This window comes from Mytilus trossulus, chromosome 10 (genome assembly GCF_036588685.1).
Source record: "Mytilus trossulus isolate FHL-02 chromosome 10, PNRI_Mtr1.1.1.hap1, whole genome shotgun sequence".
Classification (NCBI taxonomy): domain Eukaryota; kingdom Metazoa; phylum Mollusca; class Bivalvia; order Mytilida; family Mytilidae; genus Mytilus; species Mytilus trossulus.
In genome coordinates, this window is record NC_086382.1 from 58,241,631 (window position 1) to 58,385,809 (window position 144,179).

A 144,179-nucleotide genomic window follows, 5' to 3' on the forward strand; every position below is an offset into this window, starting at 1 on the left:
AGAATTTAATATAATCATAATAATAGAATTTCCATATCAATCCTTGATACACTTAAAAAAATAAAATAAAAAAGAAACTTGTTCCAAAGTAACAGTAAAAGTCTGTGCAATTAAATTTAAGTAGTATTTGTCAAATTATAGACATGGCATTTTAATATGGTTTAATTACCTCACTCTATGCGTGTATGCAGGAAAAAGAAAGCCCTTTTTTCTTAAACTCGGGTATTACTTATCGAGTATATTCGAAATGCCTTGTTATTTAAGTTTAAAAGACTGTTGCAATTTTGAACAAAACATGTTATTTAGAATTTCATACCTCTGACCAGGTGTGTTCTTATCAATGAGTTTGCCCCAAGCAGAGGTTATACTTCACCCATGACAAATCAGAAGAACAATTTGAATATTTTCTTTATTTCTATCCCTTTTTTATATAAATTATATATAATATAAAAATAAAATTATCTAAAATTATAATAATAGATTATATTTCTAATATAAGGTTAAACAATTAATTGATTTCGTTGGCTGTTGTTACAAATGTCAGTTAAAAAGATCTTTATTTTAACAGTTAAAAAAGTAGAGCTTTGTGGTCCAGTATGGTTCAGATTGGTCGAGTATTGTTCAGACCTTTGGTAAAGTATTTTTAGACTGGAATAATAGGTCGAGTTCAGGTACTGAATGGGTTTAGACTTTTTCAGACTTGTCGAGTAATAGTTCAGACTATTTTCAATGTCAAAGATAAGGGTCAAGTACGATTCAGTACAGTCATGTATGGTTCAGACTTGGATCGAGTAACGTCAAGTAAAGGATAGATCAATTCAGGCTGGTCGAGTTAAAATCAATACTGTCGAGTACTGATATAGACTATTTCAGAATTTTACTGGTTTTTAGTGTAATAAAAAAAAGAAGATAAGGTATGATTGCCAATGAGATAACTCTTCCCAAGTGACAAAATGACACAAAATTAACAGCTATATGTCATCGTACAGACTTCAACAATGAGCAAATAACTCATCATAGATACCAGGACTAAATTTAACCCATACTGCATAGCCAGCTATAAATGAACCTGAAATCAAAACTAACAGTCTCATTAATGTACAAAATAAGGCTTAACTCATCAGATGGATACAAATAGAAACACATCTAACTAAAAAAAAAGTTATCTGAAATAAATGAATCACCGACAAAAAATTGCGCATTTCTATCATTTTCACTGGAATTTCGGGAAAACAGCGCAACTTAATTAAAAACCCGACATAAATATTCAGAAGTGCTTTTAGTAAGTAACTAATTACATCTGTTCTAATAGATTTTCAAATTTTAATACAAAATTAATATATTCAGAAAACACAATATGCAAAAATGTTTACATCTAGTAACATTAGAAATTGTCTGTTCTTTTCATCGTGAATTGACAGAAACTGCACTATACAAATATTTGACAATAAAAGTAGTAAAGATTATGTGATTGAGCATGGTTTATGATTTAGTTGTGTGTTAGGTGGGTGCATTAAACATTTATTTTTGATGTCACTCGGCTTATAGGTTTGTGTTGAACGTCGAAGTCTATTGTCTGTAGTACATATACATACCCGAAAGATTAATTCTTTGCAAACAACAAATGCATCTGAAATAATCTTCATCACGTACTCTCCAATTTTAATGCACCAAACGCTCATTTTGAAACTAAAAGTGTCTTTATTGATGATCAAGGTCGAAATATTGGAAAATCCAAACCTTTTTATACCTTGTATACCATAAACGACAAAACGTATAGCAAATTCTGGAATTCATTAAAAAACAACACTTATATAAAATAGAAAATGTAGGTCAAAAGTATACCATCAAACGTGACTTAATTGTTGATCTAATCATCTAATTGAACTATAAATTGAATTATAGATGGTCAATTTGCAATTCTCATTACGTAGGTAACAAGTAATCTTTTTTCAAGTTCAATGACAATATCAGTATAATTTACTTTTTGTCACCAAACATCATCCTGTTTATAGGTTGATATTCACAACATGGACAGTTATAGATCCAAAAAATATTGTCATTCTTTTTCCAATCAAAATTCCTAACAGAGTTTATAAAAAAAACAAATTAGAAAATATTATCTTATTAATAATTTGTTTTCGTTTTGAATTTACATATGCATATAACAATTGCTATTGGACTTTAAACAATTAACAATCAACCAATCCCGAATTTAAAAAAAAGACAAATAAATACAACAGTAGTATACGCTGTTCAAAAGACATAAATCGATTGAGAGAACACAAATACGGGCTACATACTTAAACCGAGGGAAAAACATCACATACAAGAGGAAAACAACGAATCAACAGAAACACCGAAGTGCAACAAAAATCAAACGGCAATACAACATACATAGACATGAAGTATTAGATATTAACTGCAATATTTATGACTTGGAACATAACACTAGAACACACCCGTGATATCGCGGGTCCGTGACTGAATTAAAGTATATAACTATGCGTATTTCTTATTTTAGTATTGGTTTTGTCATCTGATAAAGTCATGCCGATTATAAAATGCACAGTTTTCTCTGCTTTCAAAATCTTTCTGTTTGAACCAGTTGACCTAGAACCTATCAATTATTGGTAATATTAATAATCTGGAAAACAAACGGGCCTGGAATGGAGTATTTTTTACTCAACAGTATACAGCAAAATTCTAAATACACCGTTTGGTGGTGCGCCAATCAGATGCGGACGTACATATGAGGTAATAGGTAACAGGTAAATATACTATTGGTATCAGTGTCGGACTCGATCCGGAACTTCTTAATTGGGTCAAGATCCCTTATAGACCTTCAGACGAGGAACTCAGATGACGTAATTAAAAAACAATATTAGTCCGCCATACAATTGTGGATGCTGTGATTTTAAAAATGGACATTAATGAACAATAAGAACTGTTTTATAGATCTGATGTGATGAGAAAAGAAATATGTAGATTTGACCTGAAATAAAATATTAGAAAGGACAATTTTTTTATTGAGTTTTATGATCAAAATTTTGGGATTATTTTATGTGGAGAGTGACATTTTTCACCATCTTCCGAGGTCCAGCAATTTGCGAAAAAAGTAATCTCACTTGCCACCCCGAAAATTTAACCAGACATGTATAAATGTATCAGCTTCGATATGAGCCATCATACATGTTCAAGTAAACGATATGGACTGAGCAATGGAGGAAAACGTTACCATTGTCGCCTATGGAGAATTAATTAAAAAAGTTGACCCAATTATTGGCAATATTATTTACGTGGAAAACAAAGGGGCCTGGAGTGGTGTATTTTTTAATCAACACCATTGTACTATATAAGTTATATATAAAGTTGAATTCTTTGATTCATCGTTTTTACGTGATGACGGCTGACAAATTAAACCTCGTTATTTTAGTATTACAGATATTAAGAACAAATGGTGGGTTAAATCTAATATTGTGTCTAGCCGGAATATACAACGATTCTGAATAAAACGGGATTCGTTTAAGGTAGCACAATACAAAGATTTTTCATCCCCAATCAGACATCTTTAAACTGATGTAATTCCATTCATCTTTCTTTAAATTTTATAAATGAGGTACCAAAAAAGGTAGAAGGAGTAATCTTTCGAATTGTGATAATTTCATGATGACATAATTATTACATAATCAATTATTATGTAATTAGTTGCCATATTGTGATGTCCATACTTGAATGAATTTAGCTTCTTTGTTATTCATAGCATCCAAAAATATTTTATAGATTCTTGTACTCGGTCAAGCAAGTGTAAATTAGTTAATTCAAGATTTTTATCGGTACAATTTTGAGGGAAAGCTAACTTATTTTTACTTTTTTTTGGTTGTTCGTATAACATTATAATTAACTTTTGTCAGCAAATGTCATCCTGGAAATAGATTGGAATTCACAATATGGACAGCGATAGACACAAAAATTGTTTTCAAACAAGCTTTATAACATCGAGGCTGATAATCTACACACGAAGAACAATCGGATCTGAAATGAAAACCGTGAGAAAATTTTTCGGTTATGCTTGAGTGGAGTAATCATCATCGCTTCGAAAGGTGGGTAAATTTCTAAATTGCAATTTTCTAATTCAACTGATAGAAATATCGAATCAGGTCTGTTAATAGAACCATCTCAAACTTTTTAAATGTCACTTTTTTCAGATGAATTAGAAAATTGCGAAATTAACAATGGGTTACTGTTAGACCGGCTAGGTCCATCTCGCTCATAGTGAAGGTTCCGTATGTTTCGTTAATACATCTGTTAGACAAAACATTATTTGCAATGCGGTTGACAGTTTCGCTGATTCTTATAACACAATCTTCCGTATTCAAGAAATATGTTGGCAACTTCGACGTATCATATACCTCATTCCCTTTTAATTGTGTTTCAATTGCCGGTTTATCAATTATGCCTTCCTTCGTAACAGATAATTTTCATTCAAGAATCCAATGAACCGGTGTTTTATCATGTACGTAAATGTTGTATCGGTCGATCAGGTCGGATATCGTATTGATTTAAAATCGCAAACTACAGGTAAATACTCATGCAGTACTAATACATAATCCCGGACTAAATGTCAGCTTATTACATTATGCATGTTCTTAACTAAATGGAGAATGTGCCTTTATGGACACAAATGATGCCTCCACTTGTATACAACATTATATTCGCAGTTGCTGAAAGCTAGCCCAAAGCCACTAACAACTACTAAAATAATATCATGCATCTAAGACAAAATTATCAATTATAATATGACGTCCTTTTACGCTTTGTAAACAAAGCCTGGTTCTTATAAGCAAAAACATGTTTGACACATGCGCATAAATTATTGTTTATATTCCCGTTATTGTCATTTTTAGCCAAATGAAATATATATGAATTTTAGCAGCTTTATTGTATAAAATTTATCAAACAACCTTTATTTACCATGCATTTAGTTTTTAAACTTATTGATTATTAACATGTAGTGTACATACTGTACAGACTCTACAGGTTGGAAACGGGAACAGCCAAATATTTTCAAGACATTTTCGTACGCTTTGACCTATACAAATACTTAACTTGTGTCCTATTAGAATAACAAAAACCTTCCTGTCGCTCAATGCTAACTTTTATATGGTTAGGCGTTATATTTGACCATATTTTACATCTCGCTAACGCTCAGTGTAAAATCTTGACTTTTTAAATTCTGAAATCTGAAATGAGAAAAAAAATGGAACCCCATCCCAATTTTTGTTCTCACTTCCCCCTTTCCCATATTTCAAAAATGATCTCAATTCAAATTTCTAATGGAGTTTGCAACAATAACTACTCATTTAAATACATCATAGAATATTAAAATATAAAATTGCATACAGTCATGGTTAAAATAAGAAACCATTTATAGTAACTTCTTAAAATATAAATGGGGAATGTGTCCAAACGGACACAAATGATGCATATAACGTTAACGCTGGACAAAGAAAGATAACTTCAATTAATTGGCTTGAAACTACAAAAATACTTGTTTTGGCCCCTTTTTGGTCCTTTATTAGTAGACTGTTTGCCCTATAACCTTTAAAATATATCTCAATCATCTACTTATGGTATTAAACATTGTGATACAATTTCAGAACAATTGAAATACTTATATACAACTTATTGTTCGGACACTAGATGAATGCTATTGTTGGGCTCTTTGGGCCCCTTATTTATAAACAGTAAGAACCATAACCCCCAAAATCAATCCCAAGCTTCCTTTTGTGGTTATAAACATTGTGTTAAAATCTAATTGATTTCTATTAATTTATACTAAAGTTATCCGAAAACTATCCGTCTTCGGACGACGCCAACATGATACCAATATACGACCGCAAAAATTTGCGTTCGATTAAAAACGGGACTTATTGCTGACCAAATGAACTTGAACATTCGAATATGGGTCAGTTAGCAATTGCCATTACGTGAGCTACAAAAATATTCATTTATTTTTTTCATTTTCTGTTTCAAGGTCAATATCAATATGATTAACTGTTGTCACATAATATCATCCTGGTGATTCACAATATTTGTTGTGAATATGCATTTCTCTAATTTTTGTGCTATTTTCACATTTTCTGACCGGTGTGAGAAAAATATTTCTCCTCACTAGTGAAAAATATGTTCTCGGCAAATGATTAGTCGAAATTTGATTATGACGTCAAAATGTTTTGTTTTCTTCTCAATTTTCCTATTGTGACGTCATGAAAAAAGGCGACCTTGTCTGTTGACGTCGCATATAAAGAGCACAATTTTCTGAAAATCTTTGAAAAGGAACGATAAAAAGCATTAGACATTTAGAGAAACAGATTCCGCCACTATAACTCGTGTATTACGATATTTCTCCACTGTCGACAGTTAAATTTTATTATTTAAAGGGCTCGGCAAGCCTAGCGCTTTAAATAATAAAATTTAACTCGAGTGGAGAAATATCGTAATACACTTGTTGCAGTGTAAGAATCTATATTTCTCTAATTCTTACACTATTTATCTATTTTAAAAGAAAAATGCAAATGGTGTGTTCGGTCACTCGTTTAGTATTGCTTACATATAACAAAACAGCGTCTTCTTATAAATGGTACATGGCAACTAACAACTGACTAAGATATTTAAATAAAAGCAACAGTAGTATACCGCTGTTCAAAATTCATAAAGCGATAGAGAAAAAGACAAATCCGGGTTACAAACTAAAACTGAGGGAAACGTATCAAATATAGGAGAACTGCGACACAACAGAAACACAACACCGAAACGTAACATACACAAAAGAGAACTATGATAAAAACCGTTCTATTAAAAGTTAGATTGTAAAAAGCCGACATGAATTAAAGAATTTATTGTTTTTAAATACAATAAAGTTGGAGAAAAAACTAATAACTATCTGACAAAAAAACACAATGCTGGGAAGTGTGGGCATATTGTTCATGTATAGTCGCACATTTTGTCATTAAAATGCACTCTTAGTTATGATTCTGTTAGCGTATAAACAATAATATGTCTGCTAACTTGAAACTTCATTGTTAAAAGACAAACGTGTTTTTTCTAACTGTAATATGGTGTAAAAGCGGTGGTATAATTGCCCAATTAGTGATGTCATTCACCTTTTTTATATAAGCAGTCTAGAAATCAGTAATTATAAAATTTACACTTTAACACATTACCTATAAGTAGTTATTTGATACAGTATATATATTCACCAATATGCACCTGAAACAATAATACATACCAGCCGAACAACAAAGTCAGGGAATTGTATAGCATGCAGAAACTTGAGGGGTTACGAAGCACCCGTATTACTCACTTTGGCAAACTCCATACAACGATATCGTTATGGTCATACTTCCCTTTCTCTACAAAGAAGCGTAGCCAGATTTCACCACTGTTTCGGTGATTGTAATTTTAGTCAGCCCAATGTCGCTAATAAATGCTACTTTTCATTAAAACTTTAATACCCGAAAGATTGGAAGACAATTATAGAATTTTTTTTGTTAAATTTTCACATTTTGTTCATTACTAATAAAATCAACGGTACCAATTTTGTTGCACCAGATGCGCATGTCGACAATACATGTCTCTTCAGTGATGCTCGTGGCCAAAATATTTGAAATCCAAAGCTTATATAAAAGATGAAGAGCTATAATCCAAAAGGTCCAAAAAGTATAGCCAAATTCGTTAAAGGAATCAGAGCTTTGCATGAGGGAGATACATTCCTTAATTTATAATCATTTCTAATATTTTGTAACAGCAATTTTAATAACACAAAAAATCCGTATTTTCATGCCAGTACCGAAGTACTGGCTTCTGGGCTGGTGATACCCTCGGGGACTAATAGTCCACCAGCAGAGGCATTGACCCAGTGGTAGTAATAAAATCAACGGTACCAATTTTGTTGCACCAGATTAACTAAATTAATACCGATTTCTTCTAGAAGTGGTGACATTTATCTTTCTAGTCGTCTAGAATAATGCTTAATAATAATAATAAAAAAAACATACTGAACCAACGTGTTCATGTTTGTTGATATGGGTTTTTTTTTATTTCTTTTTTCTCATTTTCTATCATTCTTCATTTAATATACTTTCAAGACTTTATTAATGATAAATAATATATATTATTCATATATAAGGCAATCGCATCGAAAATACAATGCGTCGACATAGATAAATTCATTTCTATTAAGACGTTTTCTATTTTATTGATAACTGACCCTAGTGTGGTATGATTGACAGTGAGTCAATGCCAAAAAAGACAACGATTTAGATAAATAAAGGTAGCCGTGCGCCGGTCTATTCATCACTGTGTTCAGTTATTTTTTTCTCAACCAGTTATATTTTTCTGGTCAAGGTTTCAATGAAGCAGCGATCGGGAACATATTTGAGAGGATATAGTGGTATCGGCATTACAATGTTTTGTATTTATCAGGCCTTCGCATGATAAATGATTGTTTGGTTCCATTTTATTACGTGAAAGTGGTAGCACAGATAAACTTCAGCCATATTTTTGAAGAGAATAAAAATGTTCAAGCCCTCAAAGAATGTCAGGAAGCAGTATTGGTCCCTTACATAATTTTCTGTTTTTATTTAAGTGATTTTTTTGGTGTCCCAGCTAATTTAACTCCATGATCTTAAAATTGCTTATAACAATCAAACTGGTTTGGCAACGGTTGTCATCTTTCATTTTTTGTCAAGGTTAATTTCCTACATCTGCTATTAGACAACTAAAGATCAAAAGCAAAGATTTCAGGAGATTTTGTTTTTAAAGTTTAACAATATTTGAAACCAAACCGTCTTGATGGCGTTCTTGATACCCAATTTAGTTAACTTTGATTTTGTGTTTTGCTACGGTATTATCTGTATTCGATTTTTCTTTTATTGTCGAATCGTTATCTTTTTACTATGTTTGGGATAACCATTCACTTTCGTGTTAATGTTATACCTTTAACTTACTTAATATGAGAAAAAGTATACCTTCAAGGCACTGTTTCAGCGTCACGGCATGTAGATATATATAGTATATCTGAATGCTATGTTTCCGATTTCCCAGCCTCAAATTTTTGTTTTGAGTATGTGTCATTTGGAGCTTTTTTTCAATACGAAAGCATGTCGAATGTGGGTAGAATTCACTGTTACAGAGAACAAAGTAAATTGCGATGTTTTATATGAACAAAATATCCATAGAACAATTAAAACGGGTACCTCACCCTCTTACATTCTCATTAACGTATATCGACAGTAAATCTAAGATATGAAATACCCCTTTATTTTCACAACTGTAAGATATAAACATATATGTATACAACTCAATCAGCATAACACTTCCTGCTGTTTCTATGGCATAGCATAAACAATATATCAATGAGGTGTATCTGACCTGATGCCGGTTTATCACAGTCAACAAATAACCTAAGGTAGCAATAAACAGTTAGGAAAAAATACTAAAATTTGCCCTTATGAATTATACCATTCCCTTTTCATTGCTTTCTTGCAATATCAAGCTTACTGTTTGTGTCATATATGGGCATATGTATGTAATCAGAATCTTCCATAGATTTTATTTCCAGTATATAAAATGGTAAAATATAATTTCTTTTTGGTGTATCCATGGCAACAATCTGCATTTATTTGTTAGAAAATATTGCAAAAAGGGGGGGAAAGATGTCACATATTTCCCCAAAATTTGGCTAAAAGTAGAATTTCAATCGCTTGAAGTAATACCTTTTCTGAAACTGTGTACATATATCATTCAGCAAATCCAATGAAAATCATATGTCTTTCGTCTCATTTTTTTGTAAAATTGCGTCAAAAAGTTCGTGTAGAAATAGAGTGTTTGTAAACAGTACATTAATTTCTGGACCGATGGCCGGTCTAACTATGAAAATACGGACTGTCAAACAGAAAACAGCCCATAAAACATGTAAAAAATAATCTTGATGCTCTTATAAACCATCTTTGAAGGCTAAATTAGCACTCATCTGTCTAAAAATGAATTTTATTACACAATAACTTTCCTATTTGAAAAATCCACAGGGGCCATAATGCGAAACTAAACTCCTAACTGTGTATTGCTACCTTAATAGTAAATATTTTTTTCAAATTCTCCCTTTTAACTTATTTTCTGAGTTCTGCTAGCTAAAACAAGTAAAATGGCCTTTTATTTTTGAAAATTGGTTGAGTAATGAATATTTTATGAAGGTTAGCAGTTGAGACTGAAACGCGACAAAAACTGATTTTAAGAAAGGTGCCAAGTCAAAGTGTAAAATCTTGTCTCTACCTCAATTTTTAGCCAAATCTTAAAAACTGTACCTCTTTTGTCAGTTTTTTAATGTTGAATATCATAATAAGATACCTGATGATGCAACATTGTACAAAATTTAGCAATTTTAAGCATAAAAATGTTAATCTTTATGCTTATTGCATACCATATACTTAATTAAAAAACTTGGTGATAGGGAATCAATTTCTTAAATCTGATTTAACTATACATTTAATATATGCCAAAATGTAACATGAAATCTTGATAAAAACAATAATTTGGTATATATTCGCAAGACAAAAAACAACGCGTTCAATACTTGGGCTACTACATACAGCCCAATCCATCAGAAGCAAGCGCTAAGCCGATATAGTACAAATATAAGCCTAGTGTCAAAATGTCTAATTTTGGTTGCTAAGGACTGTAAACAATAAAATTGACACATATTGTCATTGTTAAACACTTAATTTACTCAGAATTTGATTTTGAATCTAAATATCAATAGATTTGTGGCATGAAAAGTCTTAAATTTTACAATTCTGAGCTTGGTAAGTATGCCATAAGGAAGCAATAAACAGTTAGGAAAAAATACTAAAATTTGCCCTTATGAATTATACCATTCCCTTTTCATTGCTTTCTTGCAATATCAAGCTTACTGTTTGTGTCATATATGGGCATATGTATGTAATTAGAATCTTCCATAGATTTTATTTCCAGTATATAAAATGGTAAAATATAATTTCTTTTTGGTGTATCCATGGCAACAATCTGCATTTATTTGTTAGAAAATATTGCAAAAAGGGGGGGAAAGATGTCACATATTTCCCCAAAATTTGGCTAAAAGTAGAATTTCAATCGCTTGAAGTAATACCTTTTCTGAAACTGTGTACATATATCATTCAGCAAATCCAATGAAAATCATATGTCTTTCGTCTCATTTTTTTGTAAAATTGCGTCAAAAAGTTCGTGTAGAAATAGAGTGTTTGTAAACAGTACATTAATTTCTGGACCGATGGCCGGTCTAACTATGAAAATACGGACTGTCAAACAGAAAACAGCCCATAAAACATGTAAAAAATAATCTTGATGCTCTTATAAACCATCTTTGAAGGCTAAATTAGCACTCATCTGTCTAAAAATGAATTTTATTACACAATAACTTTCCTATTTGAAAAATCCACAGGGGCCATAATGCGAAACTAAACTCCTAACTGTGTATTGCTACCTAACAAAGACAATTTAAAATTTCCTTTTGTGATCCGATTTTTTGTCTTCATTTGCATGGCAAACTGTTTTATACTAAGAATATATTACGGTTAACGATTTGAAATATTTAGTTTTTGTAAAATGGCTGCATTTTCCTCATTCAAATTATCCATCACGTCGATTTATGAGAAATCTTAAATTATCTTCACTTTAAAGTCACACATTAGTTACAAATAATACTGTCAAAGAGTATACACTGTGATATGTATATCTATGTCCGAAAATATTTTACAAATCATTGTAGAAACCTCTTCCCACTCCAGTCTGTCAAGTCCACATCCTATTTTAGGCATTGCCAATCTATGTACTTTATTTTTTACACAATGCACTTTGAGTTCCTTCAGACTCGCCCTGAGAGTGTCATATGTAGGTTTCCCGGTAGCCTTCACCTTAGTAATCAAGTAATACACAAAACGATTCTTATTTTTCAATACAGCAACGCCTCCTGTCTTCTTCCCTGAATAACATATTCATGTTTATCACATTCAACTTATCAAGTTTATACAACATCACCAACTTAAGTAAGTAAGCAACTACCTTTCTTTAGACAGTAGTCTTACAGTTTTTTTGATTTTCTGATAAAACTCCTGTTTTAATGGCTATCATAACTAAAATTTTAATTGGAGCGTGACTAAATGCAAATTCTTGTGTTTCATTTTAAATAGTACGCAGTAATGTGAATATTAGTATCAGAGAATATTTCATAGATCATATCGGTGACTTTGTCCCAATCTAAACGATCAAGACCACAACCTATTTTGGGCATGGATAAATTGTGTATGTTATTCTCAATACACTGTTTCTTCAGATCTTTCAGACAAGAACCCATACTAGCATAAGAAGGTTTCCCTGGACCTTTGGGCTTGGTGATGAGGTAAAATATAAACCTATTTTTCTTTATCTTGACTGCTACTTTCCCAGTCTTCTTACCTATGAACATAAGTATAAAGACTAGTCATGATTACATCTTTAACTAAACAAACGTATTTCCAAAATATATTTCCCTCATAAAACAGCACCAACTAAAACCTATAGATCCGGTTTACAAAATAGTTATTCCAGAACATTTACATAATTAACTGTTGAAACGCAAAACGCACAAACATCGAGACTGAAAACGTCAGGTGTTATTCAAATCACGAAATAAATGCAAAAATTATTTAACAGCTTATGTTGTCGATGTTTTAATTCAATTTTAATTCATGTTTTGTTAATAACTAGCATATTGCTTAATGTTCAATAAATATACAGAAATAGATTTGATTGATACGAAACGATTGGCCACCGACGAATTCAGTCATTTCTGGGTTTTACAAACATACGATATACACTACTTCTGACAGGTAATCTGCAGTTCATTGGTAGTCTTCATGTTTTGTTAATTTTGTATATATTTATTTAAGTGAACTCTGATTCAAACCATTTATTCGATAAGCGATAGGCGTCGAATGATACCAACTGGACATTAAAACTCATATCAAAATATAACACCAAAACATAAACATCAGTATACAGAACACAACAAAACATAGACAACTAAAGACTGAGCAACACAAAACCCCACCAAAATCCGATGGTAATCTCAGGTGCTCCGGGTGGGATAGCAAATCTTCATCCACAGGTGGTACCTGTCGTGTTGCTCCATTGTGGCAATTTTCGTTTTTTTTTACATTAAAGTGCCTTCATTTGTTATCTGGGAACTCTGGGGACCCAGGTTTTTAACTTTACTCTACCTTGCATTATGTATTGTTTTGAAACCACTGTATGATATATAAATATTGCAAATTATAATATATGAGTATTTCTGTATGTTTTGTGCATCTTCTATGTATCTGTAATGACTATGAGAATTAAGATATTGTCATTGTCGGAGATGTATAATAGTTTCTGAAATTATACTTGCTTCAAAAATTGTTTTCATTCAGTGTGGAATAAAATCGATTGAAACAGTTTTTAGATACATTCAGTTAAAAATGCCTGTATTTAGGTCTTTATTGTTATATTAATTTATTTTGTTTACACACACCTTTTCCCTCTTGCTTAATTATAACGTCAATTAGCGTCTCGTTATTGTAAACCTTCTAACAAGTATTTCTATGTAATGTATATATTTGCCCACAATGCAATGAAAAGTACATTCAATTTTTTATTATCTTGTTTATTGTCAAGGAGTTATGTAAGCATTTTCTAATATAATTATTTGTGTATGACTGTGTTTTCATGGTAACTACCATAATAAAAAGCATTAGAGTATCTGAGCATATGTTAACACCAATTTGGCAAAACTTTTTAGGAATTTTTTGTCCTCAATACTCTTTAACTTTGTTCTTTTTTAATCTTTTTTTTATTCGACCGTCTACTGATGAGTCTTTGGTAGACATGTCAAGCTCAAACTGAAAATTTCAATCTTGGTATCCATGATTATATCATACAATTTGAACGTGAAATACCGGTATATGGAACACATTAGGGGTGGAGCATTTATACTAGCACTAAGTTTATCATATTATACAAAATATATTTAGAACAAAATATGATTGTTATACCTTGTGACATAAGCTCTCCAACTCCACCAAATTTCTTTTTAAATAAGACAGCAATTCCTTTGCCCATTCTGAGATCTTCACTGACACAATGAGCTAAAGCATCCGTTTCCGGACAACCAAATAAATCACCCTTCTTTTCTTCAAAACTGAAACCCTGTAAAATTATTATTAACCCCGAATAGTTTGAAAATCAAATGAAAGATTAAATTGGTATTTTAAAAACATGATGTCAAAATACAACGATTTTCTCTATCCGAAGTGTGTTACGTTTTCCAGGACACTTTTTGTTTGTGTTTTAATGTTCTTAATAGTTGTCAGTTATCAAAGGTATCAGGCTTATTTTGTTGGGTTTTTTAAGTGTTTATTTCCTACACTATGTCATCTTTGTCAGGAGCCTCTGGCCTTTGTTAGTCTTGTATTATTTTAATTTTAGTTTCTTGTGTACAATTTGGAAATTAGTATGGCGTTCATTATCACTGAACTAGTATATATTTGTTTAGGGGCCAGCTGAAGGACGCCTCCGGGTGCGGGAATTTCTCGCTACATTGAAGACCTGTTGGTGACCTTCTGCTGTTGTATTTTTTTATTTGGTCTGGTTGTTGTCTCTTTGACACATTCCCCATTTCCATTCTCACTTTTATTTCTTTGTTTTTAATGTTCCTCTTGAAACATTTACCGTCTACCGATTTATCAGTTAAATTTCCATTCGTCCGAGACTCAGCTTGTTTATGACACTATAACAACCTTATTAAGTGTCATCAATGGTGCTACAGTAGTAAAGAAGTAAAGGTTTCCCTTTCATAGAAACTTAGTTTACTTCTGCGGTAGATATATGAAGCGCTAACGTAATTTCAGAAAATAAAAAAAAATAGGGTTACTGTACTCGTTATCAGGCTACAAAATAAAAGGGATCTTCCATGCTCTTCAACTTAATTGATCTTAATTGGTTCTTTATTTCAACTTTTTAACTTTTTTCATTCGAGCATCAATGACGAGTCTTGGGTAGACGAAACGCGCGTATAGCGTACAATACCTATGTTGCGTTTAATGGTAAATTTATGGTACGTCCCCTTATAAAAAAATTGTAAGGGTTCCGCGGAACCCAGTGTCTCGCCTACTTTTGCTGTAAATCGCAGGCTCAACAAAAAAAAGAGGAAAAAATCAATAAAAATATTCCTCTTGATACTATCTTTTGATTGTAAGAAGCTTCTGTCCAAGTTTGGTAAAAATCTAAGATAGTTAATGAATTTAATTAATGTTTTGAAAACTTTAACTGCCGACTGTATGTAATGTAACTGGAAGAAAATCTAAGTCCCTTTAAAGTAAAATACAGAAAAAATGGAGATATCTTTTTACAAAATTTACTTCTGGATACTATCTCATGATCATAAATAAGCTTCTGTCCAAGTTTGGTACAAACCCAGAATAGTTTAAGAAAGTTATTAAAATTTTAAAAACGTTAACCACAGAGTGAATGTCATGTTTCCCAGCAGAAAAACTAAGTCCATTTAAAAGTAAAATACGGAAAAAATGGATTTATTTTTTTACAAAATTTACTTCTTGATTTTTTTCTTGGATTTAAATTCAAAATAAAACAAATGAAAAAAACCTTTTCATTTTGAGTGTACATTGGAGTTCGGTTTTGTTTGTTTGTTATTTTACTTTTTTTGTCCTCCTGTCTCATCAAATATTGTACTCTGCAAATCAAGATGGCGGAAATCCCCGATCGACCTGTACCTTCAATGATCGATCTCCTTGAATATGACATGATTGTGTTACTGTACATAATTCATTAATATTTGTTTCTTGAAGACCTGTTGGTGACCTGCTGCTGTTGTTATTTTATTTGGTCGGGTTGTTGTCTCTTTGACACATTCCCCATTTCCATTCTCTATTTTATTCTTGTTCTTTAAACAGTTTACAAGGTTGTGCTATGTAAATCAAGTTTAAAGTACATTTGAATAAGAAATAATTAACTCACAACATCTCCTCCGCCTTCCGCCATTTATGGTTTTAATACACTTCCTCTGAAAGAAAAAATATTCAAACTAAAGAAACTTCTTTAATCCTGCAATTTACCAGATATTGAAGGGTTGCTGCAGAAAAAAACAGACTCTTTTCATTCAAGTTTTACTGAATATTTTCAGATTATCGTGTTACAGCATAATTCCTAATGGGCGTATTGCTTTTCCGCTAATTTTTCAAAGTCCCAATACTACGATTCCGCAAATTTGAAATATACGTTTCCGCAATTTGTATTTATTACTTTTCCGCAAATTTACCTGGTAAATTAAAAACATTTGAATGTACATCTATGATAAATTATTTATTTTTTCTTTCTAATAAAGAAAATGTTCTGATCTCAGTATAGCTACAATTTACTAGATACAACTACTGACTCGGGTAAGGATGAGTTAAACTTCATTGAGAAATCTTTGGTTTGGCTTTCTTGCCAACTGACATGATTGAAGAATGCTTTGTTGAATTAATTGCCGATGCTCAATCTGACGATAAATGCATGAGGTCTGCCGATTATATATTGGAATTTTATATAAATGGCAATTGAGATTTCCACCAACCATTTGGGCATCACCCCTGACCCCGAGGAAAAGAGAACAACGAATGGTGTCGAGTTTTTTCGTACCTACCTGGAGGAGCAGTTTTACGCGAGCCATCCTACCATATTTGTCTTTGTCGATGTGTTATTGAAACTGAAGACAACATCTTACATAAAGATGAGAACTCTAACTGTAAAAGCACCCGTTCGGAAATATGAAAAGGTGAAGATGGCCTTCCTTCCTGAACAAAATACAAAATTTGTAAACGGTGAATGTGCTTATATGGACTTTTTACGACGTGTTGGCTACAAATATTCTGCCAGAACTGACTTATGACCTCATATCAAGATCTTTTTGAACATACGTTTTCATACATTTTAATGATGTATTTTACTTCCATGTTATGATGACCTTTAACTTAATACATATTTTATTTTTTATTATAGCTTTGCTTTCGATCAATAGGTATTCCTTAATTATTAGCGGAAAAGCAATAATTTATTTTTTCTGGAATAGTTACTTTTTTTCCGGAAAAGAAAAATATTTTTTTGCGGAAACGTAAACTTTTTTTCCCGGAAACATCATCTTTTTTTCGCGGAAAAGTAATGCCAATTTGCGGAAACGTAAAACGCCGTTCCTAATGTGTCTGATTATGATGACAAATGTGTTCTTTAAAAGCTTTGGCTGTCGGTAAAGGTAATAAGTGGATGTCGGGTCGTCTTTACATAAAAGTTAGGAAAAGGTCTCGGCTTGTAAGTTTTATTCGATCTTTCTTTCAGAGTTAAAGCTGAGTTCGATCCTTCTGCAAGTGAGTAAAAAAAAAAAAGCTCACGTTGGATGAAAAATAAATGTGACAAGGGGGTAAACGTTGTCAAAAAGAGACAGTTCTGACTTGTGACAAGCACACGTTAATTCAATGACCCATGCAACTATTTCCAAATTAAGGTAGCAATACACAGTTAGAAGTTTTGTTTCGCATTATGGCCCCTGTGAATTTTTTAAATATGAAAGTTTTTGTACAATAAAATTGATTTTTAGATAATTGAAGACTAATATAGCCTTCTTAGTGGGTTTATATGAACATTTAGATTGATTTGAACATGTTTTATAGGCCATTTCAATGATTGACAGTCCGTATTTTCCTATCCGTACCGTTCATAGGTTCATAAATTATTGTAGTGTTTATCAACAAAGATTTTGCGCTCGATCTTTTCAACTCAATTTTATGGAAAAACGAGCAGGAAGACATATGATTTTTTTTGGACCACTTGATAGATATAAACCTATGGATTCAGCAAAGGTATCACTGTAATTCATTGAAATTTTCCTTTAGACTAAATTTTGGAGACTTTTGTGACATGTTAACCCCCCTTTTTTGCTATATTTTGTATCTAAGAAATGCAGATTGTTGCCATGGTTACACCCAAAAGGGATTATATTTCACCCTTATGACCATTAGAAATCAAATCTATGGAAGATTCTCTTTCTACAAGTATATACATGCATAACACACATATAAAGCCTTCTTTGTTAGACAGGAGGGGAAAGAGGGTGTTTAAAAATTATGAGTGTCAATTTTAAGTTTTTTTCCTAACTGTGTATTGCTACCTTATGGCATTTGACAAAGCAAATAATTGCCTTTTTTTTAGACAAACATACCACAAAACTATTGATATTTAGGTTATAGATACAATTCTAAGGGAGAAACAACCTTTAGTATGACAATATATGTTAGTTTTGTTGTTTATTGTCCTTAGCAACCAATATAGACATTTTGACACAAAGACTTGGTTCCGTTATTAATCGATACTTTTTGGCTACCCCTTGGAAAAGAAGATTGCACGTTATGTAGAAACCTTAGAAGGGAACACTTTATATTTTTTCATGCGACTAAATCAAATTTATTATTTTAGCAAGTATAAAGTCACAATTTAGCATGAATTAAGCCCAATTTTTTCCCCGCTGTTATAAATAAATTCAGTATTGACTAAATTTTAACCAAGGCCTTGGTATGGTAATACACAACAAAATTGACATTCTAGAGCTTTAAAATAGCTTTAACTTGTAAAAGCTGTCTACTGTAAAGGTTAATTTAGGTTTTTAAACAAGGAAAGACAGGCTTAGAAGGTATAGTTTTAGAAAATTGACTAAAAAAGGAGAAAATGCACATTGACATGGCATGTTTCATAAAATCACTTTTTTGTTGCATTTCAGTGTCAACTGCTAACCTTCATAAAATATTTATTTCTGAACCGATTTTCAAAACTAGCAGGCGAAAATGCTCGTTTTAATTAGTAGAAAACAGAAATCCATTTAAAGTGGAATTGGGGAAAAAAATGTTAATCCTTATGGCATTTGACAAAGCAAATAATTGCCTTTTTTTTAGACAAACATACCACAAAACTATTGATATTTAGGTTATAGATACAATTCTAAGGGAGAAACAACCTTTAGTATGACAATATATGTTAGTTTTGTTGTTTATTGTCCTTAGCAACCAATATAGACATTTTGACACAAAGACTTGGTTCCGTTATTAATCGATACTTTTTGGCTACCCCTTGGAAAAGAAGATTGCGCGTTATGTAGAAACCTTAGAAGGGAACACTTTATATTTTTTCATGCGACTAAATCAAATTTATTATTTTAGCAAGTATAAAGTCACAATTTAGCATGAATTAAGCCCAATTTTTTCCCCGCTGTTATAAATAAATTCAGTATTGACTAAATTTTAACCAAGGCCTTGGTATGGTAATACACAACAAAATTGACATTCTAGAGCTTTAAAATAGCTTTAACTTGTAAAAGCTGTCTACTGTAAAGGTTAATTTAGGTTTTTAAACAAGGAAAGACAGGCTTAGAAGGTATAGTTTTAGAAAATTGACTAAAAAAGGAGAAAATGCACATTGACATGGCATGTTTCATAAAATCACTTTTTTGTTGCATTTCAGTGTCAACTGCTAACCTTCATAAAATATTTATTTCTGAACCGATTTTCAAAACTAGCAGGCGAAAATGCTCGTTTTAATTAGTAGAAAACAGAAATCCATTTAAAGTGGAATTGGGGAAAAAAATGTTAATCCTTAAGGTAGCAATACACAGTTAGAAGTTTTGTTTCGCATTATGGCCCCTGTGAATTTTTTAAATATGAAAGTTTTTGTACAAGAAAATTGATTTTTAGATAATTGAAGACTAATATAGCCTTCTTAGTGGGTTTATATGAACATTTAGATTGATTTGAACATGTTTTATAGGCCATTTCAATGATTGACAGTCCGTATTTTCCTATCCGTACCGTTCATAGGTTCATAAATTATTGTAGTGTTTATCAACAAAGATTTTGCGCTCGATCTTTTCAACTCAATTTTATGGAAAAACGAGCAGGAAGACATATGATTTTTTTTGGACCACTTGATAGATATAAACCTATGGATTCAGGAAAGGTATCACTGTAATTCATTGAAATTTTCCTTTAGACTAAATTTTGGAGACTTTTGTGACATGTTAACCCCCCTTTTTTGCTATATTTTGTATCTAAGAAATGCAGATTGTTGCCATGGTTACACCCAAAAGGGATTATATTTCACCCTTATGACCATTAGAAATCAAATCTATGGAAGATTCTCTTTCTACAAGTATATACATGCATAACACACATATAAAGCCTTCTTTGTTAGACAGGAGGGGAAAGAGGGTGTTTAAAAATTATGAGTGTCAATTTTAAGTTTTTTTCCTACCTGTGTATTGCTACCTAAATTCGCAAGTTACGTATCTAGAATATTTTCATTTAGTTTAAGAACATGCGGTAATTATCACACCAGTTCTATCAATGTTGCAATGTAACCGCACTGGGTTTAAAAGATCCCATAAAGTAAAAAGATCGATGTTGTTTTTGAAAATGTCAACGCAAAATGATTTTATTTAACATCGATTAAAAATAATGACCAGTTTAATTTCGTAAAAGTGTTAACACGTTCATACATTCTTCTCCATCAATGCTACCGTGACAAAAAATCAAGCTGTTACAATAAATGTAACGACGAAAGTCATTTGTATGGTCATGCAGAGCTCCCTTAATTTGCAAAATAGGCAATTGGTTCATGTAATCTTGCCTTAAATTCTAGTGTTATCACACGTTGCGCATAACTTTGGATACTGCAATTAATATCTTAAATTTAGCTTCACGTAAAGAGCAAAATACTGACAAACCTGTGCGTCTACAAAAGTTTAAGCAACACCATAAGCACAGACATAACGTAAATAGGTGTATTTAAAAGTTCTATACATATAAAAATAAGGGGTTGGGTATGATTGCCAATGAGACGACTATCCACCAGATAAACCTTCTTTTTTTTTGTATTTTGAGATTCCCAGTTTTAGACCTGCAGGAGATGGGGTACAAAATAAACAAAGCCTGAATTCAATTTCGTTTATAACAGTTTAACTTATACATTTGTAGTAAGTATCGATGTGTAGCTATATCTCAGTATTTTCTTTGTCATCAACACAACTCACTACAGAGAGAGGGGAAGATCTCACGCATTTCCCCATACTTACTTTGCATGTTTATTGTACATTACATGTATATGTGAGAACGAAAACAAAATACGGAATTTCAACATTCTAGATTTTTTTTTATTATGTGAAACGTAAACACTACGTTTGCATTTATCGTTTTATTCCAGTCCTTTATATATTCACGGTTTTTTTCTACTTAACGAAAAAAAATGTCCATGATCGATCATATACCATGTATACCTGAAGGGCTACGGTTTTGCAGCTACATTGTGGTGTGTAACTTAATTTTGTAGCTGAACTGTGATTTTAGCCAAATGGTTATGATAAAGTCAAGTGTGATGACAATTTTGAATATTGAACTGTAAACAGCAAGCACTAAGCACCAAAGTGAAACTGGGTTTTCATGACTACGTTATAAACTGAATATATCAATTACATGTATACAAACTGGTTTCTATGAAAAGGTTCCCAAGTAACATACATAAACAATAAAGTAAAAGAAAATATTTGCCACCAGATATTCTATAGCTAACTGCAGTGTAAACAGAAATAAAGTAAATTTAATAACTTAGCCTCGATTGATGTATATATATTCTTGTAAATAAAACGTAAACATTGTACTGACCTGAATATGAAAATGAAAGTAGCGTGAATATTGTTGAAGTTATTACATCCGGTTTTGCAATCGCTTGAATAAAAGAGAGATTCAATTTTACAATAGTCGTAAATAATAACTTCCGCACAATAATTCGAACCTACCTCTATGATCGAACTATGTTAAGTTCTTTTTTTACTAGTAATACAAAAAACTGACTATGTTTATTTTTCAGTTTCGGTGTAAGAAAAATCATATCAGTAATTAAATTTGAGACACCCTCTGATGTGGCACGGTCGTCTTCCAAACTGAAGGCTGTTCCTGTTTATATCATCAATTGCCAAAACGTCACGATCGTAAGAATTAAGCAAGCAAGCATACCACTATTATTATTTATTTTTTTAAACCCATCGTGTTGATATTGCTATCGTTTATGTTCACAGAACAAATTTGAATTATCTATGGTGGCCGGATGCGGCCATTTCACCTTTTCGCGTTTTCTCCTTTCACTTTCACGCGAAATCGAGAAATCGAGAAATCGAGAAATCGGGAAATCGGGAAATCAAGAAATCGAGAAAGCAAAAACGCAAAAACACGAAAGCGAAAACGCGAATGAATTTCTTGATTTCGCGTTTTTGCTTTCTCGATTTCCCGATTTCCCGATTACTCGATTTCTCGATTCCCGATTTCCCGATTTCTCGATTTCTCGATTTCCCGATTTCTCGATTTCTCGATTTCGCTTTCTCGATTTCTTGATTTCGCGTGAAAGTAAAAGGAGAAAACGCGAAAACGCGAAATGGCCTCACCCGGCCACCTTAATTATCAGCAAAGTCTAATTTAAAGTTTACTTGTTCGACTGGACAACAGTGTCCATCAAAGCCATTAATTAATGCTCTAGACTTCGCAAATGAGCCATCAAAAAGACCTTCCGATGTTACAACTTTAAGAACTAGCTTTAAAAATATAATTATTTCACTGTTTTTGGTTCTTTGAAAGCCGTGACAATTAAAAGTCTATATGTCCTTGTGTGTATGTCGAAAAAATAAAATTGGTATATCTGTTCTTTCAGAAAACACCCGTTATATTTTGAAATGTTAATCGTCTTTACTCATTACTTTTAACAAAGAAGACTGTGTCGTTTCAACAGAATTAAAAATAGTTTTGTATGTTGACGATGAAGTTGGATTTTCTCCCTTTAATCATTGCTGTACTGTTTTATGCTGGAAAACATTTTTCTTGTTATATTACTTACTAAGCTAAAATTTAATAGTTTAACTTGAGTTCGTTATCATCATATTCATTGTCATTGATGACCCAATAATGATAGAATGTTCAACAACAAAATGCGTAGACGTGCCATTGCAAACTGAATAAAATGAATAAGCAAGAAATTAGTTGGTCACATATCTCATTTGAGGATTCCGAACGCGATTTAAAATTGAGCTTTGATAGGCGGACTTGGTCTGTGTCATTTTGGTCTCTTGTAGAAAGTTGTCTCATTGGCAATCATACCACATCTTCTTTTTTATATTTCTTTAGTTAAGAATTATGTGGGTTTTATTAGATGAGTGAAGCCCTTTCCAACTGATTTTTCAATAGTTTGTTCTGATGTTGATCATTTATACCGCTGTCCTGGGTTAGGTGGGGGATTATAAGAAGAACTTTTAAATATTTAGATTATAAAAGCATCTGCCTACTATGGAAGGCATTAACCCGTCCTCATCTTGAATATGCTAGTAGTTTATGGAACCCCTACAAAAAGAAAGATATTGAGACAATTGAAAACGTCCAGCATAGAGCAACAAAAATGTTACCCAACCTTAAAGGTTTGTCATACGAAGAACGCCTAAAAATTCTGAAAATTTAAACTTTAAAATTTAAGAGGCGACATGATAGAAACATACAAGATAACACCAGGGGTATATGACTCAAAAGTAACAGAAAGTCTATTCACTCGTAACACCAGCTCGACAACAAGAGGCAACTCTATGAAATTGGTAAAAAAAATAGAAGCAGACTAGACATGAGAAAATAGTACTTAAGTAACAGAGTAGTGGAAGTATGGAACAGCCTACCAGACATCGTAATGTCCGCAAAGAATGTAAAGATTTTTAAAAATCGCCTAGACAAGCATTGGAAAGAACACCCAATGATTTATAACTTTGACACTGAATACACCTTTAACACCGGAAGTAGCACAAGTGTAGTTAGTGACAATGAACCAGAGCCAAATATAAAGGAGCAAACTGATCTCCCGCGTTTGGAAACACTTCGGTAGACTTAGGTAGGTAAGAGTAAACAGCCGAATGCCACCAATAGGTCTTCAACACAGCGAGAAAATTCCGTACTCGGAGGCGGGCATCAGCTAATCCGTTAACAAAAATATGTACAATATATTGTTCAGGAAAAATGGACGTCGTACTTAATGTAATAATTATGTAAGATAATGACGCTTGTCGTATTGTAATTTTCTGATGTTTTTCTTCTAACAAAGATACAAGAAAACAATTAGTTTACACACTAAATTGTCCTCACAACCTGACAAGAAATAATATATTAGAGTATAAAGACAATACGATACATGTTTTTTTATAAACGTCAGTCAATGTAATTCGTCACATATTTTGAAAAGTGGTTTCTCAGTCTCACCATAAACAAAAATGTAGGACGTTAACCATTAAAACTGTTGAAGTCACCAGTATCCAAGTAAAATTGAAGTTTTCAGATGTCTTGATTGTTTTGTCATGTTAAAAAGTTGAAAGTTTGAAAAGGTATTTTTGAACAAAATGAATGTCTGAGCTCATGATCCATTATTGGCTAACTGTATCTCTTCTGATATCGAGATTAGGACGCATGTAAACTTTGACACTTAATGAAATCAGTTTTATAATAATAATGGAATTATCAACACCTTTGGAATTTCAATCTATAATATAACTTCGATTTCAAACATTTTTATTGCTTTAAAGCTCTCTCTAATTTGTAATTTATAATTATACTGCTGCTTTCTTAAAAGCAAACAATTCACACTAAAAGACAAGTTTTATTATGAATAAAACCAGTTTTAGGCATACGTCATTGAGACAGCAACCGTTCAGGGAAAATAATTAGGAAACATATAGAAAGTCTAAAAACAATAATCAGGACTCACTGGTGTCTATCTAATATGGGAAACGTAATATTGTCTCGATTCTGTTGCGATAGTTTTTTTTCGAATGATCTACATAAAAGTAGTGTTTTATTGTAACAAAAACTATGTGTCTCTATGGTCAATCAATTGATAGACGTCATATCTTGACATACATTTAGAAATTGGTAATATGCATCACGCAGTTGATAAAAGAAGAGATGATTTCAGCTTCCCAATTGTGAACTTTACATTTCTATATAGCAACATTCCAGATGCGCCTGCATATGGAGTATATATCTCCCAGTTGATACGAAATTCCAGGGCTTGTATTTCGAATTTAATCCATCTGATGAGTTGAGCCTTTTTCGGCTGATTCATGTAGTTCGTTATTCACTTATGTTGTACTGCTATATCACTGTTCGAATCAAGGGGGTGGAATCCCGCTAACATGTTTAACCCCGCCACATTATGTATGTATATGCCTGTCCCATGTCAGGAGCCTGTAATTCAGTGGTTGTCGTTTTTCCTGTATTACATTATTTTTTCATTACTTTATTTTTGCACATTCTCGTTTGAATTGTTTTTTCTTTGTGATTTCTGATCCTTTATACCTGACTTTGTGGAATGAGCTTTGTAAATTATTGCAAATTAAAAGGCCTACAACGGGCATTATCGTCACTACACATATTAAACAAATACGATCGAACAACACTGAGGAAAAGAATTCCTTGATTGATAGCATTTAATGACACTGTAAAAGAAAAAACATTTTATTTAACCACGTCGATATGTTATTTTAAATTCAATAGGAAGGTATATAAAATCAAGAGGGAGTATGTCGCTCCTTTCATTTTAGCGGTCCGACAAGACCGAACAACAAACTCCAAACTGACTGTCATGTAACGTTTCAATAACAACAATGGGTTATAATTAAGTATTAGCAATTAAAGGATTGAAATAATTAACACATGCAAAATAACAAAAATAGTCAAAGAGAGCAATTAGTGCCACTGCAGCCAATGATATGTACTTATTATTATTGCCAAAACTGTCACAGAGACTAAGTAGTTAAATAAATATAATTAATGAAATCCTATCCATTGTTCTAGATTATGACAAATTAATCTGTGCAAAACTCTCAAGTCTATTTTTTCTTAACATGGCAGCACATGTATAAGTAAAATTACGGTAGAACATCTTTTTTATGCTAATAGATCTATATGGGATGAATGTTTAGAAAAAGAAACATAACAATACAGTTACGTTAATTAAATAATTATGTATGGATTGCAGAAAACATGATTTTATTGAAAATACGTCTATCAGTAAAACAAACTCAATTTTTGTATGCTGATCTACTAAAAAGTGTTATACTAACATTTTCTATTCAGTAAGATCAATCAATTTAACTAATTAAAAAAAAGTGGATTTTTGTTTGTAACATGCTTATTGTTCCACTTTCAAATTTTTGAGTTGTGATATACAAACGACTCGTAAGCAAAAGATTTGTCTTTGAACATAACTTGACCATATGCATGATTCTACAAAGAAACTTCGAATTTCCTACATTGCTTAAAAAACATCCATGATTTTTTTTATAATGTTACCCTATTGAGCGATGATCTATTGTAACCAAATATTGAGGCACCATCTATTTATGATAAAGAAGCGACGCTTTCTCCCTTGACTTCATGTCAAAAACGCAAGGTCGAATCAACTCTTCCTTTAAAAGGGATGAGAAAGATTAGTCGATGTTGAATTACAAATAACAAGAACACGTTGTGATCATTTACTGGAGCTAATTATATATTTTCAGTGTAAATTCCGGCGTTTTATTCCTCCAACACCTGTATGTTAAGAATTCTGTTTTGCGTGCGGGATCAGTAAAAACTTCTCCCTTGATATGAATATTCCTGGGAAGAGCATCGTACTGACAAATTATATCATCACATCTTTTGTATTTTAATATATTTTCCAATCTCATCGGTGATCTTTTGAACAATTTTATTGCAGAGTTTTAATAAAACCTGCACAATTGATATCTATATGACACAAAATACGTAATAAAATCCATGACACGACATTTTGGAGATAATATCATGGAAGTTCATTAAAATATACTAATTCTCTCAAGTCTCAATATTTAAATTAAATGATATGTTTGAAAAATAAATAAGGCTGGATCAAGTCAAAAGATATGATTTGTATGTCATAAAGATGTTATTATTTCCAAATAAAAACAACTTTTTAAAGTCCATAATCCCTTCGAAACAACCCTGTTCACTTGTACGGGTATAATACAGTATTATAAGCTCCCGTTGTTGTGTACACTACAATAAATATTCAATGAAAAAATAATTTAAAGAATATTAATATAGGCCGAATACCATTTAAATGCTAGCGTATTATCATCAGTGTGGGGTTTCTGTACGAACAGGTTCATTCAATTGAAAGATCATAAGGATTATTAGGCTATTGTGTCATCTGGTGTTAAAAAATGTTACCCCTCACCAGTTCACACACTGTCATGGCTAACAGAAGGAAATAAGGCATTGTTACCTTTCACAGAGGATAACTACGTCGCCAAAGATAATATTAGCTTTCTTGGGTATCTAAATATTAAGAATTTATAGCACTGTCAACAAATTTTATATACAAGGAATTATTGTGTGTTTAGAAATGATTTATTGATAAATGAAGTTAAATCAAATTAAAAATCTGTAAAGTTTAATAATGGAAAATGTGACATGACCTCGATTCAGCGATGATCTTGGAGTTTAGACAAGGCTTTAGAAACTTTTCAGAAAACCTGCAGACGACATTACCCGAAAGTGAGATGCACGCGCCAGTTCAACGTCAGATGACCACTTTGGATTCTGCAGCACAAGGAAAGGTTAGGAAACGCACAAAAATTCAGATGAACATGGATTTAGCTTTAGAAAGGCAAAACACAACCATTAACCCGATTATGTTCAGTGGGAAAGGTTTTGACAATATGAAAATTGTCCGCCATAGAACAACAGACTTCGATGTCTGGAGTGTCATTCCAGACAAGAAGTCGACAACAAAACCAAAAAGTGTACACGAAAACTCTCCGTCGAATCTGAGTCGACCTATGTCAGAGGTGTCAGCATATGAATTAGAGAAGAAGGAAGGACACAAATTTCCAATATTAGGACCTACTAGACAACAAACAGATATATACTTTAAACACAAATCTAAAAAGTAAGTACTAATATAAGGCAGAAGTAAACATATCTAAGTGTTAGAACTCAAAGAGATGTTTTAGGTGAATGTTGACTGACTTTGTTCTGTGGTTCTGTTTGTCATATGTTGTAATTGAAGGTTGCATGTCCGTATTTTTTTATCATGTTTGACAGACATGATGTAGGTGAAGGTTGCTTGGCTGTGTTTTGTCATTCTGTTTGACATATATGTTATGGGTGAAGGTTGCTTGGCTGTGTTTTGTCATTCTGTTTGACATATATGTTATGGGTGAAGGTTGCTTGGCTGATTTTTGTGATCCTGTTAAACACATGGTGTATGTGAAGGTTGCTTGACTGGTTTGATTATCCTGTTTGCCAATTGTTGTAAGTGAAGGTTGCTTGACTGTGTTTTGTGATCCTGTTAGACACATGATGTAGGTGAAGGTTGCTTGACTGGTTTGATTATCCTGTTTGCCATATGTTGTAGGTAAAGGTTGCTTGGATGTGTTTTATGATCCTGTTTGCCAATTGTTGTAGGAGAAGGTTGCTTGGCTTTGTTTTGTGATTCTGATTGTCAGATGTTGTAGGTGAAGGTTACTTGACCGTATTTTGTCATCATGTCTGACAGACATAATGTAGGTAAAGGTTGCTTGACTGGTTTTTATCATCCTGTTTGACATATGTTATAGGTGAAGATTACTTGGATGTGTTTTGTCACCCTGTTTGACATGTTTTATAGGTGAAGGTTGCTTGACCTTCGTTGGGGTACAATAGAATACAGTATTCCGTATACATTATATGTTTTATCATAAGTTTTATGAGTCTACGAGCTGTTTCGTTTTGGTTTCCAACGTCTCTTTGTGTATATTTGTAATATTGGTCTTTGTCCATTATTCTAAATTCTAATGCAACAACGTTTGTAACGTTCATTTTGATTGGATAACGTCACTTTCTTACATGGCATCAATTGATGCTATGGGACCTACGCGCAAACGCAGACGGCATATGACAGATTTTAAATACATGTTTTAACGTTGTTTTCTGTCAGTTTCATTAGAATGGAGATAACAATATTGTATTTTAAGCTCCGACGGCATCAATTGGGGATTTGATGGTCGCAAATACCCGTTTACTGTCTCCGCTAACGCGTCGCCAGTAAACTTAATTTGCGACCATCAAATCCCCAATTGATGCCGTCGGAGCTTAAAATACAATACAGTTATCTCCTAACTGACAGTTGTCTATTGCATATCTAAGCATTTAAATCGCTTTCTGTATGACAATAGTATGTTTTCTTCAGATAGCGCATGATTAATACTCGTTATCTTTTGTGTCACGACTCAGAAGTAAGAAGTTGCGAATAAAATTATTATCGGACACATATATACATTTTTTGTACTAGTAATCTCAAGCGAGGTTGTTATACATTCAAGCAACATAACCCACTTTTATTAATAATTATACGCAATGATCGGAATATTTATAAGGAAGACACAGGTAAGGGAGACAAGTATGTTACTTCAGACAGACGGTATAATAATTTCTGTAGCAAAATATTGAGATATATAAAGACGGCTAGTATCTCTGGCAAAGTTGTTCAATTAGCATAGACACATGTACATCCTACTCTTACCCTAATGCAAAACTTATTTTCAGAGGAGTATACAACTTATAAGTCTGAACTTCAGAATTTACGATTAAAACCAGCTGAACATTAAATGATATTGTAATTTGCCTATATTGAAGATGTGTCCTCTAGCAATTCATTCATGTTTGAAATTTTACCAACAAAATTATCCAAGACGTATACAGAGACAAGTTGATTAAAGTTTTTTCAAATAGATCATTAGCGCGTCCAATAAACAATCAAATCTAAATTGTAGGTAGTTTAAAATTTGTATAGAACTAAATTATAGGGCAGATTCAAAGGTTAGATTGAAAGATAGTATTTACTTATTAGTTATCATATCAAACTAATATCAACGATCTTTCAACACTGTCTACAATTTATTTAACCTTCGAGTGGAATTAATTAAAGTTTTCAAAATGGGTGCATGTACATCTCATTAAATTAAGTGATAAATTTTCCAACACAGCAAAGAATGCACATATCACCTACAGCTTTGGTAGTCGTTGACATTTACTGAAGTCTCGTATTAGTATCATGACGTAATGAATATATATATGGATATATTGAAGTTGCTACAAATACATCATAGTTAAACAAGTACTAGCGAATCTTTGTGGTCGTCTAAATAAAAATACAAGTTGATTCCTTCTAAAACCTTAATTGTTTCCTCGAATTATGCAAGAATACAGTGTTACGGCTGTGGCGGTTGTATGAATAACGTAAAATATTTGTTACATGTTGACTCGCTTTCTGAGGTCGATGAGACGCAAAAAGACATGGATTTTCTTAAAATGTGTGTCGTCTTGCTTATTACATTTTGTAAGATGTTAAAATGTATTTTTATGAATGAGAAATTGATGCTGGGGGCGAGTGTTTCTTAATCTAGAGGTTTTACGTCGTAAGGCTAACACCTGATACAGTGTCTGTCCTCTAACTGACCCGACTCTGTGTAATCTAAAAGTACTATATAAGTTAATCCATATTAATCGATATTAAATTAGTAATTGTTATTAGTATGTCTTTAAATCTTTCTACTAGACTGTATATCCTATTAAAGATTACAACGACTATTAGTGTCAACGTTCAACAAAACTGAAAGCAGTATAAGTGAACTAAGAATCATATTAAGTACAGAAGCTTAAGAGGATTGGTCTCATTGTTTCTCCACCACCTTCTCTGCCTCCATCAAAATAAATATGAAGAGTTAAGAGGATTGGTCTCATTGTTTCTCAACCACCTTCCCACCTCCATCGAAATAAATATGAAGAGCTAAAAGATCAGATTTGAATTAATTATAGCTTATAAATTTGAAAATTTAAACACAGACCGTATTGATTTTGACTTATTCAACCATAAAAAAAAATGATATCGATAAACACAAGACAAGTTTAAAATTAATACATTTCCGCTATTTTCTAGAGTTATGTCCCTTAGAAAACAGCCAAATGCGTGGTTTCTGGACAAAACAATTATACAACTTGACAATGTGAAAAAAAACCACTACACTTCAGTGAAATCATTTTATTACAAATGACCATAAGGAACCTCTGAGTTAATTTGACTACTACATTTAAGAATATCATTAACGGTAACAATGCGCATTACGACAATACATGTCTCTTCAGTGATGCTTGTGGTCCATATATTTGAAATCCGAAGCTTACATAAAAGATGAAAAGCTATAATCCAAGAGGTCCAAAAAGTATAGCCAAATCCGTGAAAGGAATCAGAGCTTTGCATGAGGGAGATACATTCCTTAATTTGTGATGATATCTAACAGTTTGTAACAGCAAATTTTAATAACACAAACAATCCGTATTTTAATGCCAGTACCGAAGTTATTATCGTGATAGACAATAGTTTTCTACATGAAACAATTCGATATCTCTAAGACAGACGAGTTACAGATAAAAAATACAAACAAACAGATATAAAATCACAGAAAGGTCACTGTAAAAAATGTATCAGCAATTGCTATTTGCATGTTTGATTTTCTTTATATCAAGACCATCATACTAGAATCGTTTATTATAGTATCAGTCCGTTTGAATACTGGGAATTATTAATTTCTAACCATTGTTATGTTGGAACCTTTTATAGCTTACCATACGCTATGGTTTTGGTCATTGTTTGATGCAGAACTGTGGCATACAGTTGCTTTTACTCCACTCTGACAAACTATTCGTAAATATACTGGGAACACAATGTTCATATATTTCGATCATATCGATATAATTAGGTTGGTACCGTCAATTCCTATTTTTTCTGATTCCGTAAATAATATACAATGTATTACCATAACATTTGTCATATTACATAGTGAACAACTGATTAACGAAGCCTTTTGGTGGTTTTATTATAGTTATAACTTTTAAGTTTTAATTATATTAATATTGGGTTACTTTTGAAATAAAATATTTTGACAACTTCATTTATTAATGCCAAAGAAAATGAGACGAGGAAGGAACACATGTAACCAGAATACTACTCTACATTCTAATTCATTTTTAATCAGAAATGATCTTGACATGCCGGTTTAAGTTCGTATATATTTAAATATTATAATTAGGTAAATAAAACTGTATGTCGTTTCCAAGTATCAAATAATTCAAAATGATTTTAATTAAAGGGCCGATATTACAATATGATAAGCTAATAAAGAAATGGATTTTGAAATTAAGTTTTCCATAGTTTAAGCCAGGGTTATTCTGTTCTACTCACTGGTCCTATCTAGATAAATAGGAAGCGCACAGTGGGTCTTATCTATATATGTTCAATACAACTGCAGGGTTGTCATTACTCTGGTAACCCTAAAACATCACTTACAACAATCCAACTAGCTTTAACGTCAAATATAAACGTCGATATATTTTATGTGTTTACTGTCTAAAAACACCTATTTTAAAGTAAGCTAGCTATAGGTCCTTTAATATAAACCGATATTCAATTGGACAGTTCTGACTGTATCCTACTGGTTCATAACTAGACATTGTAGTAGGAGAGCTGATATAACTATCTCAAGCAGTCTTAACTTTACAATATGTGTGTATGTGTCTTTAAGAAAACCTGAGCTGTCTTGCTTCTTTTGGGGGCATTTTGACAAGGTGCTATCAAAACTTTGAGTGTTACTTATGAATACATTTACAACTTGTCAAGCATTAGAGAAATTCCGTGCTTTCAAACATGTGTTTTGAATGCAAACCGAATTGCATATTACTTGGGTAGCATTACTTACGTTATCGCCACGTGTCTTTCATTTATAATAACTTAACAAGCTATTTTCAGACTTATATGCATGTGTATGTCGTAAAGTTTATGCGAATGAATAAACACAAATTATTATTCAATAGCCCATTGAAAACTGTTGAAGTATCATTGACATGGTATAAGTATTTATAAACACCTAGATCATCAAAAACAGGTAAGGGAAGTCATAAACATGTCCTATGTTCTTTATTTACAAAACGCACACTTTGGAGGGGTCTTATTTTTGGTAATGCGTTCAGTAAATTGTGATGTTGGCTTCGATTCCAAGACTGCTTTCATTATTTTCATGTAATTATAAAGTCATTCTTTAATCCATGTTTACAATAACAGCTCTTAATATTGATGATTTTTATCTTAGTTTTATGTCCGTAAGTAGATAAACAAACTTGAATATAATCACATTGCTTGGTAAACAAGTTCTCATCGCTGATGGTGTCCCTTCTTCACACATATTATATATAGAATAAATATAATTTGTTAGTTGAATTTTATGAAATAAAATGGTAATGAATAATTTGTCTCACCCAAGGGTTGACTTAGTTTTAGAAATATGGTAATTATAGTTGAACTTATTACAAAAAAATCCTTTGGCAGTAAACCCGATCTTAAGTGGGTGTCCTTTAAGCTGTGAGGGATGTATAAATAAGATGACACGTTAAACCTGATGCACATGTAAAGATCTGTTGTGCACATTACAGAACCATAATAATTAACAACCCTTACCTCATACATTTTACAATGAAAATACCGTCTGACTAACAGTATTGTTTTGCTCATTGCCTATCGCTACACGATAACCTTATATGTATGACATAATGTATATGCACTGCATGCAATTTACAATGAGAAGACCATCTAACTAACAGTGTTCTTTTGCTCTTTGCTGAAGGCTGTACGGAAACCTATATTGGTTGTTAACGTCCACCTTAGATGATCTTTGGTGGAGAGTTGTTTTCTTGGCAATCATACTACATCTTCTTAGTATTTATATTGTGTGCAATTGTATAAGATCAAATATTGCAGCACCTTCCTATAGGATTTCTCATTCATTTGTTTCCTTGTCTTGAAGATGCATACACTATACTTGCCTTCCGGCTTAGAGCAAATAACGAAAAGTTGCTCACATTCCACTTCATTCCGGCTGGTAGATAGTTGAGGATCGTGCCATATTTCCCTTTTTTGTAATTACAATCAAGCAGTCTGAATTATTTCCTCCTAAATAATAGTTTATTTAGTTCGTTATTAATATCTCCAAGTATCATAAATTCAACTTTTGGTTGTCTTATGTTTCATTCATCTTAAGTCACATACTATTTAAATTATTGACCCGCTTTTCTATATTGTCTGGAGGTAAAGGAGAAGGTTGAGATGTCACTAAACATGTTTAGCCACGCCTCGTGTTTGCGACTGTCCAAAGTCAGTAGCCTCTGTTTTTTGTTAGTTTTGTATGTCTTTAGTTCATTTATATTTTTCGCAGTTAAGTATGCCGTTCCTTTTCACTGAACTAGAAGGCATGTTTGTTAAGGGGACAGCTGAAGCCCGCCTCCGGGTGGGGAATATTCACGCTGTGTTGAAGACCCATTGGCACTCTTTCTGGAATTTGCCTGACATCTCTTTGACGCATTCTCTATTACAATCTCAATGTTATCTATACAACAGTCCATGCATCTTACAATTAGCAGAAAATTTAACTAGTAAAATGTATAAGATCAAATCAGTATCAACTCTTGATATCAAATCAAATGTTGACGTTTATTTCAAAAATTCTATTTTCATTTATCCGATGTTATTCTCATGTCCTTTTATATAAATGTATAATGATCAAATACAGCGTCAGTGAGACTATTGTTGTAATTTATATGGTATGAAACATTCGGGATTCGAGTCATAAAATGTTTTACCTCTTTCAAAATTGATTATTACATATACATAGACTGTATCTTTTTATAAAGGTCTGTTTTCGATCTTATCAAATTTCAACCTTTTTCATCAATTTATTTAAACGAATTTTGTTAGAGAGTGTGTAAATGTTATTTAACTGAATATATTTAAAGTTCACTTGTGCATTGCAATGTAATTTCATTTTCAATATCGGTTCGTCATTCATAACAGATACATACATAGAGTCGTAATTCTGTGTAATTATACGTGGGTCCTAATTCTCTGTAATCGTTATACGTAACTTTGGAGAAAATTGATCTATTGAATTAAGAACAGTTAAGATTAACCATATTGGAGAATATTTATTCAGTATTAATATGTTACCAATCTTAAGATCAAAAGATAAGAATTGAATATAGAATTGCTAGACTTAACAAAAGCGAATCAATTCATGAGCATGCAAATTTAAGTATCATTTACCATCTAAATGTCGCTTAGGGTACAAAGAATCATAAAAATGCCGCTTTGGGTACAAAGAATCATAAAAATGAGATTATCTACCATCAAGAATGCATATGGAATGATTTGTAATGAACCATTTTTATAACAGTCTACCTTATTTACAGGTAACAGCAAAACTGATTGAATCATTTGACTTCAAAGATAAAGAGATATTTTAATAAGCTGCATAGTTTAGATTTTTTTCTAAAGTGAATAGTTTAATGTATCTAATTTCCACTTTAGAAAAGATCTTTTACCTTTATAAAGGAGCCTAACATTAGAATTATCTAACAGAATGGACTACTTTTCTTTCCTGGTGATTCTCCGTACATCTTCAGGACTTAATTCTTATATTTGTCTTTAAAACAATGGTATAAACGAAACAGGAAACCCACTTTTAACTTGATTTAATGCATCAGGTGATGAAAAGAACATTCGCACGGATGTGTACGTCGAATGTTTTTCAATGCATTTCATTTTCGTTCTGGTAATCTTTTTCACCAAACAACCTCTTGAAGATTTAGAATAATAATGTCATTTACATATCATAGATCATAGATTTAGTAGTAGATTGCACCAAATTCCAAGATATTGAAAACAAGACAAATTATTTACCGCTTATTTTATTTATTTTTTTTTGTAGTTTTTTTTTGTAGTTTTTTTTCAAAATTATGTACCAGTCTTTTTACCCTCTTTCAATTCTGTACAGATATTTATTAAGGAACACTTTAATGGTTTAAAAGAAGACATGCGTAGTATTAATGCATTTAAATTTCACTTATATAGTATAATGAGAATGTTCAATATCTTTTCTTAAGTATTATAGATAGGGTATAATTTTTAACTTGTGTAATTATACGTGACTTGGGGGAAATTGATCCATTGAAGATAAGACATTTTGAATAAAACATGTTTAGAAATAGATAGAAGTTTTAAATGTTTCCAATTTATTATTATTTAAATAATACGAATTGAATTTAGATCCATCAGACGATTTAAAGAAGCGAATCATTAGAAATGTTAGTTCGATGAGTAAACAAATACATATTGAAATTTATCTTCAAACTGAATACCAAAATGTCGTTAATTCCTTCGTTTTGGATGGCGTATACACAACCAGGAGTGCATTTGGGTCTGAAAATTAACAAAAGCAAAATATCCAATGGGTTTCAAGGTATAATAGATGATTTAAAAATGTGTATATACTTTTTACTTTAAAATAACCAAGTATTCAATTGCCACACTTGTCGAAATGTCTGACCACTGCTTATTATAAAAAGGCAACAGTAGTATACCGCTGTAAAACAAATCCGGGTTACAAGCTAAAACTGAGGGAAATATATAAAAAAAAAAATATATAAGAGGAGAACTACGACACAACAGAATAACAACACTTAAATGTAACCCACACAGAAACGAACTATAATATATCATTGGCCATTTTCTTGACTTGGTACAGGACATTGTTTTATTGGTTTAGAAAAAATGGTGGGTTAAACCTTGTTTTTCTGCTCGCCAAACCTCGCACTTTTAAGACAATGTTTAAATATAACATTAAAATGACAACATTACATGACAGGACTACAGTACAAATAAATGCAAGAACATTCAGGACAAAGAAATACACCAATTAATAGTCCAATGGACATGTCCCTATGCTATTAGTTATCAAAGGCTTATACACTTGACGAGTGTTTCGCCCACACAAGACTCACCAGCGACGCTTAGTGTCTATTTTTTTTTATCTAGGAAATTGATACCGATATGGGTTTTTTTCTAAAAACAAAAATTGTCCTTTTTTATTTGTCTCATATAGCTTCCAATATATGTATCCTTCTTGGTCAATCTCAGCCTTTTGCACCGAGGTGTTCCTGATGAAGATTAATACCGAACTCCAAGAAAAATTCAAATCGGAAAGTCCGTAATCAAATAGCAACACTTACAGCCCAAACATATCAAGCGAATAGAAAACAGCTGTCATATTACCGACTTAGTATGTGTATTTCCTTATGTAAAAACGGTGGGTTCAACCTGATGTTACAGCTAACTAAACATCCCACTTGTATAACAATCGCATTGTATTCCATTATATTGACAACGATGTGTTTACAAAACAAGCATACAGAATATGTAGTTAAAACAAGAAGGTCTTTAATCGCATAGGGGAAAGACCTTAAAAATTTCTAAAATAGGGTACAGCAGTCAAAATTGTGTTATAATCTTAATCACTATAAAAACAAACAAATATGTAACACAGAAAAACAAAAAGGCATATAGACAAAGCAAACTAGCGAAATGGAACGACAAGAATACAAAAATTTACAATAGCGCAATAGCACAATGACTGGATGTATGAGTACATAGCTACGTCATATGTAACAAAGAAACACAAAATGACATATAGACAAAGCACATTAGCAAAAAGCGTTCTTATGTTATACCGTTCCACCACTATCCCAGATTAGGGGGAGGGTTGGGATCCGGCTTACATGTTTAAATCCGCCATATTATTTATGTATGTGCCTGTCCCAAGTCAGGAGCCTGTAATTCAGTGGTTGTCGTTTGTTTATGTGTTTCATGTTTGTTTTCGTTCATTTTTTTGTACTTAAATTATGCCGTTAGTTTTCTCGTTTGACTAGTTTGAATTGTTTTACATTGTCATTTCTATATATGACTATGCGGTATTGGCTTTGCTAATTGTTGAAGGCCGTACGGTAACCTAAAGTTGTTGATATTTGTGTCATTTGGTCTCTTGCGTAGTGTTGTCTCAATGACAATCATACCATATCTTTTTATATATAAATACAAAGCACATTACTAAAAATGAGAGACAAGAATACAAAAATTTAACATAGCGCAATACCATAATGACCAGATGTATAAGTACATAGCCACTTCAAATTTAATCACCAAAACAGACTTAACAGCAGTTATATTAATAATGACAAATGAAAGAATACCGTCACCGGTATTAAGATAATAAAAAAACTTCAGTACCCAAGACTAAAGTATATTATTTGTGAAGTTGATACGGAATATGTATCATCAAGGTCTTGATACGTTCCGATGAACTTTTTTTTATAAAAATACGAGACACTCATTGACAAACCACTTGATTCATCAAATTTCTACTCATACACTGGTGACGTTTTACAAAGTTTGAGTAGGAGCTGAAAGCGCGAGAGATTATATCATTTGTCTTAGGTCCTACAGAAATATCAATGTAGTTTTGTTTGATTTATATCCTAGCAATTGATTCCTAAAACTACATGAAGTATATGCAAGTTATTCAACTCTAACTTTAACATTTAGATGAAAGAAAGAAATAATAACTTTAACTTTAACACGAAAGAAAGAAATACATGATTTAAATTACAACATAATTGAAAAACGTTTTATGACTTTTTAACATGCCATTATATGAACATGTTAATTTAATAAGTGTGTAAATGCATGTGATATATATTTGATATATCTGTTATAAAGACGATACTTTAGGTATGGATGGAATTACTTCCATGGTTACTCTAACAATTGTTATCTAATATGAAGTTTGTGTTTTCCCATCGTCGGAGCATGAACTAGATATCCTCCTCCGATATATCGATAGTTATGTCAATTCGTCACGCGATTTGTGATGTAATTGACATTTCACATTTTCAGTTAGAAGAATTATTTCGCGGGAACTTGGTGCGAGACCAATATCCTGTCACGTAATAGAAGTTTTTAATTCATTCAACGTTAATCCGCCCTGGTGCTTAATGTAAAAGATTATTATATAGCATTCACTCCATTGCGCCAATGTCTTCGTACCGGATTAAACTAATCTTAGAATGTTTGATCGCAGGAACCATGTCAAGTACTTGTTCAAGTTGTGCATCATACCGTAAAAACATATGCTTTTAGTTCAAAGATCATAGATACTGTTTTATCGGTTTAACACAATAATACTTTTACAGTGACTTAAAACAATCCATAACAGGTATACTATGCATGTTTACGATTGTCACATTCATGCCTTTGAATTTGATGGTTTCATACTATCACAAAACAAGGTACTTAGGCCACACCTAATCAATTTTAAATTCTTTGGTTTCAAGGTAAAAACGTAGGAAGTTTTTGATATATTCTATTCAGTCACAGACAGGAGTGAATGAAAACATTAGATGCAGAATTAATTTAATTATGTTTTTTTTTTCAATCTCAATCACATCTTAATAAAAGTGCGTGACTGCGTTTTTCTGCTTCAAATAATCAAATATACGAAAAATCAATACATTTGGTTACTGAGTGCAATGGTATTTTATTAGTAGGACATACAAACTTTTAATCTGTCATAAATTGGTGCAAGTGATTTTAAAGAACTAAAATCTAATTTGGTATAGCCTTAATCGATTTAATGTATAATTTAAAACTTGTGTCATAATTCAATTCATTTATCATGCTTAACATTGTCAGGTAAGAAAAGTTAATCTACATTTTTGAATGAATTTGTCATTTTTTTTCTTCAAATCCAGTATTCAGTCAGATATTAAATTACATCGTATTGCTTTGTGGATGAAAGAGGTTTCAATATAATGACACTTTTATATGTTACAACAAAGATGTTGTTACAAAAGGCATTTTACAGATGGTATTTTATTGAAATTTGCAGAGATTGATTTCATTTAAATAGAAATCTAACATATTGTCAAAAAAGGATTATTTATTTATATTTCATGGCTCGTTGTATTTGATGACGAGTTTTATAGCCATGTTTCACAATGGTATGTCAGTTTTCTCAGAAGTTTACAAAACTGTTATGTTAAGTAATAAAGTATTTCAATTAAGATAAATGACGTCAGTTTCGGTTTATCAAAATCCGATCATATCAACAGTCATAATTCTCAGAAGTTTGACTTTGATACTTTACTTTATCAAAATGACGACAATTACTGTTTATTTGAAAATTCTTCCATGAACTGTGATTTCATAGATTTACTTTGGCACGTTTGGATTATTTCATTTACATACTTATTCAAATTGAAACTTTCGATTGGCAGTTAAGCTGTTATAGCAGATTTATCCTGTATCATAATCCATCTTTTGTTTTAAATAATTAATTATTCTCTAATCGTATTCCAGAAATTTACAAAGGGAACACTTCAATAAATCTTACGATTGTTCTTTCCCAATTGTAAATGTTCCCTTTTTCTACAGAAGTCCCTTCTTATGGTATGTGTACTTTTTGTAATTGTTCACCATGTCCATGTCTATAGTCACGTTTTAGATTTTAATTATTGTGATCCTTGTACAATTGATTACTTATTTAGTCATGAATTTCGTTACAATGAATAACTAAAACTCTTGAATAAATTATTTAATAGATACATGTATTTGGTTTGAAAGTTTGGCTGTGTCTGTAAAAATCTTTTACTTGCAGCATGTTAAATCACAATTTTTAAGATGACCGCGGTTATTTATTTTTAAAGGACTTGAAAACTAATCAAAATACTACAAGAGCAAAAACACAATTATATTTGTCTCTTTTGATTTAGAAGAATATGGAGGTATGTTATTAATATTTATCATGAAATAATGAATAAGAAAAAATATATTTTATTTAACTTCTAAAATTGGAGAAATGAAATTGTCTTTTGAACAGTGGTATACTACTGATGCCTTTATTGAGTATATAAATATATGTACAAAGAATGTGTACTTAAGACAATACTAATATCTTACATATATAGTTACATCATGTAAAACTATATCACCCGTGGGTAAATCATTTTAACGGTGTCGCAAAGGCATATTGAATTATAGAATATTTCCATATGAATTGTTAAATTCACTGATCTGCCTTAAAGCGAAACTAATTGAGTCGGTAAATTCTTTTTGTGAATGGATATTTTCTTAATTTATAAATCTATCGAAGGGTTTTAATTTCAAAAAGTAACAACATAAAAATTCTGTTATTTTTATTTCATTATTAAGAAAAATCAGAACGCACACACATACACATATGCTGTATTTTTACCTTGACTGCGTATTGTTGCCTTAACATCAAATGATAAAGGCTTAAAAGTTTTGAAAACAACATATCAGTTTTAGTTTTAAAATCAGACATAGCACAAAAGTTAAATGATAAGATCATCGGATGTATATATAATACGTTCACTAGTAAACTTTCATATAAAACTGGCATTTTAATCTGAACAGCTCATAAAAAGTAAAATCGCAAAATAACAACAAAAGGTTAGGATTCATATCCAGTGCGATAAATTCAGTACTCCTCTGACTGTTCGCTTGCAGTCAATTAAGTTCCGTTCAGCCCATGTCCAGTAAATATTATTTACCTGTGCAAATCAACAAAATATGTGATTTTCTAAAAAGGTACGAAACAGTACTGGATTGCCAGCTAGTAAAACTATACATAATTAGTATTTAAAGCAAGAAAATATCTGAAAGTTACATAAACTTTCAAAAAGAACAATCGATTTATTTTTCAGGTGATAAGAAGTTCAAAATTACCGTTCAGGACTACAATTCATTTACTTTTGGTACATACCACTATCTTAAGTGATTTTTAAACTACGGTAAAGAGGTGTGATCGAGTATTAAACTTAAGGAATAACAGTACTGTAGTTGAAGAGTTGCCACCGTCAATTGTAGATTTGACGGTCGCAAATGCAGTTTTACTGGCGACGCGTAGCGGAGACAGTAAAACGGAGATTTGCGACCGTCAAATCAAAATTGACGGTGGCAACTCTTCAACTACAGTACTGTTATTCCGATTCTAATGCATTACAAAAAGAAAAAATCCGATAAAACTTGAAAAAATGTCTAAATATGTCAAATAAAAAAAATCCGCGAAACATCTTGAATGATTTTGGCACAAAGACGTCATGGCTAAACGTGACGTCATACAAATGAAAACTTGCAAACTGGACGTTATTACGTTACCCGTACGCTTCAAATTCGGATAAAATTACATTAAAACGGCGAATTCGAGGTAGGTGTTGTTTTATTTTCGATTATATAGTAGTAATCGAACATTTGTTGATTCACCAATTCAAAATGGCTGGTCCCTCCTTAGTTACGCCTAGTCAACTGTGGATTTGACGGCAACTTTTAGCCAATGAAAAAAATTGTTACATCCAAATTGCATTAGAATTTAGTGTTACTGTATGGGCACTGTAATTTTACTCTCCGTAATGTGGCTTCAATTTTTAAGACTGAATAGAAAATACCGTAAAAAACGAATAGCGTTTCTATGATGCATTTGCAGATAAAAGTAATATAGACCATTTTCGCATTAGCAAAGCAAGCACTTCCGACAGTACACAAATACAATGTTTATGGAATTGTTATAATCGAAATTATTACAAATTCTAAAATCGTACTGATATGTCGATTATGTATCAGCTAATTAACTGTCCAGCAGAGGGTAGCAATACTTATAAATATTGTAAACCAGATATAATTTCCGTATTTTACATTGGGATTGAAAAGGGTTTTTTGGTTACATAATAATAAAGTGAAAATTTATTGAATGAAATATTTTTTAAACAATTAGCATGATAGAAATGAGCAAAAAGTTTCAAAATGTAATCTATATTATATTGTATGCCGAGGTTCGTTCGAAGAAAGATTATCAGTTTCACAATGAGTATAGCATAGCTACTGCTTTTAAATGCATTCGGATTGAAGTGCAGATCTTGCATACTTGTTTTCCCACTTAATATTGTCATCATTATATAAAAAAACACGCTTTATCCTCAAAGAAATGATCTGTTGACATAATTCTCATAGCTAGAATTCCAATTACCCATCAAACTCTTTGAACAATGAAGTGAAAGTGAAATGTGTTGTTTGGAATTTCACACATAATTTATTTAATGCATATGGAGTGTTCACTGTCAATGGTTTATCATTATTCTATTTACCTATGGTGTTTTTATGTTTACTTCATATGACAATAGTTTTCTTATTTCCTTTTTTTTTTACGTATTATGAGTTCATCCGACTTGGCGTTAAAAGAGTTGATTGGTATAAATTCAGTGGCAGATGTGTAATAAATATTTCTAACTATACTCAGATTTGATATATTCTTATATACTGTACAGTTCCTATTCCAATTGAATGTCGAGAGGAATCTATCCATATTAATGACGTTTTCAGCACCACATTTACATCTGCTAATTAGTTATTAAGGTTCATGATTCAGAAACCTTTCCAGTTAGTCATGTTACAATGGAGGATTTAGCTTTTTCGCTAATACTAAATATAGGTTGTAATTACATAGATCACTGAAAGAAAATTCGTTGTGTGAAATTTTAAATTGTGTACTTTATTTAAGGCACATCTTAAACAAAACGTGGCCTTTAAAATGAATAAGTAATTATGTTTATAATTTACGAACCTATTTTGAATGTTTATTGCGCTGAAGGTCATTTTAGTATGTAAACAGTTTAACTACCTTTTGTATTATCAAAGACATAAATGTCCATAATCTAAAACATAGTATTAAAATATTGTTAATATAAAAGCTTATTAAAATAAATAGGCAGATGTTTGAAATACCTAGATTAATATTAAGATGAGTCTATCACAAAAATCCGGTTATGGTAATTATCATTACCTTAAGCGGCCAAATATTTCATTATAATTTACTGGAATACATTTGGAAGGGCTATCGAATGCAAGGTAAAAGTCGTACTATCATTATCCCGATGTAATCCATTATATTAGAACTTTTTCTTTAAACATGTTTATCTTTTGAAATGTTCTCGTTTTATAATAAAACAATGAAGCTGTTATGATATTTAATGATATTCTTGCGAATATGCATCAAAAAGTAAAATCACAAAAATACTGGACTCCAAAAAAAATTCAAAAAGTAAAGTCCCTTATCAAATGGCAATATCAAAAGCTAAAACAAATTAAACGAATGGATTAAAAATGTCATATTCCTGACTTGCTACATGCATTTTTCATGTTGAAAATGGGGGATTAAATGTAAAAACTTTTTTGTTCCTGATATCACATGTAGGAAAATTTGTTATTTTTAGCGAAATTTAAACAATCTAACGTAAAATTCAGATACTCCTGCAGCTTTCATTAGAACATTCGATTGATGCTTAAAGCTTTCATCTTCTTAAAATGGGTGTAACACAGATATTCAGATGATTTTTTTTTGCTTTCTGTCTTGACTATTAAAAGAGTTATGCTAGTTTTTCAATAATGTTTCATTTTCTTTTACTTTCGAATGGAATTTACCTGACATTTGCGTTTGAACCCATATTTGATGGACATGGTGTCGATTATTTTTTCCCTCTTCTTGTTTAATTTTTTCAGTAAATGAACTCATACTAGTTACCTAGTTTAATCGTTTGAGCGTCATGCGCACGTTTCATAAAAATGTCTTTAGCAAGTCATGAATATGACTTTGTTATCCATTCGTTTGACGTGTTTGAGCTTTTGATTTTGACATTTGATTAAAGACTTTACGTTTTGAATTTTCCTCGGAGTTCTGTATTTTTGTGATTTTACTTTTCATTGCTGACTCATTAGTGACACTCGAATCAAATAAAGTTAAAAAGGCAAAATAAACAAATAATTTGAAAAGCCATGCAGAAGGTAAAGTTTTGTACATTTGACAGGTAAATGTCTGTGCATATTTACAGATAAATTTGTTCGGACGTGGTCTCCTTTCTTTCTCTTTTTTGTTTGACATTAAGTAAACATTCCAAATCGGGACTAGTTAACGTAATTTTCAGTGAACTAAATATATTTTATTTTCTAAAAAGAGGTCAATCAACTATTGAAAAAACTTTCTAATAATGGTCTGTATACAGTTATATGCCTAAATATAGCTACAGAAAACAAGTGTACATTTGTTGTTATTCTAAAGACATTGTCTTTATAATGTCTTAATCATGTAAAAAGTTTCTCATGAAGACTTTTTTTAAATTATAAAGTTGGTTATTATTGAACCAGCAATTTTCTTCAACCGAAGTATTGCCAATAATACCTTTGGCTTAATTACAATAATTTGGCCTACAGTTAATTTCATACAGACCACACTTAATAAAATTCTAATGAGACTAAATAGAGTCTATCAAATTAAGAGGCGTTGTATTCCATGGTTTAACACTTATGAACCATAATACAATGTTAAACATAGAGAAACTTTTTTTATAAATATATATGAAGTTGAAACAATAATGTTTATACGTCCACTTTTTTTGAAATCTTGTTTCTCAACTAGTGAATTACAGTGAATTGTGTTTGAATCAAACAACATGTTCCTGAACATCTCGTACTGTGATTAAAACAAACATTAATCAAAGACACCAGGAGTATAATCAAATGTTCTCTCTTTTGAAGATGTGTCTATATACTCTTCTGTTCATAGTCATCTATAAGATTATATTATTAAAAGTGTATGTATACTTTACTTTACGTAACTTTACCATTAAACTCATCATAGATACCTTGCTTAACAAATTTTACACCAGGCACGAGAACTCAATATCATCATTTATCATAGTTATTGACATCACAAATATAACTAAATCTGGTATTACAGAAATGATGTTTAAACATAAATCTTTCATAATTGATTTGATGGCATCTTATATTTTGTCTTCTGTCTTTAGTGTTTGCCTATATGAAGCACATTCGGCAAGAAATGAACGATAGTGTCTTTGTCATATTCAGTTGATAGTGTGAATAGTATTATACTAGTAAATGAATCCACCTTCATCTGGAAAACTGAAACAGAAACCGCAACGATTGTATGATTTATTATATTTTACCTTCAATGTACCTTTTATACTATGCTGCTTTTTTGAATATTATGGTGACACTGATATATTAATTTGACAAAGCAAATTAAGCATAGTTACCATCTCGGTATCATAAATGTTGTAATGAAAGAATGCGTCCATGTACATACGTACTTCGTAATCAGTCCAACCTAACCTTCAAAACAGATCCATTTTCAAAATGTGAATATATTAAATTTCACATTTAAAGACTATTATTGGATCTATTGTTGTGAATTAATATAAGATCAAATGTTCTAATGGTTACAACAAAGTAAAAATGTTGGCATAACGAGGCAAAATTGACACACTTCATAAATTTAGTATGTTAGTAACACCATGAACAAGTTTACTACTAGTTTACTAGTTTCTTTTCTACAATGCAGTCTATAATAATGTATTATAAATATCGTTAAAGCTATTTTGTGGAATTAAGAGGACATAAAACGATAACTTGAATATTTTAGTTTGTGCTCATTCAAAGGAATAGAAATATGATGGCAGTGCGATTTCATGAAAATAACGTTCGGAATGATTCAAAAGTATTGCGGCGGCCATTCAGTATGTCTGTGCTCATTCACGAATTATTATTTACACATCGTGATTACAAATTACACAAGAGAATAAATCCAACATTTGGACGGTTTCCGCCTCGGAGACTTGCAAGGTATGCCTATACAATGAACGATAATTAGCAGTGATACTGTCTCTCAGAAAAAAACTTTTTACACAATGTTCCTGCATTGACTTGCCATTTAAGGATTATCTCGATTGCAAAAAATATATATTTCCTTTGGCCAAATTGATTTCAAGTATCACAGCTACCAATTTGCTAGAGTCTAGTAGACATTTTATTAATAGTAATGCAGATTTAAGCATGATGTATAAATTTCTAGGGATATAGATAAACATTTCTATGAAAAATACCTGTTTGTAGCTACAAAAATACATAATGTCAAACTATACAGTATGATTTCATAATGCTACAAATTAAGAGCTCTGAGACTTGTACTCGACATATCTACGGTAAAGTGATACTCTAAACAACAGATACATCTGAAGTTCTATTGCTTAAGGTTTAAAAAAAAATCAAGAAAATGTTTATAGAAATATAATCAGATGACAAACATACTATCCAGACCTTTATAATTTAAATCAGAACATACGCAACCGGGCTGGGTGTTTATAAGTGGGTGCGACCTTGTAGACATACCAAAGCGACACCCCTGGTGCAAAATCATAGTTATCTTATTAATTTTTTGGTTTAATCGTTGATATTGAAAAAACTTCTTAAGTTACCGACTTTGCATTAATTTTGTGAATAAAGAGTACATTTGTAGCTTACACCTTCAATCTGATTTAGTGAAAAGAATAACGTTGAAGGGAATTGTCTAATAATAATATAGATAGATATCAAAAACCAGTAACAACAATAGTTTTACGTTCCAATAATACGAAATTCGTCATGTAAAGAGTTAACAAATATATTTGTAATCTTCAAATAGAACAATTGACCTAGTCAACTGATTAAATAATACAATTGCATGTTATTTACATTGTTACAAACATACGAATGTGGATTGATTTAATTTTATCAGTATTGATAATCTTAGCTTCAATTTTTCTAAACGTATTGAAATTGTTCAAAGTTCTTCTTATCTTATAATGATGTTTTTTTCTATCTTCGAACGTTTTATATAAAAACAAATTTAAAGATTATACAATGGCAAGATATAAACTATGTAAATAAACAACAATTAAACTTGAAAACATATACATATTATAATTGCTTAAGTATCGATAACATATACATTATATAACAATGCGTAATATCTTTTTTAACATTTAACAAATTTTATTTTTAAAGATACATGTTAATTGGGTGAAATTTCATTTCGGTATCTTGTTTCAATACATACGATTGATAAATTGATTTTGACTTGAAATATGAATGTTGTTGAAAATCCTCATTCATAATATGCAATGCATATTGAATAATTTATAGAAATCTAGAAAACTGAAAACATCCTAGTACTGGAGGGGTCCGTAGCTATGACATATAAAAATCATTATAAAAATGATAAACACAATGAAATTTCTACCTAAATATGTAAATAATTTGTAATAGACAATGGATAATACCTGCAAATTTGTTTTGACTAAAAGCAATATGTATGCCTTGATGTATCAGAAACTGTAAGTTTTATGTATCCTTCTTTCGATATTGAGTCCAGACTGTTATGCTTTCTTCTACCCTGGATTTGTGATGTCTTATATTTTAGATTAATATGATACCGTTTTGAATGCATCAGATTTGCTTTTTGACAAATGATGTCTCTCCAAACGATGTAGATGGAGAAAATATTTAAAAATCAGAATGTTGTAATACAATCATTTTTTACTACCTTATTGAGAACGAACATGTCCCATGTTGAAGGTCGTACTATGACATATAATGGTTTACCTTTTGCTAATTGCTACTTGGATGGGGAGTTGGCATTCATACCACCTTTATGTGCTGGTGTAAACTAGCAAAAATGAATGTGTTAAAAAAGCAAAATAGTAATATTTACCAAAATTTTAGTATATTAAACGATTCATTAATTTAAATCTCTTAAAATGTTTCATATAAAACACTCAGTAAACTTATTTAGACTTCGACCCATTGCAAGAGGTTTAATCCAATATCCTTCCAGTTTTAACGATAAACTGTATGATTGTTTGATTTATTGTTAATTTCGAGTTCTTTGTCGCTTTTAATTGTTGTTAGAAAAGAAGTTTTTTTTTAATTCAATTACAAATTAAAGAATATTTTCAATTTAACAAGAGCAAGTTATACAGGGTGGATTTTCATTGGCATTCCGATCATTTCATGTTTGAACAGTAGTCTGGTATAATGCATCAACGAAAAAGCACAGACGAGTTGTTATTGTACCAGTTATTGTTAACTCAATATATGATACATTTTGCTCTCAACCCTTAAAAGAAATTGGAATAAAAAATTGAATGGCATGTTAAGTATATTATTCCCATTTCTTTCTCTTTTTTCTTTTTTTTTATTACTATTGTGGAGTGTACATATTTACAAAAACTTTATCTCTTGAAAAAATTAATGTGATAGCAGTTCCTCAATCTGCAGTCCCTATAACAATAATTGACTTCATTTCAAGCTATGGATTTTGCAAAGTTTATTTTTATAAACAGCTATCTGGAATGCACAGCTCAGTGATTAACTTCTTAACTATCTAACAACTGCTTCCTCGACCGAAACAACCTTTTTTCTACGATTGATCTAAACACGTAGGCTTAACTTAGAAAAATACAATACACGAAGCATTTGTCTTTGTTCTCTATCGTAATTTTTCCAGAAATCTAAAGTAAGATATAAAGAGAAGTCTTTATTTAGACATTCAACTGTTATGAAACGAACGACACTGATACGTGTTTGATGTAACAAATAATACGCTTGGTATCTTTAATGAGTTTTACAACCACTCGATGCCAGTGCTGACTGACGTTTCGTTCCGTTAATCGATAGCGTTTGAATTTGTCCTCTTAAAAACTTCCACTTTTCGTAAATACCTTGGCTTTCGGTTGTTTTGGTTATTTTTTATCATTCATATTAAAGTGTTTGAATATAATTTTGTTTAACCGAATTATTCTTGATTCTTCTTTTGAATTCTAAGATAAAAATTTAAAAACAAACTGGCTATAAGAATATATATTTAATACATATCTATATGCAATAGTTCCGCAAGTACTGCCCTTCATTTCAAATCGTAATCTCCATATTTTCAGAGACACTTTTAGAGTATGACTGCTATACATCATGTCTCTATTCCAGTGTCTTGTTACAAAGCGTTAGAGTGTGAAATTGATTTCCATTTGAAAAATATGAATGATGATATGATTCACGTTGGGAAACTTAATACATCTGATAAATTGCATATTGAATATTTTATAAGAATATACAAAATTGAAAGCACAGACTTCTACTGTACTGGTCCGTAGCTATGGCATTTTAAAATCTCATTAGAATTATTAAACAATGAAACTTCTATCTGGACGTTTAGGTTTTTAACCAACATTGGATAACACCTATATGGACTTTTTGGATGACAGCAACATGTATGCTTTAACGTATAAGAAATTGTAAGTTGTTTTTTAATACCTAATGGTGCTTTTGAGTCCGTACTGACTTGATGCTATCAGTCCGGGCTTTTGTGATATTTTTGTTACAAAACCGAATATTTTAATGTTTCAAGCGCCAGATGCGAATCTTGACAAATATTGTCTCTTAAAAATATAATTATTTATAGTTAGTCATTGAGCTGCTTACATTTTGAATGTTCATTTGAATACAGCCTCTTCAGTACTTCCCTTTCTTGAGAAGCGTTTTGGACAAACGTAATTTAATATTCTTCACGTCATTAAAAGAAAGAGCTGTATTTAACATGTATGTGTTCATTACCGACGTATAAAAACTAAACATATCTAGAAAACATAATGCTTAATATAATCATATCCAAGGTAAAGAAATAGTCTTATAACGATGAGATTTTTTACACATAACATACATTGTCTCTGAATTTATGAACTTATTGTCAACTTCGAATTCTACAGCAGTTTTTTGTTGTTGAAAATATCAAAAGGAATTTTCTACTCAGTTCTAAAAAATGAAAACAACAGCATTATTTGCTTTAACAGAAGCAAATTATAGAGGTTGATAGTTTTTTGCCATTTCCTTTTATATGCATGTCTTTAAAGTTAAAGTTCGGCACCATTGTGTCTTTATCAATTTTGTCACATAGTTAAATTCATTCCATATTAATGTGGGATCCTATATTTCCCTTAAAAGTTGGACTAAGAAAATAGACTGGTAAGAAGAATTTTGTTTTTTTATGTATTTTTGTTGTATTTTTGTTTTTATATCTTGAGTGAATATACTTAACTCTAATTAATATCTTTGAAAAATATAAAAGTGACACCAGATCCTTATTTTGTAGTCTTCATGAAAAATAATTGACTTTGCTTCAACCGATGGATTTTGCGTTGTGTATGTCTATAAACAGCTATCTGAAATACACGACTCATTAACATATATCTATTTCTCTGCTACAGTTTTTTCGACCGATATCAAATGTTCTCTGTGATTGATCTGAAAACCTCAGTTGTCGTTAACTTACAAACTACAATACATAATAATGTTCGTTCTAACCGAGAAAGCAGCTTATGCATTTTTTGTGTCAGCAGTTATTCTATATCTAAACACATTAACTGAGTATTGGTTACATGACTGTATGTCATATTGTTTCTCAAAGTATCCGATCACAGTTTTCATGACCTTATTTTTCTAATTAATAAATGTTACGTCAGTGGTCTTTGAGTTATTTTAAACGTTGGTATTTTAAAATAGTTTTACTTTAAGGTGAGGGTTGGAGGCATACAGTTTTATGATTCTTTGTTTCAATTTTCAAAAAGTGTAAACATTAATTTAAAAAAAAAATCGATGTGTTCGAATGGTAATGACTGACAGTGTATACTCATGTCATTCCTTGTATGTATAATTGAGTTTTTTTACAGTGATAATACTTCTATAAAATGTTTATATGAAATTTGTCGTTTTAAATCGATTTATGTCAAGTACCTTGAAATTATTTCAATCATAATAAAGGGCTTGTTAATTCTCATTAAACCGAATGACACCTATGTCAGAACAGTTGCATTTAAATTAAATATAATTTCTAAACTAAAGCATTGTTCTTCCGTTTTAAATCTTGATCTTTATATATTTAATAAGCAGCGAAAGGGACACTTGAGGAAATATTTGTTGAATTAAAGGTCAATTAGTTTATTGTTTTACTTCGGTGTGCTTATTTAATGTCAAGTTTTTATCATGTTCCCTTGGTAGCTTAAAACAACGTTAACACTCACATGGCAGTTTTTCACAAGTCCACCTTTTATATATTGACTATTTTGACAGTTGAGTTGAGCGAAATTGTGATTGTCGGTAATGATAAATGAATGAATATCACATTTTAAGAGATAACTATGGTATTTCATGCCTTTTGATCATGACGTTCGTATTTATTTTCAAAAGCATTTACATGTTTGCATTCTGTATTTAATGGGATTAAAGTTATTAATCTATTGTGAACACGTTCCTAAATACCCCACCAAGTATTGTTAAACACTGTTTTACAGTATCCCGCCAAGACCTTAAATATACTAAAGGTGCACGTGTGTTGATCGATTTATGTCAAATGTAATACAACCTTTTACAACCTCTCATCAATATTAACAATTAATTGTATTGTGTTTGAACAAAACAAATACTTATTTTACATATTTATTTATTTCTGTAGAAACTGTACGTCTTTTTGAGTGCTCTTTTATATATGGTATTACTGTTTCTGTAGTAACTGTTGATGACTTATTAAGTGTTCAGGTCTGTTTTATTTGCAAGACATGTCATATAGAGCTTGTTGACAAAAGAGAAGTCTCTTACTTTCATATTAACCAGCAACGCCATTTCTCTTTTAAGTACTGCATTGATACTTCTGAAACAATAAAGATAAGTCAAAAGTGTATAACGTGTTAAATAGGTTAAGTTGATTAATAGGTAGGAACATATTTTATTGTCTTTAAAGCAATGTATATTTTTAACGTTGGGTTATAATTTGAAAGCCGACAAGGAATTTCACCATTGCAGTTCTTGAAAAGTTAAGGTTTGTAGGCTTTATTTGTTTTATATCGTATAGCTTGTTTTTGTTTTTATTTTATTTTGATTAAGCCAAAAGTGTGTTCTGACAGTAAGTGTTACTGTATTCTTCTTCTAAAAGAATATGTGCCTCTAAAGTGCTTTTTTAATATGTGTCCTTATTAAGCTTATGGAATTGTGTATGTGTATCATCATCTGGCAAAATGTATCCTTCTTGTGCCTCTGGCATTAAGCATGTTAATATTATATTTTTATTAATATACCACAGTAGACTGCTCGCAATACATGCGTCCCTGGTATGCCCAGGACGATAGTGAAATTGGGTATTCAATTAAACCTTAAAGGCATGCAATATTTAAACAACTGATATAACGAACAACTTGTTTGCAATATAAATCGTGGCATAGGTACCACATGCATCATTTCTTTCTGGAGACCACAACTATCTCGTATGCAATCCAAGGTATGCTGTAATAAGCTCTGATTTCCCCTTTTGGAAAACAAAAACAATTCTTTCTTCTACATTTGAGAATTACAATAGGAATCATAGAGAGTATAAAAAATACAAAAGTCAGTATAAATAAATGTAACAGTAGTATACTGCTGTTCAAAAGTCATAAATCTATTGAGAAAAAACAAGTATGGGTTACAAACTATAACCGAAGGAATCACATCGACTATAATAGAAAAACAACGCAGCAACAGACATTCTAAGTGAAACGAAAAAACGTTATCAGTAAATAAGTGATCGATAAACTAATTCGGAAAATTGGACTTTCACACAAAGTCTGAAACGATAGTATGCGTTGCACCAGTATCATGATAGTAAATTGTGTCTTTATTGTAATAGTACACACGGCATCAATTTAACTGCACCAAATATACATTTCAATTATAAATGTCTATTCATTGATGCTCAACTCTAATATATTTGAAAATCAAAACTTGTTTAACAATTGTATATTAAGAATCTGTTGTTCAGTCATAGTCTTTACATTGTTTGGAATACAGTGACCTTTGTTCGCAACTATTTTAATGAGTTTGCACCAACTTTATTACAAATTTGTTGTTGCTGACCTCAACATTGTTAACGTATTTATTCGTGACAGCGAATATTTGAATACATTTCATTTATACAGCCGTCAAATTGGTCAAATGTGAACAACTGAAAAATTAATTTCACTCGTAATTAAAAATTCTGAATGGATTTCACAAATCCCCTGAGTCTGTTGGTAGGTTTATTACATATTTAAACAACCGATGTATTCGCTCTAAATGAAGGTCCACAATTCATCTCATGGAGAGTGGATCTAAACAACCAACTGATTTTCAATGTGTATTCAGAATGTCAAACTAATTGATTTTTATTTAAAAACCCTTATCTTAACTCGTAAACAAAAGACTTAAATTTGTTTGTACTTTCAATCCATTACATGTAACTTTAATCTGTAGTGATTCTTTCTAAACGTCACCAACTTAATGACTTAAATATATAATTGGAAGGAAAGAATCAAGAATTGTTTCCGCTAATCCTCGTAACAATGTCGGGTGGATTTTTCTATGGTTTGAAAACATCTTTGTTAAAGTTGAATCGAAATAGTATTGATCTCAATTATAGATAACCGAGTAGTAAAGGCAAAATAAGCTAACGATTAACCCGTCAAATATTTGAAATAATTCAAGATAAGCCCAGGTCTGCACGGGAGAGGCTTTACTTTTGGGATTATGTCCACGATGGAAGATACACTCTCGAGGTAAGAGAGGTCAAATGCTATCTTACAGATATATTTATTTCCCACACAGAAATTGTTTTACTGGATTCATTTACTTTTACATTTTTATATTGGTATATGTGACTGCTTAACCTTTTTCTCGTTTCAAATACTCCAAAAATAGCTTTTATTTTTATAATTTTGATATTGTAATTTTTATAATAACTTTTATAAGTATACTTTTATTTGTAGATATTATTATTGCTACAAATATTTATTCCACAACATAACAGAACAATGATTTTTGATGAAAATAGTCTAAAATCATTTGTTTGCGAAGAACCATTGCTCTTTATATCAGGAGGTCAAAGTTTAATAATTTGATATATTTGATTATTACAAAAAAATAAAAAAAAGTGAAAGACACCATTGATACTTCATGCTGTTCGTGAAAAAAATCTTCAATTTCATTTTAACCGTCGTTGACTGCGAAATACTTTTATATCGGTACTGTGCGTATTTTCGTTATGTCACTAATACCAATCGAATGATTCAAATACTTTTCAACTATTTTTAAATGTATGTGTTTGTGTTTTGGTTTTTTATAACCGTCAATCGTCAGGGAAGAATCAAACGTGTACAACAAGTGCCTATTGTTGAAGTCCATACGATGTCCTGTATTTCGTCTTATCCTTCTCCTTTGGTCTCTTGTAGATAGTTGGCTTATTTGCAAATACTCTTCCCATTATGTCTATGTTAAATCAAAATCGTGTATTGAACTAATTCAGGAGAATATAACAATAACGTCACTATCAGACATACCTGCAAATATTAAATGATTTAATAATGCTTTCCCATGATAAAGGGGTGTTTCGTTGGTGTCTTTTTTTGGGGGAAGATGTTATTGTTACGGATAGATTTTTACACACATTGGTACAATGTATCAACACATATTAAATACTGGTTAATAATGTTGATCTTTACAAGTAAGATAGTTGAAAACCAGTATACACACGAGAATATGGTGCAAAAGTATTCTTTGTTATTGATCACTTTATTTGAAGACACTAATGTTGGCTTCACGCGCTATTATAAACACAGGATGTAACTTTGTTGGCATTACAACAAAAGAAAAACAATTTTATTGTGTCTTATTTCATTCACTACAAATTGAATTTTTAAGTTAAGTCCGGTCTAAAAAAAAATAAACAAATATGGTTAGAATAATATGGGCGGTAATTGATGTTTTTAGATTTTAACTTTATATGTTCATTCAAGCTTTATTGCTTATAGCGTAAACTGCTGTTAATTGTTATTATCTTTTGCAGTTTGAACATGTATTTTAGTATTAATAATTCATTATTAATTTTTTTTTTAAATCCCTAGTTGTATTTTTTTTTTTTTGGTTCGTGTTGCTTTTTAGTTTTCTTTATTGTTTTTATTTGTTCTGATAGTTGGTCTTTTAATCTCTTTTTTACACTAGTGTTATCAGTTTATTTCCAATTTATGAGTTTGAATGTTCCTTTGATATCTTATGCTGCTGAGTTATACATTTAAAGGATTATGATTTGTTAAAAGCAACCGTCGCCGAGATAAAGCCTTTTTGTGCTAATGCGGCGTAAAGCAACCATCATTAAATCAATTAAAAGCAACCGAGTGTTGACCGTGTACATTCCATAATATGTAAGTAGGCGGGTCTCATTTCAATGCACAGTTTGTATTGGTGCTGCGTCCCTTAATAAAAAGAACCACGGTGTTGAGGAAAATATCAAAGGTTTCACCGAATAAGACTATTTACCGGATTTTATATCACATAAGCAACACGACGGGTGCCACATGTCAAGCAGGAACTGCTTACCCTTCCGGAGCACCTGAGATCACCCCTAGTTTTTGGTAGGGTTCGTCTTGTTTTTTATCTTTGGTTTTCTATGTTGTGTCATGTGTACTATTGTTTGTCTGTTTGTCTTTTTCATTTTTAGCCATGGCGTTGTCAGTTTGTTTTAGATTTATGAGTTTGAGTGTCCCTTTGGTATCTTTCGTCCCTCTTTTTCAACAGACGAAGAAATTTATGATGAACGATTAAAATAAATCTGATGTAAAGCTAGCAAGTTTTTATTGTTGGCATTTGTTTTTTTATAGAGCAATGGGAGTGTAGTTGCTTATTCTGAAACAAAATCACCCTACTATGAAATGCAAATAAGTCGTTACTTCAGAACTGAGAAACAAACCAAAATGCTTTCACTTTTCGTTTCATGAATCCGTCTCATTATACAAACTTACCATTCCAAATGGTTCTGAATTGACTGAATGTCCTTCAAAGCTCTTAATTGAACCTGATAGAAGGTTTTTTTTAAATCAAGGTTAAACCTATGCGTAGAAACAATTTATTGTCATTGTTATTTCTATGAAATGTATTCAAATGATTATAATTTGTCTGTCCTGAATTCGATTTTTTTTTATCATGAACGTTAATGTGATAGGATTAGAAAAATATGTCAGTTTATGAGAATTAGCTGGAAACATAATGAACAATTTTTACAGAAGAAAATATTTTTCTCTCACTAAAATTTATTAATCATTATCCAAAATAAGATATAAAAAGTACATATAATTTTTATTTCAGAATATTTGATTGTTATATCCAACCCATTCATAGTTTTAAAGGTTTTGCATAAAGATTTAATATTTGAACAAAAGCAATATGAAATTGTATTCTAGATGATCGTTTTCACAAAATAATCAGATATCAACTAAAAAATAAAATATGAATATACAACCAAGGCAACAAAGTTACCCTTTCAAAGCACCTGATATCACCCCCAGTTTTTGGTAGGGTTTGTGTTGATAAGTGTTTAATTTTCTATAGTGTGTCGTGTGTCTTGTGTACTATTATTTGTCTGATTGTCTTTTTTTTAGCCATAGCGTTGTCAGTTTATGTTCGATCTATGAGTTTGACTGTCCCTGTTTTATCCGAATGTTGATGTATAGATAGTTCTGTCTTTCTTTGACGAAATTTAATTATCTTTCAATATATCAAAGACTCAAACAAAATACCATAGAAGGAAACTGAATTAAGTTAGATGCTTATGTTTATTTATTTTATTTTTTGACAAGCTGCTCACGCTTAATGTTAATGTACTGGATGTATAGAACTGAATAGATGACCATGGAAACGAAAGTTATTCCTGTTGGTCCTCTCATTGAGTAAGATTTTATTTCTAAAAATAAACACATTTTTAAACAACCTACTGAAGTCATTGTTTGTGTATTGACAATTGCATGAGGTAATACGTAATGTGTAATATCTTCAAAAGCGTTCACCACAACGTTGTGATTGGAGAACAATGTTAATTGCTATGAATATATGGTTAACGGAGTTTTCTGCTGGGTTTTATCATTAAAGTGCTGTCACTATTGTATTAAATATGAATTTGCTTTTGATTATTTAGAGTTTTTATTCCTAAAAGCCATGTTTCATATTTCTATTGTTTAACAGTTTTCTCATCTTGATACGAGATGAAACTGATTTAAGTTTCAGATTCAAAAATGGACTTCACTCGCAAGAAAATGTTTACCCTTTTTCCTCGAATTGTTTATACTCAAAACAACTGAAAAGGGATTGAAATGATTATTTTTCTAAAGTTATATATTATGATTATTTGCTTAATGATTTATGCTTATCTTTTTAGACTACAAGGCTTAAGTCTACAAGGACCACCAGCAGATCAAGATACACTCCGACGTTACAACAGTGAGTACGTCATCCGTGAGGACAAGCATTCGGAACATTTAATACAGTCGTCAAGAAAATTACGAAGTAGTTGGTCAAATATTACTTCCGGTTCAATAATATCTCGTAAAAATAAAAATCATGTCATTAATGGTGATACAACAGAAAATTTGCAAGACGTTCGATTTTTTGCAGAACTGGTGAAGCCACTTCAATACCGTTTACGCACACATGAAAAAGAAGAAAAGGAAAAAATACTTTTTCCATCCAAATATGGATTTCATCAAAGAAGTCATTCGCCAACGTTTCGGCGACTTCTGGAAGCTACAGAAAAACTCAAAATAATTTCTCAACACGAAACAGTAAAAACTTTGTTAAAACAAAATGCCAATATAAATGAAAAGAAAGTGGTCTCCCTTATAAAGCCGGATCCGGAAATAGTGAAAGAGAAAGCAGAATTGTTTGATTCTGTTACACCAAAAACACCGGATGTGACGGCTAGAACTGAAAAGAAGAAACACACAACTTTCATAACAGACGAAGTGATAGATAATAAAGATAATACTACAATTTCTGACTTCCCGGATAATATTACTACAATAAGCGAGGAACCAGACGAGGATGATGCATGCGATACAGATAGTGAAGACGGAGACGACGAAAAGGAAGATCATGATAACTCATTTAAAGTGGACTTTAAGGTAGATGATTCACATGCCGAACTACATTTATTTCTTCCAAAAATTAGTAGTGGTAATAAAAGTGCTAAAACAAATAGGACAGATGATTTTGACGAATGTTCGAATAAAACTGATAGAACTGGTCCAGTTGTATTACCCTCTATCAAAGTTGACTCTATTCATCAAATAAAATCATATCAAAATCCGCCGGGTAGAAAACTTAAACGACAGGATACATTCCGCAAAAAGAAGAAAAAAGCAGTTGAAAGGATAAAATCAGCTGCTGATCCCGATAAAAAAGTTAAAGACCATTTGAATGACGTTCATACCTTAATATCTATAGAAGACCATCATTCTTCTCACACTAATGACACTGTGTGTCACTTCGAAAATTGTCCGTACCATAGCTTATTACCTCCGACACAAGAATCAACTTCATAGCATTAGTAGTATATGGTTGTTATTATTTGTCACTCTGATAGTTTGATTGCACCCTAATTTAATTCATCTGTATAACATGTAATTTTTATTGCCTCTTTGATATGTTCTGAGATAAATAAAGGATCATAACTCTGGAGACCTGTTACAAAATTCAAAATTAATGTACAGATAAGTTGTTATTTGCAAACTAGCATGAATAATCAAAATTCAAATTGTGTGTTGTTTCAAAACTTTTGATTATATTCTTTTGCTATACTTAGCAGAGTACAATTTTAATGCATAACTAGATAAGGCAAATGATATCGAAGCCAAAATAATGTTACGATTATATCTTTTCGTATCCATATTCTTTTACCAGCCATTTCGATTGAAGGTGCATAAGGAAACTTAATGAAAAATCTGCTGTACATTTTTGCACACAATCTTTTATATTGCATCGGCAAATAAGACACAATGAGACCCAGTTATAGGGTTTTACTTGGTTTAATAAGAAAAAAAACAGAGTATGCCATAATAAACATATACTACAGAATAGATTAGGACCAGCATGCAAAAGTCACATATATTAAAGGTGTATTAAAATGATAATTAAGATGTTTTTCTTACATTTTCAAGCGAGATGACAATATGTGCAAATTCTGAAAGTAAAATTGTGTCCTTTCATTTTTTAAAGGATTGTTTGTATCGGTAAGTGTTCAAGTGACTACTCAATCTCAGGACCTAAGCACATATTAAAAAAATGTAAGCGTGGCAGAAGTTTCTTCTTCTATCTATGTTTTTGCTGCTCACAAACTATCTCACAGCTAGACAAACTATCAGTCATAAGTCGATAAATGATTCTGATTGGTCTACAAATTCTGGAAGAATTTACTTACGAAAACAGTTCACTTATTTTTTACGATGTTATGATAATGTTAAAATTTTTGTTTTAAATTTGAACTGATGCTTCGAATCTTTTCGATTAAAAAAACTTGACGATAGCGAAAGTGCAAGGTCGAAAATTATATCTATAAGGTGAAAATGCTGTCTTTTTATTCTGTTGTGCTTTTATCTATTCGTCTATGCATTGTTAAAACATATTTTCCTACACATGTGATTATGCAAATTGTTATCATTTTGTTTATTAATGTTATGTTTGAAATAAATTCTAATTCATTTAACAGAATTCATATTTACAAAGACACGTTTTGAAATTTCATTTATATACTTTAAAATATCTTATATGACAGTTGTTTTCCATTCGTTTGATGTGTATGATCTTTTGATTTTGACATATGATAATGGACTCTCCATTTTGGATTTTCTTTGGAGTTCGTTATTTTAGTTGTGTCAATTTTTGATTGTTTGACAATGGGAATTTTAAAATACGTGAAAATGTTATTGGAAGATTATTCGAAACAGTTTGAAGATCCTCGAAAAAAATAATAATGAATCTCGCGATGAATAAAATTATCCTTTATTCAAACTGAAAGCTACAAGTTTAGGCAAACTGTCAGTTTTCAACTCAAATACCATAAAAGGATATCAATTTATTATTCCTTCTATTATAACATGGTCAACTTTACCAGATGAATAAAGAAAACAGTAGTATATCGCTGTTCAAAAGTTCAACTCGATTTAGAGAAGACAAATCCGGGATCGAGGGAAACACACAGAAATATAGGAACTTATGAAGAAAAACACAACTAGATCACTTACTGTGTTCACAATAAAATTAACGGTACCAATTTTCTTGCACCAGATGCGCATTTCGACAATTCATGTCTCTTCAGTGATGCTCGTGGCCAAAACATTTGAAATCCAAAGCTTATATAAAAGATGATGAGCTATAATCCAAAAGGTCCAAAAAGTATAGCCAAATCCGTGAAAGGAATCAGAGCTTTGCATGAGTAGATGTAGATGGGTTATATACATCAACAATTAATGAGAAGACATAAAAGCAAAACAACTTATGTTTCACATTATCTATATGTCAGAGGGCAATAACTATAATAAATGTTCGATTATCACTGATGTTCCAACTTTGTCAAGATATCGTGAATGAAGTGTTCAGCCTAAATTTTTCCAAATCAATAAACCATATCATTGACAGTGCTCTTGAAGCCTTCGGGGATACAAGGATGCATACATTCTCATATTAACACACACTCTGAAACGATCCAGAGCGACAAAAATACTATCTGCAATAACACGCTAAAAACTGATAAAAAAACTACGGTTATCATGTTATAAAAGAAAATTATACAAGACAGTCAAACATGAGATGAAACAAATCTTTAAAAAAGAAATACTGTAAACCAACTTATTTTCGTGGATACTTTATTTCGCGTTTTACTCTTTCTTGACCACTTCGCGGCTATTTAATTTCGCGATTATCTGATTTCCTTGATAAAGTTTATGAAGAAAAAATCAAAGATTGACATATTCGCGACGATTTATATTCGCGTTATTTTTCTACTCGCGAAAGTCGCGAAAATAAATCGCTCGCGAAAATAAGTTGGTTTACAGTATCCAAATAGAGATCAGATAAGTCAAGCATTCACTGATATATACATGCTGATATATACATGCATGACCCTTAATGCTCGTCTAACGACATATTCAGTATTTAATGTCTAGATAAACTATATGTGAATACCAAAATTCTTAACAGATGTGTATTGTTAATAAAGGGTGTACCTTAAAGGGGAGTATATCAAGCTTTGACATTAGCTGATAAGTATTAATCAAAGTAGGCAAATTGGAATCAAAAACTTCCAGAAGAAAAAGATCTGGGTTTCATCGCCCTTTACGCTGACATAATGTAAATACGCGAAATATTCAAGTATGAAGACCAGCATATGAAGGAAAAGAATACAATTATTATCTTAAAATTAGTACAAGAACTTCCTATGGTCATATATTAAATATCATTTGTAATGTTATTATAATTATTTTCAGTCATTGAAAATAATGTAATTTTATCTAGATATAATCTCTTTACTGACACAAAAATATCAATACAGCTAATTCAAAATCGCTTGAAATGAACAAAGAATAATTGAAACATACAAGTGAAACACGGCTAGCTTATATGCAGTTTATGATGAATAGCTTCAAGGAGGCCTCGTGTTAATAATTAAACAGTTAGTTCTCTACAAGGTTGCAGCTTTAAATTATTAACGACACTTTTAATTTCAATTGAATGCTTAATTACGCATCTAGCTTATCATAATACTATTTATCAGACAAGCATAGTAATGTGCAAATTGTGCCGATTAACACTCGTCATTCAACATATTATCATCATTGAAAAGTATCACAATCGACAGTTGTTTGAACAGCGGTATACTACTCTTTATCTTGCCTGTATTTATGTTTGACCATTAAATACAATTGCTCCAGAGATGACGTGACACATATTTGCATGCGTCTTTAACTTACGTCAGCATTGTCTCTAATTATGGATAAACTTTTATAAAGAATGTTTAATCATCCAGACTTAATAAAAGACGCATGATGAGCAATTTTAACATCTCTATTTCCAGGATAAGTTGGTTTAATATTTACGATTAAAGTATAGTCTCCTGTTGTATTGCTGCTTAACATCGTAAATATTTCTTAATCTTCTATTTCCCATTTTGCTGAATCGTTGTCATACCGCAGCTATGTGATGCATCATATACGCCTTCAAAAATGCATTTCCTAATAAGTGCACCTTTAACAAAATATTAATAGTCTAATACTTTTGAAGCAGTCATCTAGAGAGTACAAATAATGAGAAAAGATAGAACAATTACCAAAACGAAATGCACCTGATAAGACAATGTATTCCAAATCTATCGACAGAAGCCGTCGCTTCATTTATGAATAAATGCAACGGATATGGTACAAAAAAGCGAATCTTGTTCAAGGATTAAGAAGTAAAATAACAAAAATACCACACCTCAAGGAAAACTCAAAATGAAAAGACCTTTATCACATTATAAAAACAAAAACTCTAACACATGAAACGTATGGAAAATACGGTCATTTTCCCGACATTGTACAGGCATTTCCTTGTGTAAAAATTGGTTGATTGGACCTGGTAATATAGCTAGCTTAACAGCTCACTTGGTTGTCAGTCGCTTAAAGTTTCATTATATAAACAACAATGCTAAAACATAAAAAACAGATGTACATGATGTAATAGGTAAAAATGTCAAAAATTGGGGAACATGAATTGAATACATCCGGTGTAATATGTAATACCACGATAATGAAATTGAATAATTGGAATTTGGTTATTTCTTTTTTATCTTTTTATAATTGAAAATTACCCGAAATGGACTTTTTTAAAACGTCAAAGAATTTTTGTGAAACGCCGAAAACACTCGTTCATTTCATTTAATCATCATTAGCAACTGAATAACGGATTAATCCTGTTATGGCCAGATCGACTGTGTAACTATTTGGGAAGAAACTGGTTATCCTCCCGTTGCACAATTATGTTCATTTTATCACTAAGTTTTTTTTAATACAACCCCAATGAAAAGGTTTAATTTAAAGTTAATGTATGATTAATGGTTAGAGATCATTAGCATTTTTTATAAAAGTTCGTAATTGGATGTGCTATTTTTTATCAATTGATATTAAGATAAAAAAAAAAAGGGGGGGGGGGGGGGGAGCTTTAAGCAGAAGATAGGGTGGTTAATCATCAGACAAAACATCTTTATATGTTTCAATTTAAAACTGATTAAACCTGAAAATTACCCCAAAATCAGACACCCTTCAGTCTAAACATTAAGAAAATACAAGTATTTTCCTGTAAACATTTTAAAAGTATATATGTATTGACTCCATAAATCTTCATCTTAGAATAAAATTGAGAAACAATACTCAAAAATACGTGTCTAAAAAAAGTTCTATTTTTACATTTTACAATATAAATGAGAGAAAAAAATATGATTCTATAAATGAACATTCTAATAATTTATTTCCCATCACAAATTGAAATTGCCAGTCTTGTTGAATCATTGTGAAAAGAGCGATAACTCTAGACGTTTGAAGAAAGAGTACAAAACTTGAAAAACAAATTGATTGATAATTGTTTTAGGGGAACTCACTACTTATCCTTCCATACATCTATGGTTATTTGATAGTTCATCTTTTAAAACTTAGTGAAAGAAAAGCAGCTTTAATATTCATTTAGGATTGATGTTAAAAACAATCATTTGTACATTTTACAAAAGTATTAAACTATATGTTGTGTTGTACTATATATACATATTCTGAAAAATCATTTCTTGTCAGTTACGCCTAACACCAAATAGATGTTTCATAGTCTTCGTGCAGTGGGTAAATGAGAAACAATAGTCAATCTGCTTTTTTGTCAAAAGATTTTTTTTAAAATACTATTTTGCCAAAAACGAAAACAAAGATTGTCAATGCTAAAAGAATTAGTAAACATGTTTGAGGGACAATCGATTCAACAGCAATTAAGGAAATAATTCATATAATATAATAGTTAAATCCAACAAGTAAAAAAGTTACAAAAGGTCGAATCTAGTTCGGTAAATCAAGGCAACAGTAGTATACATGTGCTCAAAAAATCGTTTTAGAGAAAGCAAACCAGGTTTTAAAACTAAAACCGAGGAACACATCGAGAAAAATAACAAAATAACAGAACACAGAAGTGCAACAAAAAAAGACTTTTGGTTTGTTTATGTTGTTTTTGTCCTACTATTATAGCCTACCTTGTGCCATATGGACTAAGTTGGCCGTAAAAAGGCAAGGGATTTTACCTTTCATGGGTAACAAGACTAGTACAACTATTTGGGGAAGAAACTGATTATCCTTCCAGAATTGATTGCTTCGTTAAGTTTTGATGAAGTTAGTGTTGGTTACTTTTGTATGATTCGTTTATGAGTTGTTGTTTGTATTTTCTTCATTTTTCTTTTGGCCATAAAGTATATAAAGTTCTTTCTTCGAAATTGGTGAAAAAAAATGAAAAGTGCCGATACACAATTTCTTTAGATGTTTCCTATTGTTTCCGTTGATCAGTAGAAGGACTGCTACCCCATTCCTGCAAGGTTGATGCTCTATACGTTGATATGAATGAAATATCTAACAAAAGAAGGGTAACTCTGTTTTAATATGCTACAGACATGTTTTATCCACAATATTGCTTTACCGTTTTGTAAGAATATGAAAAACAAGCATGATACTTATTTGAAATATTAATCTAAAAACAGAAAATTCTAGTCTGACTGTGTTATTTCTACTCAATCTGCAAATATATGTATAGAAATGCGACATTTCTGAACTCATGATAGTGGAAGCAAGATGCATTCCAAGATCAGGTTGCTATCTGATGAATAAAGTAAACAGTAGTATATCCGTGCTCAAAAGTCACAAATCGATTGAAAGAAAACAAATCTGAGTTACAAACTAAAAAAAAAACTAAAAACCCCTGTCATTGCGGCGCCCATGAAAATTTCAAGCTAAAGAAAAAAGAGTAACTTATCCATTTATTATGTGTGTATACATATAGTTATATAACTTTCAGAAATACTGTGGTAACAAATAACCAATACGAAAACAATATCTATCAAAAAAAATATACGAAGATAGATTGACTGATTGAAATTTGAATGAATAACATGGCGACAAAAGAAGACATCACTGACCTTAAACAGATAATGATGAGTATAGACAGTAAGGTCACAAACTTTTCATCTAGGCTTGACTCCGTTGAAAAAAACTTGACTGAACTTATTAGTGATGTGAAATCTGAAGTAGGTCAAGTAAAATCTGACCTTAGTATCACAACCACTGAGGTAACACAACTTAGGCAAGACCACAATGAGCTTGAGAGAGGTGTGGGACATTTGGAATCTCAGTTCAATTGTTTAGAAACTGAGAAATTAGAAAAGCTCAAATTAGACATAGACAAAAAACTTGCCTCACTCAAAGAATGTCAAGTACTACTTGAGAAACATAATAGAAAATACAACATCCTCATCTATGGAATCGAAAAAAAAACAAATGAGATAATTTGGGAAGTGCTTGAAAACTTATTTGTTAAAGATCTTGGTATTGAAAAATTTAAAGCCGACAGTTTCCCTATTGCAAAAAGTAAAATCACAAAAATACTGAACTCAGAGGAAAATCAATTTGTAAAGTCCATAATCACATGGCAAAATCAAAAAACAAAACGCATCAAAAACGAATGGACAAGAACTGTCATATTCCTGACTTGGTACAGGCATTTTCAAATGTAGAAAATGGTGGATTAAACCTGGTTCTATAGCGCTAACCCTCTCACTTTAATAACAGTCTCATCAAATTCCGTTACATTTACATGATGCGTTAAATAAACAGTCACAATCAATAAAATAGTCAAAATATGGGAACATCAGTCATCATCGTATAACAATTTAACAGGACACAACAACATCTACTATCTACGAACACATGGATTGATTTGAGTGTCTGACGTCAGAAAAATTATATACGTCACATAAATTTGTCGTTCAATGTGAATACAATAGTTATCAAAAGTACCTGGATTATAAACAATTTTAAATTTTACATAGGCAATGAGCGCAGACAGGGTTAAAAAATCAAAAGTATGTATGAATAAATTACAGAAATCAAACTAGTCCAAAAGTTATACATAGAATTTATGATAATCCAAAACTTTTAAAAGGAACAATTTTACAGGACACAAAAACCTATCCACGAACACATGGATCTACTTGAGTGTCCGACGTCAGAAAAATTATATACGTCACATAAATTTGTCGTTCAATGTGCATACAAACAATTTTAAAATTTACAAAGGCAATGTACGCATACAGGGTTAAAAAATCAAAAGTATGTAAGAATAAATTACAGAAATAGACCGAGATTCAAACTAGTCCAAAAATTATACATAGAACATATGAGAATCCAAAACTTCTTAAAGGGAACAATTTAACAGGACACAATCACATCTACTGTCTAAGAACACATGGATTGATTTGAGTGTCTGACGTTAGAAAAATTAAATACGTCACATAAATTTGTTGTTCAATGTGCATACAAACAATTTAAAAAAAATATTATTTTTTTCCCCCTAGGCAATGTACGCATACAGAGTTAAAAAATCAAAAGTATGTAAGAATAAATTACAGAAATAGACCGAGATTCAAACTAGTTCAAAAGTTATACATAGAATTTATGAGAATCCAAAAATTGTCAATTCCACTACGCCATTGATTGATTTTGACGTTTGTGGTTCAACGTATATAGTAATTCATAATAGAAATATATCATAATGACATATTATAGACAAATATCATACTGACGGAATCTTTTAAAGTACAGAGTCACGTTATAAGCACAAAAGAAATACAAAGAGTCACATATACAAAACAAATCACCAAAAAATGAAAGCCAATACAAACACATTGACGAGATGTATAAGTACCGAGCCACGTCAAACGGATATCACATAAAACCATTCAACAGTAAAAGTAATCTTAATAATAGAACAAAAACAAATAAAAGAACAATAAAACGTGTTGTTAAGATGATATGCACATAGGATTCCTGCAAAAGCTCCAGTTGACGGTACAAAACGCCCTGATGCAATTATTGTTAGGCTCATGCACTATGACGACAAGCAATTTATTATGGCCCAGGCTTACAAAGTTGCAAAAAAAAGGATAAGAATTGTTGATGATCTCCCCATTGTTATGAAAGAGGCACGTAACGATCTTGCGAAAATGGCATATAACATCAGGACTAAAGAAAAACTACAAACAAGGATAAGAGTAAGAGGGGTACACTTGGTTTTAGAAACCCGTCTTAATGCACGAGATGTCTGGAACGTCCGTAAAGACATCAGTTGTGTCTGATCAACACTTATACATGTAGAACAAACATAACACAAATTATATATATGTATCTCTGTTTTTTTGTGGGTTCTTTTGATATGTTTACTTGTCCGGTATAAATATATGTATGCATAAACAAATTTGAATACAAAAATGTATACTTAATACTTTAATATCTTTTAGGGTGTAAAATAGCAGTAAGTATAGTTGTGTTAATGTTCTGTTTTTGTTTTACTTTTTGTGATGTGTGTATGTTGGTGTATTTTTTTATTTTATTTTTTTTTTGCGTTATTTGTTTGCTTAACTACAGCTTTATATCTTTATTTTAGTGCTTTCCAGCATGTAAAGTTGGTAAAACAGGAATGTTTTCCTACCCCACTGAAATAGCCAAAATAGGATACTCGGTTAAACTATGTATGTCTTATATACATATTATAATAGACTCCAAATTATGAAGCTTAATGACTATTTTTTTCTCACGCTTAAATGACTGGTTGTAAGGTCAGTACTCACCCGATAATAGAAACTGTAAAACAGTTAGATTTACACAAAATTCATCATTAGAAGCCTTGTTCTAATGAAACCTTGTGCAACAGATTTTTTTTTATACTAATATCTGGTCTCAAATTATACCATGATAGAAGGTGAGATTATTACAATTGAATGAATAAGTGAAGCTGGCTTAACAAAGAGTACCATTAATTTAAAATTTATTGAGAAATTTAGAAATTTTATTTATTTTAAAAGAGAATCAATCGCTTATCCTTATCAAACATGCTTTATGTTTTCCACTAGTGCTTACTGCTTAGCTTATATTAATATGATTTTTATTTGTGTTGATTTGCCTGACGCTTAATTAAAATGTGCATGACTGAAGCTTAATTTGTACATGTCAAGAGCTTTTATATTAGCTGCTATTAATTCTCAGTTACATATACATGTTTTCCTGTGCTCATAGTGTAAATATCGTGAAGTGTATTAAATATACACTTGCAAAATCCTGAAAATGTTAACACTACATGGACAATATCTACTGATTTTATTGAAAACCAAACATTTGTTTGTCTGTTTGTACAAAACTAAATATACACATTTTTATTGTCTTCATTAACCCTTAATTTCTTTCGGTCTTGGTCATTTGAATTGAAAGGAAATAAAAACCTACTTTAATCAACAAAAACAGTGTATATTAAATGCATTTAGATTTTGATATGAAAACACATAATATGATGGAGATAATTTTTATTATAATTTAAATTAGATAGATTTATCTCCCTTTGTACACAGTATTTCTGTATTAAAAAACATTTGAACACAAGTGGATAGGTTGCTCTTCACTACAATAGTAATTTGTTTTTAATTTTTATTATATCTTTGATATTTACACTATGATCTCAAATTTTCTTTCTTTTTGTTTCTTTTATTTTTTATGCTTGTTTTTCATTTTGACACAGTATTACTTATTATATGAAAACTATGATGTATTTAGGATACAGCAGGAAATTAATCCAGACAACGTAGAGGAGGTCAGACATTTCAGAGTTACATTATCACTTATTTTTATAAATACTATGGGCGAATTGATCGCATTACACTTATCAAATCTCAAGTATTTATTATCAGCTATAAAAATAAATGAATAAATGAGTGATAATTGTATAAAAATTGTTTCATACAACTGTCAAGGTTTAAATTCAAAGGAGAAGAGGAGAGATGTTTTGGATTATCTAAAAGCAAAAAATTGCCATATATATTGTTTACAAGATACACATTTTTCAGAAAAAGAAGAAATATCAATAAAAAATCTATGGGGAGGAGACTGTATTTTCAATTCTTTTGCAACAAACAAAAGAGGGGTAGCAATATTTTTTACCAAAAACTTTGAATACAAGATACATAGGATAAAAAAAGATGATCAAGGAAATCTGTTAGACATTGATATTGAAATTGAAGGAAAAAGAATAACTTTGATATGCTTATATGGTCCAAATAAAGATTCACCTGAATTTTATTCTAGAGTAAGTGATATAATAGAAGACTTGAACAACCAATCAGTTATAATAACTGGAGATTATAATTTAGTCCAAAACCAAAATCTTGATACTTATAATTACCAAAATGTAAGTAACCCGAAAGCCAAAGAGGAAGTTTTAAATATAATAGAAAATTATGATTTAACAGATCCCTATAGGGAATTGTACCCTGAACAAAAAAAATTTACATGGAGAAAAAAATAATCCCATTAAACAAGCAAGATTGGATTTCTTTTTATTATCGCAAAGCCTTAATCAACATGTACATGATATACACATTCTTAACAGTTATAGATCGGATCACTCCCCAATAATGTTACATTTAAAGATGAATAACTTTATAATTGGTAAAGGTCTATGGAAATTTAACAATTCACTTTTACATGACATTGAATATTCAGCTGCTGTTAAAGAGACTATTAATAAAGTAAAAGAACAATATGCATCACTAGTATACAACAGAGAAACATTAGAAAAGATAAATGACTTAGAAATTCAATTTACTATAACCGATCAACTCTTTTTAGAAACTTTATTAACAGAAATTAGAGGAAAATCAATTGCATATGCTTCTTTTAGGAAGAAACAAAAAGATAAAAAAGAAAGAATATTATTAGAAGATATTAAAAAACTAGAAGAACAAATATTGTCAGAAGAAATATTTTTTGAAATTGAAAAAAAGAAAACTGAGCTTAAAGTATTAAGACAAGAAAAGATAAGGGGTTCTTACATCAGATCCAAAATGCAATGGATAGAAGAAGGAGAAAAACCTTCAAACTTTTTTCTAAATTTAGAAACAAAACATTTTATAAATAAAACTATTCCAAAATTAGTCAATGAAAAAGGTGACACTATCAGTGAGCAAGACAAAATATTAAAAGAAGCAAACAATTATTACAAAAGGCTTTATACTAAAACAGAAAGTTTGAATAAGGTCAACCTAAAAAATGAAATCCCTGATACTGATATTAAAAAAAATAATAATACCATCAGAGAATCTTTGGAGGGTGAAATTACTTATGATGAATTAACAACAGCTTTGCGAAAAATGAAAAATGAAAAAATCCCTGGATCAGATGGTTTCACAAATGAATTTTTCAAGTTTTTTTGGATAGATATAGGAAAATTTGTATTTCGGTCTATAAATAATGGTTACGAAAAGGGGGAATTATCAATAACTCAAAGACAAGGTATTATAACCTGTATACCAAAGGGAGATAAACCTAGACAGTTCATGAAAAATTGGCGACCAATAAGTTTACTAAATACCACATATAAATTAGCATCAAGCTGCATAGCTGAGCGTATAAAATTAGTTCTACCCCAAATTATTAACAGTGATCAGACTGGTTTTATTCCGGGTAGATTTATAGGGGAGAATACTCGTCTTATTTACGATATATTATTTCATACAGAACTAAATGATTTACCAGGACTGCTCCTTCTCATAGATTTTGAAAAAGCTTTTGATTCTGTATCATGGAGTTTCATTGAAGAAGTTTTAGATTTTTTCAATTTCGGCCCCTCTATAAAACAATGGGTGAGAACCTTTTACAAAAATATAAGTTCTGCAGTTTCTCAAAATTGTATTTTATCTGAATTCTTTGAAATTCAAAGGGGTTGTCGACAAGGGGATCCTTTATCTCCTTATATATTTCTTTTATGTGCAGAAATACTTGGAATATTAATTAGAAAAAATAAAGAAATAAAGGGAATTAAAATAGATGACACTGAATATTTGATCTCTCAATATGCTGATGACACGTCAATTATTCTTGACGGTACACCAGAGTCCCTTGACGCATCTCTCCGCCTATTACATAAATATGCTGAAATGTCTGGTCTCCGTATGAACTTAGACAAAACTAAGGTGGTATGGATAGGAAAGAAAAAATATAGTCAAGATACCATGTGTGTAAAGTGGGGATTGGAATGGGGTTCCAGTAGGTTAACACTATTAGGAATAAACTTTTCTGTAAATTTGCAAGAAATGGAATCTTTGAACTATTATCCTAAAATAAAAGAAATTGGAAATATAATCAATATTTGGTCTAGACAAACACTTACTCCAGTGGGAAAGATAACAATTATCAAGACGCTAATTATTTCAAAATTAAATCATCTATTTCTAACATTACCAACACCATGCAATACTACTCTTAAACAACTTATTCGTACACTATATTCATTTATTTGGGAAAACAAGCCTGACAAGATTAAAAGAAAAATATTATGTCTGGAACATAAATTTGGGGGCTGAAAATGTTAGATATTGAAGAATATATAAAAGGGTTAAAATTAACGTGGGTCCGACGGTTGCTAAAAAACAATTCAAAACTCAAAAAACTTATAGAAAGCACAGAAAATATTAATATTGAAGATCTAGTTTTTCTAGGCCCACCAAACAAATGTAAAAACCCCTTTTGGAAAGATGTTTTTAAAGCATGGACAGAAATGCAAAATAAACTTAAACCAAAAAATGAAGAAGAATTTTTAACAGTTTCACTTTGGAATAATGAAAATATTAAAATAGGTAGCAGATCTGTGTTCTATAAAGACTGGGCTGATAACGGTATTTTGTTAATTAATGATCTGGTAGATAATGAGGGTAAATTAATGTCGTTTGAACAATGGAAAAATATTTATGAAATTAAATCTAACTTTCTAGTTTATAATGGAGTTATATCAGCAATAAAATCATATCAAAATTCACTTAAACATAATATCTCTATAGAAAATATTTATAAAGTTCATGGACCAGTTCTACCAATTAATATTAGAACATTTTTTTTGTCAGTTAAAGGATCAAAAGATATGTATAATATTTTCTTAGAAAAAAGTAATACTAGGCCTACTTGTGAAGATAAATGGTCTTTAAGATTAAAAACAAATTTTGATTGGAAAAAGGTGCATAATATGTCTTTCTACACCACAAAAAGCTCTAAACTTCATTGGTTCCAGTACAGAATAGTGCACAGAATCATAGGCACAAATGAATTTTTATTTAAAATTAAGGTAAAACAATCAGATAAATGTACTTTCTGTAATGAAGCTATTGAAGATATTGAGCACATATTTTGGACATGCCATAAAATATCAGATTAATGGATTGAACTTGGTGATTGGATTTATAACCAAACACAAATATTGATTCCAGTTAATATAGATATTATTTTATTTGGAAATTTAGGTAACAATGGAAATGATAGGATAAAAAACTTAATAATACTCCTGACAAAATTCTATATTTACAGAACTAAACTCTGTGAAAATATTGTAAATTTTACAGGACTTAAAAACTACCTCAGAGAATCTCTGGTACTAGAAAAGAATTTATTTTTTAAAAGAAAACCTTTTCATAAGGCCAATATCTGCTGGGACCCCTGGCTTCCGATTTAAGAAGACTAGTTTATTATAAAAAATTGGTACATTATGTACCAGAATTATTTATACGTACATTCCTTTCCTTATCCACACCACCACCTATGTTATAATTTAATACTGATCTATGCTGGTTATATAGATATGCTATATGTTTTGTCTATGTTTATAACTACATGTAGGTTCCTCTAAGTTATTGCCTGTATGCAAATATTTGAATAAATATATCCTGCAAGTAAAATATATTTATTATTTTATTTTATTTTTTATTTTTTTTCCAAAATTCAAAACTTCTGTGTTTTTTATTTATTTATTCTTTATGATTTATTATTTTTTTTTTATCTATTCAGATTTATTGATCATTCTATATTGATAATGTTTTTAGTTGGATATATTATAATTTACAATGATTTATGAATGTATATATTACAGTTAAAGAAACTAACAAATACTAATCAAATTATTTATATGCTACTAACGGTTAACGAGGCCGGGATAAGGTACCGGTATTTGATGTATCCACTAACAAATGTAAAAATATCAATAAAGTATGATTACTTCCAAAAAACAAAAACAAAAAAAAAAAAAAAAAAAAATCGAGGAAAACAAATTAACCATGAGAGAAAACAAAGGAATAACAAAAACAGAAGTGCTTCAAAAACAAAATTCAACAATATGAAAAAGAACTATCTAATAACAACTGCCATATTCTTTACTAGGTAAAGGACATTTTAAGAAAACAATTTTATAATTCGGGCGCTTACGGCTTTCACTCGTTTTCCTTATATATTTTTTTTATTGATATTTTTATTTCACGCATGTTTTTGCTCTCATTCGTACAAAATTTTGATAAAAAAAGTTTATACATTCCTTCAATTTTTATTTTCCCGTACAAAGCAGGGAAAAAAAGAACATTTAAAACTCGTAAATCTGCTTGCCTTCGGCATATTTTATTCATCATATTTTCATTTAATCATACAAAATAAAACAACTCCTAAAAAAATGTTAGTTTTTCGTTTCTGTTGGTGGTGTGTATATACAACCAGATGTTTCAAACATTCACGACTAGGAAACTTTTATTCCATAAAGTGCATTACTGACGGTGAATAACGAGAGTAGAAGTCAAACGTACGTGCTACAGTTGCTCGTTTCGACGCGTCAAATACAGTTGTATGGACAAATCAAATCCGAATTATGGACCGTTGAAAACAAAAAATCCGAAAAGTTGTTCCAAATATCATTATGCCTGGGGTAGAAAATTCTTAGTGTTTCGAAAAAATCTGCACTTCATAAATAGAAAATTCACAGCAAATACACGTAGGTGTTTCGTGCATATATAACACCACAGGCGTGATGACTACAGGATGAAATGTCAAACAGCAGTAAAATTGACACAGTGGTTAAGATGCCTTCCTTATAAGATATTACGCATTTGGGTGTTTCTTCTACGTGTAACCACGGAGGTTATATAACTCATCCGTAAGCGCTCGAATCAAAACATTTAAAATGATTAATCAACTATGTAGTTACAGAGACTTGAAAACCAATACTTCGAAATTTGTAGAAAAAACATCTATGGCCTTCTATGCATGACGTACGAAAACCTTAAAATTTCGAAAAGTTCATAATTTTATAAGCTGAGAAAATACAGAATATACGACCGAATCATTGATATTTCGTTTCATTATAGAAGTGCTGACGGGAATGAAATGTCTAACAGCAGTTGTATTACTTAAGTGGTGGTTAAAACTACTAGTAATTAGAAATAAAAGGCTTATAGATTGTTTAGCTATGCACGAATTTTGTCTTCATCGTTAGTGGCGCTCGAACCCAGACATTGTGATGACCAAATATATGACAATATTCTTCAATCAATTTGTCAACCGATAATTTATCTGGAAAAAAATGTTACAAATCACGCTAGTACATAAGCACCTACTACCTCGAACCTACTACTAAGCTGGTTTTACCCTGGAGTGATGAAAAAGACCGAATAACCTTTCCAAGATTTGTTCCATATGACGCCCTTTTCTAGAATTGAATCCATCAGAAAAGCACATGTACACAAAAAGAACCAATGAAATTCCCTACGTATGAAATTTAAATGATCAAAAGCTGCATACCTCATTTCACTTTCATCGCTGACACTAATATCCTAAAAACAAAATGAAAGTCAATTATGTATGCGCGATGGACTAAATTTCGAGCCTCCTTATGGGATCCATAATTATTTGATTTCTTGTGATTATGTCATCACTTGGACACCCCCATGAGGGGCCTCATTATCAAAATGTGCTTAAAAGAATAATCAAATACCTATTGGCTCAACTTTGGTAAAGGGAGTTGGATTCTTTTGCGGATAATTTCTAACTTTATAAACATAAAATCTAAATGAAAAAGTATTTAATAAATCATGCTAGTACAAAAGCTGCGACAATAAGCACATTAGCTGCTGTATTGACACAGAGCAGGAAATGTAACATAGTATAAATGTGTTGCTTCTGTCTGAAATGACCATCCGGCATCAGATGCGCTCATATTCAAAAATTTGAAAGCGAAGGATGTGTTACAACTAAATACGTTAAGACCTTCAGCATGTAGTATATGATACAAAATATGGTGAAATATAGGTCAGGACCCTCTGGCCTTTTTTAATCTTGTATGATTTTTAATTTTAGTTTCTTGTGTATCATTCGGAGTTTAGTATGACGTCCATTATCACTGTATTAGTATACATATTTTTTAGGGGGCCAGCTGAAGGACACCTACGGGTGAGGGAATTCTCGCTACATTGAAGACCCATTCGTAACCTTCGGCTGTTGTCTGCTCTGTGGTCGGGTTGTTGTCGCTTTGACACATTCACCATTTCCTTTCTCAATTTTATAAAGTGAAATTTTATATGAACGACTTCTATTTATAACATCACATATCAGCTGACTACTTCTATTGCCTGTTCGGTTATATTGAACGATAATGCATCTTTCCTGTCTGCTAACTACTGTCTTATACTGCATAAACGTTCGCTCTATATGTCTTGCATCGAAGAATTCTTTTCTTGGAACTTAACCCACATCAGTTCTTTTTTCTGCATTCCTACTTCAAATTAACATTATTTCTTCTATATAATTAATTTCATCGATTCCAACGTCAGAAACACTTTGACTTCCAAAAAAGTATCAAATTAGTTTGCAATAAACTAAATAAGAATATACGTTAACTGTTCAGACATTTGATAAACTAATTAAATAATTGTCGATTCACCGCTGAATATCTGCTTCCGGATTTGTCGAAGAGCAATTGATACAAACCCAAGATACATTTGTATTCTTGTTAATAAAAATTAAGTTGGAATTGATAAAACTAGTTTATTGTTAATCATTTAATTCTACATTTAATCAGTTTTGACTGATTCTTTGTGGATATCTCTCAATGGTTGTATTGAATTTCTTTATGTGGACGATTTACTTATTAGAAACGAACAGCTTATTAGTTCTTTAATGAAAAGAAGCTTTTTTAGCCTTAGAAATATAAATTGTACCTCGTTTATCTCAATTTTCTTGTTTTATGTCGAGTCGATTTCCTTGGTGATGTGATATAGTTTACATGTTGCTAGCCATTACTCTAACCTCATTGGAAAGCTGAAGTATAAGATGATAAAATCTAAACCTGAAATGTCATCCGGAACTTAATGTGGTTGTGAAGACTTGTTCGTGCTTAGGTTCAATTATGTGTAATAGTACACCAAAAGCTCGTTGCCAAGTGTCTTTGATATATTTCGTGTGAAGATAGTTTTCTCGCATTTTTTTATGATGGTTATAACCGATAAGTCATCAAACTCCCTGAAGGACTGTTTTGACTTTGTTTACTGCAAACTTCGACTACAAAATCCTGTTGTCGATTCTGATGGGAGCCTAAGAAAGGTTTTTAACGGAATTTCAGTGAATTCTTGGTTCACTCCTATGGGCATTTCTGTGTCTCCCGACAAACTTCCAACGCCATATAGCCCGGTCACAAAGGACTTACAGACAAAATTACATGAACGAGCGAAGAGTGCATCTGCTGTATTAGGGCGTAGACATTATGAAATTGAACGACAAGAAGTTAAAAGAGATGAATTTCTACAAGGATGTAGTATGCTCAAAACGAAATCTAAAGATATAGTACAGACTTCAAGAAAAGTTAAAAGTGCCTCCGGTAGATTTTGTGGTACCATTACGCATAGTTCCGGTGAAGTGAGATCAAAGATTTTGCTTCAAAGACCTCATACCTGCCATGGAACAAGGTCAGATAAAGTGGTGTATGATAAATTGTCTATCAGTGCAAAATCTTTAGAGCTTTGTCATCATAAACCGCCAGCATCGGCTGTGAACATAATAGAGGACAAGAAAGAAAATGTACGACTACTAAGTGACTTCAAAACAGAACAGGAAATGAGGGAAGCATTTTATACAAGAATTAGGTCAGCACCACCTTCCATTCAACATATTCAAAGCAACCCGGACGTAGATACCAGTAACAAAAAACCTACACCTCTTTACTGGAAAACAAAGTCTGCATACCACCGTAAACAAAACACAACAGAAAGTGGGTGCGATAAAAGCAATGATTCTGAGTGTGTGTCACGTGGTTCATTATGGAAACCTTTATTGTACTCCGATGATAACGGGAAAAAACATAAAGCTGGCTGTCCGTACAAGTGTAAAGGATGTTTTCGTGCTTGTTTAGTGTCACAGGACTACATGGAAAAAATTATGAGCGGCAAAATACAAATAGACAAAAAAAGGGAGAAATATGTGAAGCCAAAGTTTTATCACCGAAGAATTGTCGAATTTGCGATTGCAAATGCACAACCAATTAAAGAAATGATAGAAAAGAATAATGCAGCAAAGATAAAAACATCACTAGAAGAAAAGATCGTTGAATATACAAATGCTAATGCAAGTCCGGTGAAAATCATTAAGGATAGTGTTGATATCGCTCGTATTGAAGGCTCGACAGAAAACAGAGATAACACAGAGTGAAAACGCGAATAGATATTCGATGTGAAATTTACTCGATAGACACATCTTTCACCATTTCTGGATAAAAAGTCAGACTGTCTTAATTTAAAGTAGGATTTTGTCCTCTGTTTTACTTAATTCTGTATTTACAAAAATGATAGTGGTACCAATAACGAAACACATTGTGATCACGGTATTGAACGTGGTATGAGTGTTATTGTGGCACTTTTCTATCAACGATTTGATGATCATAGTGGTTTTTCAAAAGCATTTATAGCGTACGAAAAATATTTGACCCATCTACTCCTTTGTAATATTTTTTTAACAAATGATCAATTTGCATTGCGTTGATAAAAAAACCAAAATACTCTATTCAAATTTTCATATAGTGACATTTCATATTTTTAAGTAGTTCATTTCAGCAGCATTTGGTATCACTAGGCAGGGCGGATACAGTCATTTCTAAAGGGGGGTCCAACCAGATGTCCCTATTCAAAAGCGTGTATCGTAAAAAAAAAAAAAAAAGTACCAAACCCCGTACTCCACCCCTGGCCTATAAAAATGTACGATGATAAGATGTATTTACAGTTTTGTTCTTTTACCTTACTATCATCGATGTATGTATGACAACTGTGATACTTTTAATTGGCGTTCTTGAAAATAAAAAACACAAATTGTATTAGTTAATAAATTATTAGCTGTTTTCATTGTTTTTTTTTTTGTATGATTTATTTAGAAGGCACTTCGTTCCGGTTCAAAAGGGTTTTAACAGTGTGACATTCCCTATTTGAATATGGTATTCAATTTCAACTAAAAGACGACAAAATTGAAAGTTCTTACGATGATAGCTACAATGATTAAACCACATGTATCCTTTTTCAAGATAATGTCTTACTCTTCGCATGTGGGGCTCCGTACTTACTCTGTGATAAATGTAATGTAGATGCAAATGAAAATTATTATTCATTTTCTATCTATTTTCAAATCTTGGTCTTATTAATTAAAACAATGAAAAAGTATTGTTTGTACAACATATTTTTTCGTATACAAATTTTCTGAGAGTAAACATGAAACAACTTATGAAAAAAAATATGAGTTTACGTCGATAAAATATAATTTATTCTGAGTATCGCCAACTATGGGATAATCTTGCAAACGTAACTGATTCATTTTTCTTTTTAACATGGTCATTTCACAACTTTGATTGCTTTCTGTATTGGCTTCCGTGTATTACCTTTCGCATTGTAGATTACGATTTTTACCTTGAATATTGTTTTTTTATAATGTATAAAGGAGGCAGTTTCCATGTGTATAGGTACTGTGTTGTACTTGAAAAGACAATGCAATTTTAAGCATTCAATAAGCTTACATATCGTAATATATCAATTTTCCCAAGTTCTATCTATAATAGAATTTACGAATAACAAATCTACATCATTTTACAGTTAAACCCATAGGCATATACATTAACACGATATACATATGATAACCCAAACATTGCTATACGATAACACTTTGTTGCTATGCAATAACACATAAAGGATGTGATAACATTTATATAATCCGCCCATGTTTATGAACGATATCTAAGAGCTATTTCACGAATTGAGAATGTTATGGACCACTCTTTATATTAATAGTAAGTTTCTTTTCTTACACAATAAGATTTGTATTTTAAAAACTGACTTAAAATGAACAATTACAACTTTAAATTCTCAATCTGTCTAATTTCTTCCGTTATATTGATACATTTGTATGCAATTATTTCATAGAGCAGGTATATTTTGTTAACGTCAAAAAATCTCTCTCTCTCTCTCTCTCTCTCTCTCTCTCTCTCTCTCTCTCTCTCTCTCTCTCTCTCTCAACATACAATCAACAATCAATCAATAAATAAATAAATAGCATTGATTATATGTTCCGTTTTATATAGATATGTTTTTGTAAATATATGAATATCACAGGTTTCAATACAAACAACAACAAGCACTAACTGACGGTTTGTGTATATATTTAACGTTATAACCAATATCAGGCGATTTTATCAGACCAACAAGAATTATCAGTCCAGTGAATGACCTATATCAGTTAGGATTAAGTACTTTCGGATATTGGCACTAGACGGAACAGAGTTTTATCTACTAAACAGATAGTCCTGTCGTGGGTATATTACATCTGTCGTGTTAACCCACAATGTTTGCGTATCAGATTTAGTGAACTCATGTCTACCGGTATATACTGACACAGTTACTTGGGGACATATACATTGTAGCTCTGCTCCGACTGGCACAATAAAGCGTCGTCATTAAAGGCGATCTTTGTTCCGACTGGATGATTTGTTGCCTTGTATTGGGTAACTCATGTTTATAGCTATTTATATATTGATTCGTATGTAACGAATTGTCTCGAACAAGAACGAGACTCTTCTCTCAAGTCCTTTCTTCACTCTCGGCTGTCTTCAACTCAACCCTCAACATTTTTTTATAATAGTATATCAAGAACTAGTGTTTATCCCATTAATTTTCATATGCATTCGTTTTTCTTATGAAGACGCATTAAATGCGATTTTATTTGACTTGTATCAGCTACCTCACAAAGAATAATCTTTACAAATGTAAAACAAAAAACTGATATGATCCCATACCCTAACTATTACATTGGCGTTAGTTTTAATCGGGTTTTGTATGCGCTTGTGTACAGCTAGCGTTAGTCTTGATTCTAAGAGGATGAGTATGAGAGCTAGTTTACATGCCTTCCTATCACCACATCGATTTGGTATTGCTACGACAGAAACTATATGGTTTGTTTTATTTTACATATTTTATTCACATGGTCAAAATGAAGACACGCTTTTAAATTAAAGTTATTGATTGTGATGATAAAGAGAGGCGAAAATACTAAAGGGACATTAAAAAAACTTTTCTTGTTTTGAATCTTATTAGACATGTGTTTTTCCTTCACTAACAACAATTTACAGTCATATCTTTAAATTCATTGAAATACCGTCTCCCCCTTTCCACGGTAATTCTGCAAGAAAGGATACCTTTCCTTCTCGATATATACGTTCATGGCAACGCAGTCTTCAGTCTTTGGTTGGTTCTTTACAATTCCATTAGATTTCCCGTAAAAAAAATATAGTGATGACGTCATTTTGAAAGGAGGCAACGTTCGGAAATTCAAATGTAAAAGTAGGTATGTTTTGTCTGTTATTCTGTTTGAAAGAAGAGTAGACGTGTATAAGGTTATCACAGTTTTACGCAGTTATTTAGTAAGTTGTTATTGCCGGGCTTTGTTGAAGTTCTTTAGCTGTCAGTGACTGCGAGTACTCTCAGGTCTTTTTGTTGTGGGAATGCGTATGAACACTTGTCTACTTCCACTCTGTGTTTTTTGTTATGTGTTTGTCCAAATAAATATTACATCTTGAAAGATTTTTTTCTGTGCCTTTTGGTCTCTTGTGAAGAGTGTTCGCATTGGCAATCATACCACATCTTCTTATCTTTAATTCTTAAAATGTACTGTTGTCTTTCTTTGTCTACTGTTGAAACGGATAGACATTGAGAAAAGGAAGGCCACATTAGATCAAAAGTTCTAGCTTTGCTTTGTTCTGCTGTTGTGTAGCTTATTCTTCTTTTTACTATCCTTATTTAATTCAGTTAGACGATAGACGTACCCTGTCTGAGACCTAAATTACACATAGGTTACGGATTACCCCTGACTTAATGTTATTTTCCAGTGCAGGTATTTGTTAAACATGTACAATGCAGCATGTATACTCATTGGATATAGGAAGATGTGATGTGAGTGCCAATGAGACAACTCTCCATCCAAATAACAATTTAAAAAAGTAAACCCTTATAGGTCAATGTACGGCCTTCAACCACGGAGCCTTGGCTCACACCGAACAACAAGCTATAAAGAGTCCCAAAATTACTAGTGTAAAACCATGATTATTGTAATATTAAGGTACTTGTATTTTGCAGTACTTGATTTGTACTAAATATTTTGGTACAGAAATAATACAATATTTCATGTTAGTTAAAAAAAAACATAATTTTAAGAGATTTGAACTAGAAAAACTTTCAAAATGCTGAAAATGTAACGGTAGTAACCACAAATCTGAAGTACCTCAATTTCAAGTACAAATTAAGTACTGTAAAATACAGGTAGAGTGGGGTGCTCATTTTCGCCGGGGACACAACTACCTAAATATTACAATAAATTTAAAATAACAAAATAGTAATAAATATTAAAAGTAAATTTCAAGTACTGCATATTTTTAGTACAGAAAAAGTACCTATGCAAAAGTAGATGTGTAATCCATTTTAATGCACCTTTTTTTATCTTGACAAATTTTTTTCCGTTAAAAAATAGTTTCAATAAAGTTTTTAGATATCACATTTTGTGTTTGTATGTGTGTGTGGCTTTGTCTTTTACAACACAAATATTGAAAACCCAACCTGATATGTTCGGCATACGCGAAGGATTTTCTAATTTGCTGTAAACATAATTTTATCGTGTTTGTAATACTTTTACATGGTGCTTTGAATTTTTATGCCCCACCTACGATAGAAGAGGGCATTCTTGTTTCTGGTCTGTGCGTCCGTTCGTCCGTTCGTCCGTTCGTCCGTCCGTCCGTCCGTCTGTCCCGCTTCAGGTTAAAGTTTTTGGTCAAGGTAGTTTTTGATGAAGGTGAAGTCCAATCAACTTCAAACTTAGTACACATGTTCCCTATGATATGATCTTTCTAATTTTAATGTCAAATTAGAGTTTTTATCCCAATGTCACGGTCCACTGAACATAGAAAATGATAGTGCGAGTGGGGCATTCGTGTACTGAGGACACATTCTTGTTTAATTTGTGAGTGTGTTGGGTTTTTTGTGGGTTTTTTTGTTGCTGAGTGCCGATTTGTATGAAAATATAGCATCTTAAAAATGTGTGTGTTACTCTGTTAGTAATCTGATTTCAACAGATGCAGTCAAATGTTCAAGCCAAAAATTTAGTATTAAAGGTTTTAATATTTTTTTTAATAATTAGTTGAATTATTTGTCACAAAACCGAAATGACTTTGCAGGTGTTCTTGTATTGGATATCATGACCCTCTCTTGCACCAATATTATAAAAAGTGTAGGTGGCAAAATGTAGTCCTATATACAGTATACTATTTAGTGTATAGTTGTCGATGACCTAACATTCTTCTTCTATATGACTATGAACAGGCAAGTCTGGATATCATGACCCTCTCTTGCACCAATATTATAAAAAGTGTAGGTGGCAAAATGTAGTCCTATATACAGTATACTATTTAGTGTATAGTTGTCGATGACCTAACATTCTTCTTCTATATGACTATGAACAGGCAAGTCTGGATATCATGACCCTCTCTTGCACCAATATTATAAAAAGTGTAGGTGGCAAAATGTAGTTCTATATACAGTATACTATTTAGTGTATAGTTGTCGATGACCTGACATTCTTCTTCTATATGACTATGAACAGGCAAGTCTATAGAGTTACAGCGTTGTTCAATAAGCATTCGTTGCCTACATTTTTTTGCTAATATAAGTTTTACATATAAAACTTGTTGTTGTACATGAAATATATATCAAGTATATCCCAATCCTACCAGCAATAACTCCGTAATATTGGAGATATTATTTAAATCTTTTATTAGTTTTATATGAAATATTGAATTGTATGCGACGAATATGTATTGCATAACACTGTTATATCTTCGTTATCTTTCCTGATATGAGAGCAGCTGGGGTACTAACTGAAAAAGTACTTAGCTATATACCAATAGATATAAACTGTATAATACACCAAATATGGATATTTTATCCGATCATGTGGATTTTTATTTTATCTTTTTCAAGTGTTCTCAGTTGAAACACGTTTTTATTATTATAAAAAATCAGGTTTAATTTGTATTCGTAATATAAAAATATCGTTCTATAAAATTATGGTCGAATAGTAACATTTATCATGGCAATGTTCCTGTGTTTCTGTTAACGTTACCATTATAACAAGTTGAATTTTATTGTTCTGGAGACCATATGCCGTTCTCGATTTTTCAGCACTGCAAAATATTGCTCAGGTCCAAAAAGTCAACTTAATATAATATATAACAAACCATTTTATCTTGAATTATAACATATCAAATAGCATTGTTCTTAAAAGACCATCTATGTGCAGTTTTAGATTTTTTCATAACTCTAAAATATTGCAAAGGTGCAAAAATTCAACTGAATATATCATGCACCAAGACATTTAATCTTGAATTTGTCTTTTCTTTATTATACATGATAATTTGTATAATTTCAGATAAAGTGTAGTGGGATGATAACACCTGTTTCATGTGTTTTTGAACGTAGATATGAGACATGAACATATTTCACTGTATAACGATAAGGCAGCTATATCCTGCTATATATGGTTATCAATGTTGACCTGACGAGATATTGTATGCAGTTCTCCAGTAATGTTTGTAACACCATATCAATAGGCTGTTTAAAATCATTTTGGTAGGTTGAAGTGGTAACGATATCCCAGACTTTACAAAGAACATTTGGGTCCAGACTCCGCAGTGGTACAGATTGCATCGAAATAACTTGTGAAATGGACGAAGAAACAAATGCTCCAAAAGCTGCACCTATAAAGACTGAAAACGTTTCTGGTGATAGCCATTTAGCGTGTGCATCTCCTGACAACGCCAGCAGTCTTACGATTGACAGCGACGATGATTTTTCCAATGAAAACGAGGATGAAAATTTTGAGGCTTGGCGAGCGACGGAGAGACGGTTATCTACAGCGAACGACAGCGAAGTATATGATTGTGAAGAAGACCTTGGTATTAATATGGAAAACAAAAATACCCAAAGAAAGACAGATACGGATATTCGGATTTTCATAACATATCTTAGATCGATCAACGAATTCCGGGGACCAGAGTTGGTCCAACCTGTTCATCTCGATAGATACCTGTCAGCATTTTTCTCAGTAGTTAAAAAACACGACGGCAACGAGTACGAGCCCGCCAGTTTAAGAGGAATGCTCTGCAGTGTAGAACGATATCTTAAACTGAAGAATTATCCACAATCTGTCACCAGGGATTGTGTTTTCATAGGCACCAGAAATGCTTTAAAATACAAACAACAGAAACTAAGGGAACTTGGTAAAGGCAGCAAAAAGCAACCGGAACCATTCGGTCGACTAACCTTGGAAAAGGTCAACCATTTGTTTTCTGCACATGAAATGGGTCCATACACTCCGATGTCAGTGATAAATACACTTTGTTTCTTGTTTATTGTTCATTTTAGATTAAGGAAAGCTATAGATCACAAAAATCTTCTGTGGGGTGATATCAAACTCAAGACTAACCAAAACGGAAAGAAGTACATGATTTATGAACCAGTAGATGTCCAAAACTCTATAGCGCATAGTAAATATGATCACCATGGAAACAGGTTGTGTATCTGGGAACAACCGGAAATTCCCGAAAGAGACCCAGTTGCAATATACAAACTATATGAAGAGAAAAGACCACAAAATATGAAATATGAAAATTCTCCATTCTATCTAGGCATAACTAGTATGCAGCCTATTCCTTTGCAGTCATGGTATCGAACATGCGCGATGGGAGTCAACAAATTAAGTGATCTTGTCCGAATGATTCGCGATATAACCGGTCTTCCCCGTGCAACTATGAATGCCCCTACAGAGTTCATACTGTCCGAGAGTTATGGAATGGTGTCCAGCTCAAAACAAGATAAAGTTCAATCTAATTCTTCCATGCAGGACACAGACCCTAAACATTCAAAAATATTTTGTCAGACATTTGATTCGCCAACGCTTGTACCGGACAGAGTGAAAACAGAAATCGATTTATCTGACAAGGACATGAATGATAGGCCGACACTTTGTTCTCGACTTTCCGTAGATAGTTACCAGAATGACGTGAATAGTGAGGATACTGGTAGAGATATGAATGGTCAACTGTCCGACGAAACTGAGGATTCGGACACTGTTGAAGAAATATACGGTAGGTACTGTTAGTTTCGTTAACATTTTTAAATCACCTGTTGTCATTTCAACACATTTTTTACGTTAGTTTCAAAATCCTTTATGCTTTTTGAGTTATTTTATACAGATTTGATATTCCGGGTTAAAAATTAATATATTGAAACAGCAAAATTTTGAAACTTTATCATACACTTAATGGATCATGTGAATGTTAACTTTTTTTCTCATTTGAAAGATATCATTCATACAAGATCCCATATAAAGAAAACATTATCTCAACAATTACACTTTAAGATATCGCATGTATCGGATATGTTCAAAAAATGTGTTTGTCATCTTTGACTATTCGGACTTTGAATTCGTATAGTGCTTTCTGTAAACATCTTATAGTTTGTATAAGATTTTGCAATTTGCACTTTAGTCACAATCATCACTGAAGAGACGTTAGTTATCAAATCGAGCACCTGGTAACGTCGGCCGCATTTCTTTCTTACCAAAAATTGGTAAACGTTGTGTCGCGTTTGTTGGTGTTTTCTAAACGTTACAAAAGTAGAAACAAATACATCGTGTAATAAGTCTTTACTGACCCTGTTTGAGCTTTCAATAATGCATCCACATGTTGTTGGTAAACAGACTTTTTACAAACGTTGAAACAAATACTTCGTTAGATCAGGTTGAAGTTTGAAACACATGTAACGTTTGTACAAACAAACGACATACCGCAGACGCAATTTTAGGGTTTGCACAGTTTGTCAAAGTTTATGTAAATTTTGCAAACGTTTGTTTGAAAGAAATGATTAAAACATGTGTACGCTTAGCCGTTTGCATCGTTTATGTTAGAAAGAAATGCGGCCCTAGTAAAGGCCTAATTCCTATTTTTTGTATAATCATACTGCCGTACAACCTTGAACTCCAAGTTTAATCTTTAATTGTTCGCAGGTACAAGGATGCTGTCATTGATTGATGCAAAAACAAAAGTCAGAGAACTACTGCAGAGATTGGATGAAGATGACAGGATGGAACTCAAAAAATGGACCAGGAGATTAAATATCAACACATTAGAAGGTATATATAAAATAGTAGATGTAGTGGTATGATTGCCAATAAGACAAATCTTCACAAGAGACCCACTGACAGAGAAATATATATACATAAATATTTGCTTACACTACAGTTTAAAGATTAGCAGAGTAAATATATATAAAAAAAGCAAGCAATACCATTTGCTTTCACGTTCCACTATTCAAATCATGTCTTTATACAAAAAGTTCTTAATTTAATGAAATGACTTTTTTCATTATTTTAATTGAATCCACACATTGGATTGGGAAAAAAACATTCTGAAATCTGCTGAATGCTCTGGCTTTCAACAGGAAACAACAGTAAAAATGTGGAGATATGGTAGGATTGACAATGAGACAACTATCTATCAGAAACCAAGTACAGTTAGTTTAAGCAAAAGTTGATTTAAAGTAAGAAAGATGTCTACCGTTTGGTCAGTTTATTCACTATATATATGCATGTGTGTGTATATTATACCACCGAAAATTTCATTTTAGAAGAATTGGGAGATTTTCATTGTGGAATAGAAATTAAACATTTATTTTTAAAACGCACATAGCGTCTTTTTGACTAGTTTCCATCTTTCAAAAGTGTGATGCTTTATTAATATGCTATGATTTTTTTTACAGCTTCAGAAACCGAAGAAGCGACTCACGCAGATGTCAAACCAGAGACTGCGACATCAAACACATCCTTTCCATCAATCACACTAAATATTAAAATATCTCCTGACGCGTTAACGGGAGGCAATCCACTATCTGTAGTTGCCGACTTTAAACCCGTGAATGAACCAAGTCAGCCTCTTGTAAGACCATCGGGTGAAAAACGGAAAGCTGATACAACAGAAAATGATGGCAAGCGCTTGAAAGACATTGACAGTAGAACTCCGATGAATTTAACTTTCGAAAGTTCAAAACGTCTACTTGACAAAGGTTCAAAAACATGTGAGAAATATAAAAATGTCGGAAGAATGCCAGGTAGCTCAGGCAACACAGCAGTTGTGTTTCCACGATCAGACAAAATAAACTCAGAAGCCGTCAGTGTTAAAAGTCAAAACAATCCAAACTGCGAAAGTATTACTTCTAATGGCAACAAAACTGGTACAAAAATAATGCCAAGACACCAAAGCAATTCTGAAAATCTAGGATATATTGTTCCAATATCATATCCATACATTGGACCAAATTGCTTTTCTCAAGATCCAAGGGTGCTGATGAATGCTGCAAATGTCATTCCACAAATGGCTCATTCGGGTGCAAATACTCCGTTTTCATTTATACAGTCTACTTTCGGTAGGAGTGCACCAAAGGCACCGAATCAACAAGATATGGACAATAATAATGAAAGATTTGGTTGACAGATTTACTAGTACATTGATTTGAAAATGAAATTCGTTTACACGACTGGATGTTCATGAAAGAAATGCACCATGTTCTTATATAATTTGAATGTCTGAAAATAGTTAACTATTTATTCATTTTTATTATACAACCTTAGGAAGAATGCTTCTTATCATCGAAAAGTGAATCTATTTAGGAAGTAGATGCCGGTATGTCGCTTGTTTATTTCGTTCACAGCATTTGAAAAGCTCTGACAGTTTACACAGCTACTTTTGCATACGTACTATTTCTGTACTAAAAATATGGTTTTTCATGTTAGTTTAGAATCGAGCCTCCTACTAAATTTTCTAACAGGTTCCTGTCAGTGGGGATTTAAGAGACTGCTAGAATTCATTTATTAAAGAATCACAAAGAAAAACAACACTGCAATAAATATTTAAGCAACAATAATTTCTTCATTATCACTATTATCTTTGATAGAGTCACTGTCCAGCACTGATGCACTTGTTTCTTTTGGGTGGCGGGAACGAATATGTCTTTCCAAATCCCGTCTACGCACGAGAACTTTATTGCAAAATTCACATCTGTACGGGGTATCTCCTTCCGCATGTAGACGCACGTGTTTGTTTAAGTTGCTGGGATCCCCAAAAGGGCGTGAGCAAACCTTGCACTTTAATGGTTTATAACCAGTATGTGTTCGAAGGTGTATTTTAAGTCCATACTTCCTGGAATAAAATTTGCCACAGAAAATACATATATGTCCACTTTTACATTTTGTTAAAAGGGATTTGGGTAAAATGTCTAAGGGTTCGCCTTCCATTTCAGAGGGTAAAGGAACAACACTGTTTCTTTTCAAGTCTTTGTTTTTACACCCCGCTTCAGAAGCATGGTCTGCTCCATTTGATACTGGTGATGTTGGTATCAAGTTATAATACAGATTGGTACAATGTTGAAAAGGAAAGTAATGTGATTGTGCTGGACTAAATGTTATCGGTTTGGGAGGTGATAATCTTGCGTTATGTTCAAAACATTCACTATGTTGTGACATGCACCTTTGATCGAAACGCGAGTGTGATGACTTTGATGACAAATGTTTCATCCAAGCATTTGTAAAACACTTATCTTCTTTTAGATAACCAGTTGTGTGATTTTGTATATTTCTAAAGTACTGTGTGTAGTCTGTATTTGGTAAGCAAGAAATTGAGCTGCTACAACCGAGAGTTAGAAATGGGTTCCACTGATGTCCGTAAGGGTTCAATGGTTGGATTTCTTCTTCCTGTGCTTTACATCTGAACATCATGTGAGCTTTAAGTGGGTTTGGATATCTATATGATAACTGGCACTTGTCACATTTGTATTGCTGGTTACCTGCAAAGACAAAAATATATATATTAAAAAGAGCTATAATGAAGTTTTTCAGATGGGATTGAGAAATTCTTAAATGGTTGACATATTAGATGGTAAATGAACTGATTTATTCATTTGTTTTGGTTTGAACAATCTTCTTTTCACTGAATTCTTTCTATTTGCGTTTTTTTGTGTGGTACGTTGCTAGTTAGGTAATTATCCATGGCATCAGAGTCCAAAGGGCATTGATGTAAATTGTAAGTAACTATATATCATAATTTTCTTGAGCTTGAGATAAATGTAGCAACGCTGGCAAGCTATTTGCTTTCTACTAGGATAAACTGTTTACCATAGGAAAGTCACTGGTTACTCTTGTACTACCAAGGTTCTATACATGTTGATATAAGTATGAGGGGAAAAAAAGGACAAGAATTATCGAAAGTCAATAATGTAAAGAGGGAGGTACTATTTGGACCATTAAAACCAAATAAGAGTAGTGAAAAAACAGAATATTCTATGACAAAAAGAAGCCGAACAGTCACACAAATCGCTACTGCACACTTTAAATGTTTGAGTAGCACTGAAACCAACAAAAAAATGGAAGAAGAAAGACAACTCTGGGGTTTCTTACTGTACCGCGACTAACTATCACTATGTTATATGATTATGTTTGCCTATTATCCAGTTATTTAGCATTTGTGTGTGGAGGGGTATCTATATTGTTCCTATCGTGTTAGACGGTAAATTTTAGAACCCGACATCCAGTAATTGATTGCAATAACACTGATAAAGTGTTAAAAATGAAAATAGGAATATTGATAAATTTGGAAAAACGGAGAAAGAATAAAACTTGTCTACCGTACAATGAATCTGACAATGGAGACAATTCGTTTAGGCTATAATCCAGTGTGTTCAATTCACACCTTTAGAAAATATTAGCAACAGCAACATATTTCTTAAACTTTCAGGAATATGTATCTAAGAGAATCTCGGAAACAGTCTTCAGTGTTGTCCCAAACTAAAAATACATAACGACACACAAATATACTTAAACGGGAGGAAAATGCTTAAAGCCTAAAAAGATCTAAATAGCTTCAACTTTGTTGGGAAAGTTAGTTCAAAAAGTTTTCGCCGCCAAATAGTGCACCAATCATTCAAAAATGGATTTATAAAATGAAGATAGTATTTTCATTTTTTTCAGTTTAATTCATACAATCTTGAATAAAATTGTAATGACTGAAATAGTTAAGGTAACTTCATTGGAACTTCGTTCGTTTATTGTCGTGTTATAGATTAGGCCGTTGGTTTTTTTTTTCATTTGGAATACTGTCAGTGACTTTTTATAGTTTACTTCATGCTCATTGTTGAAGGCTTTATAGTTACCTCCGCGTCATTTGCACTAGCTCTCATTAGATATTTGTCTTATTGACAATCATACCCGTGAAATCTTATTTATTCATATTTGCAATATTCTCATAAGAAGGATTAACTTGGAAAAAAACAGAGAACTTTTATTCACAATAAATATTATATCAAGTAAAATATGTAGAAATATTGATTATTTTAATGCTATTTATTTCCCCCTAAAAGTATTTTAATATAATGATTATAACAATAATGATAATCGTAATAAGGATATGAAGTAGAACAATAATCAAAGTAATGATAATATTAGTAAAAATAATAATGAAAAAAAATATTTTTATTTTTCATTTTTGATTGCCGCGTTCAATGTGGCTTTTTATTGAACCCTTAAGGTGGCTGGGGCGTCTTAATTAAAACTGACAGAATTTTTTGATAACTTGTCAAGATAAAGCTTTTATCATGCTTTTTTCAAAACTGTATTAAAAAGTATGGGTCACCGGACTTTTTTTCACGCTACAAGTTGCGCAAAATTGTCAGATTTTGTATAGATTATTCATGGAAAATTAAATTTTGTGTGATAAAACGAAAACATACTATAAGAACTTTAAGATAAAATGTGAGAATATTGCTCTTATAACATGCCTTCAAATAAACAAAAGAAAAAATGGGGTCACCGAACTTGTTTTCTTGCTACATATCAAAATAGGTAAATTCATAACACTTTCTATTGTAAAATTTACTTTATCGGAGTTATCTCCCCTTATTTGGCAAAGTTTGAAAAAATCTAATCAAACACAAACAAGGCGTTTTTACAAAATTACAACTGAAGTTATGTTAAAACACACAATTTTCTATATTTATATCAAAAGTCTTTAACATAATTTACATACAACTCTCAAAATTTGCACATTTCATCAAATATATAGACCAAAGATATCTGCTTATTTAAAATCCAAGATGGAGGAAGACACCCGAGCCACCTTAATATCTTTTGCCAACGTTCAACTGTTTTACATGAAACAAGCTTAAGAACAGTTTTCGTTTAAAAATAACAAAAACATATCAATTTGCTTCTTTTAGTTTAATGTAAAATAAATTGAAACAAAATATAATATGTTTAAAAATTAATGTATTTTCCAAATTTCTAATTGTTCTGTTGTAACTGAAATAAAAAAAATTACAAGCCTTGAAAATAATTTAAAAATAAGTTATATTAATAAATGAATTATTCTGATATTTAACAATCTTAAATGAATCTTACCGATAATGTTTTGGAGTGACAAAAATGGAACTCCACTTTCTCTTGCTAATGGTTCGCTGAACCATGCGTATAGCTGTTCTCCCATCTTCAGTTTTCTTGTAGTCCGGAGATAGACAGTACCAGTTCGGTCTTTATAGAACTCGACATTCTGCTCGTGTCGGTCTCGTGCAGGCTGGACATATTTTATCCACTGATTGGATGATTCAAAATCAAGAGTTATCCGCCCATCTTTGTGCTTCACCTGTTAAATAAAAATCTTTTGATAATTGTTTGACTGGTGATTTAATGTTTTCCTTATAAATATTTAAAATTAGTATTAAATGAGCACGCGACTAATAAAAATTCTTTGACTAAATGATAATCTTGTAACAAATAAAATATTTCAACTTTAAATCCGCTGCTTAATTATTTATTTGCTTATTTAATTGAAAGTCCTTTCATTTTTACTTTCAAATACTTCAAAATTATTTACAGAAGACGAGTTAGATGTTGAAGCACGGTTTTAAGTTTCTTTTAAAGGCGTAACAGGAGCCAGGATGTTGCCACATTTCTAGTGTTGGCAGACAGATATTTGCTAAAGCGATCATCTTCAAGAGTATCGAGAAATCTAAGCCGATTTGTTTCAATTTTTTAACAGTATCTTATCCTGAATTTCACGCGACGAATACGAATTGTTTCCATTTATACAGTAACTGTTTCTACATTTAGTTAGTTGCAACTAAAACATCTGTCCAAACATTATATTTTTTATTGAAAAAGGTCAATATACCAAACGCAGTATTTAACCCGCCGCATTTTTGCGCCTATCCCAAGTCAGGAGCCTCTGGTCTTTGTTAGTCTTGTATAAAATTTTTTAAATTTTAGTTCATTTATATATTTGGAGTTAAATGTGACGTCAATTTTCACTGATCTAATTCACAATTTTACTTAGGGGTCAGCTGATCACCACCTCCAGTTGTGGTATTTTCTCGCTACGTTGAAGACCTATTGTTGGCCTTCGGTTGTTGTCTAGATCTGCTTTTTTTGTCGTCTTGTTTTCTCTTTGACATATTCCTCATATCTATTCTCAATCTTATATATCTTTATTTATTTAAGTTAGTAAGAATTGTATTGTATTTTCGGTTTTTTTCCTTTTTATTAAATTCAATTTCAATTTCGGTAAAGACCATGACTTTCTTTTATATTTCAAAACATCCCTATAATGGAATTCCTGAAATAGTAAATCATCTTTTAGAAATTTTTAATTCATAATTTAAGTAGACGTCAAAGGTTAACAAAGAACTTGACATTTACGAGACCTTTCTTAACCTCGGTCGTTTCCAAGGAAGCACGTGCGCTGTAACAACATTTGAACTCTTGATTGTAACCTTCAATTAAGGTCCGCATGTAAAGGTAAAAGATTAATTTTAGGACAAAAGTTAATAACATACTTGTCATATTCTCAACGATGAGTTTGTTATCTCGTTAAGTACGGAACATGACAAATTAGAAAATACAGCAAATAATTTGACGTTTCTTGTGTAAATAATTGCAATAAGTGGGCGGATAAATTTCGCGTTTAAGTGTCGTGCGGATCATGATAATAGCAATTCATATTACAAATTGATCCAGCAACAGCTACTAGAAAAACTTGAGAGAAAGTGTGTCCACAAAATTTAAAAGCAGCGAACACAAATAGATAATATAGGTGAATACAACAGACGTTCAGGTATAAACATAACAACCACTTAACTCGAGAACGCTCTAATCAGTGATGTCATTTTAACCGTAAGGTGTACTCGATTAAGTAAACTGTACATTCGACTTTGTTTTACAAAAGCACACACTTGGTTCATAAGCATTTGTGCATTGGGTGGAGCTGAATTCTATGGCTGTTTGACAAGAAAATGCCAAAGGCTACGGACACTCTTTTACGTTTTGTATTGATTTTATAGAGCATTTTACCAATTGATTCCAATGCATGCCTGTTGGGCCTAGGACAGACTGTAGACTCTACTACTTAGATTTTATTTTTTTTAAATAAAATAAAAAATGATATATAAATGAAAAGTCAGATAGCTGAGATAAAAGTCACATAAGACATATCCAATGACGTATGTTTTCCACAACTGCCGCCTTCAATGATAGACAAGAATAAAAACTATGTGGCAATTAACTGAAATACGATAAAGGCGAGAGAAAATTCACAAAGACATGTTTTTTAAACAGACATTAAACAACGAGAATTTGAAAGATAATGGCGAAATGGCTTCGTATGTTCAATATATATTTAAAAATTTCACGAGATATCTAGCTTCGCGATTCTATAGCCCTATGTACATCACTGTTATTTTGTTTTTAGTAGAAGGTAAAATATATGTTTAACTTCATGCTCTACAGTTAGACATTAGGTTTCCGTACTGACATGAACATACAGATATTATTTTGTTAAAATATACTATTGGGATTTTTTTTTTCTTAATTTCGCTTATAATATTTGCATACATCAAGAGTAATTCTATTTCCTTACATACATATTTTTCGGTTTCGCGCCTACCTTTTGTCGTGAAAAATTCCCTAATCAGATTGACAAGTATATTTTGCATTCATTTAATGATATGTTATTCAATAGAACTTTCTCAATTTCTGATTCAAACTATTTGAATTTGTGGACTTCCTTCCATTTATTTGGAGCGTTGGAGACCATGCATGATGTACAGAATTATCACAATTTACAATTAAACTGATCGGTGCAATTCCTCATCCCACATTACGTTTTGTTTTATTTACGCCTGATTTTAAAAGACAAACTTTATAATAGTATGGGCATAGCGGAGGAGAATATGCCGGTTTGGGTTTTTTTTTTTGTTTTTTTTGGACTTTCTCGATACCGGAATGTATATCCTTCAAGTATACTCTAATTCCTTTTTAAAGTTGGGCTTTACTTTAAATGGTTTGTCGGATCTAAAGAAAGCTTTTGTATATAAGATGGAAGATAAAATATGTTTTATCGGAGCTAAATTGAGTAATATATCCACAAAACCATAATAGGACCACAATGAGCATGTTCTATACTTTTTTAGGCATTATGTGTGAAGATCTTCGGAGCTGACTGACACAAACAGACGGATATTAATTTGTTAAAATTTGATGTTTATATCTTTTTTTTTATAAATCATTTCCAATAGTTAAGGAGTCGTATATCCCACAATCATATCTCTGCTTTTGCTTTTGATCCTTTTTTCAGCTCTTCACCGAAATATCTAAAAGGAGTTTTTGTACGATTTTTATTAAAATAAGATCATGTATGAGAGCCAGTAAATCAACTGTCCACGAAAGACCATAGCACAAGCATCCTAACAACTAAAGGGCACCGTACGACCTTCAACAATTATCAATACTCGTTCGTATACATATAGTAAATTTGAGAAACTACTTTTTTTTATTATAAAATACATAAGTTAATCTGGTGTATGAATATAGGCATCAACTGCAGACTTGGGAATTGTAAACAGGAATTCTAGTTCTCCATGCTGTAGGAGAGTTTTGTATTCATGATACATATTTTCATGTGTGAAAACAAGATTCGATTACTATAATTCCAGTATCATAAGTTTTATAGATAGATTATGCCAGATCTAGGAATGTAGCATTTCCGGTTGTTTTTTTTTTTTAAGAAACAAAATTATTTTTCACAAATTTTCATCTTATGAATTTTTAAAGCCGGGGGCAATAAATTTTTAGTTAAGGTTATATTAAGTGCTATTTATAACTTGTGACCTAAGTCGGTTCTATTAGTGTATTTCAAAAATTAGATCTGGTTTTCTTTTGTCTATATTTTGCAGGTATCTATAATTAAAATTATCATGTTTTTATGAAATTAAAACCGAGGTATTCCACATCAACTACTTGCCCCAAGCGACTGATATATATTTTTATATACTTCTGAGATTCACTTCTTAGTTTAAGTTTAAATTATTTAAAAAAAAAAGCATCACTCTTAACAGTCAGTATTCGTAAATTTGAATGTAATTAATAATATCCTTTAAAAGTTTTGTACGAAATATAAAAACTAGGGCAATAATTTATTTTTTTCAAACACGAAGTTATTCGTTTTGAAGGAATTCGACTGTTTCAGCTTTTTTCGGGAATTCGGCTGTTTACCCTTATAGCGTGAACTCGAATATTTTCACGTCTGGTAGTAAGCTATACAAGAGTTTACCGTCAGACGAATTTCAACCTATCCGCATTTAATATAAAAAAAAAAGAGTAAAAAATAATCTTTATTTTAGCAAATGACACCTTACAATTTTATATTCTTTTCATTTTCCGAAAAAAAAAATCGTTTTTCTATATAAATGTGTAAAGAATTATTGTCAAGTTGTCTTTTTGACAAAAAGTGACATTTAAACTTAAAAGCAATATGTCAATCGAATTTTAAACAGCTAAAAAGACTTGTAAATAAAACTTCAATTTATAAAGGAAAATCTTATTGTTAATGTAAAAAAATAATTTTAAATAAATACTTTTTTTTACATAGAATCAATGGATCAATGTGGGATCATTTTTCTTTTATCAATTCAAAAATAAATCATTTCGATACTGTTTTAGCTTAATTTTACATACCTCTATGATAAAGTCTATATTTGGTTCGTCGACAGAATTTTGTCCCAATTTGAACTCCCCGGGATGTGGACCAGCAATACAATTTTCCGGAATATCAGTTGCGGCGATAACCCCTGTATTATAATCACTGGGGTTGCCATTTGTATGTTTTGGACTAGTACTACCAAGCATTATGAGCAAATTTAGGAAATAATCGAGGAGTCTGCTTTATATAGGCGTATTTTCTTATTTTATTGATGTATTTGAAAAGTGGGAACTAAAACAGCTGTGAAAGCGTTTTTGTGTTTCCATGACAATTGAAAGTTTTCTACCACAATTCAAGCTGCGACATTCCATAGAAAGTAGCTGTACGCGCGTGCGTACTGATATTGGAAACGTATCACTGGCCGATAAGAAGCATGTATGCTAATAATAACAAACATAATTAATCTTTTACTTTATATTTTTTATTATCATGAATTTTCAGATTTCCTTTAGTTAATTCTTTAATTTAATTTTTTTTTATTCAAATTTCATTGAAACTTTTTTAGATTTTTTTTAAAATAAAGGAATTAGAAATATTATAAATATCATGATTGAATATTTTGCCGCATTAATCTGTTTCATCTGAAAATCAATCAAATTGGTGACAGATAGGAAATCGGAACAAGCCAATTAGTTTTATAGTAATCTGCTACTAGACTTTAACTGAAACATTTTGTATTTTGACCTATCTCAACTCTAAAATAATAAAGGCCTTTCTTGTATACTAATAATAGAAAAGCCAGTTCTAACTTTAATTAATATGTTTCTAAAGAGTATACGTAACAAAGTTCTTTCAAAAAGATATCTATGATTCTGGAGTTGGTCAATTTTGATGGTATGAATTATTTTTATGTGTTGCGATTCTAAACTGACAAAACATAACAATCATTTTTACAAAACAAAAAAAAACAAAAAAAAATATTTTATTTGCCAATTATGGCGCCCAAAATTGCTGAATAATTACATTTTAATTTCCAAACATAATGTAAAGTAAATTAAAAATAAGTTAAACAAAGTACATAATATGATTGATTTTGAGTTAATTGATAAATATCAAAGCAAATGAAGTAAGTAATTTGTAATAATAAAAATATATAATATAATATGACCCAATGGCCATTGGCTGTTACTCTAGTCCCTTTTTTGGACAGCACACCTCATATAGTTCATCAATTCATTATTTACTATCAGTTGCATTATGTGACGTAGCATGTGAATGTACTGATGGATTTACATTTGTTTTCGACTTTTGTATAATCATTTACTTAATAATTTTTGTACGTATATTTTTTTTCTTCAAAATTTACCTTCAAGTTACCCAGAAACAGTCTAACCTGGATATGTATACAAACTTTGCATAGAAGTTTACATCTAAGTCCACCCAAATTGGCAATAAAGAACATGTAATTTAAGTTTGTTTTATAAAAATGAAAGTAAATTATAAGTTAACTTATGCATTTATTTCTTTGACACAGATTTTCAAACAAACATGATATCAGTGTTAATTGTTTTACGCTTCCGAAACGTATAGGAAACACACATATATCGGGGTTTTATTCAGATTTAAAAATTTCCAATACTAGTTAGCTTTAAAATAAAGATTGTCCTTTATTTTCGTTGTAATAAAAATTAGAGCACCCGACTGAGCAACTGTAGTCAAGAAAGAAATTGCGTGTAGCGCACGTGTGAGTATTTGTTTTCAGTGTTGACTGTCGCTGATTGGTCACGAATCGTTTCTTAGGCGCGTGCTCAGCTCGAGGAGACATGCGTCCTATAGATACAAGCAATACTTAAATATGGTTTCATATAATTTTCCGTAAGAACCTGTTTGCAATTTTTCCATTTTATATGACTTTAATTGGGAAAAATTGACAGGGATGTGGAGGGTGATTTTTGTTACATATAAATAACATGTGTTAAGCAGACGACACTTTCTCACCATTTTGTCAGTTATGAGACAGGTACATTATATTTCTTGCTTAAAACCGGTAAATTAAAAAGAAATGTAAGAAATAATGTTGAAAATGAAGTTTTTGAATAATAATAATAACAATCAGGATCTTTATTGTCTTTAAAGCATGGACACAATTCCCAATTTAAAACAATTGGTTCATCAAGAGTTCCTTGTCGCCAGTTCCTTTGAAACACTATAGTTAATAATTTATAGATAGTAGCATTTTCAAAAGTGTACCTCATGAAACCAGGGTAGATAATTAATTGTCAAATTTTCATTTCAAAGGGAAACATTACTTTTTCCTTCAAATTACAAGGTGTGTACTTTTTTGCTATATTTATTAAACCAACTCAAATTTCAATAATCACATATTTTAGATTTTAAAGCCTTTAATGGTCTTTAATTGATTACTTGTTTCAGATATTTGATTTTCTTTAAAGGCTTTACATGTTAAAGCTTTTTCATTCAACTGTCTCAACTTTTTCAAGATAACCAAGGCAGATACGTTTTCCAAATACCATTTTAAAAAAGAAAATAATCTTTCCAAATTTTGTTAATGCTCCGCGAATTCCACAAAACATTCATATAGTCTTTTGATTAGTTACTTATGTGCATATATCTTATTCTGAGTTGTCTACATTTACAAAGTGTCAGATGTTCTATAATAAATATTTGAAACTGAAATGAGAGACCGGAATTAACGCTAGCGTCCTTTCGCAAAAATGCAAGGATCAAGTACTAGTATACGGCAAATATAAGTTTTCAAAATTATCAATTGCACTAAAATACAGATTCAATTGCGCTTATTTAATCTGTACACATATTCATCATACACAAAATCCTTAATAAATTATAATTTACATATTTTGTTCATTAAAAAAGTTACCAATGGAATAAATGGAACTGTATAAAAATAAAGAAAAGGTGGGGATACAATTGAAAGAGAACTACTTTTTGCTCGTTCGTTGCGCACACTCCCGAAATTGAAATATCTGTTTTAGTCTATTATTCAAGATAATACTAATATATTGTAGACAGACAATTGACTTATGATAACCCTCTCAATAGTTGCCAGGATGTCATAATTATATCTTCCGATTGGAATATTTTTAGATTTATCTCAATGTTCAGGATGTAAAATCCAACTTTTTGAAATAGATTAAAACTATAAGCAACAGTTGCAGTTAAACATTATTTTTTTTCTTTCATATTTTCCAATATTATCTTCATCTCATAACGATTCCGAAATTGATGTACACAAACAGAACCAGATAATCAAATAGAATAAAACGGAACCCTTTGAAATATCAAATTGATAATTGAATACAATTAACCAGTAAATAAATGGTACAGCTGTTGGTCATCTTATGCATTGTCCAGTTTTTCAAGCAGGATTACGGACACCATCTGAATAAATAGAGGTCTTGTTTAAATGTAACATTGTTTGCCAGCTTTGCCAACAATGTAAGCCACAAAACAGTTTAGCCCCAGCTCTATACCTGCATGAACTTAAATAGATACAAGTTTAACGAACATCAATGGTCGAAGTGATTTCCTATAAACTACAATCTACAGTCTAAAAAGCTTGTCTATGTTGTATATCTATACCACCACCCACCAACACCGGGCCCGAATAACAGACGCAGTTTTATTATGTTCCTCCCGATGTGTCTAACATTCGTGTAGAAAATGCATGCTCAACTCACATAGTCCTACAACCGTGTAGGAGTATAATTGCCCTAAATAGATAAATAAATGACGATTATATTTTTTTTTACAATTTTAGTAAATATTTATACATAATATCTTTAAATTGAGAAACTAATTAAAAAAAATGCAGTTTTTTTTCTTTCTTTACAAATTGAGTAAAACTTGCTGCAAATGAGCAATAACGGATAACAGATTTTATGAGTATAAAAAGTAAAAAAACAAACGTTTCAACCCGCTACATTTGTTTGCACCTGTACTAAGTCAGTAGCCTGATGTGCAGTGGTTTTCGTTTGTTGATGTGGTTCATAAATGTTTCTCGTTTTAAAAAAAGATTATACCGTTTGTTTTCCCATTTGAATGATTTACACAATAGTATTTTTTTGGGCCCTTTATAGCTTGCTGTTAGTTTTGATACAAGGCAAACTCAGTACGTGCTGAAGCCCGTACCTTGACCTATAATGGTTTTCTTTAACAAATTGTGACCTGGATGGAGAGTTGTGTCATTGGCACTCGTACCAAACCTTCTTATTTATGATGAAAAAGAAAGATGTGGTATGATTTCCAAAGAGACAACTCTTCATAAGAGACCAAATGACACAAAAATTACCAACTGTATAGGTGTATAGGTCACCGTACGGCCTTCAACAATGAGCCAAACCCATACAGCACAATTCAAACAAAAAAACTAACGGCCTTAATTACGTACAAAAAATGAACGAAAAACAAATATGTAACACACAAACCTGACTTGGGACAGGTACATACATATAGAATGTGGCGGAGTTAAACATGTTCGCCGGGTTATATCTATTAAGATAATGACAAGATACTAACAACCAGTAAAGGCTTCTTTGCAGCCAGACACTTTCAGAAGACTAACGAGCTTTGATATCATACAAACTAAGAACATTCCAAAATTCAGAACAAGCTAAAATTTTCGTCATTTTCTGTTAGTTCAAAAGATAATCGACAAAAACAAAACCGCAAAGTCAATAGACCATTACTGAGGGGCGGGGTAAAATAATCTCGATGGAAACGAGAATGTGTCAATGCTAATGCAATTGCATACAAAATATTATAGATCTAACATTAGTTGTTCCCAAAATAACTGACCTAATAAATCATTAAGTAACTAATAAATACTAACTAAGCAAAAGTATCACAGCCAACAGACCATTACTGAGGCTCCGGTTTAATAACCTCCGTGGACATGAAATATGTCAATGGTAATACAACTGCACACAAAATAGCATTGACCTACCCTAGTGGTTCCTTAACTGACCTTATTATAAACTATACAAAAGTTGCACCTACCAAATTATACTATTTACCGGATATGTTATAACATAAGCAACACGACGGGTGCCACATGTGGATCTGCTTATCCTTCGGAGCACCTGAGACCGCTCTAGTTTTTTGTAGGGTTCGTGTTGCTTATTCTTTAGTTTTTTTTATGTTGTGTCATGTGTTCAATTGTTTGTCTTTTTTCAATTTTAGTCAGGCGTTGTCAGTTTATTTTCCGCGATTTATGAGTCGGACTGTCCCTCTGGTATCTTGTGTCCTCTTTTTCAAGGTAATTAATTCGTGATGATGACTGAGGGGTATCGTCAAATTATCTCCCTGGAAATGAGTTGTGCCAATGCCAATTCAACTGCATACCAAATATCATTGACATACCAATAGTGCTTCCCCATAAACCCACCTAATCATAAACTTGTACATTGGTGATGAAGACACTGCTGTCCCAAACAGTAATCAGTACTTTTGTCTTGCTTTTTGACTGTCAATTTCACTAGTGAAACAAATATCTTCATTTCAAAGCAAATACTCCCAAGAAGTGTTGTGGGTTTGGGTCATATGAGTATTTGTGTAGATTTTGCATTACTGATTGTGTTTGCGCTTTCTTTTTCTTCCAATCTACTCTAGCTTTCTGAATAATAGTCAGATAGCTGACTATAAGATACAAGTTTTCCTCATTGTTGAAGGCTGTACAGTGACCCATAATTGCTTATATCCACAATATTTGAACTATAGTGGATACTTGTCTGATTGAAAATTACCACATCTCCTTTTTTTTTTTTATTTTATGAAAAATTCTGGAAATTGGAAAAAATAATTTAATTACAATAAGTGCCATACACCTTCGACTAAGATTCAGGCAGCAGTAAAAACATGAAAAACAAAAGTCCACTCAACTTCAAATAAATAATTTAACTTCAGAATGTATAATGGTGCACGAATATAACATTCATTTTCCATTCCTGTTCTAGTATTTTAAGATATAATTTGAAAGAAATGCAGTTGAAATTAATAATTAAGGGGAATTAACTCTGTACTTGGCAAACTCATTCAGATATTTCTTGAATTGCCAAGATAATTCATGAATCACCAGACATTAATGACAGACCTACAACTTCTAAATTGGATGAAGGTATCTTCAAAACAAGATGGTTATGTCAGCAGTGGGTTATTTTAAGTCTTGTCCAACATTAAAGGACAACTAACACAATCTTTGAAACCCTAAAGGGTTGACATTTTAAAGTTGACTGAAATTTGGTAAAGTAGTTTAAGGTCAAGTTACAGTAAATGGGCTATGTCTTCGATTTCAGTAAAATTTGGCATACAGCTCTGGCTCGATGAACTTCAACTGAAAATCGAAATAATAATGCATTTATCTCAATTATCATTTGAAATATTACTGATTGATTTCTCTTAATATGGGTTAACATTTGTATAGAAAGCACATAAAATTGGCTAAAACCCTTCTAAAATTTATCTTAAAATCGCCAAATCTCTAATTCTACTCCATAGATTTTCTTAAAAAACTATATGTTGTTGATACATAAATTTCCATTATAATGATGCAAAATAAAGATAGGGTCACCGACTTTGTTTTTACAGTATACATCATTCAAAGTTGAGTTCTTTGTGAAAAAATCCAACAAAACGTCGAAATAATCGTAACGTTATCGCGTTCCAGGCCGTAAAACGTTGATTTTTGACGTTTTTCACTACCAATAAGGTAACAAATTGATTATTAGATAAAAAACGAAGTCGGTGACCCTATGAATATTTTATATCATTAAAACAGAAATTTATGTGTCAACAGTAAATAGTTTTTTAAGAAAAATCTATGGAGTAGAATTAGAGATTTGACGATTTAAGACAAATTTTAGAAGGTTTTTCGCCGATTTTATGTGCTTTCTATACAAATGTTTACCCATATTAAGAGAAGTCAATCTGCAACTTTTCATCAAATAAAATAGATAAATGTATTATTTTTTCGATTTCAGTTGTAGTTCAACCAGCCAAAGTTGTATGCAATTTTGTAGCAAAATCTGCGACATAGCCCATTTACTGTTCCTTTACCTTAAAAGGAGATTTTTTTTAAAGGATTACAGTTGGTCTCTTGTGGAGAGTAGTCTCATTGACAATCATACCACATCTTCTTTTTTTATGTTGAAGTAATTGCTAGAGCTCCTAGGACTAAAAGTGTAGGATACCAATTTCAATCTTCATAACCCATGAATTAACAATAAATGTACTTAACCAACATGAACATGTTTAACCCCGTCACATTATTTATGTATGAGCCTGTCCCAAGTCAGGAGCCTGTAATTCAGTGGCTGTCGTTTGTTTATGTGTTACATATTTGTTTTTCTTTCATTTTTTTTACATAAATTAGGCCGTTAGTTTTCTCGTTTGAATTGTTTTACATTGTCTTATTTTGGCCTTTTATAGCTGACTATGCGGTATGGGGTTTGCTCATTGTTGAAGGCCGTATGGTGACCTATAGTTGTTTTAAAATGTCTGTGTCATGTTGGTCTTTTGTGAATAGTTGTCAACAAGAGTAGGAAGTAAAAATGGAACAAAAGAAAACAACGTTCAAACTTTACACTTTATTTGGTAATTTCAGTTTGAGCATATTGTATACCAACATTTAAAATATAAATATAAAAATGTTAAAATCATAACACATACTTCTTCTAAACGTTGTTTTCCATAGTTTGTGACAAAATAAAAACCAGTGTTGTCTCTGAGAGATAACAAAACGAAGCAAATTTAAGGATAAATATTATAAATTCTTAATATAAATAATTGGACGGTCTAATTTATTTAACGTATATAAACATAGAGACAACATTTTTTTTAAACAATATATACACAAAATGGATCACAGATACTGTAGACTAAGACAAGGCATTTATAAAACTTGTTTACTTCTGTACTCGTTTGGTATTTGCTATTTTTGATTTCTTTATTGCTATTGTTATATATTAATAATCACTTGAGATTTTCTTCAGTTTTCCCAAAAAAACATTGTTTCTTCTATGTTCATAATTTTTACAATTTAGACAAAAAACAGCGACTGTTGATGTAGAAAGGATAAAAGGAACATAGAACATGATTTTTTGAAATTTTGACAAAAAAAATTAAAAAAAAATGTTTTTTATAAAAGAAACCCAGATAAATAACTTTTATAAACTAACTGTGGTTCATACTTTTATCATGTTAATAAGACAAGAAAAAACTGATATGATAAATAACTAGAAATGTAAAAATATGATGAAATATAAACTTTGAATATCACACATTTCTCTGGCAGTACTTCACTACAAAAATTAACTATCTTGCAAAGGCATCTAAATACATTGCTGACATTTTATTTATCTTTACTTTTCCCGCTCTTGCTCAAACAAACATTATTTTCTAGTTCATAATTTCTCCTTTTATGAAAGTTAAATGTAAAAGGAGACATTTTCTCTGTCAAAATTTGTTTCTATAGATTCCTGCCTTGCTGATAATAGTAGGTTGCTCTGAGCACTAAAATGAGTTTTCTTCCCCTCAAAATAAATCAGTTTTGATAAGAAATAAATATTCCATAAAAGTTTGTTATAATTGTCATGCATGAATGAATTTTGTTGCATTCTAATCATCTCCACCTGCATCATCATCTGCTTGTTGTTCCTGTTCTGGTTCCCCTCCCTCATCTGCCTTTTGCTCTGTTTCAGCTTGTTCTACTGGCTTTTCACCCTAAAATAATAATAATAAATTTTGATAAAATATTTTCTTCCATGATTATTAACATTTTTTTTTAAGTTCATTCATATTATGAAATTCATCATTTTTTTCAATGCATTCTCTTTTTATCTGTTCAATTTTTGAGAACACTTACTAATGATATAAACATTTTTTTAATTGATTAAAACAATATCTTTTTTATTGTTTTGATTAGGCATCCATGTAATTGTTTTAGCCTTGTTAACAGTGTCACTTTAATTCCCCAATCAGATAGCTGCCAGAAAGGATGAGTCAAGAAGAAGAACAAGCACTTGTTCCCTGTTTAAGTGTGCCATTAACATGGTGTCAAAGCCACCTTATAACAGTTAAATCCCTATTAAGTTTTGCATATGACCATTGTACTCATCAAATGATCATTGCTCTCCAGGCTATCTTTAATAACTTCCATAACAAATCATTGAAGTGATCATTCAATATTTATTTTTTCCCAATCAAAAGAGACTGATCGACCAAACTGACAATCCGTATTGTTATTAATTTGTAAGAAAAGAAAGTGATCATCATGATAAAATCAGGCGCTGTAATCACCCATGCGGAAAAATTGTCACCTGCTTTCATAGAAAGAGAATTATTTTTCCAACAGTGTAGGAAGTGTGCAAGGAGTTATATGGCATCTAAAACACCATATATATCATGGGAATTTGTCATGTGGTGGAGCTAGAAACCTCTCGTTTCTTCCTGTATCGACAGTGTGTCTAATCTTAATGAGAGAAAATTCAGATCTGTCTCCGACACAAATAAAAGTCACAAGTCTATTCATAATTCCTCCTTGCTTGTTAATTAATAATAAAATAACCCTGCCGTTATATAACTGAATTAATTATTTGGTAAATGTCTCTCTTTTCAACGGAAAACTTTCTTTATCCCAAGAAATTATTATTATTAGTGAATTTAAATCACGAAAATGAGACAGTTTCTTTTATTATGATAAGAGTCAATTTGAAATCACTTTCCGGCCCACTGAGCCTGCCAAATAAAGTCATTGTTGACTTGGACACAATTCAAATCACTTGTACTTTATCAAATTTCACCACTGTAATTTTTAATACATTTGTAATTGTCTAATAAAATCATAATGGCCCTGTAGTTACAATTCTATCATCGTCCTAAATTTACTCTGATCTTTAAAATTTAATATTGCTGTTGCAAAAAGTATTTACAAAAACTTTTTATTACATAATAAAATATGGCAAGTGGTAAAATACTGTAAAACTTTAGTTAATTTAAGAGTAACGAGTGTAAGCATACCTGTTCCAGGTGAGGTACCCTAGTCATAACAATCCATTCATTATACCCTACTTATCACAAATCAAGGTGGGATTCCCGTAACAACAATTTATTGTGTTCACTATTTATTATGAATCTCCTCATGCAGGGGAAAATTCAGAGTGAAGGTGTTCATATTGAAAAACATTTTTATTTATATTTAAATTTAGAAAGAAAAAAAATTTTTAACAATTCATCTTCCAAATATTTCTAAACATATATATTTAAGGAATGACTGTAATATTTTTTCTGTCTTTGAAGAAATACATTGTAACATAAAAAATGTGGTGTACACTGAATAACGCGTGTAGTGGGTTATTTACAGTGTGCACCACATTTTTTATGTTATTTTAAATAGACAGAAAAAATATTACAGTCATTTCTTATAATTAATTCTAAATTCCATTTTAAACTGTAGAAAACCTTAATGATGTCACGGTCACATGGCTAAATTATGTCTATGGGCTCATAACAAAATAACGTCAGCCAATCAGAAGACGTGTTACATCCAAAATTAAATTATACATGAATAAAATAGTTTGTTTAGTTTTTACTTGGTAGTAATTTATCGACTGATATTGATGTTGTTTACAAGCATGCCAAAAAGACTTTTAGTTTATTTAAGAAACAGACATGTATCAATTAATGAAGCCTCAAATATATTAATAAATAATACAATTCATATGAAAATAATGAAATGACAGTTAAAACCTTTGAAGGATCAACAGTAAAAATTAATAATAAAACATTTACTTAAAATAGGATAAGGAGAATAAATTCAGAATTAAATATTTGAGTATCTAAAAAATGAATGAGCTATTAACAACCTGTAACACATGTAAGACACAATTTCTTTTTATTTTAATTGTCATTTAAACATAATTATTACAACATGAAATGATGACTTTTTATTTTGTGAGAAATCAAAAATATCCATTGCTACATGTACAAGCAAAACTAAGTCATGTGGTTATCACAACTTCTCTCAAACTCCATAGTCCTGTTCAACATGTGGATATTGAAGTGTTTTGTGATCCATTAAAAAGACGTTATGCAACATGTTAACACTTTGAGTAAATATATTTACAAAATAATGCCTGCCAATGTTAAAATGAGTATAGACCATCACAAGGAAGTATATTTCTTTTTTATTTCTTAGCAATGACACATCCAAAAAAAACACCCGTATGACAATTAAACATTTTTTCATTAAATTTTTAAGCACTTAAATAAACTTTAATGAAAACATGGAAAATTGAGTAAAAAAAATCTGGTTAATTTACACAAGAGAAAAAATCTATCTGGTCAGAACTGTACTTTATATTTCTTTTCTAGAAGTCTGATCAAGGATATGCCACTGAAAGCTTGTCTGTTCCAAGCTTTGATGCCAAAGTATTACATCTGGTTGAAAAATAATGGCGATCTTACCTCAGATGTGGCTGAAGCTGATGGTGGCACAGCGTTTTGTGTTGTATCTTGGGATTTTTCTTCTGAAGTTTGTTCCTGTTGTTCAGATACTGCTGGTTTTTGACCTATTTTGGCATACAAGTCCATTCGTTTACTAACAACCTCACGTAAAATGCCATCAAGCACCATTCTGCCGAGTTCTGATTTTTTCAATTGTTCTGTTACTTGGTCCATCAACCATGGCATGAAACCTTGCTCCAAATCTGAAAAAATAAAAATGAAAGGTTATTTAAGTTTTCAATGTGTATTGTAGCAAATCAGTCAGATACCTGCAGGCACAAAATTATTGAAAAATAATCATTTAATCAAAGGAAGATTTTTTTTATCGTTGCTCTTCAAAATATTAGTGTGCTCAATATAGATTGGAGAATATTATCATTATTTTATTGGCAAAATTTGTGTCTTTAAATTTTTGATTTATATCAGTTTAATCTGACATACATGTATCATCTTACTAAGACAAGAAAAAGGACATCGTTACTTTGATAACAATGAATTAAAACAATTGACAATTCAACATTAGAATATTTTATATCAATGATTCTCTATGAATGATCTTTACCTCTTTCCACTGGGTCATAGAAGTAGCCATTGTCTGATAGTGTACCAAACACTGTAGGCACAAGATCTGCGAGGTAGCTTTGAGCAAATGCACGGGCGGCAATTTTATCTGATGTTTCTTTTTCTTTCTTAGCAATTTCTCTTTGTTGTCGCATCCGTCTTTCCTATAAAATATCAAAGCTTTATTAACATAAAGAAGATGTGGTATGATTGAGAAAGAGACAATAATCCACCAGAGTCCAAATGACAGTGGTTCATTAACTGTAGATCACCGTACACATTCAACAATGTAACAAATTAACTTTCCCCATCATTAGGCAGATCTTAATGGTTTGGAAGATTTTTAAGTGACAAATATCTGGAGCATTATGAATGCAAACTATTTCAGATCTTCCTTATTTAAACAATTATACATGTTAACATCAAAAATATTTATGAAACAAACCTTTTCTTCTCTGTGTCTTCTTTCTTGCTCCTCTAATCTTTGTTGTTCTACTAATTCTGCATTTCTCAGTTCCTCGAAGGCTCTTTGTTGCGATCGTAGGTTAGATAACTCTTCCTCTTCCATGACCTCTAATAAAGCTTGTTCTACTGTTTTACCGACTAGCACTTCTAATATGGGTTTAACTTCAATGTCAAAATCAAACAACTGAAATGTAAAAAAATAAAACTTTAAATGAATTCTTTTCAAATAAAATATTGAATTCTGAATTACATCAAACCATTTCCATAAAAACTACCTTTCTCTTTTCAGCTCTTTGATAATATACAAAAATTCCATTTAAACAAACATTTTCTACCATAGATTTTATAAATCAAAATGTAAGTTGTTCCTATTTTCTCATGTAGCATCTAATAATATTCATATAAGGGAGTAACCTAATACAACAAATATGGGTAAGTTTACATTGATTTGCTAAAGGTTCAAGCTCACAAACTTACATCTCCATCTAATATCTGTGTCATTATGTCCACACCAGTTTTGGCGGGAACAAACATCGGTGATGGAGGTCTGTCTAAGAAGGCATCTGTTTGCACTTCCACATCAGCTTCCTCCACACGATCACTTAATTCTTCTAAATAAAGTTCTGTTTGAACATCTATGTGTTTTCTGCCCTCTACAGCTTCTGGAGATCTTGGACGGAGTTGTTCTTTTGCCCTTTTTCTAGCAATAGCACGCCTTCTGTTTTCTTGTTGTCTCTGAATTTCAATTGGATCAGGCTGTGCATGCTGTAATGAGAAAAAATTGTTAGATGTTAATTTCATGACAGATTTGAAAAAGAATTTCCTGGTTTAATTTTTGAATTTAAAGAATATTCATGTATAATGGAAATTTTTCTATTCAAACAAATTATGAAGTCCAATGTGTTAAATATTTATTTTCCTTCTCAGTAAAAAGATTTATTTTCTCTTTCTTGTAAATAAGAGTTACTTTCCCTTTTTTGTACTATGATAATACTTACTGCAGGTAATGTGTGTTGGGCATATGTGTTTCCACGGACAATACGTCTGTCGTACATTATGTTGCCATACAATGGTACACCCTCAGCACTTAATCTACAAGCAAAAACAAAATATGTGAAAAATATACTTCAATTTCAACAACATCAAATGATAAATGTCTGATGTCTTATTAAAAAATTAGTTATAAAAGGATTATTCAGGTTGTTGATCCACGCAATTTTTAAAATGTGTTGTTTTTATGTTGTACTGGCATGCCACTTTTACAGGTAAGGGGTAGGATTTGTAGACAAAAAACTAGTTAACCCTATAATTCAGTGGTTGTTCCTTGTTTCTGTATATAAAATTTGTTTTCTTTCATTGTTTGTACATAATTCAGGGCATTATTTTTCTCAATTGAGCTGATTTACATTTGACATACATGTATCAGGGCCTTTTATAGGCTAATTAGCTGCCTGACTATGTGGTATTGGTTTTGCTTATTTTTAAGGCTGTTATAAACAAACACTAATAACATGCATGCCTTTAAGATATAACACTACATGTAAATAAAAAAAAATACTTATTTATTCAATGTAGTTATAGAATTTCAGGTACAAATGCACTTGTATCTATCTGACATTTTGCAAGCTGTAAAAAGGAAGAATTATCACAAAAAATATAAAACACAAAAAAGGACAATCACTTACTGCTGTTCTGCAGGAGCTGTCATGCCATCTCTGTATTTCTTTCTTTGTTGAACAGCCCTTGGCTGACTTGCGAAGGTGTATGTCCCTTGCGGTTTTTGAGGTAATACTGCTGCCATTTTGTTAGTTTATTTCACATAAAATATTCTTTGATCTTTTATTTGGACCTGCTGATAAGCAACAAAATATGTATTAATACACTTGATAAAAAAGCAAAAACATAATGATTTCAATGTCATAGAAAAATAAACCATATTGGGAAAAAAAAGAAAATTCTACTGTCATAGACATTTATTAAACATTAGAAATTATGTTGTGCTGTCCATTTTTAAATTTAATGATAATCTGATCTGAATACAACAATCTCAGGTTGTTCTTTATAAATGAATTATTTATGTTGATCTGGCATCAATCTACACAAACAACATCATTGAACAATCATTTTACTGTGCTTGAATAACATAGCGTTATGACATCAGAAAATCCATGAATTTTAATGTTGTCCCTTAAAATAAACGTTACCTTTGGAATAATTAGATGGATGAAAAATAACCAATATCGCATATAAACCTATAAATGGCATTCTGTCTTTAGGGTAACCACCCAAATAGAACTCTACAAGTAAACTAACCCTCTCTTTATCTTATTTAGTCTTGCTAACCTTGACATTAGAGCTAACTCTAAGTCCTAACACAAACTCTAGCCTTACATCAATACATGTAAATTTTAGGAACAGTTTGACTTCAAAGGAGTCAAAGGGGGTCACCTAGTTATTTAAATAAGTGCATGTCATGACTGAAAGTCAGCAGAATGTATGAACTGTTAGCTATCTAAATCTATTCAAGATTAAATAAGAGGGATACATGTATCTAACTGTTAATGGAGGGGGCAATACTTTTTTTTATGTTAACCTGTTTTGGCCCTTTTCAAGGTGTTGTTAACTGTTATCTGAGATCAATTAAAGCTGTTAACTGTTTTTAACCCACTTTAAACTGCATTTTTGCATTTTTGTTTATTGTTTTTGTCAAAATTGAGGTGTTGTTACCATGTTTAAAACGAACCACCTATTGCCCCTCCTCTTAATGGTTTGGTAAGATGTATTCATGTGTATAGTGATGATTGAACAGTCAATGCAAAAATATATTCTACACAGGTCACTCTGCACACATAATACAAAGTTTTTTTTTTAATCAAACTGCCCGCAGCTATAGTCATAGACTGAGTGCAGTATCATCATTGGCAACAAGATATTTCAAGATGAGTGTTTTGTATTACTGATTGATTTTCTAGATACTAATCAAAGACGAAAACTCATAAGCAAGCATAGGTTATGTTTCCGTATAATTAAATTAACAGATTGCATTAAGAACAAAAGTATTTACCACTGCATTCGTTCACCAAGCCTTTTCTATCGGTTTCTTACCTCCCTTCAAAATATTTAGAGTGACGTTGCCATGATACAATAGCGCCGCACTGAATCGCTACACAAATATTTTTATTTCAATCTACACTTAAAAAATTATGTGAAATATTTTTAAAGATTATTTAATTGTTGTAAGCTTTGTGTGTAAATTTTAAGTATTTTATTCTAAAATTAAAGTAAAGTTAAAGAAATTATTTTCTCCGATTGAGTGGGTAAATTGATATTTCAAAAATAAACAAGCGAAACGAAATGTAATAACATGTTCTGTCTTGTTCAAAGCATGGACTATAACCAACATCTTATATCTATACACACGTAGAGAAAACGTGTTTTAACGAATGCGGAAGAACATCTCAAGAACGTTTGCACCATGAAGAGTTATCGATCTTTTCTCTCGGCTCTCAAAGAGCGAAAAAACTGCATCTAGACATTGAACGTTTTGCGGGAAAATATGAATTCCTACTCAAATCCAATCTATAAGAAAAAAAAGAATTATAACAGAAGTGTTCAGTGAATAAATAATGATATGCAAATGGATGAAAATTAAATATACATGTAACTGTAATTATTCTAGTATACAAAGATTCTACAAATGTTAATATAATATATAAAAAAAAAACAGACTATGCTAATTTGTATCACTACAATATAATAGTTATTTTGATGAAGTTAAATTTATCATCCACGAACCAACTTGTCTCAGAAAAAAAATATATCTGTAATTTGTTGTTCGGTGTGAGCCAAGGCTCCGTGTTGAAGGCCGTACTTTAACCTATAATGGTTTACTCTTTAAATTGTTATTTGGATGGAGAGTTGTCTCATTGGCACTCACACCACATCTTCCTATATCTATTTAACCTCAATTTCAGGTATTATAGACTGATGTGATTTTTTTCTGAGACAAGTGCTTGTGACCATCCACAATAACATTCGGTCATCCAATGTTCGGTACTTTGATTATAACTCCCCATACAACTTTAATAATATAACCTTTACCAATACGTTTGTTTAAAGGTTGGATGAGTTTATACGGATCACATAGTGATTTCCGCGCTTTTACTACGGTACAATATTACCGTAAAATGTAGGATGTGAAATATTTATAATAAGTTTTCTGCAGCATGCACAGGTACAGCCACTAATCAAATCGTTTAACCTATGAAAGAATTGGGTAAAAGAACCAAGGGGAACGAAATCACAGACTTAATAATTTACCATTGATACATTGATTACGTTCGTTAAAATCTACCAGTGACATCACTACATATACGGACGGACGAACGAGTTAGGATGTATAAACACCGTATGAAATATTCATTTATTTTATGCATTAAAAAATCATGTTTCTAACAAAAGTTGTCAAATTGTCAGTGTTTAAACAAAACACCTGAAATGAATATAAAGCAGCATGAATTGAAATACACAGTTTGTTTGAAATGGTAATACACGTTTTGTTCGTACGGTATATCAAACTTGAGCCAACGGTTAGATTTACTCAAAGTTAAGGTAAAGTCCGAGGAAAATTTCAAACAGAAAGTCCCCAAGCAAAGGGCAAAATCAAAAACCCAAACACATCAAACGAATGGCTAACAACTGTCATACTCCTGACTTTGTTAAGGCATTTTCGTAAGTAGAAAATGGTGAATCAAACCTGGTTTTACAGCTCACACTTGTATGACAATCACGAAAATAGGAACGAATGATACCAGAGGGACAGTCAAACATCATCTATATAGTGGAACGTAAAGTGAAAGGATATCGCTAACTACTTATCTTTCTTCCTAAGAAGTTCCTGTATGAAGTCAGCCTCATAAAAATAAAGGAACAAGTAGGAATGAAGAGGGGCACAATTAGTTCCCATTCCGAGAGTCTGTTGAAAAAAACGTCCTCCAAACGTAACACATATGTTGTCAATCAAGAAATCAAGCATCTTGATAAGATCAGTTTCAGAGATTTTTTTGTTTGAATCAAAGTGCTTCTTTAAAAAGTATTATTTATCCTTCCCCAAGACCAAGATAGTTGTCTCTATATGTTCGCCATTCTTTTTAATGAAACAAAATAATACCAACTCTTTCAATTTGTCTTTTAGTTTGAAATAGGGAATATTTGTGTAAAGTGTAGAAAAGCCAAATATTTTAATATTATTGCAAGATGAGAGAGCCTTTGATGGTATATACTCTAAAAGATCTTTGAATTCTTTAGTATCCACATCTGATTCACGCCACATCTAGAATAGGCAGTTTCACAAAACGTTGGAGCCCTGCTTTGATTGCTGATAGAATAGATGATAATAATTCATTAACAGGTTTCGTGGAGTACTTGGAAGACCCAGCAATATACCATTGTTTGTAAGAGCACTTATATAGTTTAGGTATCCAATACATTGATGGAAGATCCAGTTCTTCCTTTTTGGTTGACATTCCAAAGGAACATAGAACAGACCTATATGATTATCCAGGATTTCCTCTTTGGTAAGTGTCGTGAGGGTAAATGTTGAGTTTTAAAGTGAATGTAAAAGCGCTGTACAAAACACCAGTCATTGTTGGAATCATGGTTTCGATAATTATTCGTGTCTGGCCCAACACACATATTATCGTTAGCTAGAATACCTTATACAAATGTTAATTACCATTTACTTGATTTTTTTTAAACATTCCAAGTGTATAAATGTAAACGTAATAACATTTAAAACAATTAAAATTTTAAAGGAGCACATGACATTTTAAGGGGTACATGACCTTATATTCAATTAAATGTTGAACTTTTTAATAATGTTTACGTGAAAAGAACTGCAAAACGTGAGCGAAGGTAACGCTAACCCTTATGCGGTTTTCATTGCATTTTTTTTGTGGTAATGCTCATATCTGGTATAAAATATATACACGGGTGTGAATTTGACAGCTTTGGCGAGTTCCTTTTTATACAAGAGCAGCCTACAATTTTATTTACCTATCAGTAACCTTCAAGGGACAGTTCCCGCACGATCATGTCATTCATGTATGAGACGAAACACTGACAAAATGGATTTGTTATTAGAATAAAGATTACTAGCATAATATTTTATATTATTTCACAATACTATACCGGTATTGCCCTGTTTACTGTGAATCAAATAAATCAAATTGAATCCGTTCAAGCAGTCAACCTCTTATATTTCAAGAGAAGAAGTAAAATTTTCACATTTAAAGACACAACACAAACTATCGGCTGGGAAAAGTCTTGAAAAAATACAAAATGACAAAAAATAACATCTAATATAATTTAACATATATCGAATTTAACACTACACTCCCATATTTCATACAATATGTGAGGGAAGTTAATTGCGATGGTACCTACAAACAAAATGAGAATATATTCGTATGGAATAAGCTTGTCTACAATGATACTGATAGTTTAATCTCCTATACCAAAGTTGAACAGACAATATAACATACAAATTATTTTGTGCATTGAAGTTAATTTTGTTTACAGATTTTTTGTGATGCGGTACGTGATCATGTAATAAATATATGTGTTGATCAGTCAACCTTCATACTTCATTGTACAAAAATGAACGATTACTGGAACAAGCAAAGATCAAATAATTTGTCAACATACTGAATGACATTTGACAAATACAGATATATGTAGTATTAAAGTGATACATCTTTGCTATTCTTAAGAGTTTGATTTGGTGATAAAGTAAACTTAAAGACAAGCACAATATTTTTCAGGAGTTTCACCCTTGTCTTTCTTTCTTTTTGCTATCGTTAAATTTTCGAGCAGGATGAAAGATACATATGGATATACTTAAATGAGTTCCTAAATATGAAACTACAAAGATAACTGGACTGTGAAATCTGTCTTAATTATATAAGGTAAGTCAGCCATTACTACAGGTCAATTAATGAAACACACTTTTTTGCTATCGCTGAACTCTGCTGTTTTTTCTGAAATTTATCTGTGTGGGTTTTTAAATCATCCATTATACATTATTTTTGTTTTACTTTTTGTTTCGTTTTTTTTTTTTTTTTTTTTTTTTTTCTTCTTTTAAGATAAAACCTTCCGTGATAATTCATTCGTGTCATGTTAGTTGTTATGGACTCTCCTGGTCTCACTTCGAATTGAGTTCATGCGATTCCGATTATTTTCATTCCTGTTATTGTTTTTCAATACCTGGGATTATGAGACATTATCATTGTAATCAAGAGGCATCAGTAGTTTGCCGATGTTCAAATCTTTAAAACACATTAAGCCAATAAAAGATCAAGTTAAAAAAATCAACAAACTTACAAAATCACAAGAACTCCAAAATTAACAAGAACGGGAGAGTCGACATACTTTACAGATCAATTGACTGTTCAAATATCTATACAGATCTGAGACCACGAAAACATCTCGCGAATCAGTTAAGATACATGCATTTCATTTAAATATGTCCATTCGTAATGGCGACCGTACAAATTATGAAGTTCCGATTTCCGTCGATTTTCTCAGGAACACATTCACTCCTGTTAATGAATTCGGTAAAGCGTGAATATACACGGGTGTGAGTAATGTATTAATTAAGATGTGTATACGCCAAACGATGGAAGAGAAGGTACATCACTGCTGAGAAATGCGAAACTGACAATTGGAAAGTTGAAAATATGGTTTGAAGTCCTTCCTCCTTATGTGTCTATATTGTGGAATAATAGATGAAACAGGTCTTTTAGTTTCAGTAGTATCCTTAATCTCAAGTTTATTATGATATATAAGATGCAAACACACTAAGATGTGGGTTATTCTGTGACAAAGGCCTGTTATTTGGTATAAAACCTGTATACAACATGCTGGTTTTTTTTTAATCTGTATTATTTAATTACCTACTATTACTTTTTAGTTCTATTATTTGTTTATTTTTAGAGCACCATTGACAAGAAGTACTATGGCAAACAACTATTCAAACCGTGCATACGAGTTCACCAACGAACCCAAAGAAAAGAAGACATCATCTTTAAAAATCCTTGTTTGTGGACAATTATTAGGCATTATAGTTTTTATAATCGGCTTTGCTGCAGGGCTTTGTATTGGAATATTTGTGTACAATGGCAACGAATCAAAATTAGCAAATACGGAAACCTGTCAAAACCAAAGAGGAACAGGAAGGTTGGAAATCAAACAATCAGAACAACCAGTTATTACAACAGCTACAAATGATAATCCATCATCAACAAATCGTGGTAAAGACACTTTAGGCGACAAAGGAGAGGTCAAAAACACGGACAGTGAACACACACCAACATCAGAAGATTCTGATGCACAAAAATGTAAAAGGTGTGCTTGGAGAAATCCGATCCTTCCATCATCTCAACCTAATTTATTTGCTCCTCTGAGTGCCGAAGAGATGACCCTCGTTCATAGAACTTTGGTTGACCTTAAAATAGTAGACGTTGATCATGATCAAGATCTAACCTTCAAATCTAATTTTATAGGAACAATTTTCTTACATCCACCTAATAAAAGAGAAGCTTTGCAGTATTTAGACGATGGCGGTAAATTCCCGGGCAGATATGCCACTGCTGTTGTCATTAGAGGTAATATTGACCAAAAGGATTATATGCAATATAAGATTGGCCCTTTGGGTCAATCATCCGATGTCAAAGTGACCCAGCTATTGAAAAACGGAGAGGTGCCGTATGAAAGTAGACCATATGATAATGTTGAAATAGGAGAGATAATATTTTCTATTCTAGCGGATTTAGATAAAATAGCGGCGTTACTGAAAGACAGTTTTGATATAAATAACGTGTACGAAGACGTTTCTATCATGCCAAACGGGCCATATAATGACGGGTCTGGGAGAGTGAGCAGGTTCACAATAGGATTAAGAGGTTTAGGAGATAAAGAGTTCGACTTCTTAAACATCCTACCATTTACTGGAAGGTTGTCCCATAGCGGTCAAAATACGTCTGATTGGTTTACATATGACTACTTTTATTTAAATCAAGGTCCATTTTCAAATATAACAGAGTTAATTGATGCATATAACAGTGGAACACTGAAGTACATAAAATATCCAGAAGGTTACAAAGAGTATATAATTCAAGAGACTCTTCCAATTAGAAGTGTTAATTCTCCTGCAAGACCGGACTCCCACTACCCGGGAACCAGTACATACGAACCCCATGGTCCTAGATATACAATAGCAGGCCATGCTGTCAATTGGATGGGTTGGTCGCTCACTGTTTCCACGGGTCAACATAGAGGTCCGTCAATATTTGATGTAAGATTTAAGGGAGAAAGAATAATTTACGAGAATTCTTTGAACGAGATAGCACTTGTTTATTCTGCCGATGGGTCGGGACAAGATAACATGGTATACCTTGATTCTGTGTATGGGTTAGGTGAGGCAAAGCGGGCCATTCCGCGAGTTGACTGTCCATTTTACGCGTCCTACTTGAACAGCTCTGGTTGGAATCCCAGAGGACTTAAAGCTTCCATTTTACCGACATTTTGTATTTTCGAGGTTAATGCTCAAGATCCCTTATGGCGACACAAAGGGCAAGATGTTGAAGCAGGACTAAACAACAACTTTTTAGTGGCAAGGTATCCAACTCAGGTTGGCAACTATGACTACATTATTGATTTTCAATTTTATCTCGATGGAAGAGTTAAGACAACTGCTTCTGCGACTGGATTTATTCAGGGGTCTTTTTGGAATCCATCTTCAAATGTTCAGACACCGTTCGGATACAAAGTTGCCAATTCTCTTATTGGTCCAATACATGATCATACATTCGGATTTAAAGTCGATATGGATGTCGCTGGCAGGGACAATGACTTTCAGCTAATTCATTGGAAATACGGAGACGTCAACCGCGCATTGAAAAACAACAAAACCGACCCTTCGAATTATTTCTTTTACAATCATACTAGATATATAGAATGGGATTTAGTAGAGAAAGAGACTGGACTTAAGGTTGACACGGAAAACCAAAAATATTGGACCATAATTAATAGAAACAAGAAAAATAAAAACGGTGTTAACCGCGGTTATAGAATTATCCCTATGTCAACAAGTTCACAAAATCTTCCTGACGATTACCCAAGAATGCAGGAACTTTCATTTACAAAATATCATTGTGCAATAACTAAACACAAAGACGATGAACAATACTTAAAACCTCTGTACTTTCCAGTGGATAAACAACTTTTTAATGATACATCTCCTTCACAGTTATATTTAGAAGATATGTTAGATGGCGAGTCTATCGCAAATGAAGATATAGTGACTTGGTTATCAGTTGGCTTTCTACATATTCCTACATCTGAAGATGTTCCCATGACAATTAAAGTAGAATCAGGATTTACACTTAAACCATTTAATTTCTTTGACAGGACAGCGGTATTCGATATTCCAGCTTTAGCCGTGTTCAATAATACTATGTATGATAATGCCCCTGTACCTGACATGTGTGTTTCTGAACCGTACCCTAATCAACATTAAGTCTGTAGTGTGTGTAATATCAAATATCAAATGAACTCCAAGTCAAAACTATGATACAGATTGCACCTATCATGATGAAACGCATCTAAATCATTGCAATCTTTGAACTAGTCGAAGAATTATTCCAACTGTTTGAATCTTTGAAAAAGTCGAAGAGTTATTCCAACTGTTTGAATCTTTGAACTAGTCGCAGAATTATTCCAACTGTTTAAATCTTTGAACTAGTCGCAGAGTTATTCCAACTGTTTAAATCTTTGAACTAGTCGCAGAGGTATTCCAACTGTTCGAATCTTTGAATCAACTGTTATGATTAAATGTAGTTGAGTAAAAGGAATGTATATTTTCTGTTCAGTTACCTTTGGAATGAATATTGAGTTATATTTATAAATCTTTACCTCAATCTAAAGGTACTATGTAGAAAAGAGCAATTTTACTAAAATGCATCCCTGTCTATTCGTTAAAACAACTATTTAGTAAAGTATACTGGAGTCTGATTAAGAAACTGTACTTTATCACCCAAAGAGCACTCCTTGCAAACATTTGAACTGAAATGTTTTTGATAAAATTTCACACGCATATATTTTATTGGCTTTTAAAGGTGCGGATTTATTTATCAGTTGTTTTACTTTAGCTCAAAAAGGTAAACTTATAATTTTGAAGAAAAAAATAACGTTTAAATGGTCAAAGGTACTGTGAAACGTGAAAAAGAGATGGATTAGGCAAATTGTAACAATGATAGATTAAAATGAATGTGTGGTTATTGATGTAATAGTATATGAACAGATCATTTTATCATTATTATGTATGTTGTTAAGGTTCATTAAATGTAAATGTCTTATTTAAATGTTACGGGTTATCAATTTAGTAACAAGTTATTGAAGTGCTTTTTCAAGTTTCATCTTGGATTAACCTTGTAGTTCTTCTAAATTCATTCAGTTGCTTGTTTAAAGAAATAAGCAACTAAGATGCCACAAAGAGTAGTCATTAAAGACAAGTCGAGGATCAGAACTGGGTGACAAGTCGATAGAATATTTACGTTTTGTTTCAAATTGAAAGAAGTGTAGGGTAAATGTTTTTCGATTGGACAACACTAGATTTTATCATGTTTCAAATAAAAAAAAAGGACTGTTCATATTTATTAAACATTGAAAAAAGAACTAGAATTCGTCTGTCCGAAGTTCCGAAAAATGGACAGTTTTGCTGTTCATAGGTAACAAAGGAATTTAAGATCCTAGATTGTGTTGATTTCTACATATAGAAAGATGTGGTATGAGTGTCAATGAGACGACTCTTAATCCGAGTAACAATTAGAAAAGTAAACCATTATAGGTCAAGTTAAGGCCTTCACCACGGAGCTTTGGCTTATACTGAACAGCAAGCTATAAAGAGCTCCAAAGATTTCTAGTGTAGAACCATTCAAACGGGAAACCCAACTGTCTAATCTATATAAAAACGAAAAACAAAACGAGAAACATTAAAGTCTTATGAGCCACATAAACTGACGACAACCACTGAACATCAGACTCCTGACTTAGAACAGGTGCAAACAATTGCAGTGTAAAAGGAATATTTGATCTTAAAGGCGTTTTAGATATTTATAAAATAGAATAAAGTTTTGTACTAGTATTACAAGTAATTACGTGGGCAGAAAAATACGTTTACAGATACAATGTATGAGCAGTAAATGAATTGATCAAACGAAATAATTGTGTATCATATCAATCAATTCAGGTGTGAAAACTAACTGTCAGTATAGTTTGAACAATAGATTTGATGTAATTAGAAAACCAACAAAACAATTTAAAAGTTTAAAAATGTTTATATGTCCGATACTAAAGATTAAAATAAAATGACATGTTGAAACCAACAACACCTCCATTTCCAAGTGAAAAAATAAAATTTAACTGAATTTTATTCGAAGGTATATTTTAGACAATAATAGAGCAAAAGAGTCTGTGTTTGGTCTTTGAATTGGTGGAAATGCAAGGTACATAAAACAAAAGAAGCTGGTTGGTCGAATTGGGTTGGGGTTATCCCTATTCTCGCTCAATTTTCAGTTCATGCATGGGATTAAGTCTTTGTTTATTACCTTGATTTATATTTTTTTTTTAATATTTTTATGATATTTGAAAAGCTATAAAGTACTGTGATAGTGTGAGGTCAAATATGATTAACAAGGGTGTATATTCATCTATAGTGGATATGGTAGACCTTACATGAGGGTGCTTGGAAACCGTGCTTTCTTCAGGTAGAATATATATCCTTTTTGTCCATGTATAAGGCTTTGAAAGGTGCATACACAATGATACATTGGTTCATTTTAGTTCTGTAATGTACCAAAAGGAAAGTAATTATATTTATCACATGTTTTGTACTGATATGTACGTTTTTGCATGGCCAATAATAGCCGGAAGTCAAGGTTGGTTATCAGCCCTCGGGGCCGATATCGATAACAGCCCTCGAAATCCATATCAAGCCCCCGAGTTTTACTTCCGGTGACCTGTCAATCAAAGGCTACTTGTAAACAAGTTAAACACAATGAAAAGAAATTTAGAAAGTTACAAATGTGCTGTAGAAGAATTTGTAATGTAACACTTTAAAGTCGTTTAATATTTGCAATTCTTAGAATTAATATATTTATTGTTAATTTATTTCTGAAACTTTCACAAAACGTTGTTAACCAACTGTGATACGAACTTTTTTAACTCAACGGCACAGTGATACATTTATTTATTGTTTTCGTTAAATATCTTTTTGATTTTTGATGAAATATCAAACATAATTTGGTGTAAGCTATTTGTTTTCTCCTACTTGAAAATATGTGATAAATAGATTATAACATGTCATTTTTCATATGGCCCATGGTATCAGCCCACGACCCATATCAAGCCCTCGGGCTAAAGCCCTCTGGCTTGATATGGGAATCTTGGGCTGATACCAGGGCCATATGGAAAATGCCATGTAATAATCTATAAGTATATTCTATTATGTTTCTGGTGTATTTATTTATAATCCTGGTATCTTTGATAATAAAATTAACGGTACCAATTTTCTTGCACCAGATGCGCATTTCGACAATACATGTTTCTTACTATTTACAACTAAGGTATTTATGATGTTTCGTAAAGTAACCTCTTGAAGTCTATGAGTGGTAGTAATTTTATATTTTATTTACAACATATATGCTTATAAAAACAACATCATCTGCTGTTGGTGTTATAACCATATACATTGTGACCACTTGGAAACTTAGAAAATAGTGATTTTACAATGTTTATGTAGGTAAATATATAAGGTAAAACATTATAAACCAAACCAGAAACACAAAGCAATCCATAAAGTCTAAATTTCTTGGCTTGGACCAGACGCATTAGTTATGCAGTGTGAAGTTTGAACAATTGAAAATTAAATACATTCTTATATGATAAGCATTTAATGTTTCCAATGGGAATGTATTGTGCATCCTTACTTGTCGACCTGTTTTGGTAATCAAATGGAGCAGATTTCGTATCAATCATTCCTAGAAAACAAGAAAACAAAGCGGCTTGTACAAGTTTTTTTTATATTACTTTTGGATATATTGAGGATGTCCAGTCCCTCAATTACCTACATCTTATTGAAGCTTGTATCTCATATATCACAGTAAACATGAGTTTATTGATGCTACTTAATGAATAAAGGCAACAGTAGTATACCGTTGTTCAAAAGTCATAATGTGATTGAGAGAAAAAAATCCGGGTTATAAACTAAAACTGAGGGAAACACATCAACTGTACAAGGAAACAACGAAACAACAGAACACTGAAGGGTAACAAAAAACAAACGACAAACGACAATGCAACTTACTTTGAAAGGAACTAATGGCTTTGTCATTTTGGTTTCTTGTGGACAGCTGTCTCATTGGCAATCATACCACATCTTCTTTTTTTTATATTAGATAACAACTGCCATATTACTTGGTACGGGACATTTTAATAAATCAGAGGTCTTTCTCATATCTTGATATTTTCTTCAATATCGACTTCTTACTAGAATTAATGATTCCCTTAATGAGTTTCTTTTCAGTTGTCAGCTTTCCATTTCACAGCAGTAACATACCGTAAACTAAATACTTGGTCAAATTAAAACGAGTAAGTAGATCTTGCTCCACACGACACCAAATTACAAAAAGTCGATGTTATCACAATCAAGGACAAGAGGACGAGACTCTAGGTACCACAATTTGTAACATGGACCATGGTATAACAATAAACGGTCAAAACCAGTTTAAACAGACTGAAAACTAGTCATAACAGTACGTATGACTGACAAAAACATCCATTATGTTACAGATTTGTAAAAATCGGTCGCGTTTTTCTTCACATATGTTTTACCTTTTCTGTTCAAATTAGTCATTTTAATACATCTTATAAAGGATCGTTAGTCATTTTGTAGGTTTTCAGTTCAGTTAGTTTAAACCCATTAATTACCATAACAGTTGATAACTGCAAGACCGATGCATAGGATACAAACTAAATAATTTGTAATTGCTCTTCTCCGTAGTATACTTAATACATAGAATACAAGAATACATATCAAAGTATATGTAATAATAAATTGATTAGAAAAAAATTACATTATTGTAAAAGTAAAATCACAAAAATACCTAACTCCGAGGAAAATTCAAAACAGATAGTCCCTCATCAAATGCCAAAATCATAAGCTAAACACAGTTAACGATGGATATTTACTCTCATATTTCTGACATGGTATAAAGGCATTTTCTAATGTAAAAACGTATTAGGTAAAATATCATGAAAGTAAATAGCTCTATAAGTAATGTCATATTGCATTATGATGAATGCAGTTGCCATTAATGCACACCATAAAATGTATTATAATATTTTTAATTAAATACTGGTTTAAACATAGATATAGGAAGATGTGGTGTGAGTGCCAATGAGACAACTCTCCATCCAAGTAACAATTTAAAAAGTAAACCATTATAGGTTAAAGTACGGCCTTCAACACGGAGCCTTGGCTCACACCGAACAACAAGCTATAAAGGGCCCCAGAATTACTAGTGTAAAACCATTCAAACGGGTAAACCAACGGTATAATCTATATAAACAAAACGAGAAACGAGAAACACGTATATATTACATAAACAAACAACAACTACTGCACATCAGATTCCTGACTTAGGACAGGTGCAAGCATTTGCAGCGGGATTAAACGTTTTAATGGATCCAAGCCTTCTCCCTTTTTCTAAAACAATAGCATAACATCACAACATAGAAAAACACACGATAAAATATCAATTGGCAGACTTAACTCAATCAAAAAAATGATTAAAATGTCTGAACCACAAACTGCATTTTGTTCGGCTCATTAAAAAACAATTTGTTTTATTACTTGTGCATTTTCAGCTCATTAGAAAAAATAATGTCTGATTACTTCATTTTTGTAAATCATCATATAAAACAGTTCATAAAAAAAATAATCATATAAAATAGTTCATTTTTAACCATGACAATTTATTTTTGATCTTTGAGTTTGACTGTCTCCCGGTATCTTTCGCCCCTCTTTCACTAAAGTGCAATTTGTGATTTTCTATACAATGTGTATTTTTATGTTGTTTGCCTCACAAGAGCAATGCAGAGGGAAAGATAGAAAAGAACAAAAACTTTTGCAAACCCGGTAGTTTAATATGTTTAGTATGCGCATGTGTGAAATAAAATGTCGACTATTTTTTCGCTCCTCAAATTTTGAATTTCAAAATGGATTATCATGTGTTTATATGTGGTTTTGACAAAAACATTTAATTCATTCTGGTGGAAAATAAATAGACAGTCTTTATGAATCCAAAGAAAAGTGATAAACAAAAAAGGAAAAGGAATAAATCAAACGGACAGAACACAAGTGGTGAGAAACCAAATAAAAGGAAATCGAATAGTACTCACACTGATAGTAATAGTGTAACCAAAAGTGTAAACAAAAGTAAGAATCTTAAATCTACTGACAATCCAATTAAACCTGTGTCAAACATGTCGATACAAAGTACTCCTGTTCACGAATCTCCAATGGTCGAACATAATAGAAATTATCAGCAATTCCATAACATTCAGAATCCAAACTTCTTGCAAACCTCGCCAACACCATCAACCCTAGGGTTTTTTCCTGGTACCCCTCAAAATACTTACATGCAGCCAATGATGCACTCGAATATGAACCCAGCTTTCATAGATAACGGAGGGGAAATTGATCTTTTAACCCAAAAAGTAGACATGATATGTGAGAAAATATCAAACATTGACAAACTTACCGAAAAACTTAACAAATTTGATAAAACGGTAAACAGTATGGTTAAAGGTATCGAGAGTATCAATAAACGAGTCGACGAGGTTGAAAAAGGTTTGAACTTTATCAATGCAGAATTCGAAAATAACAAAAAGGATGACCGAGAAGTAAAAAAAAAACCTGACAGAGATCCGCTCTGAAAACGAATAAGCAACCAAAACTATTGATAAACTACGAACAGATTTCGAAGATCTCAACGAAAGACAACTAGATCTCCAAACTAGGTCGATGAGGGAGAATTTGATTTTTACGGGTATCCCAATGTATGACGAGTCTGAACAGTCGGAGGAAACAGAGAAAATTATCGAAAATTTAAAAATGGAATCATTACCGAAATTTCATCGAGCTCATCGTTTCGGTAAAAAATTCACCGAAAAAAATCCTGACGGTTCTATTAAATTTGTTACTAAACCAATAGTATGTAGATTTGTAAATTTCAAGCAACGAGAACTCGTACGGAAAGCAGCTAGAGAATTAAAAGACACAAAATACGGCATAAACGAACAGTTTCCGAAGGAGATAAACGACCGTAGGAAGGCACTATGGCACCACTTTCAAGAGGCACGTCGTCAAAGGAAAAAAGCTTTCTTCAAGAGGGACCGCTTATTTATTGAAGGGAACGAATTTACACCAAAAGACACCAATAAAGAAATGGACACTAACGATAGACAGACACGTTCACGCCACCAATACAACGAACAAGGAGCTCGACCGAGAGAATTCAACCAGTCGAAATTTTCACAACCCCGTAGAGGACCCCGAAAAGGACAGAACTAGGAATACCGTGGAGGATTGAAAAGTGCCGTTAGAAATGACCAGTGTAAACAAACTAGCGACCTACACTCTTGTTCATTGCCTGTAAATAAAGATATTGATGTTCACAACAAAACTATTGAAATCCTTTCATTAAATGTATGTGGTATAAAAACAAAACTTTTGTATCCTGAATTTAAGTCATTATTAGATAACCATGATATTGTATGTTTAACAGAAACAAAACTAGATGATGTAGACGAAATAGATTGTGATAATTTTATTTTTCATTATAAAAACAGAAAGAAGCTAGCAAATCACAAATCTGGTGGTATTGCTTTGGGTTTTAAAAAATACTTAGACAAGTATATTAAATATATTCAGTCAGACTGCCAATTTGTACTTTGGTTTAGTATAGACAAAATTTTTTTAGATTTACCAAAAGATGCTATTTTTGGAATTATATATATCCCACCGATAAATACTTCATATACATCAGAAGATGCATTTACTGAAATTGAATTTGAATTACAAAATTTTTGTAGTAAAACAAACTATATTACTATGCTTGGTGATTTTAATAGCCGCACGGTAAATTTGTCTGATTTTTATAACATTGATAAAGATAGTTCTTTTGAAAATAATTACACAGATTATAATGAATTAAGTGATGTTGATGTTTTAGATGAACTTGGTATACCAAGACTGAGAAATAGTATAGATACTGTAGTAAATGGGTATGGAAGAAAATTTATTGATTTTTGTAAAAATAACAGAATGTTTATTCTTAACGGTAGACTGGAAGAAAACAAAACAGGTAGTCCAACTAGTAGAAATTCTAGCTTTATTGACTATGCGTTGAGTTCTACTCATTTTTTATACAACATTTGTAAACTTGAAGTGTTAAATTTTTGTAAACTATTTTCAGATGTACACTCTCCTTTGTCTCTTCAATTGTATACAAATAATGAAATACAAAACAAATTGTTAACAGAAACACTTTGTTGTGGTGACGAAAGAGTAAATAAATGGAAAAATGAAAAATGTAATGAGTATAAGAACAATATAGATAGAAATAAGGTTGATGATATATGTAATAGATTGTCTGAATATGTAAATGATGTAAAAAGTTACTAAATATGATATGAATAACATTGTTACTGATATTTGTGATACTTTAACCGAATCTGCCAAGGCAACATTCGGAACTTCGACATTTAATAAAACTATGTTTAAGTGCTCAAAGAACCAGTTTAGTAAAGACTGGTACAATAAAGATTGTAAAAAAGCGCAACGAGAATTTAGAAAATCTCAGATGTTATACAAACATTATGGGTCGAACATTTTTAAAGAACGACTTAGACAAAGTGAATTGCATTATAAAAAAGTTATGGATGTTAATATCAAGAATCATAATACTGAAATGAGTAAAAAGATGAAGGGATTGAAAACAAAAAATCCAAAAGAATTTTGGAAATTGTACATGTTCAATAGAGGTAGAAAAAGAGAGAAAAGCAATATTTCACTGAAAAATTTATTTGATTTTTTCAAGGACTTAAACAAAAATAAGTTCGAAAATGAGTTTTTGATAGAAAACGATGTAAATTCTGATACAGTTAATGAAAATTTGAATTGTCCAATAACCCGGGAGGAAATTTGAAAGCTGTAAAAAAAGCTAAAAATAATAAATCACCGGGTGAAGACCAAGTAATTAATGAATATATTGCTTCTTCTCTTGATTGTATGGTTGATATTTATGTATATTTATTTAATATTGTATTTGATACGGGAATCTTGCCTGAGGCTTGTCTTATTGGAAATGTAATACCTATTTTCAAAAACAAGGGGAGTAAATTAGACGCCAAAAATTATAGACCGATTACACTTTTGTCTTGTCTTGGGAAAGTTTTCACGTCAATTCTTAACGACAGACTTGGGGATTTTATTGAAAATTATAACATCTTAAACGAAAACCAAGCAGGTTTCCGGCAAGGTTATTCCACAACAGATCATGTTTTTTCATTACATGCTTTATTTGAATTATTGCGTGTGAAAAAGAAGAAATTATTTTGTGTATTTGTCGACTTCGAAAAAGCTTTTGATTTTATCCATCAAAACTCATTATTTTTTAAACTGATATTAAACCATGTGAACGGAAAATTTCTAAGAATTATTAAAAATATGTATGATGATGTCAAATCTAAAATTGTTCATAATTCAGAAGTTTCTGATATTTTTGCTTGTGAAACAGGAGTTAGACAAGGGGAAAACCTTTCTCCTTTGCTTTTCTCCCTGTATCTAAATGATTTACAAGAATTTTTAGATAACTCTAATATTGAAGGAATTCAGTCTGTAACAAAAGATATTGAAAATGAACTTTTTGTATATTTTAATTTTTTTCTGTTATTGTATGCTGATGATACAATACTACTTTCTGAATCTAGCCATGATTTACAATGTATATTGGACAAATTTTCAGAGTATTGCAAACAATGGAAATTGAAAATTAATATAGATAAAACGGAAAGTATGATATTCTCAAAAGGTAGAATACCTAGAAACTTATTATTTAATATAGATGGAAATGAAATTGAGATAGTCAGTAGTTATAAATATCTTGGTATTGTATTTTCTAGAAGTGGCTCATTTCTTTCCACCAGAAAATATCTTCGTGACCAGGCGATTAAAGCAATGTATGCTGTGATAAAAAAAAATCCAGATTAAATAACTTGTCGATCGAGTGCCAACTCGATATGTTTGAAAAGGCTATTGTTCCTATACTAACTTATGGGTGTGAGATATGGGGATTCGAAAATTTAGACATTCTTGAGAGAGTTCATTTGCGTTTTTGCAAACATATATTGAGGTTAAAAAATTCGACCCCCAATTTTATGGTCTATGGGGAATTGGGAAGTTGTCCCATTTCTGTTACCGTCAAGTCACGTATGATTAATTTCTGGTGTCGTTTACAAGAAGGAAAAGAGAGCAAAATATCATGTTTATTATATAAGCTGTTATATGTAAATTTTAATAACTATGGTTATGATAGTAAATGGATATTATATATAAAGAAAATTTTTGATGACTGTGGAATGTCAAATATTTGGCAAAGTCACAACTTATTTGAGAAACGTTGGGTTGTATTGAGTGTTCAGCAAAGATTAAGAGATCAGTTCATTCAAGAATGGTCAACAGAAATGAACACTTCGCCCAAGGGGCTGTGTTATAGATTGTACAAAAAATGTTTTTAAATTTGAACACTATTTATCAGTTCTACCATTTAATTTATTAATAACCTTATGTAAATTTAGATGTGGGAATAACCGTTTGCCCATTGAGACGGGAAGGTGGCGCAACATACCAAGATCTGAAAGATTGTGTTACCTTTGTGGCTCAGCTGACATTGGTGATGAATACCAATATATCATGTCTTGTAATTATTTTAAAGATGAAAGATGCAAATACTTACCTCCTTATTGTATCAAAAATATAAATGTTATCAAATTCAAACAAGTATGTTCAACCCAAAATATTGTTGAACTTGAGAAACTTTGTAGATTTATTAAATCTATTTCTGTGAAAGTCTATCCTCCTGGTTAATACAACTATATGTTTATTTATCATTTGTGTAAATATTTATCATATTAATTTTGTATTTCACACATGCTATATCTTATATATGTTATATATATTATTGTAATATCTTCTCTGTAACTATGTATTTGGTTTATGAGAATAAAGATCATTCATTCATTCAATAGATAGTAGGCTATGTCAAATTCAAATTGTTCCGAAGCTTGATGGTATCATGGGGTACAATCAAAATCACGTGATGGATATACACACACCGGAAGTAACAGTCGAGCAGACCGCTTGAAAGGTAAGTAGTCGTATTTACTTGTTTATATCAATAAAATTTAATAAATAAGGTAGTGCACCGAATGTCAGATACTATCTAGTTTTGAAATACACAATTATCCTTGCTGGAAAGCGTGCAGTTAATGCTAATACTTCGACACAGTTATCCGTCAAAAATTTGGAACTGTGTCGAAGTGTTTGCAATAACTGCACGCTTTCTAGCAAAAACAATTGTGTATTTTAAAACTACATACTATCCGACATTCGATGTGCCAACTTATTAATCAAAATTTAATTGATATAAACAAGAAAATGCAACTACTAACCTTTCAAGCGGCGAGTTCGACTGTAACTTCCGGTGTGTGTATATCCATCACGTGATTTTGATTGTACCCCTTGTATATGTAATTATTGTCGTTAATGATTGGCTTAATTATGGAAACGCTATATACAAATTATTCCAAAGTTAAATGGTATAGTAAGGAATAATGTGTGTCGTTAATGTAAGGCTAAACTATGTATTCGCCATGTCCAATACATAATTGTCAAAGGTACCAGGATTATAATTCAGTACACCAGACGCGTGTTTCGTCTACATAAGACTCATCAGTGACACTCATGTCAAAATATTTATTAAGCCAAACAAGTACAAGTTGAAGAGCATTGAGGATCCAAAATTCCAAAAGTTGTTCCAAATACAGCCTGGGATAAGAAAATCCTTAGTTTTTTTGAAAAAATTCAAAGTTTTGTAAACAGGAAATTTATAAAAATTATCACATTATTGATATTCATGTCAACACCGAAATGTTGACTATTGGGCTGGTCATACCCTCGTGGACGAAACGTTCACCAGCAGTGGCATCGACCAAGTGCTGTAAATAATTATTAAAGGTACCAGGATTCTAATTTGGTACGCCAGACGCGCGTTTCGTCTACATAAAACTCATCAGTGACGCTCATATCAAAATATTTATCAAGTCAAACAATTACAAAGTTGAAGAGCAAGTTATCCAGAGTTAAATGGTATAGTTATGAATAATGTTTGTCTTTAATAATTTGCTGAATTATGTACACGCTATATACAAGTTATTCCCAGAGTTAGATGGTATAGTTATAGGAATAATGATTGTCGTTAATGATTGGCTTAATTATGAATACGCTATATACAAGTTATTCCCAGAGTTAGATGAAATTATAAATACGCTATATACAAGTTATCCCCAGAGTTAGGAATAATGATTGTCGTTAATGATTGGCTTAATTATGAATACGCTATATACAAGTTATTCCCAGAGTTAGATGAAATTATGAATACGCTATATACAAGTTATCCCCAGAGTTAGATGGTATAGTTATAGGAATAATGATTGTCGATAATGATTGGCTTAATTATGAATACGCTATATACAAGTTATCCCCAGAGTTAGATGGTATAGTTATAGGAATAATGATTGTCGTTAATGATGGGCTTAATTATGTATACGCTATAAACAAGTAATTCCCAGTGTTAGATGGTATAGTTAGGAATAATTATTGTCGATAATGATTGGCTTAATTATGAATACGCTATATACAAGTTATTCCCAGAGTTATATGGTATAGTTATAGGAATAATGATTGTCGATAATGATTGGCTTAATTATGAATACGCTATATACAAGTTATTCCCAGAGTTATATGGTATAGTTATAGGAATAATGATTGTCGTTAATGATTGGCTTAATTATGAATACGCTATATACAAGTTATTCCCAGAGTAAGATGAAATTATGAATACGCTATATACAAGTTATCCCCAGAGTTAGATGGTATAGTTATAGGAATAATGATTGTCGTTAATGATTGGCTTAATTATGAATACGCTATATACAAGTTATTCCCAGAGTTAGATGAAATTATGAATACGCTATATACAAGTTATCCCCAGAGTTAGATGGTATAGTTATAGGAATAATGATTGTCGTTAATGATTGGCTTAATTATGAATACGCTATATACAAGTTATTCCCAGAGTTAGATGAAATTATGAATACGCTATATACAAGTTATCCCCAGAGTTAGATGGTATAGTTATAGGAATAATGATTGTCGTTAATGATTGGCTTAATTATGAATACGCTATATACAAGTTATTCCCAGAGTTAGGAATAATGATTGTCGTTAATAATTAGCTGAACTATGTATACGCTATTTACAAGTTCTCCAGAGTTAGATGGTATAGTTAGGAATAATGCTTGTCGTTAATTATTTGCTGAAATATAATAAGCTATGTATATACAAGTTATTTCAGAGTTAGATAGTATAGTTATGAATAATGATTGGCTTAATTATGGATACGCTGTAAACAAGTTATTTCATAGTTGTTCTTTATGTTTAAGTATTTCTTTGATGATAAAAGAAACGTATTACAAATAAAGGTATTATCCCTAACCAAGATTACAAGATTCTTTATTTCTTAAACACCATAAAGATACAATGGTACAAAGAAGTTCATCAAAAGTCATATAACATAACACAAACACACATGACAAGATAAGATTAAAATATAATTTTTTTTATAATAAACAGTATAGTAAAGAAGAGTGGTGATTAACCAGGAAGACTCACTTGAAAAGTTACAACCCTGATAAATTTGCACAGCTTTTTCAACTTATTTTTTATTTTAAACTGAATAGTTTTCAAATTTTAGTATGTTACATCTGTGCAAGAAAAAAGTATCCAAATATTGTGCTCGAAAATTTGCCAAAGAACTACACTGCAAAGTGTAATGAAATTCATTACCATTCTCGTTACAATGACATAAGTTACAATATCTAAGGTTTCGCTCAATCTTATTCCATCTACCATGGTTAACTTATGGTTATCCGTACGAAATCTACAATATGTTATTCTATCTTTATCATTCAAAATATTCAGATATTCCTCAAATTAAAAATTTTGTTTATACAATTTGTAGGCCAAACCTTTTGGCGAACAGTCAATATCAGCTCTCCATTTCTGTTGAAATTGATCAAATAACTTTTGTTTTAAACTAATACCCAACCACTTACAATTAAAATTTCCTTGTGACAACCATATATTGCTGTATCCACATTTATCTAATATGTATTTCAACCAATCTGACCTAAATTGGTTGTCCGAATTTTTCAAGAACATGTATTTGTATAGTATTTTAGCAATCCTTTTATCATCCCCATTAACCATTTTTGACCAAAAATTAACCATACGCAGCTGTATATCTAAATATTTGGGATAAATACCAAGTTCACCATAAATCATAAAATTGGGTGTCGACTTCTTTAAGGTTTAATAATAGTTTACAAAATTTTAGGTGCACTTTTTCTATAATATCAGTATTACTGAAACCCCAAATCTCACACCCATACAGGAGAATTGGCTTCACAATTTTATCAAAAAGATCATATTGTGATTTCACTGACAAGTTGTGCAACCTCCACTTTTTCAATACTTCATACATTGCTTTATTTGCTTTTAATATTTTTGGGTAATCTACCACCAGAAAAAATTATAATCTTAGTTTTACTTGTGTTTACTTTTAATTTCCAGGTACTGCAGTATTCAAAGAATATATCTAATTGCAACTGTAGATCGGATGCGTTATCCGGAAATAACACTGTATCATCTGCGTATAATAAGATCTAATAACACAAACAGTTTTAAGTAGATATCAAACTCATTCTCTATTTCATCAGTGATACAATTTAAACCACATACATTTTTTTCTTCAATAAACTGTTGAAGGTCGTTCAAATACAATGAAAATAAAAAAAGGAGACATATTTTGACCCTGTCTTACACCGATATTGCAGAGTTTGATTGCATAGTTAGGAATAATGTGTGGCGTTAATGATTGACTGAATTATGTTTATACACTAGATCCGTTGATGTTTTGCTGAATTATGTAAAAGGCTATATATGTACCTAGCTACTTCCAAATTTTCAAAAGGACGTGTTTGTCTCGAGAAGAACATATGAAGAAGACAACGAGGAGATAGATTATTCCTTGTACGTGCTTTTTTTTTTTGGCAAAAAAAAATAATGTTTAAAATAATCATTTGTATCATATATTAACTTCACCGATATTGATCGTGTATTCGTCATGATGAATTTCCTCAATATGTGTAAATTTGACACTAGTTATAAAAAGAGTTCAAACGACAATTGGAAAAAAAACAGTTTCGAGATATATTTTGATACATTGTAATTGCGATCATGTTGGTTTATTAGTTGCACTTTTAAAAACCTTTTCTGTATAAATTATATGTAAAAGCCGTACAATATTTTGCTTGTATTAATCATCCATATGTCAAACATATTTGATAAAAGAAAAAAGAAAAAAAGAGGATATATACAGCAAAACAGTTGTTGAATTATCATTGTGGTATTTTCTTATTTCTGCATTTTAAAGAAACTTTAATTTTGATGATATCGATACGTAGTAGGCAGCAGAAGCAGAAGTGAAACTGTATATATATAGAAAACCAAGGACGTCATTTTACAACAATATTATGACAATATGATTGGAAAAAGCAAAACAGAAAACTAATATCATACTATAACTTAATAGACAGGATCAGAGCCTATCACAGCATGTTTTTTTATAACTATTATATAATTTAAATCCTATATATGTCTCTTGTCTAACGGTACAAAATTCGGTGTAAAGGTTTATATGTCTGTGGTCTAATGTATAATATTCAGTATAACGGACCACAAGTGACATATATATACACATATGTATATATGGCACAGTCCGTCTGGTCTAATGTATTAAATTCAGTGTAAATGGACCAAGGTTTTGTATGCTATACATTAGACCAGAGACATATTAAAGGGGGGGGGCATATATAGATAAGATACGATAAGAATTGTATTAATCTAATCAAGAACCAATAAAGGACATCATTTTACAACAATATTATGACAATATGATTGGAAAAGCAAAACAGAAAACTAATACCATATATACTATAACATTATGGACAGGATCAGAGCCTAAAACAACATGTGTCTTATATAACTATTATATTAAATCCTGTATACATGTCTCTGTTCTAACGGTATAAAATTCTGTGTAAATGAAGTATATATATGTCTCTGGTCTAATGTATAATATTCAGTGTAAACGGACCACAAGTGACATATCTATACATGTCAGTCTGGTCTATGTATAAAATTCAGTGTAAATGGACCAAGGTTTTGTATGCTATACATTAGACCAGTGAAATATTAAAAGGGGGGGGGGTCATATATAGATAAGATACGATAAGAATTGTATTAAGTCTAATCAAGAACCAATAAAGGACATCATTTTACAACAATATTATGACAATATGATTGGAAAAGCAAAACAGAAAACTAATACCATACTATAACATTATGGACAGGATCAGAGCCTAATACAACATGTGTGTGTTATATAACTATTATATTAAATCCTGTATATATGTCTATGTTCTAACGGTATAAAATTCTATGTAAATGAAGTATATAATTATATGTCTCTGGTCTAATGTATAATATTCGGTGTAAACAGACCACAAGTGACATATCTATACATGTCAAGCTGGTCTAATGTATAAAATTCAGTGTAAATGGACCAAAGATTTGTATCCTATGCGTATCCTTGAAACATGGACTTCTAACACATATCATTATCACTATTCTGCAACCAAGGTATGTAATGATTCATACCATCTCGGACTCATTCAGGAACACACATGTTAGATATAGTGTTCCCAGGACTATTATACTAAGGCCCTAATTACTAGTATACAAACTATACTACGTTCCAGATACCATCCATCTGTCCATGATCCGCAAAACAAATTGTTGTAATCTTAAATTATAAAAATTACACTTCATGGATTGATTGATTGATTGTTGGTTGCTTACATGTCTTACATTGTTCTAATTATTTTCTATAAAATGCTATGCAAGTTGACTAATTTTTCTTATATATGGTTATAACAGACACATAAAATATATTTACAATTATCTATAAAATTTAAATGAAAATTTTGCTTCGCAGTAATTCAGCTTACAGGTCATAGTATAATTATTTAGAGTATTATTCGTTTTGTATGGGATTCTGTAATTTGTATCAACACAACGACTGGTTTGTTTTACTGTTTTCCCTATCTTATATCCACGGTTTATGTTATCAGAACCAGATAATACCTGCGACGATGTCACTGTCAGGGTTGAGAAGGCCAGTTTGCTTAATTCCTAAATTTGCTCTATGTATTGGTCGGTCATTAACAGTTCCGATATGTGCGAAAAGAAGAAATGTTCCGAAAGTAATGTCTGTCCAAAAATTCTCAGCATCAGTTCCTAAACCAAAGAAAGAAACGTAAGTTCAGTTGCCGGCTATAGCCATAGGGTTCATTCGCTGACATTGCGTAATCCCTATATGTACCTTTTACAATTTTAGAATTCATTATGAAAACAATGGTTCAAAATATTTTAGGTCAGTTTAAAGGTTTCAACCTGACAAGAGTCTGTTGAAGTTTTGAAAAGTCTGGATAAGTAGTGGGATTTAGGCTTTAAAAAATAATATACACCTTATCGCTAATCAGGACTGACCCGGCCGCTTGAACTTTTGACGGATACAACAATCACTTTTCCATTATGGCGTCAGATATTTTGTTTTATGACATTGACATTTTACGGGAACCTGTGTCAGGCTGTGTGATATCCAGTAATGGCGGACAAATAATGATAAGGTGTATTGTTTTATATTACTTTTGTAGGGGCCTTCATTGGGGGGTTCCAATCCCAGATTCCCCTTATTGTTTTGTCAGATGCCTGTTTCCCGCTAACACTTTGTACATAAGCAATTCATATTTTTTTTGTCAGTTCTCGATTCCCGCTAGACCTCATTTCCCGTTTTCGCGACACAATAATTTGACTTTCATGTGTCATGCTTACAAAAATCAGCAATCCCGCGTCATGCTTAGACCCCAATAAGACCCAATTGTTAGAGAGTAGTAATGCCCTTTACCGTCAGGTGACAAACAGTCATTTTCAGCTACCATTAGAGTCAAATTGTTTAAATTTTTACTGTGATTCGTCAAACTATCCTTATCAATATTTGTCAGAGCCTGCATTGATTTTGCTAGGGCTCATCACTTTTGTAATTTACGAAAGGGTTTTTGGATTGACGAAAGTATTTCAAATCAATTTCATCACTTAAATTTTGAAAGTGTAAAAATATTTTCGCATTAAAATACTACAAATTTACCTGTCTTTATGTTTTTGACCAAGTTTATGACCCTCAGGCAATTAACATTTTCAACAAGTGTTACAAGTTGTGATTACAACTACAGAGCTCCAGATAAGCTGCGTAATTGCGTGATCACGCAATACAAATAATAGAAAACCCAATGCAATTGTCCATTGAAGGGTTCAACAACCCAATTAATTCAGCGGAAAACCCAATTATATGCAAAAACCATGAGTTCTCAACCCTTTTATTGGCTACCGTTTGTGTTATTTACCCTTATCTGTTTACAGTCGTCACGTAAACTATTTTTATAATATTTATAATTGGAAATTTCCTGTTGTTCTAAAAATAGATCCCTGCATCAAGTAGCTGAAATGGGTCCCTGTTTGAGTTTTCCGTTGCTCAATAGGTACACGTGTTTTTGTAAATATTTCGATCTTCTCAGTGTTTATCCTATTAGCGTGTGTCATGGAGTCATATTTTTTTGCATTGCTCGGGATTTTTCATAACATACATCGAATTAAAACGAAAGTGAATGTTCAGTTAAAATATTGAATAGAAGCATGTTTTCGGCTTATTTTGGAAAACTGAGGGAAAGTTATAATGATGACAAGACTCAGCCAGTGTCTTTAGGAAGCGTTCATCGAACGCACGGGCGTGTGTGTGTACCATAATGAAAACATTGCTAATAAACACGGGGTTTCATCAAAAACGAATTCAGTTGGAAAAAGTGAAAGGCCCAATCAATTAAGAAATGATAAAGCATCAGAAATCAAAAGTTCTAATAAAAGACAACTAAACCCAGATTTATGTAAATTGAATAAAAGAAAATCATTCAAGTATAATTAGAGTTTATATACAGTAACTATTTTTTATTCATTTTACGGTTAATTAATGAATACACACACCATGCACACAGCCACTGATCAGGCACTGGTCTCAGAATTTATTATATAAAGGTACATGTATAAGACGAGTGCCTGTGAATACACATATCCTTTTTTGTGAGAAAATACAAAACTGGCAAAAGGTTTGAAACGGGACACAAATTAAACCTACAATTGCTCCTCAGTGAATAAACCAAATAAAACAGCTAGCAAATAACCCTAACCATAACCCTAAACCAAATAAAAGAGCTAAACAAAGACAGAAACATATTAATTTAAGATGGAAAAAATTGGGGTTGATATTGCCTAAATATTCAATATTGTGTCGATGAAAAAACCCAATACATTAAGGAGCTTGGTGGTGAAAAACTCAATTTGATATTAACTCGAGGGGTGAATTGGAATTGATAATGCAATTAAAAAACTTTATCACCCAATTATATAAGAAAATGGTGGGTAAAAACCCCAATTGATGAATTCTTATCTGGAGCTCTGCAACTAATCCGATTATCTCCATCAGATCGGTCACTAATCCGTTGATTATTAATAAACCTCATAATTGACCATCATAATTATTTCCCTAGGAAAACCAGTCAGTTGGAATTTCAACAACCAGGAGTATACCATAGTTTTCATCATTTGATCAAAATTGTTACCCCGGACAGTTCGCATTTGAATTTTAATATTTCTCAAACAATCACAATTTGAAGTGCGTTAGACTACATGTAATAGTACCACAGTTGATTTATCGATTCACATCATGAAATTAGTCATCTGCATGCCAAAAATAGCCATCAAAACAACCGTAGAAAGTTACAGTAAAATCATTGATTTAACTTCCCTGTTTGCACGGCATAAGTTAACAGTTTGTAGATCCCTCTGTTAAAGGAGCACCCCTAGTAGAGACCTGCAAGGGTACAGTAGAATCTATTTACAATAGCTCTCTGGATTAAAGTAGATGATGTGTCACTAGTGTATTAACAACAATATTTACAAGGACAATCCCCACTCCAACACAACAGGGTGTTAGTACAACGGATAGAGTCTGTTTTTATACGACCGCAAATTTTGAAAAAATTTTCGTCGTATATTGCTATCACGTTGGCGTCGTCGTCGGCATCGTCGTCTGCGTCGTCGTCGTCGTCCGAATACTTTTAGTTTTCGCACTCTAACTTTAGTAAAAGTGAATAGAAATCTATGAAATTTTAACACAAGGTTTATGACCACAAATGGAAGATTGGTATTGATTTTGGGAGTTTTGATCCCAACATTTTAGGAATTAGGGGCCAAAAAGGGCCCAAATAAGCATTTTCTTGGTTTTCGCGCTATAACTTTAGTTTAAGTTAATAGAAATCTATGAAATTTTGACACAAGGTTTATGACCACAAAAGAAAGGTTGGGATTGATTTTGGGAGTTTTGGTTTCAACAGTTTAGGAATTAGGGGCCAAAAAAGGGCCCAAATAAGCATTATTCTTGGTTTTCGCACAATTACTTTAGTTTAAGTTAATAGAAATCAATGAAATTTAAACACAATGTTTATGACCACAAAAGAAAGGTTGGTATTGATTTTGGGAGTTTAGGTTCCAACAGTTTAGGAATTGAGGGCCAAAAAGGGACCCAAATAAGCATTTTTCTTGGTTTTCGCACCATAACTTTAGTATAAGTAAATAGAAATCTATGAAATTTAAACACAAGGTTTATGACCATAAAAGGAAGGTTGGTATTGATTTTGGGAGTTTTGGTCCTAACAGTTTATGAAAAAGGGGCCCAAAGGGTCCAAAATTAAACTTTGTTTGATTTCATCAAGAATTGAATAATTGGGGTTCTTTGATATGCGGAATCTAACTGTGTATGTAGATTCTTATTTTTTGGTCCCATTTTCAAATTGGTCTACATTAAGGTCCAAAGGGTCCAAAATTAAACTTAGTTTGATTTTGACAAAAAATTAATCGGTTGGGTTCTTTGATATGCTGAATCTAAAAATGTATTTAGATTCTTGATTATTGGCCCAGTTTTCAAGTTGGTCCAAATCGGGGTCCAAAATTAAACATTGTTTGATTTCATTAAAAATTGAATAAATGGGGTTCTTTGATATGCCAAATCTAACTGTGTATGTAGATTCTTCATTTTTGGTCCTGTTTTCAAATTGGTCTACATTAAAGTCCAAAGGGTCCAAAATTAAACTTAGTTTGATTTTAACAAAAATTGAAATCTTGGGGTTCTTTGATATGCTGAATCCAAACATGTACTTAGATTTTTGATTATGGGCCCAGTTTTCAAGTTGGTCCAAATCAGGATCTAAAATATTATATTAAGTATTGTGCAATAGCAAGTCTTTTCAATTGCACAGTATTGCACAATGGCAAGAAATATCTAATTGCACAATATTGTGAAATAGCAATATTTTTTTTTAATTAGAGTTATCTTTCTTTGTCCAGAATAGTAAGCAAGAAATATCTAATTGCACAATATTGTGAAATAGCAATATTTTTTTTTAATTGGAGTTATCTTTCTTTGTCCAGAATCAACTCAAATCTTTGTTATATACAATGTATATTCACTTTTTACTACCAACTGATAAATTAAAATAATCTTTACCATTCAGTGATAACAAGCAGTTTTTTTACATCTTAATACCGGTATTTTATGATGTATTTAAATGAGTAGTTATTGTTGCAAACTCCATTAGAAATTTAATTGAGATTAATTTGGAATACGGGAAAGGGGGATGTGATTAAAAAAATTGGGTTCAATTTTCTTATTTGAAATGAAATTTCATAAATAAAATGAAAATTTCTTCAAACATTTTTTTGAAAGGATTAATATTCAACAGCATAGTGAATTGCTCGAAGAGAAAACAAAAAATTTTAAGTTCATTAGAACACATTCATTCTGTGTCAGAAACCTATGCTGTGTCAACTATTTAATCACAATCCAAATTTAGAGCTGAATCCAGCTTGAATGTTGTGTCCATACTTGCCCCAACCGTTCAGGGTTCAACCTCTGCGGTCGTATAAAGCTACGCCCTGCGGAGCATCTGGTTTTAATTATGGTGGAGGAACTCAGAGAGAACCACCAGGAGCAACTTTCACAAGTCAAGGCCCCCATAATAGAGGGGGTTGGAGGGGTCATTATCCTAAAATTTAAAGAAATCTGAATCCCAAAATTCAAAAAAAGAATGCCCGGATCGGGAAAGGATCAATATCTCGAGCTAAACAACACCCAATCGCGAGGTCCTGAAAAAGGTCCTCCCACCTCATAGTACAAATACATTTTTTTTCAAATTAACACCTGTGTAATGGTATGACATTTACATTGTTGCAATAACTTGTTTATTAAAAATAAATGGATTTTGCATATATTGGACTAGAATAGGTAAATGTAAATGTCAATTTTAAGATTTGTTAATATTAAGACCACATTCATTGGGAAACATTATATAAACATGTACATGTTCTGTCACTGTGTCAAATATTTTATCACAATTCAAATTCAGAACAAACTTGAATGTGGACAGTGTCAGTGGTGTCCATACTTGCCTGAACTGTCCAGCTTTCGACCTTTGCTGCCATACAAAGCTGCATCCCATAGAGCATTTTATTTTAATGTGCTTACATAAAATAGCTCTTCACTTGAATAAAATTCATAATTTAGCTCATATACATGTTTGTATTACTAAATAATGTATTATTGTTGATATTTTACCAGTTTTACTTTTGAAAATAACCTACAAGTCTGGCCTTCACATTTTTAACTCATGTGGTCTAAAAAGCAAGTGTGAACTTTAGGCCACTACTTGGTGTCTAATATCCAGCAAAATCTTTTTAAAAAATCTTCTCTGAAACAAATTTGCCAATAGGAACTAAACAGTGTCTGCAGTATTCTCAGCATGGTATGGAAGTTTACATTACAATTTATATTTAGTGACCAAGTTATAAAATCAATATGCCCACAATGTAAAGTAACAGCACATACATGTAATGTTGTACATGTATAAGTAGTTAGTATTGTAATATAATAGTAATTGTCTTATATCTGGAAAAACTACATGCACAAATATATGTGGGTAAAATGTGCTTAGAATGATGAAATCAAACTGCTACAATGTATATATCTTCTCATATTATGACATATACTAATAGACTTATCTTGAGAAAGGGGGTTCCAATTATATGTCCCCATTGAAATGCATTGAATGTCAAAAAAATAAAACGTTAAATTCAGGCCCCC

General features: G+C 31.6%; 7 protein-coding genes and 1 long non-coding RNA gene across 17 annotated transcripts in view; 4 read left to right on the forward strand and 4 right to left on the reverse strand.

Moving 5' to 3' along the window:
- Positions 1 to 9,308: 9,308 nt before the first annotated feature.
- On the reverse strand, positions 9,309 to 11,699 carry LOC134688252 (uncharacterized). Its single transcript, XR_010101798.1, has 2 exons — positions 11,543 to 11,699; positions 9,309 to 9,467 (listed from the first exon to the last, which is right to left on the reverse strand). It is a non-coding gene; the product is annotated as an uncharacterized LOC134688252 (long non-coding RNA).
- Positions 11,700 to 11,709: 10 nt separating this feature from the next.
- Positions 11,710 to 21,888, reverse strand: LOC134688251 (ADP-ribose glycohydrolase OARD1-like). Of its 3 annotated transcripts, none has more exons than XM_063548758.1 (4): positions 16,778 to 17,068; positions 16,111 to 16,156; positions 14,130 to 14,283; positions 11,710 to 12,040 (listed from the first exon to the last, which is right to left on the reverse strand). In XM_063548758.1, the coding sequence occupies exons 2-4, from the start codon at positions 16,132 to 16,134 to the stop codon at positions 11,766 to 11,768; spliced, it is 453 nt and encodes a 150-aa protein (XP_063404828.1). In that variant the 5' UTR covers positions 16,135 to 16,156; positions 16,778 to 17,068; the 3' UTR covers positions 11,710 to 11,765. The 3 variants fall into 3 exon arrangements, with proteins under 3 accessions (XP_063404828.1, XP_063404827.1, XP_063404826.1); XM_063548757.1 differs by lacking the exon at positions 16,778 to 17,068 and adding an exon at positions 21,831 to 21,888 and having other exon boundaries at positions 11,805 to 12,513; XM_063548756.1 differs by having other exon boundaries at positions 11,805 to 12,513; positions 16,778 to 17,079.
- A 5,456-nt stretch (positions 21,889 to 27,344) lies between these two features.
- Positions 27,345 to 60,632, forward strand: LOC134688253 (uncharacterized). Of its 2 annotated transcripts, none has more exons than XM_063548760.1 (2): positions 27,345 to 28,155; positions 58,349 to 60,632. In XM_063548760.1, the coding sequence occupies exons 1-2, from the start codon at positions 27,695 to 27,697 to the stop codon at positions 59,508 to 59,510; spliced, it is 1,623 nt and encodes a 540-aa protein (XP_063404830.1). In that variant the 5' UTR covers positions 27,345 to 27,694; the 3' UTR covers positions 59,511 to 60,632. The 2 variants fall into 2 exon arrangements, with proteins under 2 accessions (XP_063404830.1, XP_063404831.1); XM_063548761.1 differs by lacking the exon at positions 27,345 to 28,155 and adding an exon at positions 46,745 to 46,893.
- A 19,698-nt stretch (positions 60,633 to 80,330) lies between these two features.
- On the forward strand, positions 80,331 to 89,315 carry LOC134688254 (uncharacterized). 4 transcript variants are annotated; one of them, XM_063548765.1, is made up of 4 exons: positions 80,331 to 80,403; positions 85,083 to 86,799; positions 87,720 to 87,845; positions 88,472 to 89,315. In XM_063548765.1, exons 2-4 carry the CDS (start codon positions 85,377 to 85,379, stop codon positions 89,197 to 89,199), a joined length of 2,277 nt encoding a protein of 758 aa, XP_063404835.1. In that variant the 5' UTR covers positions 80,331 to 80,403; positions 85,083 to 85,376; the 3' UTR covers positions 89,200 to 89,315. The 4 variants fall into 4 exon arrangements, with proteins under 4 accessions (XP_063404835.1, XP_063404833.1, XP_063404832.1 ...); XM_063548763.1 differs by lacking the exon at positions 80,331 to 80,403 and adding an exon at positions 81,889 to 81,953; XM_063548762.1 differs by lacking the exon at positions 80,331 to 80,403 and adding an exon at positions 81,889 to 81,949.
- Positions 89,316 to 89,491: 176 nt separating this feature from the next.
- On the reverse strand, positions 89,492 to 97,931 carry LOC134688036 (PR domain zinc finger protein 13-like). The gene is made up of 3 exons (XM_063548503.1): positions 97,761 to 97,931; positions 93,156 to 93,396; positions 89,492 to 90,550 (listed from the first exon to the last, which is right to left on the reverse strand). Exons 1-3 carry the CDS (start codon positions 97,929 to 97,931, stop codon positions 89,619 to 89,621), a joined length of 1,344 nt encoding a protein of 447 aa, XP_063404573.1. The 3' UTR covers positions 89,492 to 89,618.
- Positions 97,932 to 105,332: 7,401 nt separating this feature from the next.
- LOC134688255 (radial spoke head protein 3 homolog B-like) lies at positions 105,333 to 113,468 on the reverse strand. 3 transcript variants are annotated; one of them, XM_063548766.1, is made up of 8 exons: positions 113,354 to 113,468; positions 111,975 to 112,141; positions 111,288 to 111,381; positions 110,767 to 111,054; positions 110,270 to 110,473; positions 109,826 to 109,988; positions 109,225 to 109,466; positions 105,333 to 106,482 (listed from the first exon to the last, which is right to left on the reverse strand). In XM_063548766.1, exons 2-8 carry the CDS (start codon positions 112,088 to 112,090, stop codon positions 106,378 to 106,380), a joined length of 1,212 nt encoding a protein of 403 aa, XP_063404836.1. In that variant the 5' UTR covers positions 112,091 to 112,141; positions 113,354 to 113,468; the 3' UTR covers positions 105,333 to 106,377. The 3 variants fall into 3 exon arrangements, with proteins under 3 accessions (XP_063404836.1, XP_063404837.1, XP_063404838.1); XM_063548767.1 differs by having other exon boundaries at positions 111,975 to 112,138; positions 113,354 to 113,449; XM_063548768.1 differs by having other exon boundaries at positions 113,395 to 113,410.
- Positions 113,469 to 118,303: 4,835 nt separating this feature from the next.
- On the forward strand, positions 118,304 to 121,703 carry LOC134688037 (amiloride-sensitive amine oxidase [copper-containing]-like). Its single transcript, XM_063548504.1, has one exon. It carries the CDS (start codon positions 118,304 to 118,306, stop codon positions 120,863 to 120,865), a length of 2,562 nt encoding a protein of 853 aa, XP_063404574.1. The 3' UTR covers positions 120,866 to 121,703.
- A 16,283-nt stretch (positions 121,704 to 137,986) lies between these two features.
- Positions 137,987 to 144,179, forward strand: part of LOC134688257 (2Fe-2S ferredoxin-like) — a 9,419-nt gene continuing 3,226 nt past the window's right edge. For both annotated transcript variants that reach the window (XM_063548770.1, XM_063548769.1), the window contains exon 1: positions 137,987 to 138,188. In XM_063548770.1, the coding sequence (XP_063404840.1) occupies positions 138,025 to 138,188 (164 nt within the window). In that variant the 5' untranslated portion in view covers positions 137,987 to 138,024. The remainder of the gene's footprint in view (positions 138,189 to 144,179) is intronic.

What these genes read in the sequence shown, in the direction of transcription:
- LOC134688251 (XM_063548757.1), bottom strand. Translation starts at nt 16,134, where the DNA reads ATGGCGGAAGGCGGAGGAGATGTT. An exon ending in CGGAAGGCGGAGGAGATGTT is followed by an intron (nt 14,284 to 16,110) that starts GTGAGTTAATTA and finishes ATAATTTTACAG; the next exon opens with GGTTTCAGTTTTGAAGAAAA. An exon ending in TGGAGAGCTTATGTCACAAG is followed by an intron (nt 12,514 to 14,129) that starts GTATAACAATCA and finishes TTATGTTCATAG; the next exon opens with GTAAGAAGACTGGGAAAGTA.
- LOC134688253 (XM_063548760.1), top strand. Translation starts at nt 27,695, where the DNA reads ATGATCTTGGAGTTTAGACAAGGCTTTAGAAACTTTTCAGAAAACCTG. An exon ending in TTTAAACACAAATCTAAAAA is followed by an intron (nt 28,156 to 58,348) that starts GTAAGTACTAAT and finishes TTATCTTTTTAG; the next exon opens with ACTACAAGGCTTAAGTCTAC.
- LOC134688254 (XM_063548765.1), top strand. Translation starts at nt 85,377, where the DNA reads ATGGACGAAGAAACAAATGCTCCAAAAGCTGCACCTATAAAGACTGAA. An exon ending in CACTGTTGAAGAAATATACG is followed by an intron (nt 86,800 to 87,719) that starts GTAGGTACTGTT and finishes AATTGTTCGCAG; the next exon opens with GTACAAGGATGCTGTCATTG. An exon ending in AAATATCAACACATTAGAAG is followed by an intron (nt 87,846 to 88,471) that starts GTATATATAAAA and finishes TTTTTTTTACAG; the next exon opens with CTTCAGAAACCGAAGAAGCG.
- LOC134688036 (XM_063548503.1), bottom strand. Translation starts at nt 97,931, where the DNA reads ATGCTTGGTAGTACTAGTCCAAAACATACAAATGGCAACCCCAGTGAT. An exon ending in ATATAGACTTTATCATAGAG is followed by an intron (nt 93,397 to 97,760) that starts GTATGTAAAATT and finishes TTTATTTAACAG; the next exon opens with GTGAAGCACAAAGATGGGCG. An exon ending in GTCACTCCAAAACATTATCG is followed by an intron (nt 90,551 to 93,155) that starts GTAAGATTCATT and finishes TTGTCTTTGCAG; the next exon opens with GTAACCAGCAATACAAATGT.
- LOC134688255 (XM_063548766.1), bottom strand. Translation starts at nt 112,090, where the DNA reads ATGGCAGCAGTATTACCTCAAAAACCGCAAGGGACATACACCTTCGCA. An exon ending in ACAGCTCCTGCAGAACAGCA is followed by an intron (nt 111,382 to 111,974) that starts GTAAGTGATTGT and finishes TTTTGCTTGTAG; the next exon opens with ATTAAGTGCTGAGGGTGTAC. An exon ending in GAAGACACAGAGAAGAAAAG is followed by an intron (nt 109,989 to 110,269) that starts GTTTGTTTCATA and finishes GATATTTTATAG; the next exon opens with GAAAGACGGATGCGACAACA.
- LOC134688037 (XM_063548504.1), top strand. Translation starts at nt 118,304, where the DNA reads ATGGCAAACAACTATTCAAACCGTGCATACGAGTTCACCAACGAACCC.